Here is a 144,179-nt window from a genome sequence, read left to right as displayed (position 1 = left end):
TAGATTTTAAAAATCACTAAGATAGACCGGATCTTGTCTTGAGGTAGTAATTTTTATTTTTTTGTCCTAGTTTTAATTTTATTTAGTTGTATATTTACCATCGTTAGAATGATAATGATTTATATTTACCATCGTTAGAATGAACTGCATAAGTCCGTCAAATAAATAAACAAATTACAACGGAGATGTGGAATATTTAGAGAAAAAAGAATAGAAGTATAGGCATTTTATTTATTTATTTATTTTATTTCATTCAAATAAACACCCGGAGGGCTTTTACAAGTATGGTAGATAAATAACATATTTATTTTATTTTTATTTATTTATTTAGCATTTCACAGTTTTAAAATTTTAGTTTATTTGTTTCAGGTCCCGACTAGCTAGGAAATTCCTGTGTTTAGGAAGGACCTTATTTTATTCATGTGTTTTTTTTATTTTTAATTTCATTAAATGATGCTTAATAAATTCAAAGAATAATAATATTATTAAAAATCAATATAAATTTAAATTAGAAAACATGCAAGTAATAATAATAAAAATTGAATCATAAAAATAGATTAGAAAATATGCCATTAATAGTAAATAAATGAGACACAATTATTATAAATTATAAAACATACCGATAATAATAAAAATTGAACCACAAATACACATTATAATATATAAAATGAGTAATTAAGAAATTAAACAAAAATATAAATTGGAAAACATACCGATAATAATAAAAATTGAAGAACAAAAATAAATTACAGAATATACCATTTTTAAAAAAAAATAAGATACGGTTAAAATACTAGTTTTAAAAAGAAAAAAAAAACATATGTAAATGAATAAACATAAAAAGTAAAAATGAAATATACATAAAAACAATAAGAGATTTTTTTCAATTAAAAGCAACACAATTTTTAGTCATGAAAATAATTACAGGATATAAAAATATATATATAAGGTAAGGAATTAAATAAATCGTTTGGTACATTCAAATACATATTCGTACATATAACTAGCAAAAAAACATATATTAAAACTACATATATGTTTATAAAGACGACATGATGTTCATAAATATTGTAAAACATTTAAATAAATCAAGGTTTTTTTCAAGATTTGCTATAATTAAATAACGTAAAAATGCAAACCGCGTAGTAGAAATAAAAGACTAACTTAATAGATTGTAATAGAAAAAAAAATCATGTATCATTTTATATAAATACATTAACAAATTCTACAACTCCAACAACAACAACGCCGATTAATCCAACTTTTTACATGTCCATCAAGTATTTGTTGGATTTGGATCATGTCTTACTCGGACCTCTGTTTCTGCATCCGTCAACATTCGTATTGTAAATGTTTTTAGCCGTTCTTTCGCTGTCCATCCGTTCTTTATGTCCAAACCAGCGCAGAGCTCCTTTCTTGATTTTGTCGATAGTGCCAATCTCAGCCATACATAATGTACGGATCTCGACATTTGTGCATCTATCGTACATAGTTTTACCACGCATTCGCCTTAGAGATCGCATTTCGACAGCATTCAGCCTACTTTCATCCCTGTTTTTCCAAATCCATACTTCGCTTCCATACACGTGAATTCAAAGCTGTATGTCACGCCATTTTACGCTGATTCACGTTTACTGACTACAAGGAATGCTCCGGAACTCCAGTTGGATAGAACACAAGACTGGTGCTTAGTGTTGCATCGTATTTTGTTATTTTTTTTTTCATTTATTCTTGTATTTTTTTTTGTTTTTTTTTTACAATATACATAAGAGATAAAACAGAGTATTAAAAAAATGATTATTACAGAGCAATGAAATAAATATTGACGGAAAGAATAGTAAACAAAATAATCCCACAAGGCATGACCTGTTCGTGGGTATTCAAGAAATGTTTGTGAATTTTTTACTTTTATAATAAATAGACAGGTATAATATAAGAAAGAGAAAAGAAAATATTCTGTAAAAGATTAGGAATTAAAAAATTAAATAAAAATATAAAAATATTCCTTATTATTAAAGGGCAACAAAATATATTACAGAAAAAAAGATTTAATATCTTTAGTTTGAATCCAGGATAGTGCGTGTTGGAGGAAGGAAAATTTTGAAAGCTCGGGTACACAAAGGTTCGGGCTTGGGTATATAATATTTAAAATATATCCATGGTTTTATCCTTAGAGGAATAACCTAATAGAGTCGCCCATACCGAGAAAAACTACTGTATAATTATTGACCACAAAGTTAGCTACAGATTTGTTAACTAGAGAAGTGCGAGTACTTACCGAAACCGTCCATTCCTACTGTTGTTAAACTAAAAAGCAAATCAAAATTTGAAACGCTTTTGTTCTATTTAATAGAGCTTAAAGGCTTGTCTAGATAATTATTTCTCCTAGGTTTTATCATACTTTTTCCGTGCAACCCAAGTTCTACACGTTAACGAAATCGCAACAATTAAACTTATAACATCATCCATGTCGTTGGAGCATATGGTATCCACAAAGAGCCTCCTAGCATCTCTGTCAACTGCTGATTCAGGTTTTCGTCCCGAAGCTCTAAAATAAACTGCCGGCGAACTGTCAGCAGTGGACGCTCAGGACGTCGAAAACCCGACCCCTGAAAAAACGAAAAATCACGCCGTATCATAAGGGTAATTTAAAAAACCACGGTGTGCCTGGCTTTGATACATAGAGGCGCAAACATCTCGGAAAAAATGTGGTAGCGAAAGCGGACTGTACCGATAAAACGAATTTCATTGAGTTTTGTAAAAGGTTGGAAATATTTGAGTAAAGGAAAGGAGCACGAAAATGGACCTACCTTTGATGACTTGAGGATTTTCTTGTATTGGGGCACTGGATGATAAAATTCACTAAGAATTATGATATTCAATGATTTACTATAGTAACCTTCATAAAGACGCGTTGTGAAATGTTAAAATTTTGTTTATAAATTTTCAAATCCAAATGTTATATTTTGTAAATCTTCTTTCTTGATGTTAGGTAGGCACTGTAAGGATTGGTCAAGAGAAACATATGAAACAGTCGTAATCGGCCAGGAATAATGCTATTTTATACTAAACAAATGACGCTCCCAAAATCTGCCCCACAGAAATGGATAATTATTTTATGGATTGTAATGAACTCCAAGCCGTAAATGTATGAATTAAATACAATAAAATGTTTATCTTAAAATTCCTTTTCCCGCCTGTAATTTGAAACATTGACACATTTTCCTATCTCAGGTTTCTTAGAAGATTATCGATACGGGTTCGTTTATATGCCGAAGTTTAATATACGATTTTCCGTTTTTTATTTTTTATTTTATTTCTTATTTTAAAAGAATATATTATATTAACTGAGTCAGATCACATATTATAAAATACCTGACGCGTTATCCGTTCGGGATGTTTATTACGTAGACGAAATACTACAATGATAGCGAGAATTATGATGTTGGGTGACGTAAGCAGGCGCCACTCAGGGGCAATTTCGTGGCGTTTGAGTGATTCCAAAACGTTCCAAACGTGAGATGTATTTCCGAGTGATACCAAAGCATTTCGAATGCATAATGCGTCAGGTGTTTTCGAATATGCGGTCGGGTCATGTATCGATAAAAGTATTAATTTAAAATGTTTTTTTAGAGTTCAGTATTTCTTAGCCCCAAAACAGGGGAGTACTGAGGTTGGTTCCTGTACCAGAGGTATCATTATTCAACACGGGTTTACCCAAAAAAACATATTAAATGGAGACAAGTGATTATTTCAATACCAAGAAGATTTAAACCGGGTTGTAGAACCATCGCGTCGGCGTCGTTAGTGGAGCAGATTCACGGTTTAGGGGTCCGAAATTCAAACTCTACTTTACCACAACTTGATTTCGATTTTCTCATAGTTGGTTACATTGAACTCATTTAAAATGGCTCCCAACATTAAAATATCAGGGCAAAATCATAAGAACGGAAATATTTATTTTATACAAAGAAGTTTAAACTCGAAAAGTCGAATCGTTGCGTACCTATTATAAAATGAAACGATTCAGACCAAAATGGACACCTAGTCAATTAGAACAATACGCACCTTCTCTCGGTAACTGCACACATGTGCATCTACCATCTTCCAGGAATCAGCAAGCAGCCTGTTAGCCACATGCCCGGCATTAACTACCTACAATCTACAAAAGCTATCACGAATATCACTAAGCTATCCAAAGATATTTTTGTTTATTTTGTTACCCGTAATGTTTAAACAGTTTGTTTATTTAGTTTTATACTGTTTATTTTTTAGCAGGGACGCTTGTCATCTACTCTGCCTAGTGTCAATATTTTTGTAAATTTATTGATAAGATTTTAAGTTGCTAGAATTCCACTCGTGTATGCGCTGTGTGGCTGCAAGACGATTGGTGACCCAGCTACAATATCAACTACCTAAATTTTGTAAATGGGGTCTAGAATTTCAACCGCCAATGCGCTCAGTAAGACTTTTTATAAGCTAACTCCTATTTTTAAAATAGTTGGTCACACCGTGTAATGATCAGCGCGTTTGCCTATCAAGCAAGAGGTCTCGGGTTCGATTCCTGACATGATTGATTTGAAACATTTTTTTAAAAGGATGTTTTCACACCAGAATATTTCATAGTCCCTGGACTAAAACCTGATCTGATGAGTGATCATCTTATCTTCATGTAACAAAAAAAATATCAAGATTCGCTGCGATTGGTGCACAAATGCAGTATCCTACGCACCATTAGGTGGGGAAAGGGAATGCTGATGATGAGGAACAAAAACAAAAAAATCTTTATTTATTTTAATATCATTCAAACATTTAACTTCATTGTCAAATTAAAACATAACGTAAATGAGGGATAGTTTTCTTACCGTTCATGCGCTCTGTTGCTGTAAAATGTGCTGTAATCTAGCTCCTATTTGTTATAATTTAAATAGAAAAGAGGAACTATAATCCCAATCGTTATTAATTGTTAGTTAATCCCAGTCGTTATATGGCGGATTTATGAGTTATTTACACAGATTCAAAATATCTGAGATCAACACTTGCCTATGCGATGATGTTACTCTCCAAGATGTCTCCTATCTATTGATGCATTGCCCTTTTTTTAGTCTGCAGAGAATGCAACTGGAGGCGCGATGCAGAAGTCTAAATGAGGATTTACACGATGTGCATGTAGTGATTAGTCATAGGGACTTGTCAAGAGAGGTATCATTATACATGACAGATATAGTGAAGGCAATAAAAGGTATCAATGATAGCAGGACACCAAATGCCGAACACTGTTTAGGTGGATCGGAAGATCTGTTGACGAATAACCACGGTCCGCCTTATCGCTATCGCTAATAACTATCGCTTTGAAGTATATATTAACATTGTACATTACAAACAAGGTAAAAGAATAATGCAATCACATATAAAAAAAAATATTTAAAAAAATCCCAATCGTTAATGCGCTCGGCAGCTGCAAAACGTGGTGGGATAAATATATTTTTGTACAGCGCCCTTGAGGTGATTTTAACAAAAATTGAGTTATGCAAATTATCAAATTATAATAGTTATTTTTTTCTTATTATTTTATAAAAAAATATCATGAAGTCAAATGAAGTAAATGCTTATCCAAAAAATAAAATTGAAAACTCAAAGTGGCAAACGGAGACCAAATTAATTTAAGCTTTCACCTGTCTACGGAACATTGACCTCCTGGTATGAAGGTTCAGGCATCCATTGGAACCAGATATTTGCTTAATCATTCTCTCATCACACTAACCCAATAATACATGTGTCCATAATAGCAACTACAGTTTCATTAAATGCAATCATTAACCACTATCTTCATTTTGAGAGCGATCTAAAATTAAGGTAAAGTACACGGTTATTCGGAACGTAAAAACAAATTTGACCAACGAAGCAACGAAGAGATTCTAGAACGAGACATTAAGGATAGTCTGTTTTTTGTTGATTTTTCATTAAAAAAATGAGTAGGTATTTGGAAAACAAATATTATGATTTTTTAAAGTTTACCTTGGGGAATGTTCTTCTGAAGTTTTGGGGTCTGGTTCGGAGATCCCGGACATAAAAACCGTGTAATTTTGATGAAAAGCAATTATGAAGATAGGTGGAATGCTGTCGAACTGCGATCTCTCGGGTAAATTTATTTTCAAACTATGTATAATAGGTGCACAAATGTCATCCAGTAAGATTTTCCAATCCATGGCATGCATCGACCTCTCTGATTCCCTACGACCATGCCAAGAAAGAGCGAGGTCAATACTTTCCTCAACCCGACAACACTCCTACTTTTCCCTAATTCCGTTAAAAGATTATAAACATTTTTATCAACGTAATAGTGTTGCCTTGATGCCAAAACAGTGTTGACCCCTTCCCTTAGTATCATATCCCTATTGGCGTATCTTGTGTTATGGTTGTGGCTGACAGTTAGGAATTTGTTTCAATTTAAGTGTGCGGCCACTACCGTTCTTAATAATATACTGTTGAATAATATTAAATACCATGAATTCATTAAAAGGCAAGTCACTTGGATAACAAAATGTTTTTTTTAATATTTCTTTGATTTATGATTTATGTGCAATTGTTACTGGTTCAAAGGTGGTTTTTCTGCAAGCTCCCCATTCAATTAGACCATATGCCAATTTCAAATTTATTTCAAAGTTTGCAAAACTCCTTGAATGGTAAATTTTTTACCAATGTTGACTTATATCTCACTTGGTTCCATTTGGCTGATAACGACCAGAAGTTTTTTGAGCAAGGATGATGGCAAACACTGCAATTTGCAACTATCGCTGATGACACATTTATCTATGTAGCAGGTTAAGATTATGCTGAAATTATAAACAAATTAAATGACGGCTTAAAACAGCATATCAAAATTACTTTAAATTCACAAACTAAAACATAATGCTAGAAAAATTGTATACAAGAAAATAGGATAAAAAAAAACAAGTCTTATGATGAATGTATACCTATATACGTAGATGGCGAAACTATTAAGAAAGTGGATGAAATGAAGAATTTGGGCATAATATTACACTAGAAATTAACTTTAAATGCAAACTTTGAGCCTTTTAAAAAAAATATCCAAAAATAACATTTTTTTTCAGTAGATTGAAGAATAAATTAGATAGAAATACTACAGAACTCATCCATAAAATAATAATTATTCCACATACGGATTACTACTTGACAGTACTATTTTTAGCCAGTAATGAAAGAAAGGTATATATAACAAAACATTAAAAATGCGAGAAGAACTTAATCTGTTACCAATAAAAAAGAGCCTTAAATGTAGAATGAATATTTTTATATATTTTTTTTTAACAATCGAATGCCTAAATACTTCATAAAAAGATAAGTTTTAAATAAAAAAATCATAGGTATCTACTAGAAATAAGATTAGAATAAAACTGCATAAAAAAAAATCCTAAAATTGCATTATGTACAAAGGTTTGAAAATGTTTGAAGAGATGCCTGAATGTATGAAGAATGAAATAGTGGGAATGAATTTTAAATTACTGTAAAATTATATAAAAAGACATGTTACTCAAATAAATGTAAATATTAGTTTATATCATCATCATCATTCCCTTTCCGCATCTAATGGTGCAAAGGAAACCTTATCTTATCTTAATACCTTGTAATATTTTACAGAATATTTTCTTTTCTTTTTCTTATATTACACAAAAATATTATATATGTCTTTTTACTATAGGAGCAAAAATTCATTAACATTTTCTTGTATACCCACAAACAGGCCATGCCTTTGTGGGATTTTTTCGTTTCCTATTTTTACTATTTATATGTATTTCATTGCTGTGTGATTATACTTTATTTTTGAATACTCAGTTTTACCTCTTATGTATATTGTAAAAAAAAAAAAATAAAAAATAAAAATAAAAAAAATTGATAAAGAAGGGTACTGCATTGGCACACCAATCGCAGCGTATCTTGATCATTTTTGTTACACGAAGGTAAGATGTTAAGTCTTACGCTTTAGGTACCAGTCCAGGCACTATGAAATATTCTGGCGTGAAACACCCTTTTTAATAAATATTATATTTTAACCATGTCGGGAATCGAACCCGAGAGCTCTTGAATTGTAAGCAAACATGCCAACCATTACGTCACGAGACCGACTAATATATATACACTAATTATAATATAAGCTAACTTAAGAAATAAATTAAATAAAGTCATTGAACAAAATAAACTATTCGCAATTCAATAAAATTTGTTATCATATTACAACATACATGAAGAACATTTTACAGAAAGATATATATAAGTTTAGGCATTATGTATTAGTATCCACAGGGCTTATGACCTGTCATTGGCTGGTTTAAGTGGTCATTTCATACACTATATAACATTCACCAATATGCCTGTATTTGAATGTCTATTTTCTTTTTATTCTTTTATCTGTAGACGTTTCTGAGGTTAAAGAGCTAAATCCTCTATCGTTGCGAGAGAGATTCACCTGAATGAATTATTTCACCTACATACTAGGGAACGCCTGAAAACGTTTTTTAATTTTTATACTTTTATACATATGAATTTTATTGATTTATTTAACACTTTATATACATATACAATTAAAAATTAAAATAATAAGTCAATTTATTATCGTGTAATATTAATATTTATATTAAACCATGAAGTAAACTTTTTAACTTTCCTTTTAAAGCACTTTCTTTTTTTTCTCTTTCTCTTTTTTAAAAACTGCCATATTCTTTTATAAATTTAAATATTTATATTTGTTACAGATGTAATATTTCTTTTTTAAATATAAATACTGTTTACCATTGTAAACTTTTCTCGATGTTTTTGTTCTTTTTTTAATATTATGCTTTTTGTTGTATTTTTTGTTCACTGGTTTAATTGTAATTATGTAAAAGGTTCATGGAACCGTAAATAAATAAATAAATACAATATATATACATATAAGGTCGGGCATATTGCCTTACGGCAATTTCTTCTTTCCTACCCAAACCGTTCAGTTTGAGAAAATTACAAGTACATCGACATATTGAATCTTACAATTTTATACAAAAATTAAAAACAATGATTAACAAAACAAAAATACATAAAAAATTAACACTATACTACGAATATAAAAATATCAATATGGAGAGAGGAAAGGGAATGGGAAGGAAAAACGAAGGATAAAGGAACAATTTAAATATGTAGATAGTGACATTTCAATCTTGACTTAAATGTAGATAAAGAAGCGGCGTCTCAAACATTAGTGGGTAGATTATTCCACAATCGAGCGGCTACTGCTGTGAAAGAGGAGGCAAGAAAATTAGAGCGATGACAGGCTATTAAAAGAGTTCTCTCGAAACTAGAACGAAGAGATAGTCCGTGTTGTGGAAGAGGTTGGAAGAGCTCTCTTAGATCAGGTGGATTTATAAAAAATGATTTGAGTTTGTCTAAAAGACAAGAACCTTCTTTAAAATGTTCTTCATGTCTGTTGTAATATGTTAATATAAACAGCTCCCTAGGGGGTTGAATCCAGTCCTTGTCTACGAAAATTTGGACAAACTCAAAACATTGTTAAAATTTGTTTTTGTGCAAAAAAATATTAATTTCATACAAAACCGAAATGACTTTCTTTCCAATCAAATATTATAATCAACAATATTTTGAGTTTGTCCAAATTTTTGTAGACAAGGACTGGATTCAACTTCCTGGGGAGCTGTTAATATAACAATTAAATTTCTATACGTCTTCATGGACCAGGTGGATTCATCAACAATATTTTGAATTTATCCGAATTTTTGTAGACAAGGACTGGATTCAACTCCCTGGGAGCTGTTTATATTAACACCTGGTCCATGAAGAAGTATAGAAATTGAAAAAATAAGAATTTCATGCGATGTCTAGTATGTATGTAGGTGAAATAATTCAATTACACGAATCTCACCCGCATAAATAAAGGTTTCAGCTCTTTAACGTCACAAACATCAACAGATGAAGGAATCGAAGATATATAGATGTTCAAATATGGGCAGAATGGTGAATGTTACACAGTGTGTAAAGTGGCCACTTAGACCAGCCATTGACAGGTCAGAAGCCCTGTTGATGCCTAGACTTCTATATTACCTTCTCTTCAATGTTCTTCATCTCTGTTGTAATATGTTAAATATTATAATGTTATTATTAGAGCATGTAGGTATAAGAATATGTTCCTGAGTACACTATTTCAAGATTTGAAATAAATAAAAAAACAACAATATTAATGCATGAATAATGAATTAAATTCCCTCTCATCTTTTCTGCATACATAATACGTCTGCAAGAAGTCTGGCAACATTGTTACTCACAGAGAAATCGAAATTATGATGTAAATCTTTATTCATACAATGTTAGTACATACATTGGTAGTAAGAGTGAGACATACAATGTACACAGTACCTACCCACTGTGAATTAGTTTACAATAATAACTTTTCAATACTACTTTTATAAAATGCACATAAAAAACACAAAGTTGATTAAAGTGCACCGTTCAACCTATTCCAAGCGCTCATCCTCCATTCAAATTCGACCACATAACCGAATATCACACGCAACTACACTGGCTCAGTATCAGGCATAGAAGAAACATTCACATTAGATCACTTCTTCACAATATTTTAAATAATCCCACTTCGCCTGTTTATCTGAGAGAGCTCTTCCAACCTCTATCACAACACAGACTATCTCTTCGTTCTAGTAACGAGAGAACCCTTTAATACCCTGGCATCGCTCTAATGTTCTTGCCTCCTCTTTCACAGTAGTAGTCGCTCGATTGTGGAATAATCTACCCACTAATGTTAGAGACGCCCCTTCTTTATTTACAGTTAAGTCAAGATTGAAATGTCACTATCTTAATATTTAAATTGTTCCATTATCCTTCTTCTTTCCTTCCCATCCCCTCTCCTCTCTTTATAGTATAGTGTTAATTTTTATATATATTTTTATGTTGCTAATCTTTGTTTTTTAATTTTGAATAAACTTGTAAGATTCAATATGACTATGTACTTGTAATTTTCTTATACTGAACGGTTTGGGTACGTAGGGAGAAATTGCCTTAAGGCAATAAGCTTACCTTTATATGAAAATAAATTGTATAAAGTGTTAAATAAATCATAATAATAATGTATTCCTTTGGAGTCCCTCAGCGCGTAACAAAATGGAACTTTTTTATGTTGAAACCATTGAGATATAATATATAGAGATAATAATCCAGACAAATCCGAGCTAAAAAGTCGTCCCCAAAGGACATGGATTGACCAGACGCGATAGCAAGTATCGTCACGTTGACTTTGACAAGCAAAACAAGTTATACAGTAAAAAGCATGGACTGTTTACATCGATCTACTGTAAGTTCTATTCAGTATGTCGCTTCCTTCCGCATACGCGTCACATTTGTTTGTCGTTTTGCTTTACGCCCGACTAACTGAGCAGGACGGAGACAGGAGATAACTCACAAATTGTTACATATTATTAAAACGTTTTTTTGACATTAAAATTAGCTATTTTAAACAAGTGTTGATTAAGATAAGAACGTTACTTGCCGGTGAAAGGTTATACCATCGCTTTTCCATATCGATTTGTGTAGTTTCTTAGCGTGCAATAGGCATTTTAGTAATTTCGAGGAGAAAAGTAGCTGACAAACGCTCGTAATAGACTTAAGTCCGCTTAACCAATTGGCCGCAGGTTGAAGAAACATATTTCAAACGCTTATGTTTACTTTAGTTATAATATAGCTCAATGGTTGAAACACCCATTACGAGAAAAAGTCGAAACGCAGCAATATTGAGAATGCAACATTTTTATAATCAAGCCTTTGACAATTTTGATTTACTTATATAGATGTGTATTACGCACCTCCATTGAAAATTGTAATGCTTACCGAACATTGACGGAGACAGGACCGCTAGCGCTGTGCACATGCAAACCACGAGCCCACTGCGTGATATAGCATGATTGGCCCATTTCACACCACGGCAAATATCTACACGGTACGATAAAATACAGTACGGCGGATCGATATTTATTGTTTTACAATCATTTAATGCCAGGCAATCCAGTACACAATGAGACCGACTAATTTCCTGTCGATTTCCTTTTGCAGAATTTTTACCCGAGAGTATTCGCTAAATTTGAATAATGATTTTAATAAAATTATCATTATAATCTTACTATATTATTTTAATCGGGTTGTGGTCCCGTGGCTAATGTTGCGAATGTTGCGAACTCACAGATCAGAGGTTCGAGGTTCGAACCCCACTCTACCTGAACTTGACTTCTGTTTTTTAATAGTGAGTTAACGTTTCCTCAACTCTTCCGTCTGTTGACTTTTGTAAAGTAAAAGAGCTAAAACCTTTATCATGTAGGTAAGATTCATCCGGCTGAACCAATTGCTACTAGGCAACGCCTGAAAACAATTTTCCAATTTTTTGGATAAGGAAGTGTGGATGTTTAAACATAGGCAGAATGGTGAATGTTACACAGTGTGTAAAGTGGCCACTCAAACCAGCCAATGACAGGTCATAAGCCCTGTAAATGCCTAGACTTCCATATTCCCTTCTCAAAAGTGTTCTCCCTCTCTATTTGCAACAAATTTGAAAGTTAAAAGTCATTTCAAAATGCCCAAAATTAGGCGTGTTATTGAAAACCTAACGAGTAGGTACATTAAAATACGAGTAAGTGTTAAAAAATATACAATGAAATACAAGCCATAAATTTAACATGACAACTAACAACACTCACAGGCCACGCGGCTGAGTCACGAGCCATAAGATGCACCCGAGTACAGCCGAACGTAATCCGATACATCCCGAACTCGGGTTTCAACTTAGCCGAAGTTTCAGTCAATTTTAGGCCGAAACCGAAACCGCAGCCGAAACTCGTTTTATAGACCGAAACTTCGGTCGGTCACTAGTAAATAACTGAAAAAAAAAAGAAAATGGGAATCGCGTTGTGGTAGAATGGGGTTCGAACCTCGGCCCTCTGATCCGCTACGAGATCACAAACCGATTATTTAATACACAGTTGTAAAAAATATCTGAAAGTTAGATCCGAAAAATGGCTTATAAAATTGTTGTACCTACATATAATATGTAAATATTTTCTGTAATGGTGTTGTTTTCTCGAAATAAAATAAAATAAAATAAATTTGTTAATTTAATCTTTAATAAAATTTAGCGTCGTTTATCTGCTATCCGTTTTTTTAAACATATGCGAGAATTCGGTTCACAAGGATATCCTGTTATGAGAAAGTAGCCGGTAAATTCTTCGAATAGTTTACCTATCGATATATTATATGTAGATATACCAGTGCGATCAAAAATAACTAGCTATATTTATCGATTATTGATTAATTCAGAAATCCATCCCCAGAAAAATATTATTGCTACAAATTATAAAATAAAGAGCTGGAATTCAGGATATTTAAGAAATAAAATATTGGCTCCTAGGGCTAAAAGTCTTTATCGTTTGGAAGACTGTATACGTTCGCGCTTCGGCGAAAATTTAAACTCTTTTATTATTAGAATGTCATGCGATATATTATGTTGCGATTTTCTTTAATCATTTATGAATTATTTATATTTTTCTATCTTTAATACTTTAACCAAATAATTAAAATATTCCAGAAACCGCAAACGAGCATCAAACAGAAGGCGACTAAACTACTCATCGAGTAGTTTTACGTTTTGACCCATTAGTTTCTTTGTAGACGTCGCTCAGTACGAAACTCCTGATTTGAATTCAACTATTCCGTGTTGTGTCCTTTTAAAGTGTAGAAATACTGCTAGGATCTTAAAGAAACAGGATGCAATCACATTTCATGTGTAATTAGCAAATGAATGGGTAGTAGCAAATACAATACTTGACTTACAAATTGAATTATTTTTCCATCTGTCAGATTGTCGAAGAAAACAAAATTCCCATTTCGTTAGTGTTGCTAGGGTAGTAAATTTGTTTACCTTACTTTGCTCATCTAATGAGAGAACTAATGAAAATTGGACCTCGGATTTTGACCGACATTATCTTTAAAACATTAAATATTATTTAACATGATATAAAAAAAATTGTTTTATGGAAAGTAAAATTTATTTTATATATTAAGTTCAAAGTTCATTAATTCAATTACTCTTTAGTAATGACCCTTTACTTATCTACTCTGTTGTGTCAATCAATATTTCCGCGAGCACGATAAAATTTTAGAGAAAATAACTGATCGATTTTTTTACCTTAAATTTGTGTTATGATTATATATTTTCCCATCGTGCAACATTACGCGGTGACATCACGAATGCGCGCGGTGAAAGTGGAGCATAGTGGGGGCATTTTAAGATACTGATGTATTCTGATGTATCTGATGTATTCAAATATGATTCTACGCTCCTTCTGGACTATTCTTATTTCTTTTCAATAAACACAAGGTCTCAAACTAACATATTTTTAAAACATTTTAGTTTGTAAGTGAAAATTCTTGATGAAAGTTCATTATAACTTATTATAGAAAAAAAGACAAGTGATCCACAAATTTGGAATATCCTGAGACCGGTTTCATCGCTTTCACGACATCTTCAAGACTCGTATCTTTATTAAGAAATTTAATGTGTTTATACAAAACAGAGGTAAGGATAGAGAATTAAAAATTATACAAGAGTAAATTAAATTAAATTATTTTTGTCTTAAAGATCATTACCAAAGTGTTTTAGGTTAACTAATGAGTTGATATAATGACATTTCTAATGAGTTTAAGTATTGCAAATATATTATTTTTAATTGTCCCACCCTTCGTGAGTTCGATTTCTGTCAATAATGATTTCTTAAAACAAAAGATTATTTTTGAAAAACCATACTTAGAATTACTTAATGAACAGCTAACACACGTGTATTCCCCATTACTATACCCATTGTAATAATTTTACTATTGACTTTTTAACGTCAGTTCCGCCCATTGGTCCATTGACTGCAAACAAACCGGAAATCTTCCATAACTCTCATATTGGTTGATTCATATGAACCAGTGACGTCGTTCAAAGTAGTTCGTTTTTAATAAAATATTTTTGATAATTTTTCGTATATTTTCAGGTAATGTTGCTTACAATTTAATGCTCTAATTTTTACCGCGCGCAAGAAAACATTAATTGTCTCCAATTTCGCGTAGGGCTGAAGTTCCTCATTGTATTTAATAAATAATAATAAATCATGGTTTATAAACAAAAAAATATAGGTTCTTTATCTACTACATACATACTTAGGTAATAGATTTCTCTTGATTATGTCTAGTCTGCCTAACTAGGTACAACTGATTCAAGTATTTCAGAGCATATTTTTATTTGAAGGTTTGGTTTGGGCTGTCCCACTGTGGTTTTACTAAATATCATGTATTTTGTTTTGTCAATATTTAAAGTTAAGAGATTGTTATCAAGCCATATTTTTATTGTATTGACAACGTTTTGAGCCGCAGATAAAAATATTTATTACATTAAATATATATATATATATATATATATATATATATATATATATATATATATATTGTTGGATAATTTATAAAGCGCAATTTTTGTGAAAATCACCTCAAGGGCGCTGTACAATTAATAAATATCCCAGTACGTCTTGCAGCTACAGAGCGCATGGACGGTTGGGATTCTAGTTCCTCGTTTTCAATTAAGATCAATCAAAAATTAAAATAGATAGGAGCTAGATTACAGGACGTCTTGCAGCTACAGAGCGCATAGACAGTTAGAAATTTGGCCCCCATTTACACATTTTAAAAATTGACAAATAAATTTAGTGTATTAGAAAAAAATAATAATATGAATAGTAAAAAGGAGTAAGATTACAACACGCCTTGCTGCTACTAAGCGCATAGACGATTGGAATTCTAGACCCCGTTTACAAAATTAAGGTATTTTAAAGTTGATATATAAAAGCTAGATAACCAATCATCGAGTAATTGAGTCCCACAAATAAGGTATTTATTCTTCTTTTTGTTCTCTTCTAAAATTCGTAATTTGTTCATTAACCCGTTCTCGCAGAGTACCCTTCATTTCTTATAGCTCTGTTCTGAATCACTTTAAACCTCTACTTAATTCGAACTATCAATAACATCGAATAAAATTATCTAAATAAAGCATCTTTTTGAGATCTGTCAATGGCTGAATGATAAGTTGCTGGCGAAGAAACACGCAAAAGTGGGGAAATGCAAGTTCATTGACTGGCCGTCTGCAAGTTGGTGAGAGGAGAGCAGACTTCTCACTAATTATTGTGTTAGCTGCCCGCTGGCCAATGGCCAATGGTCGGCATCGACTGGGCTACTCGTATCATTCTATCACCACATTGCCAAGTTCAAGACTTGCGCACCACTGCTAACGCGTCAGATATAATACGATGCTGCGCGTGCATGTGTGTGTGCACCAGTACATTCCAAAATGTGAAATGCAGAGTTGAACCAGTTAAACAGATATGACAAATCTATGGTTAACGGTTTAATATTTATGTAATTTTTTTTTTCTCAACTAAACACAGATCTGTAGCCTCGTCAAATTAGTCAGTAGTAGTCCATTTGAAACATTTAAGTTTGTATGTGATAATTCTTGATGGAAGTTCATTGTAATTTATTATAGAAATAAAAGACGAGTGATACTTTAATCCACAAATTTTTAATATCCAGTGACGGTTTCATCGCTTTCGTGACATCTTCAAGACTGGTATCTTTATTAAGGAGTTCAATGTATTTATACAAAACAGATCACACTTGCGAAGGATGGGACACTTAAAATAATATATATATATTGGAATATCCTATGGAATATGCAGTGACCGATTTCATCGCTTTCGCGACATCTTCAAAACTGGTGTCTTTATTAAGGAGTTCAATGTATTTATACCAAACAGATCACACTCACGAAGAATGGGACACTAAAAATAATACACATATAATACTTCAACTCATTAAAATAGCATTATATATATCTATACTCATTAGTTAACTCGAAAAATTTCGATAATTTTATTTAATTTTTGTTCACATAATTTTGAATTCTTTATTCTTACCTCTGTTTTTGTACAAATACATTGAACTCCTTAATGAAGATACCAGTCTCGAAGATGTCGTGAAAGCGATGAAACCGGTCACTGGATATTTCAAATTTGTGGGTTAAAGTATCACTCGTCTTTTATTTCTATAATAAAAGTAGTCCATTGGTTTCTAAAAAGTCGTGTAGAGTATTAAAAAAATGTAAGCCAGTATGACTAGTAATTTTAATGAACGATACACGTCTTTCATACACTTTTCCCCTAAAACAGTATCGTAATACAATAGCAAGTTAGTCATTGTGAGATAGATCTGGGGTTGGATCCATCACAATTGAATAATAGTTTGTCGTCGTTATTAATTTGAGTTGAAATTTGTTTAATAAGGAACTTCAGCCCTACGGGAAATTGGATACAAATAAATATTTCTTGAGCGCGGTAAAAATTAGAGCATCGAATTGTACGGTAATTTTTTTTAGAAATGTAGGAAAACAATAATTATAAATATTTTAATAAAAAACGTATTACTTTGAATGACGTCACTGGTTCATATGAGCCATCCAATGATATAAGAGCTTTGAAGGATATCTGGTTTGGTCACCGTTAACAAACCAATCGGGAGAACTGTCATAGAACAACCTCTGACTTCACACGCGGAGTTATTTCAGAAATTCAAAATTTAAAAAAATCACAGCGCTGATAATACGATATATAAAAATTAAAAATAAACATTTTGGCGTCGTTCAATATTCTATTGACAAATAAAAAAATAAAAAAAAGACGCTGAACTTCCTCATTATTTGTTTATCTATAATCTCAATTATTTCCTCATATACTGTATTTGATAAGTACGGTATTATTGTAATAAAATAAATAAAACAACTTTGTTTTTAACCACTAATTTTTATTTTTCACCGACCGGTTTCAAAGCAAACAAGCTTTCAGTGATGATTATGATTACGCACTTGACGCACCATAGTATGTGCAATCTGTGTAGTTTAGAGATATGGAAGTTTGAATATTTCACATTGTCTGAAAATAAAGTTTTTTAAACGTTTTTATGCGTTAATATTTTTTTCTCCCTTTTACACGTTTCAAGCTTGTGAAAAGTGTAATTCTTTTGTATTTTAACCTCAAAAATGAGAAATTTGCACTAACTTTAGTTTTACACTCACTGTGTGATATGAGTAAAGTAATTACATGTTTAAACTGTAAAGGAAAATAAAATAAACAAAGATTTTTTTTAAATTGGTTAAACAATTTTATATTTTATTTATTTAGTCTTTATTTCAGAAAATATACCACATAAGAAAATGTAAAATATTATACAAAATTAGTCCCGATTATCTATCAGCTAGTTTGTCATCGGGCTCTCAGACACTAGTGTTAATTTTATGTTTTACTTAAAAATGGCCGAATCCAGTCCTGCATCAAACACTATACTTACTCTAATTAAGTACTGTGTGCCAGATGTAATACCTTCAATGAAAATGCAGAAATTGTTTACTCATCTTAAAATTTAAAACTGTTTACTTAATTAAACAATAAAATTAAACCAATTTCAAAAATATGTATCGTATTAACAGCGCCATGATATTTTAAAGTTTTGTATTTATTAAATTACTGCGCGTGTGACGTCTTAAGTTCTCTTCCGCTTTTTCTCGGTCGGTTTTTCCAATGGTCCGTTGAATTAAAGTAAACCGGAAATCTTCCACAACTATATTATCGTTGGTAGATTCGTATGAACTAGTGACGTCGTTCAAAGTACTTCGTTTTTATTAAGATATTTTTCATTATTTTTTCGTATATTTGAAATAAACTTTGCAATACAATTCAATGCTCTGTATTTTACCGCTCGTAAGAAAACATTTTTTTGTGTCTAATTTCCCGTAGGGCTGAAGTTCCTCACTAATATTTCATTTATCTTAATGCGATGTACGAATTTTTGACAAAGGTATTTAATATTACTTATAATTATTACTATAGTTTCCATATTAATTTTAATATTTGTAATATTTACATACACGTGTAAGTCTTCTTGTTAACTCTTTTCTTCTTGCCATATATTTTTTTATTTATAAACCTTGACGGATTACATATATCGAAAAAAATATTTTTTCTTTTTTAAATTCATATTTATTTAATTTTCGGACTTATGCAGTCCATTCTAACAATGGTAAATACAATTTCTTATAATAAATACAATAAAATAAAATACAATTAAATAAAATTAAAGCTAGGACAAAAAAAAATTACTACCTCAAGACAAGATCCGGTCTATCTTAGTGAATTTTTAAATCTATAAAGACTCGCACCAAAAAAGTCCAGATCTTGTCTCGAGTTTACAGTATGACACAATCGGGACATTGGTGCATGCAAGCCATAGTTTGTGCTGTGTTGATCGAGGAATAGCACATTATTATTTCGCAACCGGCGGATTAGAACATTGAATGCCACTTGTTCCATTAACGATGGTACATCAATTAAGCCATTCAGGAAATTAAACATAAATATGGAGTCAATGTTATTTCTACGTTTTTGTAGACTTGAGATTTTTAACATTGACTCCATTTCTCCGTAAGTGTAGTCTCTCCTCTCGAGGCCAATCATCCATGCTACTTTCCTTCTACTTACTAATATTCTACCGTTAATGATAACATTTTTATCCTATTTTTTTTTAATTTTCTGAGTCTTTTATTTAGTTTTGTCTGTTAGTTTTACAAAAGCTTTACAAAGGCTTCATACGGGACCGAAAGGAGTCGGTGGAACTAATGCCTATATAAAGAAGACAAAAATTATGTCAAATAACTATTTTTATGTATGTCTTAATGTTAGTAATATTACGTGTTGCCAAAAAAATCCCATAATGCAAAAGGTCTCAGGTTCGATTCCCGGCATGATTGACATAAAATATTTATCTATTTTTTTTATGCACTATAATATTTCATAGTCCCTGGACTGACACCTGAAGCGTATGACAGTTCATCTTACCTTCATGTTAGATTAAAAATATCAAGATAAGCTGCGATTGGTGTACCAATGAAGTGCCCTATCCACCTTCAGGAAAGAGGAATGATAATGATGTTTTGGTAACGAATAAATGAAATAATATTTTTTTGTAAATTACAAAAGAAATGGGAATTTAATTTACTCAAAAATCAATGTATTTACTATAAATCACTTGTAAGGGTGTATAAAGTAATAAAAAGTATATTTAAATACATGTACATAATCACATTCCGACTTCCCTAAGTCCCCCAGTTTCTAGACGTACCCATCTCTTCGTCAGGATCTAATTACTATTGCACAACAATATAAAACCAATATTCCAATATGACACATGCTATTAGAAGCTAACGTTTAAAATTTAAATATAATAAAACTACTATGGTGACAATGTATGGTAATATTTACGTGTTAGTATAATTAGTTTCCTGACGAAGAGATGGTTAGTTTTGAAACCGTTGTATATGGATCAAATGTTTACTGACGTTCTTGAAATTATATATATTTTTTTTAATAAATGTTTGCGTTCTAATAATGGATCCCAATTTTCAAATTTTGGGAGGCACTAACGAGTTGCAAATAACTAATAATTAGAAAATGGGAATCAAGTTGGAGTAGAGTGGGATTCAAACCTCAGACCGTTAATCCGTAAGTCCGCGACATTAGCCACGGGACTCGTTTAAACTCCTTTTAATGTATTCGTCATTACAATCATACCCCCTCTGTCCGCTCCCGATAGTCCATAGGGCGCTGCAATAGTACAACAAATGCCGAGTGTCTCGATCATCTGTTACATGAAGATAAGGTGATTAGCCTTACGCTTCGGATGCCAGTCTAGAAATATAAAATACTAGAGATAAATATGGATAGGTAAATATTTTACCGTAAATATTGTTATTTATAACTTGATATTATTTTTAGATAAACTTATTTTATTTTAACGCATATGAGTGCCTGTTTCCTTTATCCTTAATCAGTTATGGCTCATCGCAATTTTTTAATTTACATATCGAACTAAAAAATCAGTATTTTTATTTTGTCATTTTTCTCAATTAAGTTAGGTATTTTTCTTTGTCTCAGTAATAAATAAATTTTGTCCCTTATGTCTGTATAAACATAATTACTACATAATTACAGTTATTATATTTGTGTATGTACCTATGTAAAGCCCTACGCCCATAGATAAATTTGTAAAAATAAATAAATTGTTACCCGCCAAAATTAATGCGTGCTTTAGCTTTGACCATTTCTGTGAATAAACAATAAACTTATTTGAATCACTAACGTTTTCGCCAATTGGCATTAGTTTAAAACATTTTTTCACGATTGCGGTTAAATACAGATAAAAAATATCACGACAATAAACAAGTAGATATTTCGAAAAATATGCGTAGAAAATGAAAACATTTTTAAGAAATGTCTACGCTTGAATAACCATAAGCAGAATGGTGAATTTTACAGTGAGTAAAGTGTTACTTTAAAAATGCCAATAACAGGCTTTAAGCTTTGTTAACTTTTCAGTCTTCTATATTACTTTAGGTTCTCCAGAGGTTTTCTACCTTAGTTGAAATATTTCCCAATTCTATGAAAATGTTTAGTGTTTATCCTATCGTTGATGTCTCTCGTATTTCTGTAGGTTTGCATTATATTTTATTTATTCATTAAGGGAACCCAACAATAAAAAATACCTACGTTTTGAAAAAACATTATTATTATCAATTTTACAGTGATCATGTCCTGTCTTTTGCTGTAGCTCAATCACAAATAACTATCGACGTGCTTAAAAACATGCTAAGCATTTGAGCGATCACAATGAAAAAAACATTGTTGAATTACTACCTGGTAAAAGAAGAAGTATAAAAATTGGAAAATTGTTTACAGGCGTTGCCTAGTGGGTGATTTGGTTCAGCCGGATGAATCTCACCCACGTGATAAAGGTTTCAGCTCTTTTCCATCACAAAAGGCAACAGATGGAAAAGTTGAGGAAATGTGGATGTTCAAACATGGGCAGAATGGTGAATGTTACACAGTGTGTAAAGTGGCCACTTAAACCAGCCAATACAGGTCATAAGCCCTGTAAATGCCTAGACTTCTATATTCCCTTCTCAAAAATGTTTTCCGTCTCTGTTGAAATAAATTTAAATAATGAGCATGCTGAAGTTATCGCAGTCATAAGTCAACGCGAGTGTAATCTCTAAATCAACGCTCGTGTCGGCTTGTTTTTTGTTTTCCTCGTAAATAAATACAGTTCTCTGGAGAAAAATCGGCGTTTACTATAAAAAATAATATAATATATTGCATTTGCAAAATAGTAAGGAGTATCTAATACAAAAAAGTGAAAATTAAATTACAATTTCTATGGCGACTGCTTTTCTTGACATTTGGCTTACAGTAGTTATATTTATAATTTTTTTTCCGTACATTTTCAAGAAACATTCCCATAGGTATAACCTAAGGCTTTAATATTTACCGCGCGTAAGGAATAAAAAAATTCCCGTAGGGTTGAAATTCCTCATTCCTCTTACTCCTCTAACTCATATAGTGTCCATTTGGCTCAACTGTGGAATCATTTATTTTTTTATTGACTCGGTCTATTAAAAAAATAGTAAACACAAATCTTTATTACATACAGGCACAATTGAAATAAAATACAAAAAAATAAAATTAAAGCTAGGACAAAAAATTATATGCATAAAGCATATGATAAACATCTCTATTCTCTTCCTAAATCTATGCTCTTTTCCTCTCTACTCTTTATTTCTTTTTCCCATTGGGTATTAGTATTGATTTAAGATAATTTATTATACGAATACTGTTATTTCCGTTTGTGTATATCTTTATCTTTTTTTCTATTGAATATGTTTAGCTACATATATAACTTCAACTAAATAAATAAAACTATTCTTTTATTTGTTGGTAGGAAGAAATTGGCTGCCGTTTGGCAATAAACCCGATAAGGTATAATTTAAATTATTTACAAAAAGTGAAATAAATAAAAATACATCAATGACAGACTTACGAATGATAAAATCAGGCGAGAGTGCAAATCTGAGACAGGCATAATTATTGATAAGATTAAAAAGGGTCACTGAGATGGTTTGGTTGTGTAGAACGTATGGATGACGAAAGAATGGTAAAACAGATATAATATGGCGAAATTAACGGTAGCGTAGGACGGGGACGACCAAGGAAGACGTGGCATGATCAGGTTAACAAAAATCTTAAGTCTGGTCGTGTCAAAAGCAGCCACAACCGAAGGGCACGTATGACACGATGTATGAATGTGAAAGCTAGGAATGTATTGTACATCAAGATAGTCGTATGTGGCGGTCGATCCTCTCTTCCCACCCCTACGGGAAAATGGCGTGATGGTAGAAGTAGTAGTAGGATTTTTTTTTTCTTTATGTAAATATTTATAATAACCGTGCTCTTTCAATATGGCTTACTGGGTAGTTAAAAAGTTCAGTAATTTAAAAAAAAGCCAAATTTAAACAAATAAAAATTATAAATTCTTTTACCCGCGCTATGAATTTTGTAATCTTTAAAAATTACTCCACGCGTGACGACACTAGTTCTCTTCGGTGAGTTGTCCTGATTGGTGGGTTGGCTTCTAGGAAACCGGAAATCTATCACAACACTATCGTTTGTTGATTCGGAAGAACTTGTGACGTAGTTCAAAATAGTTGATATTTTATACTCTTTCGAGAAACTACAATTATGATGAAAAACGAGCCGTACAATTACATGGTCTAATTTTTACCGCGTGTAAGGAAACGTTTTTTTTGCATCCAATTTCCCGTTGCATTGAACTTCGTCATTGCGCTTTCCGCCCAATCGAGGTGGAGCAAATTAATATATAATATTATTATTCGGCATCGTGGTGCAGTGGTCAGCGCATTTGCCTGCCATGCAAGAGGTCTCGGGTTCGATTCCCAACATAGTTGACGTGCAATATTTATTTAAGTAGGTGCTTTTACACTAGAATATATCATAGTCCATGGACCGGCACCTGAAACGTAAGACTGATCATCTTACTTTCATGTAACAAAAATGATAAAGATACACTGTAACTGATGTACCAATGCACAGCTCCATGCACCATTGGGTGCGAAAAGGAAACGATGGGAAGAATTCAAGAAATATGGATGTTCAAACACAGGCAAAATAGTGAATATTACAAAATGTCTAAATTAACGACAAGTCATAATATTTAAAAAAATTAATTACATTGTTTACTTTGTTTTTTTTCTTTTTACTACTTATTTTGAAATTTAAAAAAAAAATGTTTTTTGCTATAAGTACAAATATATATTTTTTTACTTTTTCTTTTATGTTTCTTACTATGTATTTTGTTTTTACTACAATTTTTAACATGTTTCTTGCTATGTATTTTGTTTTTACTACGTATTTTAATGAGTTTTTAAGTATTTTTTACAATTATATTTTTTACTTTGTTTTTTTAACTATATATTTTACTATGTTTTCACTATGTTTTCATTATATCTACTACCTTTATTATTGTTTCTATGACTTGATTACTATTTTTCGTATATTTTTTGACTGGCCTAGAACAGAGTAAATAACCCTATTATAGTAAGATAGTCAAAGAAAATTTATATAATATGATAATAAATAATAATAAAAATAATGATTATAATAAGCCCTCTAAATCCCGAGGCTCCATATGTTCTCCTTTATAATGTTCTCCATCTCTGTTGTAATATGTAAATAAAAAATAATTAAAACTGATTGTTAATGGCCCTAAGAAGGTATTTCTAGAATTGTTTGAAGCATCAGAGAGAAGTTCCAGCCCTGAACTAACCAGAATGCCACACAAGGCCGAAAAGTGGGTCACGGTATATAAACTCAAGTTCAAGGCACCTCTCTTTTCATTACAAGTCCAACTTCGGTGAGTGACGAACGTGTTACAGACAAACCATACAAAGCTTTCACCAGACATTTAAACGAACCGAAAGACCAATCAGACAAAAGTTTAACGTGTGTGATACATTTAAGTGAAGTGAAAAAAGAAGCAAGGTGAGTCGATAATTATTTTTCAATTTAGTGCCATGTAGTGGCGTTTTTTTTTATTATGTCTTATGACAATTTCGACAAAATCATAATTATATACAGATTCCACTAACCATACAAGTTTTTATCATTGAATTTTAATAATTATAACTACAATCTTTTTATGAAATCTATACTTATTATTACAAACACACTGAAATAATAACTGCTGTAAATTTTAATTTTTAAACTGCATACTTTTATGTCGTATTTTATCTTTATTTATATGTATATATCCATAAAGCATAATGAAATTTAATACTTAGAAAAAACTGTTTATTAGATACATATTTACTAGATCAACATATTTTCTGTTATACCTTAAACATTTGGATTAAAATTTTATACCGGTCATGTAAACGCCCTCTGGGCACATAATAAATAAACCTAGTACAATTTTTTTTTTTAAGTTTTGCAGCATAGACTTACCACATTTTTTTTTATTATGCGTGATATTTCTCGGTGGAAATGCATTTTAATTGTAATAATAAAAATACGTATTTAGTTTTATTCCACTTTTATTTAGAATTTTTACCAGTGACCGGGTTTCGTCGTGACCGACATCATCTGCACGCCTGTCTGACAAGACACCCTTTTTTTTCTTTTTATTCTTAATGAAAAAAAAATCAAAAGAAATATGTACGTTTTTATGATTTACCCAAATATTTCATTTTGAGGGCCATTTTCAACGAGTTGTAAATAACTCACTACTAGAAAATGGGAATCAAGTCAGGGTAGAGTGATAAATCATTAATATAAATCGTAATATATTTATTAAGATATTATTTGAATTCACAGATTTATAAATAGTAAAGAAAAAGGTTAATATTCCAAATCATTACCTATTTACTATTTAATTAATTCACCGTTCTCTTTCCCCACCTAATGGTGCATAGGGCACTGAATTTGCTCACCAATCACAGCGTATCTTGATCATTTTGGTTGCATAAAAGTGAGATGATCAGTCTTACGCTTGGGTGCCAGTCCAGGGGCTATGAAATATTCTAGCGTTTTCTTTTTAAATAAATTATGCCAACCGTCGGGAATCGATCCCGAGACCTCTCGCATGGGTAGGCAAACGCGCGGACCACTTAACCATAAGGCCGGCAATTTGATTAAGTAGAGGCTCTTAAGGACTATTTTAATCCAGCTTGTTACAAATGCTAATTATATCATAAAATAGACAATTGAAAATCCTGGGGACAGCATTCAGAAATAATCATTGGCCACAGAGTTTGTCTAAGTTTAATATAATGGCACGACCAAATCCAACGAATACTTGAAGATGGATGAATGCATGAGAAGATGTATGAATGTAGAAGAAGCTGGATATGTATGCAAATACAGAGTAATATAGAGTTTTATCCTGTAAACCTACCCTTATGTGGAAGCAGCGTGATGGTTTGTGGCCGTTTTATCTGGTAATTTTATTTCTTTTACATTATTTTACCTACTGAAAAGTGCCTAAATGTTTATTTTAATATTTCTTCTTAAACTGTTTCTTTTAATCAACAACATTTTGGTGCGAATAAATGTTTATGGTTTGCAAACAAATACTTGATTCAATTGTCTTGTCTATTTAAAATATTTAAGGTTCATACAGTAGACACTCTTTTTAACATAAATTCTATTATACAAATATATAAAAAAGAAAAAATAAAAGAATTTGAAATGAATAAGTCACTCAGATACCAACATAATATCTAAATTCCTAAATTCCATACAAGTCATGGACAAAATAGCTTTGTCTTCAAAGGTGTAAAAAATTATAATAATCTTCCTAATGAACTAAAAACTATTAAAAATAATATATCAATAAATAAATTTAAAGTTAACCCAAAGAAAATTTTTTAACTCGTGTAAAAACAACATTAAATTTTAATTAGTATGAATGTATTATTGTTTTATATTTTTTCTTTATATATAATATCTTTTTCTTTTTCTTTTCATGTACTCGTATTTAAAATTATATAAACTCTTATAACTAAAACAGTGTAAGTCACTCACCAAGCACAAGAGTTAGTCTCTTTTTTGGAGAGTTACAGTGATAACATTTACTAGATGTGTAAAAGTAGTTATGTTTAGAATTTTACAAAAACTTGTACTTTGTATGAAATTTATGAATAAAAAAAAAAATAAAATTTAAAAAAAAATTTTTAAACATCGTATTTTTAGGCGTTTCCCATAATAAGATACAAATTCAGTAGAATCTCTTTCATATCAATAAAGACTTCAAAGAATCAACAGATGGAAGAATCCAACAAATATGCATGTTCAAACATAGACAATGGTGAATATTACACATATTGAGAATTGCTCAAGTATACTACTGTGGCGTGATTTATAATAATTATGTTAGTGTTTTTATAAGAAAGTGTAAATTTGAAGCCAACAACTGCTTGAATGGATGTTAAAATTATATTAATGTGTATAATTGTGTTTTACGATTGCGTTGGTTAATTTGCCCACTTTTAATTGAAAGTTTAATTATGCAGGTAGTGAATAACAGCGCTTCAGTATATTTTACTGTGTAACTAATAAACAAAAACAACAATCACTTGAAATTATATCTTTTGAGGACTATCTTTAGTCTTAATTTAATAATTACCTTTAAAAAAAAATTAGTTTAGTAATTACTTTTAATCTTTCGTTGTATATCGGGCACTACTTCTGGAAGTCTAAATATTTATCGGTCTTGTAACCTGTCATTGGCTGGATTAAGTGTTCACTTTTCCCACACTTCTTCAATTATTCCTTCTGTTGACTTTCGTGAAGTTAAAGAGTTGAAAACCTTATTTATGCGGGTGAGATTCAATGAGAGAACAATGTTTGAGTACGTTCAAATGCTTGCAGACTGGCTGGATTTCCTCCCTAGGGAGTTATTCATATTTAAATATATTTCAACAGAGAGAGAAAACATTTTTGAGAAGGGAATATGGAAGTCTAGGCATTTACAGGGCTTATGACCTGTCATTGGCTGGGCTATTAAGTGGCCACTTTGTAACTACACACTGTGTAACATTCACCATTCTGCCCATGTTTGAACATCCACATTATAAATGGTTGATAAAAGTTCAGCTCTCTAACTTCACAAAAGTCAACAGATGGAAGAGTTGAGGAAATGTGGATGTTCAAACATGGGCAGAATGGTGAATGTTATACAATGTGTAGAGTGGCCATTTAAACCAGCCAATGACAGGTCATAAGCCCTGTAAATGCCTAGACTTCCATATTCCCATCTCAAAAATGTTTTCCCTCTCTGTTGAAATAAATTTATCTAACTTAATTATTTCACCTATATACTAGGCAACGCCTGAAACTTTTTAGCTTTACTTGTTTTATTTGTTCATTTATAATACGCATTTTTCTGTGTTTTATAAATGAACAAAAGTATAAATACGTCTATAAATATTGTTACATGCTTGCCCTTAAGCCAGTTTTTTCCTAAAACTCCTTGGGAATATTGTATAATACAATACATGTATTCTAAAGGAAAAAATGCGAATATTTTCATTGAAAGTGGATTATCAGAATAACTTTCTTTACACATTAATACAACATTAGCAAATGTAACTAAGTTTTCCCTTTACTGTGAATGTTCCTAATATTGATGTTCCTACATAATACGACTTTTTCCTCAACATTAACCTACATAATGTTAATAATATGATTATGAATGCCTACTTTTCTAGCGTTGCGTTTTTGTGCTGTTTACTTTCTTTCATTCTACTTTATTCTTTAAACCTAATTAACATAAATAATGAAACACTTCGAAGAAACGAGAAACACAGGTCACCGGGACGAGTCAATTACCAAACGAGGTTTTTTTATGGGAGTTGCATTATTTTTTACCTCACTTACATACAAAGTTTTTCTTTTCTTCAAAAGGACAGTTATTTATTTGTTTGCTTGAAACAATAATGTATTGTGCTTTAAATTTACTTCTAAGAAAAACTTTACCAAGTGTTCTATTATTTTATTTTTATTTTAGTTTATTTAATTCAGAAAACATACAGTCATACGTAATAAGGATTAAAAACAACATTTTTTTAAAATAAAAAGACCAATTAAGTTATCATAAATTATGCAAAAGATATAAACATTAAATGTGACAAAAAAATAAATAAATAAGAATTTCAAGTGAGAAAAGAATAATTGTTAACACTAGCGTTTTCCTTAGAGGTAATAAATTAAAATAAATAAAAATACCGAATGTACACTCCGAGCCATCCACGCACACACATGAACGCATATATAAAACATACACAAACATATTCATTACATGCGGCACATATGCATAGCATAAACTACTCAAGATGCACATTCAGCAACTATCCCAAATAATCGACCCCATGAAGAAATTTTCTGTACAAATGCAACGTGCCGTTAAAAATGTCTACATCAATACTGAGTCAATTATAATTTCTACAGGTACGTCTATTGAATTAATTAGAGGTATAATTGTTTTTACAAGTTGGTACATAAAAAAGGGAATTTAATCTGGTATGGCGAAGAGGACAACGGAAACCAATACTTTGTAAAAGATACGGCGAATCAACTTTATTATTGAGAATTTGAGCGAGAACAAAGATCACCGATGTGGTCCATAGGGCTGCCAACCAGAAATGGAGCTGGGCTGGTCATATAGCCAGAATCACAGACTCTAGATGAACCAAAAAAGTCCCGGAATGGCGACCCAGAACGGGTAGAAGAAGTGTCGGCAGGCCTCAGACAAGGTGGTCTGATGACATAAGACGAGTTGCAGGAAGTGGTTGGATGCGGTTGGCTCAGGATAGGGAAATATGGAGACTAAAGGGGGAGGCCTATGTTCAACATTGGACAAGAGACGGCTGATGATGATGATGATGATTGAGAATTTTGAAAAGAAAAATTCAATCACATGTAAGGCGCCTTTTTATGTCTTATAATAGGATTGGGTGGGATGTTTTGTCTGTGACCTGTTTTAGAAGATTCTCCACGTTTACTCTAATGACGAGGAAACCACAAAAAACTCGCCCGGAAAGACGGAATGTTGTCGTTCGTCAACAAACCTTCCGATACATAAAAAAATCTGCATTTGGTGTCCTGCTATCATTGATACCTTTTATTGACTTAACTATATCTATCATCGATAAAGCCTTATGACTTATCACTATACGAATATTTTTAAAATTCTCATTACGACTTCTACATCGTGCTTCCAGTTGCATTATCTGTAAACTAAAAAATGGGCAATGCGTCAACAGATGTGGAAAATCTTAGGGAGTAACATCAGCACATGAGCGGGGGGGGCAGGCATAATTTGTGGCACATGTATCAACAGAGGATGACTTGTGATAAGCGTAAGATAAGACTTCTTGAAACAAATAATCTCAATATATTATAAGTGTATAAAAAGCCTAGGGAAAAATGACTTAATAATAAATTATGAAAACAAACCCACAGACAATAAATTCTTTTTCAATTCACTTAGTGAATTACCAAAAATATTTATTGTATCATTTACATCGTGTTTGCAGTATATTATTTTACGAAAAAAGAATCGGGGAGACTATTACACCTTCTTACTTCTGTTCACTGAACCTGATTCATGGTCCAAACGCTCCTACATATCTCCGTGAAAAATGTGAACGCCTATCAATTCTTGCTTTACCTCCTCGTTCTTATTCTCAAATTATCCTATTTACCCATACACAATTCTTCTTTCTTCTTTAACTCACAGTGTCCATGCGGTTCGACATTAGAATCATCTGCCATCTTCTATCAAAGATGTTTCTACAGTATCTCTAATTAAATCACGCCTGAAGAAACATCTCCTTTTTTTTCCGTAATCTCTCCTCCTGCCCTCTTTCTTTATTTCCTTTTTCCATCGAAAAAAAGTATTTATATGAATTAACTTATATACAAATATTGCTATTAGTGTATCTGTTTTATTTTATCTCAAATACGTTGTGAACAATAAGCCTGACAATTTACGAATATATTATATTATGTACAAGAAGGACTTATATATTTTAAAGACGTTATTATTTCAATTATCTTAGTTAACTAAGAGTAAATTTTTTTGATATAAAGACATAAAACCTTCTTCAATGTAGGTTACCCAAAAACATAAAAAAAGTTGAATCAAAATAAATGTAGATATTTACAGGTCTATAAAAATTTACCGTTTAAATTTCCAATTTATATTTCCAAATATTTTCGTGAATTTACAATCCATAATTTGATCATTCAAATGGATAATAAATTCTGACGCCTTTCTTTGAGAATCATGATTGTTCTTTATTATCTTATATTCTAATTTCTCGACGAGTTTTACTAATTTTAGTAAATTTAAAGTTTGGTAAATGTCCAGGCGGATAAAGAATATAGTTCTTTGTGTAAATTAGAACCAGAACTCTGGACGGGCGTTTTCGACTTAATGGTTGCTCTCAAGTAAAAATCCTAAAAGGGGGGATCGAGTTGAGATTTCTCGACTCTTTGTGTAAAGGTAGCGCTTTAGCGCTATGCTTGAAGTCCCAGGTTGGATTTCTAGCAAATCTGACTTATTCAATTCTGGTTCTATTGCATACGCACAATTCTTTATCTGCCGGGACACAGATATTCTACTTATGTTTAAACATCCGTATTTCTTACATATGTTGATCTTTGATCTTACATTAGTTTTTACTTTACTAGCTCTTTTAAACTGAAACCTTTTTTTAAATATGTTATTTCTTTTCAATAAATTTACGGACAGGGCTAATTTTAAACAAATATTAAAACAAAAAGGGCAAATTATATACAGTAATATAAAACTAAACATGAAACAATGAATGTATGGGTTGTGATCTCGCGGCTAGTGCCGTAGACTCAAGGATCAAAGATCCGAGGACAACCTCCTGGTCTATCACCATTTGATTCCCATTTTCTTAAAGTGAGTTATTTACGTCTCGTTCAGCAGCCAAACATTTTGATTTTGGAGCCCTAGAAAAGTTTACACAACGACAAATAAATGTAATGAAGAATCTTATTTTAAAGTTTATATTTGAAGCACTATTTACTACTACACAAGTGGTTAAAAACAAAGCTATTTTATATACGTTTTATAAAGTTTCTTACTGTGTGATCATAGAATTAAGAATAGTCCAGAAGGAGCGTAGAATCATAATTGAATACATCGGACTGTGTCCGAAAATTCCCCCACTTTTGCCGCGCGCATTCTTGATGTCGCCGCATAATGTTGCACGATGGGGAAAAATATAATCATAACACAAATGTAAGGTACAAAATAAATAAATCTGTTAATTTCTCTATAATATCGATTGACACAACAGCGTAAATAATTAAATAGTCATTTAATAAGAGTAATTGAATTAGTGAACTTTGAACTTAAAACATAAAACAAACTTTATTTTACATAAGACGGATATTTTTATATCATGTTAAATAATATTTGATGTTTTAAAGATAATGTCGGTCAAATGTCCACCATAGAGTTGTTTAATCCGAGGTCCAATTTTCATTAGTCCTCTCATTAGGTGAGCAAAGTAGGGTAAAAAAAATTACAACCCTGGCAAAACTAATGAAATGTCCGTTTTCTTTTCTTCGACAATCTGACAGATGGAAAAATAATTCAATTTTTAAGTAATGTATTTGTTACATACACATTCATTTACTAATTACACATGAAATGTGATTGCATTCTGTTTTTTTAAGATCCTAGCAGTATTTCTACACTTTAAAAGGACACAACACGGCATAGTTGAATTCAAATCAGGAGTTACGTACTGAGCGACGTCTACAAAGAAACTAATGGGTCAAAACGTAAAACTACTCATTTATGAGAAGTTTAGTCGCCTTCTGTTTGATGCTCGTATGCGGTTTCTGGACTATTCTTAATTATATGTGTGTGATACCTAATTCAATAGATGCATAACTGTTTGTAATTATTTTTATTATATTAATTCTTACGTCGGCGTCGCATGAAGTTTTTATAGAAATCAATTGATGGATATATTTTTTCGATATGTTATTGATTTTTGACGAATTGGTGTTCAGCGGCAACCCTGTTTAATTTCGTTCGCCTGTACAACGGAGACTACATTCCCAGTCCGGTTTGTGGGGAAAATAGCGGGAGTCCAGCCTCAGTAACAAGACCGGGCGTACTAACGGAACGGGTGTCTTGCGAGGCCCCCATTTACTGCTCACCTGTTACCTGTTACCTGTTACCTGTTACCTGTTATTGCCTTTTTCTACCTATCATGATTGAGTTATAAATCATAAAAATAAACCAGATATGCCGACGTAGATTTTGCTTTACCGAGAAGGTTATAGATGCGTAAATGATGTGAATCAGATCAAAATCATTTTGGAGATTGACGTTTTTGACAAAATATTTTTTACGTTTAAAAAATGTATCCAAGATCCGTTTTAATATTTTATTTTATTTATTTATTTACACCTTTTATCAAAAATACAATTTTACCCTCACTTTGCCCAGCTAACAAGGGTACATAACATACCCCGTTCCAAGCTAGGCAATTACATTCTAATATATGATAATCCTCGTCGGCCTCGTGGTGTAATGGTCAGCGCGTTAGCCTGCCATGCAAGCGGTCTCGGGTTCGATTCCCGACATGGTCGGTATAAAATATTTATTTAAAAAGGGTGTTTTCACACTAGAATATTTCATAGTCCCTGGGCTGGTAACTGACCCTGATCATCCTTTCTATTATAATGGGCAGAGGATTGAGAAAGTTAACAGCTTTAATGCTTGGGAGTTCACATAACTGAGAATAGAAGCATGCGTAAAGAGCTCGCAACCCGCCTAGAAATACGTTAGTTACAATTAGTAAATGACTCTGCTTTCATATTTATGTCCCGACTTGCTAGAAATAAATTCCGTGTTATATGGGGACTTACAAATAAGTTTAAAATAGGGATGCATTCTATACCAAACATTTTTAATATTATTGTTATTTAATGATAACATAGTTCATAAATATAATGAATACAATGAACACATAAAATAAATAAAACAACTTTGTTTTTAACCACTTTTTTTTTCCGGAAAAAAAAAAATAGTGGATAAAAACAAAGTCTTTTTATATATTTAAATATAGTTAATAACCACAAAGTTAATGCTTCAAATATAAAATTTACTATGAACACAACTTAAAGTGATTCAACCAGGAATGATTCATGTCTGTGACTTGCTTGTAAATTCAAGTTAAATTTTTAATTTAATACAATATGGTTAATAAACTGGTACAATTTTTACTTAAGTATTTAAATATATGTACTGATAGATATGCAATGTTTTGGTATTTCTGATTTACCGGAATCGGCCATATTTATTTACCGATTGAATACCTGTACCTAATGGAGATCATATGTGTATACTATTAAATACTATCAGGTATATTAATGACTTAAATATACACAACATTTTAAATCATCTCACTGGATTTATGATTTTAAATTATGAATAAGTACTAAAAATGTAAATACGATATCTGCTCTCCGATGGATAAAATATTTAGACAAGTCACTCGGATTCGTGATCAGTCATTAATTTTCGTGACTCGATGGGTGATTACAAATTATTCATTTGACTCTCACCTGTCAGCTGCAGATTACATAAACGCCTTGCTAATAGATAGAATATATTTAAAACATCTAAATGACGAACTTAAAACATTCTTAATGAATCCACCTGGTCCAAGAAGAATTATAAAATTAAACAATATTATCAAGCCTTGCCTAGTATGTAGGTGAAATAATTCGATAAGATGAATCTCACTCGCATCAGTTTACTTTAGGTTTCAGCTCTATAGGTTCACAATCATAAACAGATGGAAGGATCGAAGGATTGAAGGAATTTAATTCAGTCAAATACAGGCAGAATGGTGAATGTTACACAGTGTGTGATGTGGCTACTTAAACCAGCTAATGACAGGGCATAAGCCGTGTAGTTCCCTAAGCTTCTTTATACCTTCTCTAAAATGTTTTTCATCTTTGTTGTAATATGTTGATATCTAGATGGTTCTACAGTGCTTTACACGTCATGTAATTTGAATGTGTAATGTGATGTATTTATTTAGATAGTTGTTCAAAAGAAATTTGAACACCTAATTATACCTTAAAGATTAATAATAATAATAATAATTTGAGCTCACTGGGGTTACCCGTGCCGAGGACACTTAACAACTTTTTTTTAAAATATCAAGCAAAGAAGACTTAATATGCAGAGATAATTAACAAAATATTCACCGTTTTAAACACTACGTGTATAAGTTTATATTTTATTTACGTACATCTATTTAATTTTTATTATTAAACATACAATAAAATAACAAAAACATAACACATAAAATACATTTGTGGAGCAGTTTATTCAATATTGCTTTGGGCGAATGAGACAATCAATTTTACTTCTACCCAACTTCAATGTCCATTTTTATAGCCTTTTTGAACATTTTCTCATTTCTTATTATTTTAATAAACAGTGGAAGAAGGTTATAGATTTTAATTGCATAATACTCAAAATCCCTTTGTCCGAAAGTGGTATTAGTTTGTATTTGGTTAAGCTGTCTTTGTATTGGGGATCTATTTCATTTGAGTAAGAATACAATATTTGAGTTTGTCCAAATGTTCATAGACGAGTAAGAATAGTTTTTGAATCTGTAAGCAAGTATTGTTTTAGCGTATAATTGCTTTGGTGACATAAATTGTGATTTGTTAAATATTTCTATAGTAGATGTTTGTATCGGAATAAGTATTATTTTAATTGTGGATGTTTGTGCAACAAATACACTATTTAAAAATGTGTCACTCGCACCACCCCATCCGATTATACCATACTCCAAAATTGACTGGCGTAATGAAAAATAAATTTTTAAAAGTTTTTTTACATTAATAATATTATTTTATTATGCAAAATCAATTAATAATATTAATAAAAACAATGTGCCTTATGTATATAATAATACTTTGCGAATGATCAGATATACAAAATTAACCTAGAAAAATAACAAAGGTTCCTAGTCCCTAGTAAACTTTTTTTAAATACCCTTACGGTATCTACCTTCTTTCGGGGGCACCTTACAAGGTATATGCTATTTATTTTGAATACTTTAATGCAAGTGAAAGCGTAGAATGACGTTCACATGTGTCATAAGCTGCGTGATACACGACCACACGACAAATTTTCATTGTTGTCATGCTCAAACTAACGTTTACCGACAAACTTTTTTAATTGTCACATATTCCACCTAATGACGGTCAGGCGAATAAATTATACGACAAAGATAATCAGACTGCATTTTTTCACGACATCGACAATAGTCGTTTAAGAAAATGAATGATATCATTGACAGATAGACATCTCTATCTTCAAGTATTCGTTGAATTTGAATTCTGCAATGAAATTTGATGTATGGCAGCAGTAATAGGAAATGATGGAAAAGTTGTGACGAATGAAATATATAAGACAAAATAATAAAGAAATTGAAGTCATATTTTGTCGCTGCACCATCTTCTAAGTTAATGTAAATCCAGTGATTAATGGATCCATCTAGCAGCGCTTTGGAAAAGTGTATTATTAGAGATTTTTAGGAGTTTCCATTAGCTCAAAGCTCTCTGGCGAAGTAAAGCAATGAAAGGAGAAAAAAGAGATGAGTACAATGTTTACAAGCAAACCTTCGAATGATTATAGCGGAAACTAATTCTCTTCGTTTCGCCATGATACATGCCTCTGGTGAAAAATCTGTCACTTTCATATACTGCCAGGTAATCATAAATCGTGATTCGATTACCTTCATCAATTTTACCATCACGTAAATATGTATATGAACATAAACTTTAATAGCGACACTCGAAAAGTGAAATCGGACGAGCGATGCATCCAGAATTCGGACGAAAGGTCTGCTCGGTGCTTAGTTTAGCTCGCATTTTCTAAAATGCATCTAAATTATGCCAACTTTCTATCATTCAAGAAATGAACAATATTATTCCTAAACATTTTTCTGTTTCCGCTACAATGCCATAGACATTACTTTCATGTTTAACGGAACATATTGCGCGTGTAAACAAATTTATCAAATTGGCTATTTACTTAAACAGGCGGTTTGTTTACGTACATCACTGATTACATTTCAAATTCAATAAATCACCTGTATTTTGAAAAGGTGGTATGAGATATAACCAATTGAAAGGTTTATAAGAACAGAGTTTAATAACACTAATTGTAAAGTACCTACATGTCAAAAATGGGCTCATTGCGTTTTTTCTATTTTCGAGATATGTATAAATGCCACTTTTACCCTAAATAAGTTTGATAGACAATAATGTTAAAAACTTATAAAATGTGGCTCTTTGTCTTATAAATTGGAGAACAAAAATACTTTTTTTACTTCGTTTTTTTACTACGTATTTTATTAGGTTTTTACAATATTTTTACTGTCTACTGTCTTTATTTATTTTTTCTATGTATTGAATACTCTTTTTATATATTTTTTGACTGGCTTAGAATGGGGTAAATAACCCTTGTTAGGTTTTCAAAGCAACTCTGTTAAAATGTATTTTTTTTATGTTTATATGTTTATATAACATTGTAAACAATATTAAAATGTCATGTCGTGTTTCCTAACATAATAAAAAATATTGTTTGCTTAAAAAATATTTTAACGTACTAAAATACGGTAAAAATTCGTATTTATTTTGTCGAAATCGAATCAATGGCCAGAACACCCGAGTTGAGAGGTGAAAAGGCCATTAAAAAACGAAGAAGAAATCGAGTCATAGTAAAATCGCTGAAGCTTAGAAATTAATTTGTGCACAGAAACCCAAGTTCACGAAAGATGTGTCTACAAGTATACATAGATAAGATTAAGTAAGGCGGGTAGGTGCCTCCAGCGCGCCTTTGGTAACCGTGTCGGTGGGTATTCGTGTCAAATAACAGGACTTGACGGCGACCGAGGAATTCGGCGCCAAGTTCGAACGTGGAACGTGAATTAAGTTATTATGTAGGTTGAGTTGGTACCTCTGCCCGCTTCGGGTGCGAGGGGACTGACCTGACCTTTATATTGGATTGTGAAAAGTGAAAACGGAATTCACAAGGGGCCATTTTGTCTGTGGAATTCACCTGTCAGTAAGGAAATAGGGCGAAAAAAATCCGAATTTTTTCATAGAACTTTATGCACTTCGTACTAAAAGCGCAGAAATGTTTACATTTCTAGATTTATATAAATATTCCAACTTTGTTGCATTTACTCCCTTGCATTTATTCTTTAAAATTGACAAAATGTATCATTACTGCAAGATTATATTTGTTATATTTTGTTGTAATTTTTCTAGTTATAAGATTTATCTACCTAGGTATATGTATTTTACTATAAGTATCTCTTTTTTGTTAAATAGGCCCTACCAGTAGCTCGATCACAAATAACTATCGACGTGCTAATAAGCGACGTGATAACACTTCCTCACCATGGTTGTTTATCGTATTCGCGATCACAATAGAACATCCGTGAACACCTTATATTAAATGTCAAAATATTTACGTTTCGCGACGTATCATCATGCTGCGCAATCGCATATTTGAACTGCTATTTTCATTTATTTATTTATTATTTATCATGCTATTTATTGCATTTAGCCGGCGGTTGGCAAGCCAAATGTCAAAAAAAGCAGTCGCAATAGTAATTTTTAATTTTATTTTCACTTTTTTGTATTAGATACGCCTTACTATTTTGCAAACGCAATATATTGTATTATTTTTTATAGTAAACGCCGATTTTTCGCTAGTGAACTGTATTTATTTACGAAGAAAACAAAAATAAATCGACACGAGCGTTGACTTAGAGATTACACACGCGATGACTTATGACTGCAATAACTTAAGCATGTTCATTATTGTTCATTGTGATCGCTCAAATGCTTATCATGTTTTTAAACACGTTGACAGTTATTTGTGAATAAGCTGCAGGCTTTTGGTGGGTTTTTTATGATAGTGCTTATTTCAATTTATTTTAGAATATTGTTAATTTGGTTATATGTTTATTATTGAAATATTAATTTATGTTATTCTTGTACTCTATTTTTGTTGTCTATTGTTTGTGTCCATATTTTTATTCCTTTCCGTTTGTGTTGTTTACATGATTATTATAATTTGTAAATCCATGCTACTTGTTTTCGGCCGATGTTATCAAACAATAAAAAATAAGAAAGTTCAGTGGTTTGAAAAAATATTTTTGTTAATATGGGTAGGTTTCGAAATGTCAGTAGGGTCGCAGTGAGTCACATCTTGCCGGAGGGTGTGATTTTAATAAATGCTGCGAATGCCCAGTTGCATTCCACCGGCAACACTACTGACTAGTTCAATTCGTTAGAGTCCATGTCGCAGACCCCGGGCAATGGGATCACACTCATAACGGTGTGATCACAGCAGATAAGGAGAGAATGAAAGGCGAGTTTCTGGCGCCTCCAAACCAGAACCAACCAGCTAAGGGAAGGTAACCCCGACAGAAAAATCCACCAGAGAAGGCAATGGGAAACCACTCTGGTCATCTTTTCCCAGGAGTCACTATAGCGAGTAAATCCAACAAGCAGTTGTCCTGGCCTCGGAGTAGCGCAGGACCGAAATGCTTTCGCTGTAGTGATCACCAACGTCGGGGGAACCTGATAAGGCACCGCAAGAAGAAGAATATGGGTACCATCAAATAAAGCCATTTTTTTATCGTATTATCAGCACTGCGATTTTTCAAAGTTTTGTGATTTTAAAAACTCCGCTTGTGACGTCACAAGTTATCTTCGGTGAGTTCTGTTGATTGATGAATTGGCTTTCCGTAAACTTGAAATATATCACAACACTCTATCATTGGCTGATTTGGAAGAACTAGTGGCGTCGTTCAAAATTGTTCATTTTTATCAAATCGAAATCTTTTTGATTATTTTTTCCATACGTTTTCAAGAAACTTCGCGACACAATTTAATGCTCTAATTTTTACCGCGCAAATAAAACATTTTGATATTCAATTGTTCGTAGCACCGAACTTCCTCATTATCGTTACGTAACGTGTCTTCGGCGTGTTTAGTAAACAAACTAAACAAATCTCACTTTGGCCCATTTTAAACGTGCCGTCCAAATCTACACGTCACGGTAAGATTAGGGTGGATTGAAATTTATTACAAACAAACCATCACGCCGTTTCCCCGTAGGAATAGGCTGTAACATACGGATTATATTTTCTTCGGGGAAAGGAGACAAGAATGACCTAGAAACTATAATCCAATCTAATAATAGATTAATAATTGAGATTTTTAACAATATTTCGTCGTTGCGCCGCCAATATCTATTAAGAGATTTTTCTTTTTTAAAAGTATTTTTGTTTTTTCATGAAAATTTTATTTCAGCAAAATATACCTAATTTAATATATTTTCTTAATAAAATTAGGTTTTTTTTTGTTATCAATAAAAAAATACGTAAAAAAATAATCCATCATCAAAAGGTCCATTGTAAAATTATCTTCTTCGGTTATTGCTAGCACGAGGATGATATTGAAATTTAAAATCAATTATTAATTGTACATTTATGCAATAAGCAGATTCTAAAACTATTATTTAGTAATAATATAAATAAATCCAAACTAAACTAAAATTGTAAAATGCCTTCCTCGGCACGGGTTTTCCCAGTGAAGAATACATTGTTAATTGAATTAATGTATACTTGTTAAATAAATAATGTATTTTTTGAGGATTTGAATCTGAATTAATAGCAAAAATTTGATAATCATACAATTCTTTCATATTAAGGTGATGTTCATAAGTAATGACATAAATAATTATTTTAGCGAATTTACCGTTAGATTATATTCAATACAAGATTTTTATAATGAGAGAACCTAATACTGTCATTAACATTGTAAAAATCGTATTTACTATTTTTTTATTTTTTTTACTATTAAAATTTTGAATACAAACGTAACACAAAATGGAATCAAAATATTTTTGAAAAACCCATCTAGGCATAACATGTGCGTGGGTATACATAATTTATTAAAAAATCACAGAAAAAATATTTTAATTAAAGAAACAAAAAATAAACTTTATGAAACTTTTTCGTTACCTCCTTCCATATCTCCTCAATCCCACCTGCTGACAATCCTCAATCCGCGGCTTAGCGGATTATTCCTTTAAAAAAAATAAAAAAACAAATAACAACTCACTGTCCCAAAAAACAGTACCTCTAAGAAATTCTTGTAAATTGTTTATAAATACTTATCTATATTATAATTCTATGGACTTTACTATCTAGAGACTGTGAACGATATAATATACTAAGGGATAAATATATTTTTTTATTTTAGTAAAACTTATATCAACGTACATCGTACATCGCATTTGATAAGTAGAAAGTTGTTGTAGTAAATTATTCGTAATTTATGTTCGATGTTTGGCAGGTTATTATATAAAAAGTAGCGGCTTAAACCAGTCAATGACAGGTCATTAGCCCTGTTAATGCCTAGACTTCCATATATCATTGTCTTAAATGTTCTCAATCATGTGTTGTAATATGTTAAACATACGACCCTTTTTAAATCAATAAGTATTGACTTTGTGGTAAAATATTTTAACTAATGTAAGTAAATATTATTACCGACTTTTACCGATTTTTTATGTCTATCGGTTTCGAGAAGTATCCGTCTCTTCGTCAGGATCCTCACTACACCAGCATGCAAATACTAAAATACGCTTTCACCTTTACCATCACCGTAGTGTACGTAGTATTTAAAATACATAAATTACATGCTTAGTTAAAGGGAATGCAAACACCACCGTGTCTGAATATGCACTAAAAATAGTTTAATAATATTTAGCAATATGTTACAGAATGTGTGGGTGTGGGGATAAGGCAGGGGAGGGGCTAGGAGGTTGAAAGTTACACGATTTGTTAATTTTTAAATGAAAATGTGTGCTATATTAAAAAGATATTTGATTATATATATAAGGGGAATATTATTACGTATTGATACCGGTAAACATAAATAGTCTGTAAGTGGTTATATACTAATATTTACTAACATTAATTATACGTTTTCTTTCATTCTTCATGCATTTAGGCATCTCATCATACGGTTTTAACCCTTAATACATTATGCTACTTTGAAATGATATTTTTTGTATTTGTCTTATCCTATTTTTAAAAGTAATTTCGGTACCATAGAATAGGGAATAGTCCAGAAGGAGCGTAGAATCATATTTGAATACATCGGACTGTGTCCAAAAAACCCCCCCACTATGCCTTCGCCGCGCGCAATCATAACACAAATGTAATGTAAAAAAAAGCGATCTTTGATTTCTCTAAAATTGTATTGCGCACGCGGAAATATTGGTTGACACAACAGAGTAGATAAGTAAAGGGTCATTTAATAAGAGTAATTGAATTAATGAACTTTGAACTTAAAATATTAAACAAATTTTATTTTACATAAAACGGATATTTTTATATCATGTTAAATAATATTTGATGTTTTAAAGATAACGTCGGTCGAATGCCCACCACAGAGTTGTTTAATCCGAGGTCCAATTTCCATTAATTCTCATTAGTTGAGCAAAGTAGGGTAAAAAAATTACTACCCTGGCAACACTAACGAAATGCCCATTTTGATTTCTTTGACAATCTGACAGATGGAAAAATTATTAAAATTTTAAGTAATGTATTTGCTACTTACACATTCATTTGCTAATTACACATGAAATGTGATCTCATCCTGTTTCTTTAAGATCTTAGCAGTATTTCTACACTTTAAAAGGACAACACGGCATAGTTGAATTCAAATCAGGAGTTGCGTACTGAACGACGTCTAGAAAGAAAATAATGGGTCAAAACGTAAAACTACTCATTTATGAGTAGTTTAGTCGCCTTTTGTTTGATGCTCGTATGCGGTTTCTGGACTATTCTTAATTCTATGGTCGGTACATTATGTTTTAAGTAATGTATCAAACAATTATATTTTGAGTGCTCTTCAAATAAAGAACAGTATATTTAATTTACATTATAATGTTTGTGCTGTAAATTTAAATAATCATTAAGAATGTTTGCATTCCAATTTTGAAAATTTGAACCGTTCGATTCCACGGTTATTTGTGTGTTTCTCGCACACGTCCTAATCAGCTGTTAACGAGCGGCTCCACTTTGCTGACCTGATATTACGCCACTCGGATCAGTACATCGGTCGAGTAGTCTGCGTCGTGGCTCCGCTCTGTGGGTCACTAACGGTTACTTGTTACCTGTTACATTAGCATACTTATTGGTAAACTATACTTATGCTTCGTAACGAGATGAGCACTCTTCGGGTAACAGGAGTGTCGCTGGTAAACACGCTCGCATAATAACTGATAATCTTCAGCAACAAACGAGAAACAAGATCACTCGCAATTCCAAATAATTACATTGTAGATAATTAAAATAGTATTTTATTTATTTCTATCGAACAAAAAATAAATACAAATGCAAACGAAATTCAAATTTATTGCCACCGGCAAATATCACATTCTACGAAACCGATAAAAATATACGAAATTATTTTTTTTTAATTTTTTTATTTCAACAGAGAGGGAAAACATTTTTGAGAAGGGAATATGGAAGCCTAGGCTTCTACAGGGCTGATGACCTGTCGTTGGCTGGTTTAAGCAGCCACTTTACACACTGTGTGACATTCACCTTTCTGCCCATGTTTGAACATCCACATTTCCTCGACTCTTCCATCTGTGGACTTTTGTGAAGTAAAAGAGCAGAAACCTTTATGACGTGGGTGAGATTCATCCGGCTGAACCAAATCACCTACTAGGCAACGCCTGAAAACTAATTTGAACTCTGTTGAATTAAATTTAAATATAAATCACTCCCTAGGGAGAAAGTCTGCCAGCCAGTCTGCAAGAATTTGGACATACTCAAACATTGTTGAACCAAATCACCTACTAGGCAACGTCTGAAAACAATTTTCCAATTTTCATACTTGTTCTTTTACCAGGTAGTTAATTCAACAATGTTTGAGTATGTCCAAATACTTGCAGACTGGCTGGATTTTCTCCCTAGGGAGTTATTCATATTTAAATTTATTTCAACAGAGAGAGAAAACATTTTTGAGAAGGGAATATGGAAGTCTAGGCATTTACAGGGCTGATGACCTGTCGTTGGCTGGTTTAAGTAGCCACTTTACACACCGTGTAACATTCACCTTTCTGCCCATGTTTGAACATCCACATTTCCTCGACTCTTCCATCTGTTGACTTTTGTGAAGTAAAAGAGCAGAAACCTTTATGACGTGTGTGAGATTAATCCGGCTGAACCAAATCACCTACTAGGCAACGCCTGAAAACAATTTTCCAATTTTTATACTTGTTCTTTTACCAACCAGGTAGTTAATTCAACAATGTTTAAATATGTCCAAATACTTGCAGACTGGCTGGATTTTCTCCCTAGGGAGTTATTCATATTTAAATTTATTTCAACAGAGAGAGAAAATATTTTTGAAAAGGGAATATGGAAGTCTAGGCGTTTACAGGGCTTATGACCTGTCATTGGCTGGTTTAAGTGGCCACTTTACACACTGTGTAATATTCACTTTTCTGCCCATGTTTGAACATCCACATTTCCTCAACTCTTCCATCTGTTGATTGTTGTGAAGTAAAAGAGCTGAAACATTTATGACGTGGGTGAGATTCATCCGGCGGAACCAAATCACCTACCACGCAACGCTCGAAAACAAATTTGAACTCTGTTGAATTAAATTAAAATATAAATCACTCCCTAGGGAGAAAGTCTGCCAGCCAGTTTGCAAGAATTTGGACATACTCAAACATTGTTGAATTTAAAAATATTAATTGCATTTCCAAAATCAATATGGATATTGTGGAGAAATGTTTTCATTCATAACTTAATAGAAGAACTTATTAAAAAATATGTCCATACAAAAACGCGACATGTTTGGTCTTGATAATTGTGACGTCAAGTCTCGTGACGATGTTCTATTTCAATTTTGAGTATTATTTAATTAAAATCTTTAACCTACTTCCACTATCTATCAAAACAATTAGTAACGAAAAAATGTTCAAAAAGGCTATAAAAAATAGATAGTGGAGCTAGGTAGACATAAAATGGATTGTCTCATTCGCCCAAACCGATATTGAATCATCTACTCCAAAAATGTATTGCTATGTTATGTTTTTGTTCTTTCATTGTGCGTTTTGTAGAATAAATAATATAGATGTACATACATACATTAATTAAAAACATAAATACGTAGTGTTTAAAACTGTCTGAACATTTTGTTAATTATCTCTGTTTCCTAAGTTAGTCTTCTTTGTTTATTCTCAAATGTAAAAATATATTTTTTAAAAAGTATATTGTTAAGTGACCTCAGCACGGGTAACCCCGTGAGTAAAGTGAGGTCACATTATTTTTATTATTAATTATAGTTTATAATGGAAAACATATAAATATATTTTTATTTTTTTAATAAAACGGTCAAAGTTCAAAATTTATACGAATCTTGACGTATTAGGGGTGTGGCCAATGCAATGACTGTTTTCGCGGGAATTCAACATTAAAAATTCAAAAATATTTTTCATGCTAAAATATACTATTATTTTACTCGACAGTATTATTAATCTCAGACCCTTATCAATTTGAAATTGTAAAAAAAAGCAAAGTGATTTTTCCTTATTGTATTTATTTTCCATAAAAAACATTTTTGAAAAGAGAAAAATTAAGTCTAGGCGTTTACTGGGATTATAACCTCATTGGTGGGTTGAAGTGGCCGCTTTACAAACCATGTTACATTTACCATTCTGTCTATGTTTAAATATCCTCATTTTCTCAACTCTTTCATCTGTTAACTTTAGTTGATTTACTTTGATTTGCAACCAGTAGTCTTTGAGTAAGTCTCCTGCTTTTGGGTGCACAACCGGTGACCGGCTTTCGGTGTCACCCGGGGGCGTTCTGGTGCTCTTGAGATTTGATACTAACACTTCATATCACTGCCGAAATAAAGGGGTTTGAACTGGGTGATAGATTAATTTATTTATTTTATTTATACTCCCTCCTGTTTTGTTTTCGAACCTTTGTACCCATTGTAGCATATTGTCTACATACAATATGAAAATAAGGCTCTTTTTTTAAAAAATATTTTTCCAGTATTAATAACTTGGGTATTTATAACAAAGGAGAAATTGGACAATGAAAGGGTTAAGGCCTGTAAATGTTTATAATTTGTATTTTTTTCTCAAGTATCCTTCCCAACTGAGATAAGTAAATATTTTTTATATTATTAATTAAGTATTGTTTAGAAAATTAACTACACTTTCATTTCTCAATTATACGTTACTGCTTCATGTAATATCTTATTGTTACGCGGTGCCTCTCTGAAAAAGATACTAAGCTCTTGTGCTTGGAAATGTAGCTAGTACACATTTTATCTGTATAAATATGACAAATACTGGGTTTAAATTTTCGTTTTTCTTCAGTTACGTATTTGCGTATCGATTTAAATAATTAATTATTAAATAATATATCATTATTGGCACTGAAAAAGCATTGTGTAACAAATAGAAATGAAATATTAATACATAAAAAAGTTTACCGATGCGTCGTATGTCGTATATCAGAGTACCGAATATCCGGTTGTCTCAAACACTCTTTACGTCTCACTCTCGATGCTATAGGTATATTCGCGATCGAGAGAGACGAAATCAAGCGGCATGCAATCCAGTAGTAAAGTAACCTGTACCACTGCCACAGTACGCCAGTCGTGCGCAGTTGCTTTCGAGCCAGCGTTGCCAACTCTACCGAATTTATGAGTAATTTATCAATTTACGGAATTCAATGGAGATTTCATAGGTTATTAAACATTTTTTACAATTGGTAATTTTTATGACACAACAGCAGCCTACCCCCCACAGCTCACCACGGTTTTTCGGAACTTTTTCGTAAAAAATCGTTTCTGGAGTAGCGCGGTAAAACGCCACCCCCCCCCCACTCCTCCCCGAAATATAAAACTGTTTAAAATATCTTAAAAACCTAAAAAAAAAAATTTGATGAAGGTCAGCAATGTTGTTTTTAATTTTGTATAAAGTTGTAAGATTGTTTTGTCCATGTACTTTTCTCAAACTAAACGGTTTGGGTAGGTAGGAAGAAATTGCCTGAATATTTGCATTGAATTGAATTGCCTGGAAATATACCCGCCCTTATATGTATATAAATTGTAAATGTGTATAAAGTGTTGAATAAATAAATAAATATAAAATTTACTGCTTTTGACTTCAACTACATGTTTGCATGTAATATTTGCAAATTTTGCATGTATATTAACTACACATCACCGTAACGCGCGGATATTTTTGGCACAGTTAAGAGTTTAAGTATAAAACCGGTATTTTCCCATAATAATTTGAACGCCTTCATATTTTTGAATAAAATATATATTATGACAAAAAATGTAGGATGATTTCCATTGTCCACCTAGATAAAGAAATGATTCCAAGTTAGTAGACTATGACCGTCAAAAGTTACATAAATAAATATTAAACAATAAAAATGGGAGCATCTTGGAGTTGTCTCGGTCAGCAAAGAAAGCGATAAGTTAGTAGAAAGTAGCGAGGTTAAATGCATTAGTCACGAAATTAGTTGACCATAGTTAGCGTACTACGAACAATCCACATGAGACAGGTATTATGAGACATTCCCGTTCTCACCTAAAACTACTTTTAAAGTGGATTGTTTTATGAAAAAATGTGTTAAGCCACACCACCTCAAACTGAGATAATTGATTTTTAACATCAGGCGCATTTTTCAAAAATACGATTAATAATTTAGCTTTGCTGTTAAGTTTTGTACATAAAATGTACTTAATAGAACAAAAATAGATGATGAAATTTACAAGGCGCGCAAGAAAGGAGCGTAAAGTTAAGTCGACGTCAAAAAATAAACGCGGGAGAGCGATTAAATTTAATTGATCGTAATGCGAACTCTTTATAATGGACACATTATTATTTGACATACAATTTAATATCGACATTGTCAATCAGTAATGAAGTTTTTTATTAATTATATCTCCGGCAGTACGTCACTATTGTGGCGCCCGCAACAATAAAAGGCCGTTTACAAGAGGACAATACAATATTGTTTTGTCCCAGAACATTAGTTTAGTGAAAGGAAATTATCAGAAGGCTAATTTTTATTGTGCTGGCCAACGCATTATTTAAATAGAACTCAGCATTAAGAACATTTTTTATTACTATACCAAAGTTCAAAGTCAATTCTCTGCGATTATATTTAGGTTTGAATATTTAGCCTCAAAGTATTACTCGGCAGAGATGTAAAGCAATTTTGTTTTGTCAAAAGTGTTATATAAAGATGTGTTATCCTCTATAATTCTCCTGATCTAGCAAATTTATCTTCTAACTTGATAAAATAATATTGACTTCGAACTTTATCTAATAATGAAAAGGGTTTATTTTGTTATATTCTATTACAATTTTAATTTTAATTAAAATGGCCGGCACTTTCAAAATTTTCTGGAGGAGGCTGAGTGATCTCCTTTAGTTTTATGTCCTTGTTTTACCCCAGAAATCTCTTACTGTATGTAAATGTTTGCTATCGTGTTTTGTTTTAATTTCATTGCATTATATACTTAACTTGCTTTATTATTTCAGTTTTAAGTAAATATTATTACATACAACTATATTATTACCATACCTTCATGTAAATATTTTTCTCTCCCAAAATGAGTTTGTTGTAACTCCTGGGAGTACAAAAAAATGTTTAATTTTAAAATAATAAAAATATTTAAAAAATAAAATAAAAACATTGTTCCGAGATATTGTCACAGAGATAGACGGGCAGGCTATCTCCGCGGTCGCATTGTTCTCATGTGAACGCACACAGACAGTACTCGTATACTTAATGACGATAGTGATTTGCTCGACGCGTGTGCGTCGCTCCCGCGTATTTTTTTTACTGAAAATCGAGGCCGAAATTATAAATGTTTGCCATTCAGCTAATTTTTCAAAAATTCCAATACATCTTGGGATAAAATAAATAGTATTTTTCGTGAACTCGCTCGTAATAAACGCCGTCGTGTATTCATTTTCGCAGCGCTCACAAGTGGTCTGCGGCCGAATTTTCGTATTGTCACGTCTCTTCACGGAGCTAGGTCAAGACAATAATTGTATTATCTATTCATTGTCCATGTGTAAACAATACTTAAAGTACGTCATTTGTTTCCTGCACTTAGCTGTCAATGTTTACGAAACTTCAAGAGCATGCGAACGTCAAAAGTGCCTTCATTGTTTCACAAAAAATATGTACAAAATAATTGCAAAATAATTGCTATTGTACAAATTCTCACAAAATTTTATTAAATCGGTGAAAGACAATATAAAACATTCAAACCTTAAGAATAAATAACAAAACCATATTATCACGAAAAAATACATCGTTGGCGCCAAAGAACACGCTACAAAAACCAATGGCTGATTTCTTACAGTCCTCGGCTCCGAAGAATGTTTAAAGAATCGTAAACAATACGATATGCAAAGATAAGGAGTCGTTAGACAGTGAAAAAATAAAGATTATGGCATGGTGCATCCTTGGCTCGGGTCCTTACAAAGTTAATGGCTGTTTTGTCGTTAAATGGACCAAAAAAATTTACACCAACCATAAACAATAATAGAAAGATGCATGTAAAAAAGCACTTTGTAGGTAGGTCATCGAGTTAAAAATACTAGTCGCTGCACCTATTTATTTACTTATTTTATTTTGAATCTTGAAATAGGGCACACATAAACATATTATTATGTCTGCTGTAATAATAACAATGTATCTACATATATTTCATTTATAAGTTAGAGTTTTGATTTTTTTTCTTTCATAAATGTTTTTTCCCATTTCATAATATTTTTTTACAGTCTTATCATAGAATTAAGAATAGTCCAGAAGGAGCGTAGAATCATATTTGAATACATCTGACTGTGTCCAATAATTCTCCCACTATGCCTCACTTTCGCCGCGCGCATTCGTGATGCCGCAGCGTAATGTTGCACGATGGGAAATTTTTAATTATAACACAAATGTAAGGTTAAAAAAAGCATTCTTTTAATTTCTCTAAAATTTTATTGTGTACGCGGAAATATTGATTGACACAATAGAGTAGATAAGTGAAGGGTCATTTAATAAGAGTAATTGAATTAATGAACTTTGAACTTAAAACATAAAACAAATGGTATTTTACATAAAACGAATATTTTTATATCATGTTAAATAATATTTGATGTTTTAAAGACAATGTCGTTTAATCCGAGATCCAATTTTCCTCCCATTAGATGAGCAAAGTAGGGTAAAAAAAATTACTACCCTAGCAACACTAGCGAAATCTTCATTTTATTTCTTCGACAATCTGGCAGATAGAAAAATAATTCAATTTTTAAGTAATGTATTTGTTACATACACATTCATTTACTAATTACACATGAAATGTGATTGCATTCTGTTTCTTTAAGATCCTAGCAGTATTTCTACAATTTAAAAGGACACAACACGCCCTAGTTGAATTCAATTAAAAGGACACAACACGCCCTAGTTGAATTCAAATCAGGAGTTGCGTACCGAGCGACGTCTACAAAGAAATTAATGGGTCGAAACGTAAACCTGCTCATTTATGAGTAGTTTAGTCGCCTTCTGTTTGATGTGCGTATGCGGTTTCTGGACTATATTAATTCTATGAGTCTTATATAAAATAGAATTTTGCGACTTCGCCTTTTTCTTAATGGGAGTCTGATTTTAATCCTTTCTCTGGAATTGTGATCATTCTCATTCTGTCTTTGATCAATTTTTTTCCAAAATTCTTTGCTTTTTAAAAAATTAATAATATTATACACTAACATCATCACATTGAAAAATATTATTTGCTTATATGTTAATACTTTTCATTCTTTTACATCAAATTTACAATTGTGTATCGGTTTTTTTTTTCAAGACTATTCTAAAAGCTTTGTTTTTTTCATTTTTTTTGGATTGATCAAAATAATATGCTGCTACAGTAGTTGATGTTCAAAAAAATCTTAAAAATAATTTTGCATGAATCCTTATCAACAGATTTTCTAATTATTTCCAAAATCGATTATTTTTTTGCAATCTTTTTTGTTACAATCTTAGTATTTTGATGAAATGTAAGTTTGGAATCCACCATTACACCTAACTTCATTCAGTTTTGCATTATCTACTACAATTGATGGTGTAACTTCTATTTTTATTTTTCCCATATTAATATATTTTGTTTTGTATAAATTTAGTTGATTAATTTTTAGCCATAGAGATACATTTCATAGATCGTGATTCAATTTGTCCATTATGGTTTTATAATTTTCCCCCGATATATATATATATTAAGGCATCGTCTGCAAACAGTCTTATTTTATTTTTAGAATATAATAAATAGAACTGGTCCGAGAACAGATCCTTGTGGTACTCCCGATGCTATTTTAAGCGGCTCAGAAATTTCGTCACTTTTTTTATCTTTGGAATTTATTCTTTGGAATCTGTCACTCAAATACTCTTCAAACTATTGTATTGCTGTTCTTTTTATTCCTATTTTCTTCAATTTAAAAAACAATATTTCTTGGTCAATTGTTTCAAAGGCTCTTTTGAGGTCCAAGAAAACTATAATTACGAGCATGTTTTTGTCAGTTTGCTCTTTCTAGTCTTCTTAAACAAGCATAATAGCTATTTCGCAGATCAATACATTTTAGAAAATTATTTTTTTTAAAGCCTGTCATTGAAAAATACTTTTAAGGTTTTTAAAGCATGAAAAATTACTAATTTGTCTCTCTAGAAAAGATTGGATTTTGAAGATACTGTAGTTAACCTTTCGAATACTAATGAATGCAATTCCTTGTTACAGAATGCTTCACCACCAAACTACAGGATTGGCGTTCTTGGCTCTGCTGTGCAGCAGTAGTCTACTCACCACCCTCGCCTACCCCCAACAAGCACTCCAAGTATCACAGGTATACCTACGAAATTCTTCCTCGAATAGCAATATACAGAATGTTAATTAAATCCTTTCACATCCGAAACTACGATGATCAGTATGAGCAAGAAGACATATTGGCACATTAAAATATATTTTTAGAACGAATAAAATTTTAAAAAATTATAAATCAAAAAAAGCAAATGGTTGCTTACTTCTACAGGGGCGGAGCGAGGAGAGGGAGGGGGGAATCTGATGCTGCGCCGCGCTCCCCTCACTTCTTCCCTGCAGAAGTAAGCAACCATTTGCTTTTTTAAATCTTTTATTTTTTAAATTTTTCTTTGTTCTTAATATTTTTTTAATACGCTTATATGTCTTCTCTTACCCATACTGATCATCGTGGTTTCGGATGTGACAGGGTTTAAAGAACACCCTGTACATGTAAACGTTTTAAAAGTCCCATTCAATAGGTAAAGATGTTGCCGGTACCCTACACACAAGAAAGTATTGTCAAAAGTACTAACAGAGGCACGAACATTGACATATTAATACATGATGCGCCCTACAGAGTAAAATATTTTTAAAAGTAGTGACACGAAACGTACCCGTAGTTACTGAGTTTGTTTATTTATCCAGGGGTGCATTCAACGAGCATGCATATGCTACCAAAAATTGGAGGATACTCATTTTTAGGATATAAAAAGTTTGTGTTTTAATGTTTACAATCAACATTAGCTTTCGGTGAATCCCAACCAGATAATTTCCTTAATTTCTTTATAATTTCGACCCATTTATATATTTTCACTGGTTTTTAGGGAATTAAAAAATAATATTTACTATCATTTATATTTTAAAAACGTATTCCTATCATTGCAGCCCTAAAAATAAGATGAGCTTCACAATTGCGCCGCTAGGCGTAGTTTGTCGTTTACAAAAAATAATACATTCTTATATTTTAATAGTAGATTGAGTTTTTCTACTGACATTTATGGATGGAACTGCATTTTAATTATAATAATAAATAAAAGTGAAATAAAAATATACACAATTTCTTTTGTTGTTTTAATTATATTTTAATATTAATTGTTTTAAGCTTTGTTAATCATTCATCATCATTCCCTTTCCGCACCTAATGGTGCATACGGCACTGCATTGGTACACCAATCGCAGCGTATATTGATTATTTTACCTGAGACCTCTTGGATGGCTGGCAAACGCGCTGACCACTACACCACGAGGCCGACGATAATCATTAATAAACAAATATTTTCTAAGTTACACAATCCTTTTTACAATGTTTATCCGAAAGATTTTTACACACTTTCATTACACAAGCGGGCATTTTAATTTTAATTCTATACGTTACACCTGGGGCTCAATCATAAATGACTATCGACTTGCTAAAAAACGTGCTAAGTATTTGAGCGATTACAACGAACAATTATGAACACGCTGAAGTTATCGCGGTCGCGTTGCAAAACGCCAAACGCCGTCAACAATTGTTTAGTTTTATTAAGCTATTGCTTTCTCAATTTGATTAAAAACAAATAAATAGCATGCTAAATTGTGAACAAAAAAACAAAACTAAATTATTTTACTTACAGTTTAGGAATATTCTCCATATTTACACCAGTAAAATTCAAATACATATGTGATTGATTATGCGTTGCGAATCGTAAATATTTAAATTTTGACATTTAATATTAGGTGTTGCCAAGCATCAAGTTGAAGTATGACAATATTAAAAAAGTATAATAATCCCGATCGATAACTTTCACGAATGTTTCATTGTGACCGCGCATCCGATAAACAACCACGGTGAAAAATTGTTATCACGCCGCTAATTAGCACGTCGATGGTCATTTGTGATTGTGCTGCTGGCTGGCAGTCGAAAAACGACTAAAGACGTGTCGGGCTTGACCGAGCGTTGGGGCATGAGTTAGGTGTCATCCATTTAGAGGGCACGGGGCAAGTCTTTGTATATTAATGTGTCAATGGGCATGAATGATGAATTAACTATCTAGTAGCCACAAATTTCTGGTCATTGTCAAATTGATAGTCCCCATGACCAGGGCCGCATTAAGAGATCCGTAGCTCAATCACAAATAACTATCGACGTGCTTAAAAACATGCTAAGCATTTGAGCGATCACAATGAACAATAATGAACGTGCTTAAGTTATCGCAGTCATAAGTCAACGCGTGTGTCTGTTTGTTTTTTGTTTTCCTCGTAAATAAATACAATTCACTGGCGAATAATCGGCGTTTACTATGAAAAATAATACAATATGCAAAATAGTAAGGAGTATATAATACAAAAAAGTGAAAATTAAATTACATTTACAACGGCAACTGCTTTTTAATAATAAATGCAATAAACAATAAATAAATAAATAAAATTAGTAGTTTTGGAATATTTTTCATATTTACACCGGTTCAAATATGTGATTGCGCAGCAGAATTATACATCGCGAAACGTAATTATTTTTACATTTAATATTAGGTGTTCACGAATGTTCCATTGTGATCGCGAATACGATAAACAGCCATGGTAAGAAATTGTTAACACGTCGCTTATTAGCACGTCGATAGTTATTTGTGATTGAGCTACAGGGCTCGTAGGCCTTTTATGATTTACAAATTTACTATGCATCTTACAACAAAGGAATATGGCGCAAGCATTGACAATGAGGAAGTTCAGTGGTTTTTTTCAAATGTTTTATTCGTTAATAGACTGTTAAACTAAGTCAAAATTTTTTTTTTTAATTTTTACATATCGTATTATCGGCGCTACGATTTTTCAAAGTTTTGTATTTCTGAAATAACTCCGCGTTTGACGTCAGAGGTTCATTTCCGCTTATTCCCATTCAGTTCTTCCTATTGGTCCAGAAGCGACAAGCAGACCGGAAATCTTCCATAGCTCTCAGATCATATTGATTCACATGAACCAGTGACGCCATTTAAAGTAGTGCGTTTTTATTAAAATATTTTTTATTATTTTTTCTGTACATTTTCAAGAAACTTTGCCGTACAATTTAATGCTCTAATTTTTACCTCGCGTAAGAAAACATTTTTGTATCCAATTTCCCGTAGGGCTGAAGTTCCTCATTTATACCTGACTGTGGACATTTGTTTTCTAGGTGGCAGGACAGGTTAGGTCGCAACATCCACAGTACTATGCCGGAGCCGCGCCCACAGAAGACAACAGAAAGTTTGCTGAGAAGCCAAACGCGATGAAGAAGGTGGCTTTGGACGACATCGACGACATCCAGACCAACCAAATACAAGACTCCGGATTCTCGTGGTCCAACATGTTGGGTAAGCCAACTTTGTTCAAGCACTCATAATTGTCACGAAAATTTTGTAGAAATGCTATATTTTTTTTATTTGATTTATTTATTCATATTTTACTCTTACAAACTATAAACAACAATAAAAAAATGTGACCTCACTGGGGTTACCCGTGCCGAGGACACTTAACAATATACTTTTTTGAAATGTTTTTACATTTGAGAATAAACAAAGAAGACTAACTTAATAAACAGAGATAATTAACAAAATATTTAGACTGTTTTAAAAACTAGGTATATATGTACATTTATATTATTTATATTACAAAACGCACAATGAAAATAACAAAAACCTAACATAAGCTATACACTTGTGGAGCAGTTGATTCAATATTGGTTTGGGCGAACAAGACAATCCATTTTCTTCTACCTAGCTCCACTATCCATTTTTTTTTCTTTTTTTAAACATTTTCTCGTTACTAATTGTTTTAATAGATAGTGGAAGTAGGATATAGATTTTAATTGAATAATACTCAAAATCCCTTTGTCCGAAAGTGGTATTAGTTTGTATTTGTTTAAGTTGTCTTTGTGTTGAGGATCTAGTGATTATATTATTTGTATGTGATGTATTGGAGAGGTTATGTCTTTATTATATATGTATATTAATTTACTGTAATCAGTAGCAGCTACATCGATTGCTATAAAGTGTATTTTAAATATCCGCCTAGTGGTCTAGTGGTTATAATTCTCATGTACGTGTAATTTTTTTATTTTTTTTTATTTTATTTTTTTTTTTTTATTTTATTTATTTGGATAACCAACAGCTATAATTATATCATATAATGTCACTGAACACCTCCTAAACGGCTTAACCGATTTACGTGCGGCTTTCAGCGAAATTAAGATCTTTGCGCTGCGCGTGTTAGTAGATATTAAATTTTTCAATTGAATCTGTAAAAAAAAAGTTAGAAGCATAAAAATTTTTTTCATCGATCTACCAGGGTTGCATTCAACGAGAATGCATATACAAAAAATAGAAGGATGTTGTTTATTTTGTGTTTGAAAAGGTTTGTTTTTGAATGTTTACAAACAACATTCGCTTTTTATGGATCTCAATCGGATTCTTTCCTTACATTCCTTATAATTTCTTCTCATTTATTTATTTTTACTGGATTTTTGGTGATACTAAAATAATATTAACTGGAATTCATGAACAAAGTGCACCCCTGTTGGTGAGAAGAGCCGAGTTTGACATTTGAAAAAATAATTCTATATTCGAAAATTAATTATTTTATGTTTTGGAATTCAACCATGAACAAGTACCTAGGTACCTACTTAAATTCAATATTTGAAGATCAATAATTTTGTGTTTTTTGAAATTCAATCATAAACAAGTACTAAGGTATCTACTTATCAATGAAAAGTATTTTTCCAAGGTAATAGCAGGCAAGCCAACGTTTGGGCAGGACATCGTCGGTCGGGTCCGCGAGCACTCTTATAATTATTAACTATTATGATCGTGTAAAACACTTTCAAATTTCGAGTTTGTATTCAGAAGGGTTTTGGCTGGTTTAATATTCCTGCACAAAATAATATCTAACTATATGGACAGCCCATGATGGTGGATACCAGCGAAGATCGCTCAGATCAATCAATCAATCTCAACTCATTCTTTGATGCGCCTGAACTTTTGAGCTCAATAAAAGTAAATATCCCAACTAGAAACCTCAGACAAGACTTACTCTTTCATACCGATAACCACAGAATGAACTATGGTTGTCATTCCCCTATGCCCAGAATTCTTAGGTCTGCCAACAAACCTAATTAGTCATGATTTCTTTGATAACAAGTTATCTTCTTTCAAATGATCACTGAATCAAATTCAATTATAAACACCTCTCTCCCGCTTCCACTCCCACAAAGTCTAGACGATCCGTACCTTATGTAAGGCTGAGACAAGCATTATCAACAAAATCAAGAAAGGAGCTCTGCGCTGGTTTGGACATGTAGAACGAATGGACAGCGAAAGAACGGCTAAGAATATTTACAATTCGAATGTTGATGGATGCAGAAATAGAGGTAGAACGAGAAAGACATGGCATGACCAAATCCAAGAAATACTTGAAGATGGACATGTCAAAAGTCGGAATAATCGGCGCGTGTGCATGAGAAGATGTATGAATGTAGAAGAGGCGAGATTTGTATGCAAAGATAGAGCGTGATGTGGCGTTCTATCCTCTCTGCTTACCCTTACGGGGAAACGGCATGATGGTTTGTTGTTGTTGTTGTTGTTGTTGTTGAGTCTTTCAACTTTTTAATAATAATTTTCAATGTATAAATATGTTCTTTAAAAATGCTCATTGTATTGTATATAAATAAATAAGAAAAGTACCTCACGTAATTTGCGTGCCAATTTTGTCTTCACTGTTTTCTGGAAATTTTAGAACTAACATCGGATTCTTTTTACCTCTGCCAAGGATCCTCAGAACAGTTAATAAAATCTCGCCAAACAGTACTGACGATGTGTTCCTACAGCAAGGTCAAGCGTTCAAGAAGCAAGCGGTGTTATTACTCATGGCTTAAAGATTGCACACTTGCCATGTCTGCCTAGAGCATGCCATGATCATAATTACACAAACTTAAAATCGTTTAAATTAAGTTCAAGCAATGTATAATAGTATATCATGAATGCCAATCCATAAGGGCTTTCGTAAACCTGGCGATTATGATTATGATGATGATTGTGTTATTCTGATGTTAATATTTGTAGTACCAAGAATGCTAACAGAATCATTTAAAATATGAAACCCAAGTCCGCATTTTTCCAGGAATGCTGATGCAGATGTTCTTCAACGGTGGCCCAACTGGACCGAACAAGAGCGACAATCTGGATGCTGATACAGGAGTGGCACCTTCTCCGTGGGCCAATCTCCTTTCCATGGGGCTGAAGATCCTCACTGCCATCCTCGGAGGAGGTGCCTCCAACGACGGAATCGACAAAGTTGACAACGGTGGATCTCCCATGCAGGTTAGAGGAAACGAATAAAGAATATTTCATCGTTTAGAACATGTCACTAATTTGATAATCGCAAGCCGTGCGTTCACGAATGAAGATATTCAACCATTTTTTATCTCGCAGTAAACTTTCGTTTGAAAGAGTATTTTTTTCTTCTTATCATTGGCAAACGCGCGGCTTTATTTTTGATAGTCAAAAGTTTTCACAAAATTTTCAGCACCAAGGGTCATTTTTAACAACACCATCACAGTTTGTTCTAGAATTTTACATCATAACAGCTGGTGATGGAAAAACGCTTTCATTTTGGTTAACTCGAAATTGAAAAAGATGTTAAAATTCATTTTAAATTCCCCTCCATCTTAAGCCCTGATATAAACAATTCAGTGCATGTAAAACCACTAAATCATTCTTATTGGTAAATTCATCCTTTTTAAAAGACAAACATGATAATGTTTAGTGTAATTATTCCCGTTACTATCCCGCTCTTAACAATGGCAATTTATGAACCAAAATATGTACAATGCGTGATTCGCAGTTCTTGAATTATCAGGAACGGATGCCTGCAATAATGAATGTTCGCCAAATGTAATATTGTTTCCACGAATTAGCTAACACGGTAGTAATCGAGAACCGCTTTGTTTATCCATAAATATTGACTCGCAACTAATATTTCCCACATTGTGAAGATGGCGTTGAATCAGAAGTAAGCGCTCACGCGGCGGCCGGCGACACACGTACAGAAAAAAAGAAAACCGCGAAAGACTCACTTTCTCTGATTGGATAGTTGAAGTGAAAGGAATAGAAGTGAACCAATCGCACGCTAGCAACAAAGTCCAACTTCGCGGACAAAAAAGTGCTTTCACGATGCGCGCGTGTCCGATCCGGTCTTGGAAGAAAAATTCGAAAAGGCGTCAAAACTTACTTGGGATTCAGCGCCATTCCAACAGTTCTGTCGATATGCAAAATACTAACATCGTAGCTGTAAAACGGAAATCAGAAAACCATAGATTTTCCCCGCGCAAAGATCTGACACTATCAAAATATTTCAATGCCCCAGCGTTAGATTTTGATCTAATGCGGTGTATACACATAATGTAGGTCGATCTCTGTCACCCTTTAGACTGTATTGTACATATTGAGACGTGGTTACGGCACCAGAACACTTTTTTGGCTTTCTGCAGGGAATCTTGGCGGCCGTCCTTTCTGCAGTGCTCGGAACTAAGGATCCCGATCAGGTCTCGACCATGGCGAAACAGGCGGGCGAGGTAAGAATCTAAATTACCAGTTGTTTTTCTCGGCAAAAAGCCTACTGCGATCAAACTAAATCTAAAAGGCAAATAAACCTGCATAATATAGCAACAACAAAAATTAACGATAAAGGTACCAACATCCATTTTATAGAAAAAGAAATATTTGCGTTCTTATGATTTACCATTTCAATTCCAATTTTTCGGGCCTTTTTCAACGAGTTGCAAATAACTTGGTATTCAAGTTGGGGTAGAATGGGGTTCGAACCTCAGACCTCCAATCCGCGAGTCCGCAACACTATACGCGGGACGACAATCCGATTATGTCAGTCGCTCTTCATTTTAAACATAAGATGAAGAAGATTATTAAGTAATTAATTATTTTATTAGCTTTGTTCATTTCTAAAATATTTTTTATAAATTCGTTTACATTTTTCAAAAGAAAATACAAAACATTATCCCTAGAATTAAGACTAGTCCAGAAGGAGCGTACAATCATATTTGAATACATCGGACTGTGTCCAAAAAATCCCCACTTTGCCCCACTTTCACCGCGCGCATGCGTGAAGTTACCGCGTAATGTTGCCAGATCGCGAAAAATATAATCATTACACAAAAAAGGTAAGACATTTTTTTTTTAATTCTCTAAAATTTTATTGTACACGCGGAAACATTGATTGACACAATAGAGAAGATAAGTGAAGGGTCATTTAATAAGAGTAATTGAATTAATTAATAAACTTTGAACTTAAAAAATTAAACAAATTTTATTTTACCTAACGCGAATATTTTTATGTCATGTTGAATAATATATGATAAGTAAATTAGCGTTAAAAAAATGTAGATTTTGTTTTTCTGACAATCTGACAGATGGAAAAATAATGAAATGTTTAAGTAATGCATTTGCTACTTACACGTGCATTTTCTAATTACACATGAAATGTGATCCCATCCTGTTTCTTTAAGATCTCAGCAGAATTTCCATACTTTAAAACGACACATTACGGCATAGTCAAATTCAAATCGGGAGTTGCGTACTGAGCGACGTCTACAAAGAAACTAATTGGTCAAAACGTAAAACTACTACTTTAATAGTATTTTAGTCGCCTTCTGTTTGATGCGCGTATGCTGTTTCTGGACTTTTCTATGCAATTATCTTAAGCCGATTATTACTAGTACCTATAATTTCCACTAGGCAGCTCAAATTAACGTTTTTTTATTATTAGCATTGTGTCGTTAAAACATAATTCACCAGCCTTATTGATTAAAACTTTCATCAAATAGAAATAGGTACGTAAAATAATAAAAAGAAGTAGATTTTATTGATAAAATAATAATGTTTTTCAGAGTTAGCTGTTTATAAAAGTATTTCGAAATGTTTGTACAATATAATTTGATGTTAGCTACAATGCAAGGTGTAACATTATTTATATTTCCTGTTTGTAAATAATGTGCAAATAAACAAATAACAGAGGAGATGGTTTTTATTAACACACATTTAAGTTTAGTCGTAGATAATCACAGCTTCGTAGTTTTCATTGTTTAATGTTACCATCGTAATAATTATAAGATTAGTTCTGAAAGCAATTCAACAAATAGTAGATTTTTTTCAATGTTGGCTTTGTTGAGTGTCTTTATTCAGATCAACTCTAGTGAAGAAGTTCGGTCATTTAAAAAAAAAATTGTTAAAAGACGATCAAACTAAGCCAATGAGGAAGTTCAGCCCAACGGGAAATTGGGTGCAAAAAATGTTTTCTTACGCGCGGTAAAAATTAGAGCATTCAATTATACGACAAAGTTTATTAAAAATGTACTTACGAAAAATATTATAATAAAAACGAACAACTCTGAACGACGTTACTAGTTCGTATGAATCAACCAATGATAAGAGAGTTGTGGAAGATTTCCGGCTTACTTATTGTAAAGGGACCAATCGACAGAACGAACCGAGAAGAGAACTTGAGACGTCACACGCGGATTAATTTCAGAAATACAAAACTGTAAAAAATCACAGCACTGATAATCATCATCATCAGTGGCACAACAGCCCGTTGTGGGCCCTGGCCTCCTCCAGAATTTGTCTCCATTCGTTCCTGCACCCCGTGGCTCTTCTCCAGTTCGTCAGGCCAATCGCTCCAGCCATCTTAATTTTGGTCTGCCTCTGCTTCGTCTGCCTTCCGGAGTGGTGTAAAGAATCTTTTTTGGGGTACGGTTATCATTCATTTTGTGCACATGGGCCAACCATTGTAATCTTCTTATTTTTATGAATTGTGCAATGTTGGGTTCGCCATACAGTGCCTCTAATTCATGATTAAACCGTCTCCTCCACACTCCGTTTTGGTTGACAGCACCAAATATCTTCCTTAGTATTTTTCTTTCAAATACTAATACCATATTTTCATCTCTTTTGGTCATAACCCAGCATTCGGCACCAGATGCAATAACCGATCTGAGGAGAGTTTTGTAAATAATGGTCTTCGTTTTTCTAGTGAGCAATTTGAGCGCTGATAATACTATAGATGATTTATTTTTTTAAGTTTTGGCCCGGTTTAATAGTCTATTAACAAATAATCAAAAAAATAAACCACTGAACTTTCTCATTCAAAAAAAGAAATGTATCGTTTTATCAGCGCTATGATTTTTTAAAGTTTTGTAATTTTGAAATTACTACTAGTGACGTCACAAGTTCTAGTCGGTGAGTTGTGCTGATTGATGAGTTGGCTTTCCGGAAACCAGTAATCTGTCACAACACTACCATTAAATCACTGATACCGTTTAAAGTAGGTTTGAGGTCTTAAATTAGCATGGAAGGAATAGATAGACACCTTTTTTAAAAAAAAAAACATTAAAATTTATAATGAAATACTGCAAATAAATCCTGTTTTTTGTTCTATCAGCATATGTTAATCTCATTTGTTTTTTTTCATGGTTATGTCACACCATATTTATATGCAAACTTTAAAATCATTTAAAAAGGAATGGCCTACGCTCAGACGCTGAAGTCTTTGTGGGCATTTTTTCCAAATTATGTTATAGCTTAATTTTAAGATGTATTTTTTAAAAGTGAATTTTTGTAATTAAAATTCTATGTATGTATGGAAAAATAAACAAAAAAAAGTTTATTCGGAAGAACTTGTGACGTAGTTCAAAGTAGTTCATTTTTATTACATTTTTCATTCAATTTCAAGAAACTTCGCCAAAAAATTAAATGCTCTAATTTTTACCGCATATAAGAAATTATTTTTTATATCCAATTTCCCTTAGCGCTGAACTTCCTCACGGCTGACAGGTTTGAATTTCGGATAAGGGAATGATTATGATGAAAGCACGTGGGATTATGATGATGATTTTTGACTGATATTTAACTTTAACTGAATGATAAATTTTATACCAACATGCGAGAGTTCTTCACCCTAGGATGACCTGTTCTAAAGTATGATTATATGGATAATAGTATGATGCTGAAGATAATGGCATGAATGTTAATGATAATGATGATGTGGATGATTATGTGGATAATTTCGATGATGGTTGATCGCGCCACTTGCTTGTTAGCAGATTAACGCTCCAAACGCTGGTTCGCGGAATGCGTTATCCTTTATTTGCTTTGCCACGGAACCCTAAATACAATTAATGCAATTACCTACATTATTCTGGGTTCTGGCACCTTTATTATTTAAACTTCTGTCGAGAATATAAATAGCACATGCACTCACGATCAGCTCAGTTGCTAATCTGGGGCAGGGACAATAATTGTTACCCACGGTAGGCAATTGCAACATCTTAACCAGAGCCCCGTAGGTAGCAAATAAATTTGAACGCCCATCCTAGTAAATGTGCTATGTATATGGTTGTGTACACATAGAGCCAACGTGGCGTAACCAATGATGATTTTAGTTGTGTGGATAATTTAGATGATGATGTAGATGATATCGATTACGATGATATTAATGATGTGGATAATTTCAATGATGATGTGGATAATGTTGATGATGAAGTGGATGATTTGATGATTATATCGATGATTTTGATAGTATGGATGATTTCAATGATAATGACAATATAAATGTTGATAATTATGATAATGTGGGTGACATGATGATAACATGGATAGTGGCGATAGAGATGTTGATGATAATGTGGATGATGCTAATGAAATGTATTGACGATGGCGTTGTTTCTTTCCCCAGTTCATCAACATCGTGGTAAACCTCCTGGACGCCCTGAAGACATCGTTCTCCCACCGGTCCATGGCAGCCCGTTCTCTCGGGAGGAAGGACTCCATGAGTGACGCAGCCATCGCTGGTATTGCCATGATGAAGAGCTACGTTAGATCCTTCTCCACCACGGACGACAAGTGCTTGCAGAAGTACGTCTGCGAAGCCAGCAACGAGTGCTCGAAGGATATTGGTTCCAAGAGCGTGTTCTGTCAGCTTGGAACGTAAGTTTGTATTCAATCCTTTGTCATTTTCCGCGTGGCCACGGATTTACCCAAGCTGCTTTGAACTGTTATTTTTAGAACAGTTTCCCGATTCACAAATCAGTTAAATTTTTTAATTTATAATATCGTCGGTGAAACTGCAATACCGCGTAACCTGTTTTTTTTACGAAAATGTTTTGCCTCAATAAATTCGTCGTAGGAACTAAGAGTCGTTAAATTAAAATTATTTTTACTCTAAATAATTATAGCTTTTCTAATACTCCAGTGGGATTTTTACTTGATTAACATCGTAAGTAATATAATATTAACATGACGTATTTTATTTATTTATTTAAACACTTTATATACATATACAGTTTACATACATATGCATAAGGCCGGGCATATTGCCGTTAGGCAATTTCTTCCTACCTACCCAAAATCAGTGGTATATGAACATGTTGTTGCTTAATTGCTTAATTAATAATTTCTTGATAGAACAAAATATTGTCATTTTTTTTTATGAAGTAAAAATTGACTAAATATCTACACTATGCTATGAAGAGAGGAGGGGGTAAAGAGGGAAGGAAAGAGGAAGGAAAGGGAAAAACTTAAATATTCAGGAAGTGACATTTAATACGTGATTTGAATGTATATAAAGAAGAGGTGGGCGTCTCTGACATTACTGGTAGATTATTCCATAATCGAGCGGCTACTAATGTGAAAGAGAAGGCAAAAATTTAGACCGGTAAATGGGTATTGAAAGGGTTCTCTCGTTACTAGAAACGAAGAGTTAGCCCATGCTGTGATAGAGGTTGGAAGAGCTCTCTCAGATAAACAGGCAAAGTGGGATTATTTAAAATATTGTGAAGAAGTAAGATGAAGCTTTTTAGGTTCCCCTGCCAAAAAAATATATCGATAGTTAAGCGGTGTTGATAGCAGTATCACCGACGATATCCTAACGAAGTTTTTCTTTGCAGTAACAATTTTTTTTTTTTATGGAACTGTTTCAGTTGTTTCGGAAGAAGAACTGTTTTAAAAAAACTGTTTAATTTATTTTACCAGACCTACACATTTAACATAGTGATCCTTGCATAATCTTATCAAATTCTCGTCTATTTTTTTGTTTGTTTAAAGTAGTTTGTTTCAATTTCAAAAATAAGAAGTGTAAGGACTATATCTTTTTTTCACGTAAAATTTATCATAGAATCTCCGGCAAATATCATTAAAACATACTTATACATTTATCACGTGGGTAAGATTCATCCGGCTGAACCAATTCACCTACTAGGCAACGCCTGAAAACAATTTTCCAATTTTTATACTTCTTTTTTTACCAGATAGTTAATAAAACAATGTTTTGAGTATGACCAAATGCTTACAGACTAGCTGGATTTCCTCCATGGGAAGTTATTCATATTTAAGTTTGTTGCAACAGAGAGGCAAGCATTTGGACATACTCAAAACATTGTTGGATTAACTACCTGGTGAAAGAAGAAGTATAAAAATTAAAAAAGGATACTTATACGATTCAAATTAACAATTCATTCATTTCAATTCATTCATTGCTTCTTTGTGTTCCAAATGTTCAATCGTTTTATAATAGCCTTTTCTAAACAGCTGTGTTTAGCAAAAGTTTTAAATTTGGTTGTTTACAAAGCTTGAGTATTTTCGGTATTTTGTTGTTAAAGCGTTTATAGTTTCCTTGAAAAGAATTATTAATTTTTTGGAGCCAAGTCTTCAGTAGTCTTTCATTATTTCTAAGCAGACACAACTACTATTTATTTTTATTATTATGTGATTTGGTATTAATTTTGTGAAATAACATGATTAAATATATAATTAACTAGCGGACCCATCAGACGTTGCCCTGCCCGAATGTTGGCTTGCCTGCTATTAGCTTGGAAAAAGACTTGTCATGGATAAATAGGTACCTAGGTACTTGTTTGTGATTAAATTCCAAAACTAAAAATTGTTTATATTCAAATATTTAATTTAAGTAGGTACTTAGGTACTTGTTTGTGGTTGAATTCCAAAACAAAGTAAATATTTTTTTCAAATATGGCATTCTTTTTGCAAACGTCAAACTCCGGTGTTCTCACCAACAGAGGGATGTACAATTTTTTAAAGTGTTTTGAATTTAATATTATTTCAGTATTATCAAAAATCCGGTAAAAAAAAATAAATGGGTAAAAATTATAAGGAATTTAATGAATGAATCTGATTGAGATCCACAAAAAACAAATGCTGTTTGTAAACATTCAAAAACAAACTTTTTTATACACAAAAAACTAAATCTTACCATTTTTTTTGTAAATGCATTCTCATCAAACGCAACCCTGATAGATCGATGAATAAAACATTTATGCTCCTTGCTTATTTTTTACATATAAGATTGAAGATTGCAGTCAAAAACTTAGGTATTATCATTCATAAGCATTTAGAGTGGCACGATCAGGTTAACTAAGTTAGTCGTAAACTTTACAGCAGTTTGCACTCACTTAAAAGATTACAGAATTTCTTGCCAATTAAGAAATCTATATTTCTTTTTAAGTCATTCATACATGTATGTTTGTCTGCGTACAAAATTCAATAAATATATGTGACCGTCAATATGTCGGTCTTTTTAAACGTCCCTCTAAGTGACTCGCTAGTATTTATCGTATATATTGCTCGAACAGTCCTCATTTGCAACAAAAAACATAACCTTCAATAATTTTATTTGCTTTATTTTAGATACGCCACCAGTTTCGTCTTAGAGAGGCAGTCAGGATCAACCTTCGACCAGTATTACGAGGCAGGACGGCAGGGAAGATCAGGAGTGGACTGTCGTCAGATCTATCTCCAATGCAACGAGGTGTAAAGTGGACGTCATCAGACTAGAACTTACCTCACAACAGTAGACAGAAATATAATTGGACAATGACGAAACAATATAAAAAGCGATATTAAACTCGCGATTAAATATTAAAGAGACCTCACTGTACTAATTTATTTGACAGAACCGACTATTTCGACATGTGACTCCTGTTTTAGATCAAATTTTTGTTATAAGTTTGACTAAATTTACCCGCCATTTCAATAGTAAAGGTTTATTTTTATGTTTAATTTATTATTTAACCAAAGCTTGAGTGATCGGACGATACAACAATTAATAATTTTATAATCTGAATAAAGTATCGGCGAATAATGGCGAATGACGTCACGATACCGATGCGACCAGAGGGAAGATAATTTTTCCAAAACTATTTATTTGACGTAGAGTATTTCGTGACTTTTCACAAACGTCACGATTATTTATTTAATAATTTATTGCGGGAATTCTTCAATGCCCATTTTGTGCTAGATATAGATTTATTGACTAAAGTTCTATTAGTATGTTGTGCTTTCTGACAGTTATGATTCCGATGCAAGATATTACAGTACCCATTTGGACATTGTGGTCTTGCATTTCTACCGGGTTCAAGAATCGCCAGGCCACTCGAATATTAAATAAATAATTTACTTTAAAACACTGTAGTCTGAACTCTGAATGACTGATGTATTTTTAGGTGATGAGCGTGTGAAAGAAAGGCGAAGAATGAACGGAATGGGATGATAATTGTTTAATAAAAATATAAAATAAATTATTTGTGTTTTATTAACTCCTTTAAATTGTAGCTTCACCTACCTAATTTAAAAACGACTTCCTATAAACATTGACGAAAATGAGATATAAATTAATGTAATCGTTTATTTACTGAAAAATAATACGTTTTTATGGATATAAATAAACTTATATAAATATATTACAACAGAGATGAAGAACATTTGAGAGGAGGTAATATAGAAGTCCAGGCATCTACAGGGCCCACGACCTTTAGATGTAGTTGTTTTGCAAACGAAATCAACTTGTATGAAACGTTGGTTTTATTATTTAATATAAAGTCATAAAATCGATTGATGTTATGCGTTCAGGCAATTTACTTAATTTTATATTGTCAAATATTTTGTTATCATTTATTGGATCTCTAGAGATAGCCATCTTAAAATTAATGTATCTAAGAAATTGTGTAGATAAACAAAATAACGAGATTTAAAAAAATGCTACAACAATAATAAAAATCCTGCATTGTTATTTTAATAACTGAAAAAATATAAAATAATAACATAAACGTATTGAACTAAAATGTTGAAATATACACATATCTAGTGTTTTATGATTCCGGCAAACAAAAATGTAATAGGTTGTTCAAAAAGTAGTTTCGTATTTTGTCGCAAGATGGGGTTAAACTTAATTTGCTCTGGCAAACTGTACTGATTTTGACAAATAGGCTCGCGTTGGAAAGGTGATATTTCAAAAAATATTTTTTACAAAAATAAAGCTTCGTTTTTATCGTGTAAAAGTTATTCCATTTTGAAAATGAATGTGTCGAGCGAGGAAATTCGTGGTATTTTGAAGTTTTACTTCCTGAAAGGCAATGCGTCGTAAGCCCGTAAAAAAAATTGTGCAGTTTATGGTGACAATTTTCTAACACGTCTAGCAGCGGTTTCGTTCGTGAAATTTCAAAGTCAAACAACTCACTCTGGGCGGCCCATCACGGAAAAAGTCGACGAAATAATGGAAAAAGTCTATGAAAATCTACATGTGACCACTCGTAAGATTGCTCATGAGTTGAGCATTGGTCATGTAACTGTTTCAAACCTTTTGCATTCCGCTGGATTGGTCATGATGCACGATAAGTGGGTGCCGTATGACAGTTCTTACTTATGATTCTTATTATTCAGTTTATTAGCACCCACTTATTATTCAGTTTACTCAGTAGTGCAAAACAAATAATGGATTGAATTTCCGCATGCAAGGAGCTGCTGAAAAAGTTCAAACACAAGCAACTGTTGAAACGAGTAGTCACTGGATATGAGAAATGGAAAAAATGAACTAACTATTAATGGATTTTATTACGATTTAAAAATATAATTAAACACGTTCAAGTTTCGGAAAATTTCTGCTCTGGGTTAATTGTTTACATTATGAATTGAGTTTAAAATGAAATCAAAACCACATATCAGGAAATAACACTGACATAACTAACAAAAATCAGTTACATACACACCTGCACTATCAGTGAAATTGCATTCATTCGCAAAAATAAAAGCACAGCTAGAATTTGATTAACTTTTCCTATCTAATGTCAAAAGATTTTGCTAAAAAAAGCAACAAGAAAGTTCAGTGTTATGGGAATTTGGATGCAAAAAATGATTTCTTACACAAGGTAAAATTTGAGCATTTAACTGTGTGAAGTTTATCGAAAATATATTTAAAAAATAACTACTTCAGAGTAGATCACAAGTTCTTCCGAACCAACTAATGATAGTGTTGTGATAGATTTCTGGTTTCCGGGAAGCCAATTCACCAATCAGCAGAACTTTTTTTTTTTAGATTTTTTTTTTAGAACTTGTGACGTCACGGCCGCGGCCGGAGTAAATTCAAAATTACAAAACATTGAAAAATCATGGCGCAGAAAAACACGATTTAAAAATTTTGGCTTCGTTTTACAGTTCGTCAACAAAAAATAAAAAAAACACAGAATTTTCTCATTGTAACCCATTGTGGTGCAATTATTGCTTGAATTTGAGTTAAAATTTACCGTACCTATCTATGTATAACATTGATTTTTTACTTTACAGCCCGATAATGTTTTTTTTTAATTCTGACGTGAATTATGCGGATAGAGGATTGATCCAGGAACCTGCATAATTCATTTTACTAAATAACTTTAGATTTGTACTACAGGTACGCCCATATACGATTTGTACGCCTGAAGCATGGCAATCTACATAGTAGTGATGTTCTGTTGAAATGCGGTATCCAAGGTGCGATTTTGTCCACCACTATGTGTAATATAGTGATTTATTATTTATTTTATAAATATCAAGTTTATATTTGAAGCACTAACTTTGTGGTCATTCGTTATAATAAAATAAATAAAACAACTTTGTTTTTAACCACTATTTTTTTTTCCACCTACCGGTTTCAAAGCAAACAAGCTTCTTCGTCAAGGTTTACGTAACTAATGAATGATTCCTTTTTTAATTTTATCATGTTCACTAAATACTACACCCAATAAATCAAGTCTCCCACAATAAATATTTAATTTTAATAAATATACTAGAACTACAGAATTATAAAGAATAACAAAAATGCTCAATCTAGGGGAATTGATCTACACAGAAAAAATAAAAATGATATTTAAGACGAAAAAGAATTTAATTTCAGCAATCAATTTTTACAATTCACTTTCTAATGATCTAAAAAATATACAAAACATGTACTTCCTCAAAAAACACCTAAATAAAACAGTTCTTACAGCTCGTATGACGAGTGATATGTGATGTTATTTTATTGAATTTTTATTTTAACTATTGTGTTATTATATATAATATCCCCTCATACCAGCACTTTTGCTGATTGGGAATATTTCGTACTAATAAAATATGTCATAAAATGTAATATGTAAAGTTTATAAACCTTGTATTTTGTCATAAATAAATAAATAAATCAAGACTCTGACAGTAAATAAAGCAATGTTGAATCTACTCTGTCCAACGATTTACAAATACATTTCATATTTGGAATTTGGTTATTATAATTACGGCTGTTAATAGTTAAGGAAAAATTTGTATTATATATATAGTTGTATTATTAATTTTAAATGTTATGTATTTTGTGTTTGAGTGATTTAGTGTTAGATAATTTTAGTCTTATCATTTTTAGTTTAAGTCATTTTCAGACTTTCCAAATACACTATCCCATTAGCTTTCTTGAGATAGTAGCATAGTATCATCGGCGAAGCTAATTATAGATCCTTTTATAGATAAATTGCAAATTGGTCCAAGTATGCTTCCTTGAGGGACGCCAAATGAAATCTCGGTTTCGTCGCTAGATTTATTATTAATCTTTACTATTTGCTTTTTGTTTTTCATGTAACTTTGGAACAGTTCCAATTCCTTATTTAAACTAATATTTTATGTCTACCTTACCAGAAATCCCACTCTCACCGGGTCTCAAGCCTGGTAGGCTGTTAAACCAAACATTACATTACAGGAAGGCCCTTATCTCCACCTTGATAAAAATATTAACCACAACGACAAACATCGTTACATCTTGTACCTTCTCTTTGTAATCGGGATCCAGTTCCCGATAGCTAATGAAACATTTATTTTAAAGGTGTTTTTACTTTAATTTTTCTTAGTTTTCAGGAACACCTGAAGCCATGTAATAATATTTGTTCCTTTACATAACAAATTATTGATTAATTGTAATGGGGAAATATCACATACTACGAATACCGATAAAAATGTATGAAATGAATGTAGAATAATTTATCGTATTTTCAAAATCATTACGGATATTGTAAAGAAATGTTTTTCATACATAACTTTGAAAAAGAAATCATAAACAATTATGTCACTAGAAAAACGCGACATGATTGGCATTGATAATTGTGACGTCAAGATTCGTGCCGATGTTATTTAAAAAAATAAACGGTTAAGAACAAAGTTCCAAATTTACATGAATCTTAACGTAGGGGCGCGGCCAATGCAATGACCGTTTTTGCGGGAATTCAAAATTATAAATTGAAAAATATTTTTTATGCTACTAATAGGGAGCAAAAAAAAATTTTACTCATCAGTATTTCATTAGTTTAAATCTCTTATTAGTTTAAAAATGTTTTTAAAAACGTGAGATTTCCCGTACCAACGCAGAGCTGTATCATCCTTAAATGCGGATAAGAGAATATGGATTTTATTAACAGTGCCTCGATTATGATGGGAAGATAAAGACGTCATACATCACCTTGACGGTATAGTTGAAGATAAATTCCCTCTACCGATTACAAAGATATACCACCGATCCCCCACCTTCAAGTTTTGGGTGGGTACATCGATATGACACAAGGGGGAGCGTAAGTCGCGGTACACATATCTACGCTCTAAAATGACATAGCTTCAATATGACATCATAGTTGAAGATAAAAGTCTCCCGACCGACTATAAAGGTACACTACCGATACCATCAATCTTGCCAAACCATCAAGTTTTGATGTAAGTACATCGATTTATACCGACGGGTCTAGAAAAAGTGTCAAAAAAATTTTTCCGCCTAGCAATTTTTCCTTTAATTATTTGATTTGTTAAATTTTCAATCGTTTTGAGGTTGGCACTTTTTTTCTTAAAAGTCTATTAAAATATGAGAGAGAAATAAGTCCGTTTTGAAGTCGAATTAAATTCCGAAATAACTGTCACTTTAATAAAACGAACGCCTAGATGTGAAAATAATGTCGCTAGATTCTATCCCATTAACAAATAAGAGTATCTAGGCGTTAGAAAGTTACCACTCTAAAAAAATATTTAGTTATTATATTATTTCTATCTGTTTTACTATCTTTCCGAGTGTATGTATCGAGACGTCAAAGGAGCCGGCTTTGTAGTCGATCGGTAGATACAGACGGTCTAGGTGATTTCCAAAAGTCATACAAAATTCATGTTCAAGCGAACATTTTTCTTGAATTGGGATTAATTGGAGTTTATAATCGCTTTGAAGTGAGCACTTTTTAACAGAAGCCTATTGAAACTATAAATGAGAACTATTTTTAATGTTAATGACGTAAGGAACGCGGACTAATTGTTTGCGGTCATTCCATTGGCTTGTTTCGATCATATGATGTCGATATGACAAGTAGGTAGAACATACCGAGGTACAGATAGTACAGAAGTTAAGTATACCGTCTCGATATATACAGATGAAGATAGCGTTCATAATCGAGGAACTGGAAATTGCATTCCACATATTTATTTACATTCAAACTTGGTTTGATTTAAATAAGGCACCATACTTAAAACGAAATTCAGGGCTATACGATCCAAAGTGAATGGGGAAGTTAAGTGTTTTTTTTTTAATTAATCTTTAGTAGATTATCAAAATAATCTTTTTTTTAAATGTACCTATCGTATTATCAGCGCTATGATTTTTTTTTTTTTTTTGTTTTAAATTACTTCGCGTGTGACGTCTCAAGTTCTCTTCCCCTTCTGAGTGAGTTCTGCAGATGAGTTGGTTCTGCCAGTGAGTTCTGCTGATGAATTGGTTCTGCCAGTGAGTTATGCTAATTGGTCAGTTGACTTACCGTAAACCGGAAATCTATCACAACTCTCTTATCATTGATTGATTCGGAAGAACTAGTGACGTCGTTCAAAGTAGTCCGGTTTTATTAAAATCATTTTTACTATTGTTTTCACCCATTTTCAAGAAACTTCACAGTACAATTCAATATTATAATTTTTACTGCGGGTTTTTACATTTTTTATATCCAATTTTCCGTATAGCTGAACTTCCTCATTACATAATGGAAAGTGGAAGCACGTACATAATTAAATAATGGCAAAAATAAAAATTAATATTTTTACATAAACATTTGGCAACAAGCATCTGGAAAACACGCTTAATAGTAACATTAAAAACAACTAATAAACATATTTTTATTATACCTAGCACTCATCGTTTAGTAAAAATCAAACACAGATTTCTTTTTTTTTATGTTCATGCCGTTTAAACGCAAATGAGTCTCTTTTCCGTATTAATGATACACGGAACCCAGAAAAATTCATTGCGAGCAGATTTATCTTCGTATTTTACTTTTAAATCTTGACAGTTGCTTTGCATCCTGTAAGCATTTTTACACATTAAAAAAATATCATATTACACCTCAGTAGAATGCATAGATAGATAGTTTTGTAGAATTCGTCAACCGAGACATTCACGCTACTTGAGTGGTGAAAGATCACAAATTATCTTGCCCGAGAGAGATGTAACTGGCTTTAAGCATAAAGTAATGTGTTGAGAAGCATCTGTGTGTAAAGAAGATCAGTTTTTATTTTTCAGTTCATAGCAATCAGTTCCAGCAAAATGCTCCGATGACAATGAACTCTAACGACTTAAACGGGCAAGTACTAACTCGGTTTCATTTTATAATGTCATTTCGTTTCGATATCTAGGACTGGCAACACCGCTGTAGAAATAAATTCCAAATTCAAAGCTTTATTGTTTTAAAATAATAGAAGTTCTTAAAAATGACAATTAAACAACTTTTGAGCGGTAATAATGGCGGGTTACTCGGAGCAAAGCCGGCTTTTGACAGGTAATTTTAAAACACATTTTTTTTTTGTTTGAAACAAATGGATCTTAATATATGTTCCAAAGATATCACGTCAATATGATGAAATTATTAATTACTATCAGATAAGTAAAAAATGTTAATGTTGTCGCATCAGTCATGTCAAAAGGCGACATAATCGAAGGATATGTATGACAGCTGACAACAGACGTGGATGGTTGTGGTCCCGTGGCTAGTGTTGCTGACTCACGGATCAGAGGTCCGAGGTTCGAACCCCACTCTACCCCAACTCGATTACCATTTTCTAATAGTCAGTTATTTACAACTCGTTAAAAATTGACAATAAAATTGAAATATTTGGGTAAATTATAAGAACGCTAATATATATTTTTTTTAATTAAAAAAAAATATATATTAACCGAGGCGTTTTTATTAACTAGAGGGAGTTTTATATATATGAAAAACGAAAAATATTAATAATACGAGTACCAAATTTTAATAGATACAAAAGAATGTAATAAATGTCAATCCACTATGATTTTCCCTTGCCGAAATAAGCTATTCTCCGTCGGATATCACGCGGCTGCTGCTGGTTTGTTTATTTGGACATTTTTGTAATAGGAATAGGATGAACAGACTTTAGAGGAGTAGGTACAGTGTTCCGTCATTTCGGGGAGGGGAGTATATTGCTGATTTTTGTGAAACTCGACAGTTGAAACCTATTTTCACTCAAAACACCGACAGATGGCAGGCAGGTCTTGTAGATAGCGCAGATTCCAGATTTTTTTCTTCGTGAATGTTTTTTCCCATTTCATAATATTTTTTACCGCCTTAGTAAAATTTAATTCTGTGACTTCCAGTAGCGCTTATACAGAATGTTCTTTAAACCCTGTCACATCCGAAACCACGATGATCAGTATAGGCAAGAAGACATATTAGCATATTTAAAAAAATATTTAGAACAAAGAAAATTTTTAAAAATAAAATATTAAAAAAAAACAAATGGTTGCTTACTTCTGCAGGGGAGAAGCAAGGGGGCGTGGTCGTGTGGTTGGCGGTGTATTAGACTCCCCCTCCTCGTTTCACCCCTGCAGAAGTAAGCAACCATTTGTTTTTTTCTATATTTTTTTTTTAAAGATTTTAGTTGTTCTAAAAATTAATTTTAATATACCAATATGTCTTCTTGCTCATACTGATCATCGTGGTTTTGGATGTGACAGGGTTTAAAGAACACCTGTATATTAAAAATTTTAAAGGTAAAAAATAATATTTGCGTTCATATGATTTACACAAACATTTCGATTTCGGGGTCATTTTCAACGAGTTATAACTCACTATTAGAAAACGGGAATCAAGTTGGGGTAGAGTGAGGTTCGAACCTCGGACCTCTAATTCGTGAATCCGCAACACTAGCCACGGGACCACAACCCGACTAATTTTATCTATGCCTTTGTATTGCAAATAAATTAGTGTACCATTTTTGCCAATAAACGTCCTATTTTAGCACTGAAAATGGCGCCAAAGTGAAATATTATTAAAGTAAATCGTAAGATAGAAAATAAATATGTCTATAAACCCACCCTCACGCCCATATACACTCACACCCATATACACTCACACCCATATTCACATACCTACCAAAACCACACTCCACTCACTTACCCACCCATCCTTACCCTCAAAAATTCTCACACATGCATATTAATATGTATCTAACTTAGGGTTGCCATATTTTGCTAGGGTCTCGTCGGGACGTTCTGGAATGGGGATATGTGGCAACAAAAAAAGCAATTTTTTAATGGTTTTACAGAAATATAATATGTATATATGTTTTTCTTACTTTTTATGTGGTGCTTCAATTTAGGTTTATATTGATATATTTTTTCTAACTTGATATTGACGTAATACTGCAATATTGATTCTACAGTTCTGGCAGCAGACGACATTTTTTATCGTTGCTTTTTACTGGGCCAACATCAATTACATAACTTTTTTCAATTTGGTTTTATGAGTAGGAATGGAAATTAAATACTCGCTAAATTTCAAAAATTGAAAAAAAAAATCTTTTACAGAGCCCATCAACTTCCACTCTATCGAGGCAAGATGAGTTTCAATTTATTTCTTAAGATACATCATGAAGCTGGAAGCATTTAAAACCATATTTACTCCTTCATAGTCAGTACGGCCGTAGAAAATTTATGTTTGTGTAAGTCTAAATCGGGACATTAAAAGTTTCAGGGACGTCGGGTCGGGACAGGGCTCAATAACGGTGACAGTCCCGATATATCGGGACGTATGGCAACCCTAATCTAACTGAACTGGATTTTTATAATTATATTTATGTGGAAAACTTATTTGGATTTATTTTATGTTTTTTTTATAATGTTGTTTATATTTTTTTGTATTGCTGTTGTTTTTCTGAATATTTTTTTTTTTTTTCAATTAAAAAAAATAAATATTTTAGGTTTCACCATAGCAGTCCATCAGGCCATGGGTATTATGGTGGTCACGGGGGTTACAGTGTTCCTGGACCGAGCTACCCTCCTCCTCAACCAGCCGGACACATATTTAAACAGTAAGTTAAAAAATCAATCGTATGGGACCAAGTAACTTTTTAACATTTATTTCAAACAAGGAGTAATTATTTTATTAAAACATAGATTGACATCTTAACAGAGGCGCATTTTTTTAGAAGTAATAGGAAGTTTGGGAATACCCCGGGAATATATCCTAATCAGGGCTTATGAGCTGTCTATTGGCAGGTGTAATTATTTATTTTATTCATAATATCTTCTTCACAACAAGAATATGTAGATCATAGAATTAAGAATAGTCCAGAAGGAGCGTAGAATCATATTCAAATACATCGGACTGTGTCCAAAAATGCCCCCACTATGCCTCACTTTCGCCGCGCGCATTCATGAGTTCGCCGCGTAATGTTGCACGATGGGAAAAATATAATCATAACACAAATGTGAGGTAAAAAACGCAATCTGTTAATTTCTCTAAAATTTTATTGTGCACGCGGAAATATTGATTGACATAGGTAGATAAGTAAAGGGTCATTTAAGAAGAGTAATTGAATTAATGAACTTTGAACATAAAATATAAAACAAATTTTATTTTACGTAAAACGGATATTTTTTCATGTTAAATAATATTTTATGTTTTAAAGATAATGTCGGTCAAATGTCCACCACAGAGTTGTTTAATCCGAGGTCCAATTTTCATTAGATGAGCAAAGTGGGGTAAACAAATTCACTACCCTGGCAACACTAATCAAATGTCAATTTTGATTTCTTCGACAATCTGACGGATGGAAAAATAATTTAATTTTTTAGTAATGTATTTGCTACATACACATTCATTTGCTAATTACACATGAAATGTGGTCCCATCCTGTTTCTTTAAGATCCTAACAGTATTTCTACACTTTAAAAGGACACAACACGGCATACTTGAATTCAAATCAGGAGTTGCATACTGAGCCACGTCTACAAAGAAACTAATGGGTCCAAACGTAAAACTAAAAGCCTTCTGTTTAATGCTCGTATGCGGTTTCTGGACTATTCTTAATTCTACGATGTAGATATTATATACTTATTTACTGTTCTTTCCTTTTTTAGCTGTGTCAAAAGACAATATGTTTTTGGTATTTAAATATATATCATTTATTTTTTCTTAAATATACATATAGTACGGTAAAATTTATCTGTTTACAGATATACTCAAACATCCCGACTTATACCTAAAACATAGTCAAACAATGTCACTGAGTTGCTATCAGATACACTCAAATTTTGATGATTGTCAAATTTTATACCGGCAAAAATGTCACAAGTTGCTGTTCATTATAGAAAAAGATTAAAAAATGTATTCAATAATAAATTAAAAGATCATCCTACACCTGCGTTAGGGTCATTCTAATATTATACCAGTGGTGGTATTCTGGATCGTCTCTACCCTCTAGAGATGTGTTTCCCACGGTGGGGCATAACGCCTCAGAGGTGGGGCACCGCGCTTCAGAGATGAGACACGTCGGCATTCCTCATATAAAGGGGAATACTCATCGGGCATACAAAAAATGCCTGAGATGTACAAAATTGAAATATACGCCAAATTGTACTTAAAATAGAATGAAACCCAGTTTAAAATGAAAGTTTCCCTCATCTTATTTGGTGGAATGTGGTTTAAGCGCCATAAGCGTTTTACTCGTTAAAAAATGAAATCGGTTGGATATAACTAATAGTAAAAGTAACCTAAGACTGAAATTAACTAAGTTAGATCCGGACATAAAGTTTATTTGAAGCAAGCGTAACTAAATTTAATAATGAATTAGGCGACAAGATATGTGTGTGTTTGTACTAAATTTCAATTGCCACTTGTGTTTTATTATTGTTTTAATTTTTTATTTTATTCTACGTAATTACATTTTCAATTTGTGTTTTGTAATAATTTCAGTTATAACATATGTATTTTTTATTTAAATCTTAAAGTACGGCACACATATCATACATATTGTTATGTGTGTTCTAATAATAACATTGCAAATACATTTAATTTATAAATTGTTTATCACATATGTCTTGACCATTATTTTAAATTTTGATGTTTTTTTCTTCATAAATATTTTTTTCCATTTCGTAATACTTTTTAATTGCTTTAAATAAAATTGAATTTTGTGACTTTACCTTTTTCCTAAATGGAAGTCTAATTTTGTTCTTTTCTCTAGTATTGTGATCGTGTTCATGCTGGTTCCGATCAATTTTTTTCCAAAATTCTGTTTTTTTATTAGAGTTTATAATTTTATGAACAAATATCATTGTATTGTAAAATATTCTTTGTTTATATGCGTAAAATATTCTCGTATGTCTGTTTTTTTTTCAAAATGATTCTAAAGGCTTTTTTTGTAATACAGTTAGTTTATCTATGTTTTCTTTGTTTGATAAAAATAAAATGCTACTACAGTAGTTAACGTGTGGTTCAATAATTGCTTTGTAAATAGTTTTGCAAGAGTCCTTATCAATAAATCTTCTGATCCTTCCCAAAATTGATATTTTTTTTGCAATCTTATTTATTACCATATTACCGTATTAGAATAGGTTTTATTTCATTTCATTAGGGGTTCATATGTTTACAAACATATTACAATATGATTTGAAAATTTACCTGCTGTTTAATTAAAAAATATGTCGGTGGGGCATTTGACATTTGAAAAGACTACGGTGGGGCATGGCATAAAGAAGGCTGGGAAACACTGCCGTAGAGTGATTAATTTGAAGAATTTTTTTCTTTGCTTTATATAATGACCACAACAATGATTAAACGTCAAATGGTGTATAAAACAGAAATATAACTTATACGATTTGGTCAACGTAACCTAATTAATTGATTTGGGTAATGCTTAAGGTCGCAAAATAATGTTAATAATGAAAATCATCATGTTTGATTTCACGTGTTCATATTTTTTGACGTTTAATCATCAGTGTGGCCATATATGAAGCAAAAATTAATCGCATGCGAAAAGTAAATATCCCCAAATTAACCACTCTCTAGGGCAGGGGTGCTCATACTTGAACTGCTGGCGATCTACCTCAATATTGTTAGACTACGATCGATCGACGCTGAGAGGCTGCAAGTATGTGTGGTGCAGGATTGTCATCTAGGTAGGATGTATTGTGGCATAGATATTAGTTTTCCGCACAATATGCACGCATATTTTTTCTCTTGATCAACTCATCGACTTGTCGATCGCGATCGACCGTTTGAGCACCCCTGCTCTAGGGGATAGAGAAGATTCATAATTGCACCCCTGGATGTTTTGTTTGTCAAATTAATGTTTACCTCGCTATGACAAATACCCTTCAGAAGCCTATACAGATAAACTAATACACACATTTTTCCATGTGCCTGTTCGCCTCAACTTACTTGCGTTACCTATAACAGGTATACGTGAAAAAAATTGAAATAGCTTCTTTTACTATTTGTGGTAACTCATTATAATGTATATTGAGCATATATGTTGGCAAAGGCAAATGTCGATTATGTATACTGGCACTTTTGTGTTTTTTAGTTACAGCTTCAGCCATTCTCAAGGGGGAGGAAATAGCAAGGGAGGGAGCGCCGCCTTATCTGCCCTGACTCTGCTCTCTTTCCTCTTCTTCCTGAACATCCTGCAGCAGTGTCTCAAAGACCAGATGATGTCCATGACTCCCCAAGTCATGGTGATGGCGTCCAGCAAAGAAGACCAGGTCACTCGAGGAAAGCAAGCCAAGATCACTCCCGTTACTGAAGACACAACTTACACTCTTATAGACGGTGTTGGTCGAGCGTACCCGGAACAACTGATTCTTACTGAACATACGGATCCAGAAACAGTCCAGCCTGTCTTTGTCGATGCTATGGGAGAAGGAATAGGAGAAATAATTAATGAACAAAGATAAGTGTATCCATTTTTCCTTCATGTAATTACTTCGCAAAATTATTCAGTTTTTATTCATCTTCATCAAAGCCTTATCCGCACCCAATGGTGCATAGGGCGCTGCATTGTTAAATTATATACAGCGGATCTCAATAATTTGTTAAAGGAAGGTAAGGTGATCAGTCTTACACTTTTTGTAAGTTTTAAATAGCAGTACACAAACATGCGTATATGCACTGGAACCTGTTTCGAGGTGGACTTACAAAAAAGGTGTACTAAAAAAAAACAGTTAATAGGTATCCTTGTATAAAAACTAACTCAGGACAAAAAAAATAATTGTTTACTATTAAACAAGAGACCATAGTAAAAGTAATGATAAAAATGTGGTTAGTTAATAATGCATAACAGTTTACTTAATAAGCAATAAAAGAATATAAATAAATAAAAAGTATTTAGCTGTTGACATTAAATTTATTACACAGTATACATACACAAATAAAATAGTCTGATGAAGAAAAATATTCTTTAGAAATGTCAGAGTTCAGAAGTACAAATATAATGTACTAATTATAATTAACAATGGGAAATTTTAGAGTTTGACACATTTTAGAAGAAGCTAGACTGCAGCGCAAGTATTAAAATAAGTGAGTAATTATTTTGGTTAACATTATTAAGTTTACTCAGTTAAAATTTTGAAAATACAGGCAGTTAATTGTGGAATATATTGAATTATTAAAAAATAACTAAAACTAATTTAATAGAATATCCCTTTAATAAAAAAATGTATTAAATCATTTTCATACCAGAACCTTTTCTCTTTAAGTTGGGAATATTTTTTAATATGGCTTCACTAAAAAACATTTTTAAAAAATGGCATGTCATCGCGGCAACTCTTTGAAGCTTATCTAAAGGCTTATTTGAAAGCTGTTTTAACGATCTACATCCATTTTACTGACTTATATAAACTTCAAAACGCAAACAGCGGAATTTCAGTTCTCGTAAAATACTATCATGATTTTTCCTAAATGTGTCAAGTCTCTAGTATGCATTGTATTTATCATACTATGATTGATGATAAATAATTTTACCATATCTTAGAATCCTTAAAAACAAGTGTGAAACAAAACTGCTACAAAAACTAAGCCGAGTTGATGTTACTCAATGTTTGAATTAGAAATCACCTCCATGAATGTATAATTTCTATAGTACTATTTACATTAACATAATAATACATTGTGTCGGTGAAATATTTCTTGCAGCGAACTAATAAAATAATTGAAAAATCAAATGCACTGATATTATTTTGAATCCAGAGATACAAAGCTATGTAATTATATTTTAAAATATTTTACATATAACGGTTTAATTTCTGTAAATCTTATCCAGAAAATGTAATGGTTTTTTGGTAAACCAATTAAAACAGCGAAGCTTCAAACAAGAAAAGAGCAGTAGGATTTATTTATAGAAGTATTCTTAGTACAACAGTAATCATATTGTGCATCAATAACATTGTTAATTAGGTATTACATTCATTTCAAGTAAAGATTTCACCATGAGGATCTCAATCCCAAATTGATTTCTCCAAAACTGAATCCCTACACCAAACAAAAGGGGTACAGTCATTCCTGGTAATTATTGATTTTAATATAACATTACTCCAACTACGTATTTAGGTTTTATTTTTTTCCTGCTCGGAGGGGAGTTTTAGCATAATTAATAGACCAACGTGTATACATATTTCTCTTTTTGATGTCTAACGTAATAAACCATGTAGATCTGTCCATTTTTTTGGCAGCATTCAAATGTCACTTTGAATTCGTTGTTTGGTGTTATTCTAATGTTCCAAGCCACTTATGTGGCGTGGTGGGGATTAAGTCTTAAAACATTATTTACCATTCATGTTCTGATTATTTTGAGAATTTGTATTTTCCAATGTTATATAAATTTAATAGACCCTATCGCTTAAATTTACACTTAATTTAAGCAAAATCATCAAATATACGGTTCTAAGTTATCCATTATTAAAAAATAAATAAATTTCTTTACTGAAATGCTAAAGTTCAAAGTTGTACTAATATAATATTCAATAATCCAAAAAACCACCGCTTAGTCACATTTTCCTATATTTTTATTAATTCTGCGATCATTACAATAATTAAATGAAGTATAAAACCAAAAAGATCCAGTTAATATCCCCAAAAAAAAGTACTATAAAAAACGTGCAAGTGTTACACAAAATGACTAATATTTTCTATTACTAACGGTAAGGTAAATTAACAAAGGAAATATCAATCAGATAATTACTCTTATTTTAGAATGCTGAATCTAATTTTGTCTCGCAACTTGTCATAAGAATACTTACATAATAACCATCAAAGCAAAATAAAACAAATGTGCGACTATCAGCCGACTGGAAGAATCAGAATGTCTCTAAATCCTTAATCTTATCAATTGATAATTAAATGAGGATTAACTATTGCCCACTTGAGTATAATTAGCAGATCAATTTAGGCACTTTATTGCTTTGTACTAAATTTTACGACTTACATAATTACAAAACGAAAATAAATTACATTTTAAAGTCTACCTTGTCAATATTAATTTATTCAAGCCATAACCCAAAACAGTATGCAAAAATCCAAAGACTAAATGTATTTGTTAATTATGTTCAAGGGGACAAGAATGCACGCTAATAATAGTGAAAGTGATGTTTTAATATTTCTTGACTCTCTCGATGTACTTTGTCTGCGTGAGGGCACTGGAGCCTTGGGTAGGATCCGTCATGCGCTGCCAGTCAGTCTGCCCGACCACAAATCCTATTGCTCTCATCTTTTCTTGTTGCATCTTTTCTTCGATATCTGCCCAACGTACCTGGATAAGAGGTTATTTATTATACATAAATTATCGCCAAATTTTAAACAACACCTCTTTAGCGAGTATTTAAAATTGAACATAATTATGCAGAAAGCAGCTAGCCATAGAAAAGTGAAACTGAGATAATAGCACCTTTGTGAAAAGAGTGAATAAACAAATCTCCACAACAGTTGGAATGTTTTTGACTTTAACAAATGATGAACAAGGAATATTTTAGTTTTTTTTTTACATTACAAACAAGAATTTAATTATGTATTTGACCAGTTTTAATGATTTTTTAAATTCATTAAGATTTTCTAGTGCTGTGGGTGTTTTCTGCAAATTGAGAAATACCCATTTTTGTGATTGATACCATTTTCAGAAGGTGATTAAAACAATTTTTTGTATGAAAGCGGTCTGGCTGTTTTTAGCAGAACTGCACTTACTGCACCCGATAACATCATTATCTTATTTTTTCAAAATTGTGGACTGGCTGCTTTCTGCATAACTACGTTCAATTATGTCTCAAAACTGCATGATAAGACATTTGTAAAGCTGGCATCTTCATATTCCGTTTTTAAACCAGTATGGTGCCAGTTTGAAATCAATCAATACCATGTAGGTTTTAATTTGTGAGCCCCTTGGCCCAGACTGCCAAACACATGTTTATGTGTGTTCTACATAATGCTATAATTCCATAGGTCACAGTTGACTTTGACACAAAAACTTTTTACCATAAATTTGAACTCCTACCTGAAATCTAAGTATTCCATAAAATAAATAAACACAACTTTGTTTTTAATCGCTTCTTTTTTATTTTTCTACCAAGCGGTTTCAAAGCTATACAAGCTTCTTCATCAAGGTGTACTTGACTATAAATTAAAATATAAAATTGATCTAAGTATTGCATTTATTTTTAGGTTACAATATATTTTTTTATATCTCCTGCTTAGTTGTTTGTTGTCTACTTTTAATCATTAACGTTTTTGTATATTTTTTATTGAAATCAAAGTTGCTAGAATTCCATTCATCTGTGTGCTTTGTACTATGTATTTACCCAGCAACATATAATATTATTATATGTATTTACCCAGCAACACTTTATAAAAATGTCCTTCATACAAAAATAATCGGATTGAATTACTATTACATATTTTTTTATTCTTTATCCTTACTGATTTTGTATAAATATATTAAATTAAATAATAAAGATATCAGTCTCGAAGTTGTTACGAAAGCGATAAAACACGTAACTGGATATTACAAATCTGCGGATGTAAGTATCTATCGTCTTAAATGACAGAATACGCTATTGCATTTTTGCTTAGCATTTATAGGTTATGTTGATGAATAAACTTTAGTGTAAAGTTTATATTTGAAGCACTAACTTTGTGGTTATTCATTATAATAAAATAAATAAAACAATGTTACATAAACCTTAACAAAGAAGCTTGTTTGCTTTGAAACCGGTCGGTGAAAAATAAAAATTAGTGGTTAAAAACAAAGTTGTTTTATTTATTTTATTAAACTTTAGTGTTTACAATGTGTGCTATAAATATTAAGAGGATGTGCGGTCTGAATTTTCTTCCTACAAACGTATTCCGTATTTTTTCCCTGTATTTTGGCACAATTTATATTTTTTACACAGAAAATTTCTTTCGAATACTTTCTTTAAAACAAAAATTTTATCGATTCAGTTTTGGGGTAGGAAAAATGGAAATATATGAGACCTTGATTTTGTCTATTTACAAAATCAGTCTGGCGTGCAATTGTCTTTTTCACACAGTATTCGGACGTCTGCAAGAGTGGCAGAAAAACTATATTTAAATACGTATTCATAAAACCGGCTCCCCGCCACATATCCTCTTTAGAACTTACGGTTTTTTTCCCTGGTTGAGTATTCTTCTTGGCTGTCCACTCGTCTAGCTGTAGGAAATCTTCCATTGTTCCGGCTGCGTGGCGGAGGGGTTTGCTTGTTCCGTCAAGTCTCGCTGAAACAACAAATATCACAGATCAGATTCAACCCTCGCCGATGTCATTAAAAAATACTGTTTAATATCTTTATGATTTTATTTTCACATTACAATAGGCCAAAAGGCAGTGAATTACAGCACAGAACATCCAGACTTGAAAAGAATCGCATTAGTTTCATATTATCTTGTTGGAAGATCCGTAAAATCAGTTTGGTCAGTTTGTGATTTTTTTTACAAAAATAAGTAGATTTTATTTATTTCACTGTTTTTATGATGTGGAGAAGTTCATCGTTTCAGGGCCAGATTAGGTAGAAATTTCCTGTTTTTAGATCCGACCTTTTTTATTACGTGTGTTTTTTTATTCAATGAAGCTTAAATAATTTTTACTTAATAATAATTTAAAAAATTGAAACATAAATATAAATACTTATAATAATGAAAATTGAGGCTACCACACAGAAAAAAAACGTATTTATTTTTATTTTAAATAACTTTAGATGCTAACTTAAAAATAGTTATCTACATTATACATCGTTGGACTAATAAAATAAAAAGTGAAAATTAAAAATTAATAAATTTGGCATTATAGTTCGCCTGAAAAACTATTATTAAGAAAAATGTTGTGAAGGTATGTAATTTGAAGATAAGTTATTAATTGTTTATTTTATTTTCATTAGTTAATATTACATATAAACTTATATTCATAATTATTCTCTCACTTATAAGTTTACATTATTAGAATAAAATTTTTTTTTTTAAAACAATCAATTAGTTTTCTTCCATTTCCCATACTTTCAGGCATCTCATCGTGTAATTAATTTGAACCCTTTGTACATTACTAGCTTTCACCCACGAGTTTTCTCCGGTGGTATTATGGAGAAATTATTTAGGTAATTAATTAGTTGCGTCGTTTATCAATAAGAGTTTTTGTATATCAATAAGAATTTTACCCATGGAATGATATGTTTTATCAGGGTCGAAAGTAGCTTGGTCTTCGATGATTTGTTAGTCTGTGGCAGTGGTCGGCAAACCGCGGCTCGCGAGCCACATGTGACTCTTAAGCGTCTCGAGTTCGGCACACACAGCCCAAGTTTCACTTTTCGCTTATTTTGTCAACGGGTGAATGAAGAACTTTTGGGATAATTGCCACTGAAAGGTCAAACACGTGGCGAGGATATTGCAAACGCTGTCATTAAATGCAAAAAAAAACATCATCTTACACTCGATAAAATTGTTTCAATTTCAACAGATGGGACAAAAGGTGTGACCGGAGAGAGAATAATTTATGTTTCTATTTTAAAGGCATCAATTGACCACGAATTACTTGTTTATCGTTGCATCATTCAATAAGAAGCGCTTGGTGCGAAGGCATTTCCAGAAAAAATTCAATATTTTGGAATTGGTAATCAAGATTGTCAAAACAATTGGTCAATTATAAATTTGGCTTCGAAAAAAATCTTAATTCTTGTACCGCTGATATTTGGCTGTTTTAACTAATGAGTTTGAACCAAACTAACCATAGGTCATAGCAAATCAATTATAGAAATTGAAATAATTAATTTCAAAATGATTATTTTTGTCATCCTGCCTTACCGTCTACTTATTTTCAAATAATGTTGCTCATCATTACTATATTCCATTAATTTAAGTTTTGGAATAAAAAGTAAGTAGCCTGTTTTACTTCCCATCTCTCCGGCTATCCCTGTGCAAAAATCAAGTCGATCGGTTTGCTCCGTTGAGACGTCAAGGACACACAAACAAACACACGTTTGCATTTATAATATTAGTATTGATGTACATATTTTTTTTTTGATATCAAAAATCTTTACGCATTAAGCTATTTTGTTTTTTCTTAAGTGGTAGCCTTATCCTATTTCTATTATTATTTTCTAAAAATCTTAAAGTGGATAAATTACAGTTAGCCAATTTTATCTCTACGTGGTCTACATAAAAACATATCATTAAAAAGTGCCTTATTCAAACATAAAAATCATTGAATAAACATGTTTTCTTTTTACAGTTAACAGACTTAAGAGGCGTTAAAGTAAAATGGACTATTTATTGTACCCGAATAATATTGATATTATTACCAGTTAGCAATGCGTATCTGCGCAACATCTGTAATAAACATTATTAAGTGGTACGTAATAATGGAAACCGTTGAAGATGTGAAACGTACCTAGTTTGTCAGTGTCATCCATACTGTCCCACTTGGAGGTAAATACTGTCGGCACCTGTGAGATCATCTGTCATCTTTAGCTTTATTACGGACAGGCTAAATATTTCAAAGGGATTATCACAGAAAATACATAATTATTATAAAGTAAATTGCACACGTCTGCAAAATGAACCCACTACTTGATAGTAGATCATTCTGAAAATCAGATAATTCTGAAAATTTTATCTTATAGGTACAAGTATAATTATATTTGTTTCCAATTTATAAGCTAGCAACTCTCGCTACTGGACCGTAGATCTATTTTCCAATTTTTGCCGCGCGCAAGAAAACATTTATTGTATCCAATTTGCGGTAGGACTGAAGTTCCTCATTACAGTGTGTTTGTATAATATATAAATATTTACATAAATTATTAAGTGTTTTAGTATACGTATTATCATGCAATAGGGGAATATACAATAGTTAGTAAACAATATTATAAGAAAATTAACATTTTTCTCATGATAACCAGATGGATCAATATACATTCCTCTTCGGATTAGGTAAAAAATACATATCAGATTTTGCATGTTGGTTTAATTAATGTTCTGATGAAGAGACGGGTAGTCTGGAAACCGGAAGACATAAATAAGTCGGTAAATGGTTATATTTAGTACATATTAATCGAGGGCCAAATACAATTAGACTTTTTTGTACAAAAATGTTAAATAGCTATAATAGTGTATGACGTGAACTAAGCGTATTTAAAGGTGAAAATAACTTATTTTAACTCGATCAAGCTCTTAAAAGTGTAATAACAAAAAAATAATCAAAAATAATTTTATCAGTTTTCTAAAATATCTTGTATTTTGAAATATAGACACATAATATTATATCCCTATTAAATGTTTTACTCCTATACTTTTCCAAGTCCCTTATAAATAATTACATTTTAATGCATTCAAGGGGTTTTAAATTAAACCGAACATTTTAATTTTATGAAAATAAATTATTTAAGTGAAGACTTTCAGTATAAAGAACATGAAAAATTGTATGTTAAATAATATTTGTATAAAATTACATAAGTGAACAACAATGGAAACCGTGGTTGTAATATATTATTCAAAATATGTTCACAATATCAATAAATTTAATTGATAAATGATAGTAGGCTGTTAAAAAATATCGTAACAAACGCAAGATAATTAATTAATAAAGGAATAAACCTGTTGGTCATTCTTGCTGGCGTAATAGTCCCAAGTCGCAGCTTCGAAATAAGCTTACCATGGTCAAAACCTTCGGCGTAAATCATCGGATATCGGAAATATCAGAGTCCACGCTGGATTTGATCTCCTGTCAGATACTCATGATTCCGTATTATTAAGACTTACCTCTTCTTCTTCATTCTGTTGAACTAGTTCCATTTCCGTATTATCTTCATCACAGGAAACATCTTCCATTTGGACATGGTCGATAGCTGCAGTCTGTAGCAAGGTGGTAGCGTCCAGGCAAGTTAGGGAGACAGGCGTCGTGAACCAGTTGGATGCCATAGCCTCTATATCTTCTAACTTTCTTCCGTGGATGTTGTTTTTGTAACATGTCTGAACATCTTTATCCATGTCGCAGATGTATGTCTGAGAAACAAGATTTTTTTATTCATTTCCTTCCAACAGTTCAAACGGTGAAAAGACTCGAGCGAATAATTTAATATCTCTTACTTATTTATACTTTCAAAACATTTGTTTTTTTAAAAATATTTTTATTGAAAATAATGGGGTGTCCCGTACCGAGGGAAAATTTTTACTTTATTTTTTAAACATGCTTTAAATTAGATACTAAATCAAATTTTATTTTTAACATTCGAAGAGTACACGGCAAGAATGGACGCAAGAACGGGTAAAAAGAAGCATAAAAACCTTATTTGTGTGACTCTGGGTTCATGTATTTAATATAGTGAGTTTTCAATTGATGTAATATATTTATTTTTACATGCAATCACAGAAAAGAACAAACAAAAACTTCTACTTTACATTTTTTTTAAACTTGAAAAATGAGCTTGACTGTTTTATTGCCAGCTGTGAATATGACAGGGAACCACATTTTGTTCATTTTTAATATTTCATTTTATTGAACACATTCAGGAAAAAAATGGCATTAATATCTTGAAAATTAAAAAAATGCAATGAGTTTGTTTTAGCCGTGTACCATTCACTTATGCTGTAAAAACACCTTTTATCTAATTGGCTTGATCCAGTCATCAATCTGTGCGAAACCCACCTTCGATATCCACTTCTTGATAGCAATTTTATAGTAACAGTACTTCAATTAAGTTTTTTAAAGCTGGCGCGTTCACAATACCTACACAAACGCATTGCGTAGTATCTGTGAATAAGCTCATGGTATGACATAGCACGGCATACGCATTATGAAAATAATCTCTGTCTCTCTCGCGCTCAGACGCGCTCTTATGAGCGTGACAAAGACAACTATTGCTTTGTTAGTTGCTACTGATATTATAATAATAAATACACAGGATGCTTCTGTGTTCGTCTGAATTTCGCTGCGATTCTTAATAGTAAAAATATAATAATATTTATTCGACGTATATGTATTAAGCTATGGATTAAAAACACCGGTTTATAAATATATATGTATTTTAATTTATTCAAAATTCAAAAACATTTTTACTGTACAGAATATTGATTTTAAAAATCTTGATATAATATTGAATGTTTTTAAAAATCTCTTTTGGATTAGAGCGAAAAAAACAATCACTTAAGAAAATGTCATATATTTATTTATTTTTAAACAAGCATGTTTTTTATTTAATATTTTGTGTTTATTATAATAATAATTGATACAGTGTTATTAAAATGCGCAATACAAATTATATTGGAGTAAATATGTATACACAATTATTAATAAACAATAAAGATAACACATTTGGTTAAAATTTAATATAACCTTTTGTTAAATCAACATTCTGTAGATTTTAAATGCGTTTGTGAGAGTTTCGCGAACGCGCCAGCTTTAGTTAAACAATCAGTAGGTTGTACACTTTAATTGAGAAGTAGACCGATCCTCTTTGACCGAAAGTTATGTTAATTTTAAATTGTTTTTGCAGCATTAGTGTCGAGTGACTTTATAAAAAAAATATTCATAAAATTCTCTTTTGAAATTTGACATGAAAATTAGTCAAAAAAATTAAAACTAACACATTTAAAAAAGAAAAATGTATCCATATGTGCATTATTATTTCAATTTTAGGACCATTTTTTTAAATTCGTAAATTCGTGCTAGAAAATTGGGATCGAGTTTCAGTAGAGAAAGACCGAGTTCGCATATACATGCACATTTTTCCATGTTTCGACATGTAAAATTACGTATTGAAACAATAAATCAGTATACCCACGCACAGGCTATGCCTATTTCGGATATTTTTTCTTATCATTTGGTTCTATTATTATTCCCATGTACTGTAAACCTATGTAAATAAGAAGAAAAAAAACAGGAAACAAAAAGATCATAAAAAAAGATTAGACAGAATGGTGAATGTTACACAGTGCGTAAAGTGATCACTTATGCCTATTTCAACATCCTCTAATAATTCCTTCAACACAATTTAGATATCTATGAATCATAGATCATTTATTCATCTCTGTTAATCAGCCTATAAAAATAATATGGCAGCCCCTGTAAAGTAATGGCTAAGACAGGGTTTGCTCATAAATATTTTGATTATTCTCAAGCTTAGGTGTCATGCAAAAAAATTCATTAATAATCATCATCTTCAATAATTACCCAACCTCTAAAGATTAGAGGCGGTGAAAAAATTAAACAGTTATTCTTCCAAAACAGCTAAAACAGGTTCCCAAAAAAATGAACAGTTATTTTTGTAAATAATTGAAACCGTTTTTAAACTGTTAATGTAAAGAAAAACTAGTCGGGATATTAAACTGTTTAAAAAAACTGACTTACTCCCCCTCATAAACTAGCCAGGGTATGTGAAACTGCATCTTAAAAAACAGATTAGAGCAGCGTGGCTTGTAACACATAACAGTTTAATAACCTTTAGTGAACTACTACTCCTACGCTGTTTGAAACTGTTTCACAAAACGATTATTTTGTTGAAACAGTAACTGCTACTCCTTTTAAATAACCGAAACGCCCATCTCTACTAGAGATCATACAAAACTAGTTTCAGTGACAGATTTTGAAGTTAAATAATGATTTAAAACATAAGATAAATATTTTACGAGTATTTTATTAAAACACTTAAATAAGTTGGCAAATATGTAGTGAATATTCTTACCGTAAAGCCATGTTGTTTAGCCTGAACCAGCATGTCTATAAAATGATGCTCTTGATTATTAATACCATCAACAATAATAAAAGAGAAGAATCCATCAGCTAGAGTTTTCTTGAAAGATTTGATCAGAGATGTTATATAAACTTCTTCCATAGAACTGTCATACTCGTATTTCATCTCCCTCGATATTTTCTATAAAGAAACGTTAGTTATCAATGCGAGAGTACCCGTCAATCCTGTTAATGCATAATATAATCAGGTCTCCGGCACAAGGGCAAGTATTCGGAAGAAGCAAGCGGTGTTGTCACTCTTGACTTGAGATGACCACTTGCCGCATCTGCCTAGATCATGCCACGACTACCTAGAGTACATTTAAATAGTTCCTAAGATTAGGTGGAGCATGCAAGCTCATTGTATTTTTTTGTTTTTTATTTATTTAATTTTACAATACGCCCAAGAGGCGTTTTCAAAAGTTAAACAGGTAAGTACAAACATAGTAAGTAATAATTTTTAAAATAAACAACACTTTTTTTGTATCTGTGTAGAAACAAAAAAGCATGCTGCAATGCAAAATAAAAAGTGAAACTTTGCATAGTAAAAAAGAAAAAAAATATATTGATATAAGAAAAATATTAGAATTAAAAAGCAAATTATAAATGACTAGTAAAGAATTTAAACAAAAAAAAATGGTATTAACAAATTAATGTTAAAAACAAATAATGAAAATTAGTTTACAGTAAGTATATATAAGATAATAACATAATATATCGGCGTTGCACATCAAATATGGGCCATGTGACTCGGAGCACATTCTGAGAAAATCGTAAAAATGCGACTTTTCGGCATTAAGTCATTAATATTTTAAATAAATATATTACTTTATTGAAAAACACTGTATTTTTCCTACTCCGTCCATACACAGAAGTGTTATTTTCGGTTTAGTTTATTTTTTAAATAATTTTTATCGATTTTCTCAGAATGTGCTTCAAGTCACGTGGCCTGGCCTATATTTGATGTGCAATGACGATATGGTACACAAAAATATTAGAAAAATTAATTTCAGAAAGAAATAAGATAATAATAATACATAAAATGTGCATGAAAAACAAAGTTTTATTACGACTTTAATAATTAGTTTTAAACAATGCATTTAAGAACGTTTTAAAATGAATAATTGTTGTATTAAAAATGTCTATATCACAAGTAAATTTGTTTGCTAAGGAATGTTAACGCGGAATCGAAGAGTTTCGTGCAGTTGCAAACAACTCTGTACTTCTAGTGACTCGATTGGGTATTTTGAAGTTAATAAGATTCAGGAGTTCACAACAATCGAGCTCCGAATTTAAAATAAAAAAAGAAGGTCATTTATTTTTCTACGATCTTCTAATAAAATTAAATTTAAAGTGTCTAATAGATACGTGTAATTTATGCTATCTAAGGAAATATTCAATTTAAAATTTACGAATATATCATTGATGCCAATTTATTAGGGCTTTCATAAGCCTGTTGATTATCTTTTTAAAAAAAGTTGGTAGCTACATTTTACTAGTTATGACATATTGAACTTTCAAAGTTAAAAGCTCACACCAAATAAACAATTCAAATAATAAAACCATATTATAAAATATTCATTTTTGTATTCGTAAAACACAAAATATTTTTATTTACTTTTTAAAAAAATACTATTTGATGCCATTTATGAAACATAATTTTTTTAATAATTACCAGCTTGTGCCAGAAACCCAACTGATAATAAAGATAGAGACAATATAAACATCACATTATTAGCAATATGCAGCATGCTAATTATTAGTCATTATTATCCCCCTTTCTGCATCCAGTGGTGCATAGGGCACCACATTAGTAAATCAAATGCAGCGCACCTTATCATCGGTCACAAAAAGATTATCAGTTCAGAAGCGATGAAATATCGCAGTTCAATATACCATTAAAATCAATATTTAACATCCACCTTGCGGGAAATCGAACCCAGGACCTAAAGAAGGTAGGCGAATGCGCCAACTACTACACAACGGAGCAAAGCAGTAGTTGACACCATTACGAGTTAACTGACGTGGCGCTTGTTCGAAATGCCGAATAAAATCAGAAAACCCCGCTACTTGTGAGATAAGGTCTGGTTTGGTGTTCTTTACATTGAGGAAACAAATTACAGATCGTATCTCACAAGCGGCGTGATTTTCCATTTTATTCAGCATTTCAAACAAGCACCAAAAAACATACCTAACTGTCAGCTAATCCATAATGGCATCAACTTCCTCAATAGAACGAACAGGCACAGTAGCACAGAGCGCAAAACTGTGATGGCAAGCAATTAAAACGGAGCTTACTTTCCGGATATACCTCGTAGGCACATGCAACGGTTGAAATGTGGAACTGTAGGTTTCCTAAATTAAATAAAGATAAGTACCTTCCGATCCGGATCAGTTTCGTTGACTTCTGTTTCAGTCATGAAATAATCATCGATGGATAAAATTCTAGGTTGTGATCCTTCATTTTCTAATTCGCGCTCTTTGATTAATTTAGCTAAATATGATTTTCCACTGCCGGGTAATCCTTAAAAGACAGATACACAAGTGTTATCATAATGAAAATTATTGAAATGTTTATGAAAAGAATCAAATAGAATTGGATATGTACCTCGTAAAATAATAGCTATTTTTTCAGGTCTGACATCTCGCCCCGGGGTTTCCAGTAAATCATCTATCATGACTATATTTTTTGTTGGTTCATCGTCCAAGTCTAAAATTACTATTGGTTCATCATTTAGCACTCTTGGGGCATTTTCTCTTCTTGGGAATTTTCTTTCTCTGGAATGACTTCTATCATATCTTCCTCTTTTCTCCCGACTTCTCTCCCGACTCCTCTCCCGGCTTCTATCTCGACTTCTATTGCGACTTCTATCGCGGCTTCTATCGCGGCTTCTATCGCGACTTCTATCGCGACTTCTATCGCGACTTCTGTCTCTCCAGCTCCGGTCATCATTCCAATTTCTACTCCTTTCCTCTCTCCTACTCGTGTCTCTATCCCTCTCATTGTCGTTTCTCCTATATCTGTCTTCTCTGTATCGATAGTCGTACCTGGAAGCTGACGGGGGTGAATTTCTATCACCCCAATCGTCTCTCCTTGTCTCTGGTATTGTCTTATTTTGATACTCGTGTTTATTTCCGGACATTCTTATAAAATTGGCAAATTCCTTTTGTGTGAGATTGGCATCAGATTTTCCACTTTTTTTGCTCGAAACGTGATTATAATCGAAAGTTTGAACAGGTTCTAAAAAATCTAAGTCTGCAAAATGTTTAAAGGTTATGTAATTTTCGTTTACTAGAGTGGAAAAAATAAGAAAACATATTTAGATAAAGATAAAATATAGCTCTAAAGTTCATCGAGTAAATAAATGCTAAAACCAAAAAAAATCTTGCCAATATTGTATAAAATAAATAACAATTAATAATAAATTACTTAAAGAACTTAAAAACAAATAATCAAAAAAAAAAAAAACTACAGATTAGACCTTATAAACAATTCAAGAAGGCACCATAACTCCAGAAAATCATTGTAAAACTATTAGTCGGTCTATCGATAGTAAAATATTTTTTGTTGAGTAATATAGAATAGATCGAAGGTTGAAATCAACACACACAGCAATCGGGAAAAAAATATGGAAGTATGAACATCGGATTCAGCGATACAAAGTACACAGTGGACTTAAATCCAAAGATTTCAAAGACCCACTCATGGTGGCATGCGAATTAGACGCTTAATGTACCCATACTTCATAAAAAAAATTCAACGATTTTGCTGCGAGATAATTGCATAATTTTTTTCTCCTTCGAGACCTATTCAGATGTGTTTGGTTTGAAAATTTTGCAATTGTATAACTTGTAATAATATGAAGTAAGCCGCCAAATCTCTTTGAGATGTACATTTTTAATGAACTCCTACAAAATAAAGAAACACTGGAGGAATAAAATATATTTTTTTACTTTTCTAGATCTTGAAAAGAGAGCTAAAAAATAGTGCATCTCTCCGTCACAAAAATACACCGCATTTACAAATAATGTTCAGTGCATACGATGAGTTAATTCTATTTAAAGGGTCTTATAAATTTAGAATGAAATTTACAAAGAATTTTTTTATATAAAAATGAAAAGAAAACGTGAAATTGTTGACTTGTTAAAAAAATGTTGAAACAGAAAATTTTAGGACGACATCATACAATTGAACTTGGTAATGCTCATGGAAATAGCAGGATCTCAGATGTAATGGGGAAGCATTCGTTGACATTTTAATTCATGATTTTCTAAATACAATTATTCAGTTTAATAATGAGCTACTTTTCGGACATACTGAATAAAAATATCGTCCACAATAGGGCAAAAGGGGTTCTCTCGTTACTAGAACGAAGGGTCTATGAAATACTGAAGAGAAAAAAAAAATCTTTTGATTCCCGCGAAATTGCCCACCTCCCATTTTTTTATTAGAGATCCATCAAAAAGCGAAAATTTAAAAACTGTTAGTTACGTCAATTTTTTTCAGTGACGCTTTTCTGCCGTCAGTACGGCTGTGAAACGTATATGTTCACGGGAAAAAAATGCACAAATTATCAGTGACACAAAGATCTATGGAAAGGAGAATGCTGGGTATTTCATCGAGAAACAGAAGAACCAACACATGGATGAGAATGTGATCAAAGGTCGCCGATGTAGTCCACATGGTTGCCAGCCAGAAATGAAGCTGGACTGGTCATATAGGCAAAAGAACCACAGACTCTAGATAGTACTGGAATGGTGACTGAGAACAGGCAGAAGTGTCGGCAGGCCTCAGGCAAAGTGGTCTGATCACATAAGACGGGTTGCAGTAAGTCGTTAGATGCGGTTGGCTCAGGAAAGGGAGATTTAACCTTACTGTCCTAAAAACACCCGCGCGTTACGGTGCTGTGTAGTCACTACACATTAAAAAAATAAAAGATTTAAAAAGGGAAAAATTAAATATTTATAGGGAATGGCTTTAATTAATTATAATTTAATTCAAAATATTTCAAATCTAACTGCTGAAAACATGAAGAAACCATTGGGTATCGCTAACGACTCGGGCGAAACGTGCAACCACGCCAACTTCCCGAGAGCTACTAAGTAGCTAGTACTGGACTACGTGACTGGACATGTAGTGGACGTGTAACGCCAGGTGTTATTGGTATACTGTGAGTATACTTTATTTATTTATCCCCGATTTCCGATAAAATGCTTTTTTTGTGCCTAATAAGTACTTATTATTTAATAACAAATTATTTCAGTCGATACGTAAATGTGTAATGGAGGAATACTGAAAATCTAAACCCAATATTTATTATATTTATAAAGATATTATAGTTATTAGATGCGATGTGCACTAGCTACACATCACCGCGCACCGGGGAGGGAGGGTTAAGGGGGCTACCTGATGATGATGAGTTACATTCATGTATGTATATTTATCTGTTTACTTAATGACACAATATGCGATGGTGATTGAATTTAAAAAACCTTTCTCCCGTATAACGGGTAATGCTATCTTCCTCGTAATAACTACGTTCCATTGTATAATAAATTTAATTACCAAAGCAGTATCCAAATGTCAACAGAGGTAATGTTAGCGATGAATTTTGAGCGAGAAATCATAAAATTCCATACAGTCAATTATAGTATTATATGTAAGAAGTTATCGCTTCTTGTATAAATATATTTTTTAATAACTGGGGCTGGGTATTTAAAGAAAACCTAATCATAATAATTCCACGTCCACTCCCTAATTGGAGTATATGGTGTCGACCAACAGCCTCCGGGACTCTGTCGGCTGCCAACTCCCTCGCATCCTCCCAAGTCAGGTTCCCGTCGCGCAGTTCCGACGTGAACGGTCAACACAACGGAAAACACAAGCGCGCGCAATCGGGCAGAGTCAGGAAAGGCCTAGTCTGAATTACGGGTGAATTCTTGAAATGGTATCTCTATAAGGTGCAATGCTGCAGATAATCATGTTTTACACATTCAAATAGAATAATTTCTTCAAAACAATGTAATATGTTTAGTACTCACCACGTTCGAGTGACTTGTGCTGATAATCCAAAACAGTTACAGGTTGGAACAGAGGAACATCCAACCACTTGGGTTTTTCTTTCTCAACGTTTTCTATTGGCTTATTCGGCGGGTCCTTTGGTAACCTGCGCTCGGCATTGTAATCAGCCTGCCTGTTGTTTGAGTACAGCATATCTGCGTTCGTGTCATTATTTTGGAAATTATTTCTCTCAGATTGGGCGATATTAGCATCCATTTGGTACTGAGGTGTGTTACTCGTGCCTTGCATTCTCGGGTTGATGTTTCTCATCCCCTGAGGCGCATTTCTCATTGGAATATTATCATTGAGTGAAGGTATTCCATTGTTCCTCTGTTTTATATCCATGGGTCTCATTCCTTGATTCATATTACCCTGGTACGTAATTTCTCTTCCCTGATACAAATCCCCTCTTTCTTGATTCATATCCTCCAGTTCGTGGTTTATATTCCCTCTTCCTTGATTCATATTCCCCATTCCTTGGTTTATGTTTCTCGCAGTCTGATTAAAGTTTCCTCTTCCATGACCGATATCTCGCATTCCCTGATTCATGTTCCCCATTCCCTGATTCATGCTCCCCATTTCCTGGTTCATGATACCCATTCCCTGATTCATATTCCCCATTCCCTGATTTAAGTTCCCCATTCCCTGATTTAAGTTCCCCATTCCCTGATTTAAGTTCCCCATTCCCTGATTTAAGTTCCCCATTCCCTGATTTAAGTTCCCCTTTCCCTGGTTCGTGTTCCCCATTCCCAGGTTCATGTTTTCCATTTCCTGGTTCGTATTCCCCATTCCCTGGTTCATGTTCCCCATTCCCTGGTTCATGTTCCCCATTCCTCGATTCATGTTTCCAGTTCCTTGGATGTTTCCAACTCCCTGGTTCATATGCCTGATTCCTTGGTTTATGTTCCCCATTTCTCTCATTCTATTACCAATATTTCCCATACTCTGATTCATATTTTCCATTCTTGAACCTGTGTTCCCCATTCCGTGACCCATGTTCCCTGTCCCTTGATGAACGTTTCCTGGTCTTTGATTAAAGTTTCCTACTCTCTGGAAATGATCCATATTTTCCTGTGAAAATCCTTGTGGAGAGTTTACTCCCCCTTGACGAGAGTTTGGATTGGCCTGTTGCATCCCCCGCACAGGCATATAAGAGCCCTGTGGGGGTGGTATTCCCATTTCTTGTTGCATGTTAGATTTACCCATCTCACGATTGCTCGATGGCTGTTGAGTTGAAGGGAGGGTTGGTTGTCCTTGATTGGTGTTTGGACTGTCAACGCCAGACTCTGCTACAGTAGAATTTGCATTATTATCCCCAGTATTAGCTTGTTGATTAGGTGAATTCTTGTTCACATTCTGACTAACCATGGACAACATTTGAAGCAATTTTGTATCACCTAGAATATTACTCAATCCTTTGGATATTGCACTAAGGTCTGGCTTATTCTCTGGAACAGCATTACTAGAAGACATTTTTGAATCTTCAGCATCGTCATCTAAAACAACAACTTCTTTACATTTTTCTTCATCTACTAAATCTAATCCGGGTATGCCTTCACCATGTGGAGCATTGGGAAGAAAATCAGTTCCATCATCGGGATAGTCCAAGTTATCACAATAGTTATTATCATTGTTCTGGTTTGTATCATAATCGTTATTAGATTGGTATTCTTCCTGAGAGGCATAATCATTACTTTGTGAATTAGAATCGTAAGAAATAACTTCCTTTAGCGGTTTGACGACAGGTGGTTTTGCTTTCTCTATGGCAGTCATTCTTCGCGCTCTCATCTGTTCCTTTCTTTGAATCAACTGCTCTCGGCACTTCCGGAAAGTATTTTCATATTCTTCATAAGCGGCTTTATCGGGGTGATTGACATTTTGTTCCTTCCATTTTAAAAAGTCTTCTTCCCATTTAGTGAACTGTTCATCAAACAACCTTTCTTCTTCTGTTACTAGACCGGCATCCAGATTACCAGATGCTTGGTCCTGCGTTTGGTCTGCATTATAAGTTTCATTTTGCACCGTATTCCGAGAATTATCAGTATTTTGATCATTAAACCGGTTTTCATTCCGAGAATTAGAAGAATGGTTGTACGTTTCACGTCTGTTCCATTGATCATTTTGAGAGGAATTTCGGCTTTCGTGAAATGCCTTGCCCGCATTGTTATCTGATGCTCCATAGCGGTTGGAGGTATCAGTGTAATCGCTCTTCTCATAATCGGAGGATTGATTTTGGTAGGGGTAATTTTGCGACGAATGACTATAACTTGGCGGGGGCACGCTAGAGTTGAAACTGGGCCGGTTGGAGCCGGAAGTGCTATAGTTATGATTGTTAGGTTGAAACGACTTGTCGGGGAAATTACGAGAGCCAGGTGAGATTTCATTGGTATTCTTACTCTCATGTCCGGAGTGCGGTGGCGGGCCGTCCGGGGGTGGCGGGGGGGGCACAGTGGGCGCTGACACGGGGAGGGGAGGAGCGGGCCCCGGAGGGGGGGGCGCCACCCCCACTGGGGTATACATGGCACCGTTCACCTGCAAAATACAAAGTAATATTAAATGATCAAGAAAAATATGGCAGATTTATTTGATTTGTAAAAAAGTAACATTCGTTTTACAAATAAAATATTTTATTTTCCTTTGATGCCAGGAAATAGTTTTGTATGCGCAATATGTCCAGATATTTCTATATAATAAGATAAATGAAGACATGAGTGGATGAAGGCGTTATGTTGCAAATTTTAAAAAATGTACTTTTCATTAAAGTCATTACGATTTTATGTACATAATTCACATAAAGCCAACTACACCACCAAAAAGCAGTAGATAACGATTTTGAGAGCGAATGAAGGTGTTATTTTATCAACAATTGTACAGGTGTTCAAAACATTAACCCCAGATCTCTGCTTTTTGTTTTTGTCACACACTCGTGTCTTCAAATCATAATTTATGTGCAAAAAATTTCGACCTATTTTTTTAAAAATACTTTTGTTTATACAACATCAAGTACCTAGATTCATTATATTTTTATACATTTATTGTCCCGCTATACTGCCCTCCTAAGCTTAAGTCATAACTGAAAGATTTTGTCTTGCATTTTTCTGCTTTTGTAATAGATATTCGATAACCTCACATGTTTACTAAGCCAACAGGGCATTTCAGCTTCTCAAATATGAAATATTATCTTATAATTTATTTTTTTCTAATTTAAAAAAGATATCAGATGGTCGAAGCATAAAAAATTATATCTAATCTATATTTTATAGGTAATCTCTGGTATAAATTGCAATTTAGGGTCAGGTAGGGTATAAATATATATACTTTATTGTTTCATTGCTCCAGTACTTCTTCCAACCAACAAAACAATTCATTGATACCGAGATTGCATAGGTTAGGTAACACTTATGGAACGGCTGCAGACATTCTGTCCAATTCTTTACTATCTCATAAGTACACAATATCAAGTTTATTTGTAGCTGCTAGTCAAACTATTATTGACAATTCAATTCCATAAATTAAAAAAATACTTCCTTGTTTATTTTTATTACCTTATACTTGTTTTTTATTTTTTACTATTATATCAAATTGCATTGTAGTATTGGCAAATACGCATTTCATATACATATTTTTATTTCTTCTTTTTTCGCGATAATATATGCTTGCTTGTTTATTAATTTAACTTAAATTTGTCTTTCTTGCTTACCGAAACACTTTATTTACTGTGTTTGCTTTACAGAATTTATTTCATAGGTTTATATCTTTGCATTTTTTGTTTATATGCTTACTGTTTTTTCTTGCATACCTTTGTTATTATTGTTTTTTTACTTTGTAAAACTTTTTATCATATCCTTTCTAACTAATTTCACATATTTTTTCTGTATATTCTGTATTTATTATTTAGTATGTTAGCATGTATTTTATTTTTATTTTTTGTAAATGCCTTTTAGGGGTTAATAAACAAAATAAATAAATAAATGAGACAGTGAAAAAAGTCGGGTAAATAAAAGACAGCATTATTGCTAACACATAATTACTTCAAAACAATAACAAAAAAACACTAGTTATATTTACATATTATATAGTAAGTACTACCATTATAAAAATGTTCATTTTATTACCATAAGTGGCTTTAAAAAAAATATGTAAAAGCATACCCAATTATTTTCACAAAATATTTCAATCTTGGCAAACAAGCATTTCTTATATTGCGAACGCCTGACGCTGCATGTTGCTGCTTGCAGTGTCAATCGACGCTGGCAGACTTTCTGTCTACCCACACAAACATAAATCAGTGTTGCTTTAAGCTTTGACTGGAAAGAGCGAGTTTTTTTGTGTGGGGTAAAATTGAGACGCCGTACAGGGTAATTACAAGACAGTGTACGTGTAAAAATGAGACTAAAAGGACTGATCTTAACTCCTAAATGCAACAAAAGTACAGTAAGAAACTTAAACAATGAAAATGACCTTTGTACAGCCATGCGGCTCATCAAAACTGGAAAAATGTCTCTTCGTAGAGCAGCTAACAATTTAAAGTTGATAAATCACTCTTAAGTGGGCGATTTTCTGGTAAACCTGTCTAAACAAGGGAGAAAAACTACATTGAACGGCAAACAAGAAGCAGACCTTTAAAAAAAATAATTATGGCTAAATGGGGATTCGCATTGACAGCAGAAGAAATGAAATGTACCGTTCAAACATATATACACGAAAATAATTACATTGTGTTACCTGTGATTCTTTCGGCTGTCTTATATTTTGTATTTAAAATAACCAATAAGTTGGTACGGTGATTTAATGTTAATTTTATAATTTTTATTTGTGTTTTGCATTTTAAAAAGAAATAAAATACTTGATTTTTATAAAAACTGTAAGGTTTTTTCAACTTCAAGTAAGTAGAAGTAAGTATTATTAAACCTACTTGCAAATTCAACCCAAACTCTCTCATATTGAAGTCTTATTATCCTATTTCCCGTACGTATAGCATAGCACTGCTGCCACAGTTGTTTTGTTTTTGCACTCCAGTGCCTTTTTTGCCCCATATTGAGGGTAAAAATAAGACAGAATTTTTATTTTTTCCCCCTTAAATAGTTACAATTGTTAAATATAATGAAAGACTATTCAAACATGTCTAAAAATATATACATTAACCCATTGCAACACAAAGCCGGCGAATCGCCGGCCAAGGTCAATTTGTCACTGACTCACAATGCCGGCGATTCGCCGGTTTGTCTTTGAAGTTATTTTTTTTTTAATATTAAAACTAAATGACAATAACTTTATTAATAAAAATGACATAAATAAGTATATTTCGGTTACTGATTTCATAATAAAATGTAATAATCACAATTTATTTCACATTATATATTATTTAGTCTTAATGTTATTGTAATAAAAAAATGTGTCAAAATTAAATAATGTGTTGTATGAACAAATTATGCCATCTTTATTAGTGGTGCAATGGATTAAACTAGATTCTTTAATAAGAAAATATGAAAGATATAAATTTCGCCTTGCCATTTGCCACAATTAGGTCCCCAGGAGTGCAGCCTTCTCCCATTAGTAGGCATGTCTGAAGGTGGCTGTCGTCCTGGGTCACACAATATATCATCACCAGAAAGGTACCCCCCCACCTTTGGAGATTTGTTTACATCATGTAACACCCACCCTTAGTCTGTTGAGGGCGATCCATAGGGAGTATGGTAGGTGTTCACCTCCTTGGATACCCTCATGTGGATCCATCCACGGTCTCGCTCCGAGATCCTGTTGCCATAGTTCTTCTCTCCGTTGTTGTGAGGATTCAATGCTTTGATAAAACTGTTTCTAGATCTCAGGTGTGAGGCAGTTGGTTGGCGATGGTGTAGGGGATGTCTAGGATCGTGAGTTTATTGTACCTCACTCCTTCTGCGGCTGTCCTTCTTCGAATGTGTGGTGGAGCGATTCCGATGATTTGGTATGTTTTATCAGTCGGTGTTGGCTTGAGGCATCTTGCTACTATTTGTGCCATTTCATTGACTGCTATATCCACCTGTTTGGAGCGGATTTTTGCCACACCGGACACGCATACACCACACCATGCATAAGATAAAATTCATCAATATGATGAATGAGAATGGTGCAAAGACGCAGCCTTGCCTCACACCAGTGGAGACCCCGAACTAATCGGTCAAAAAACTGCTGATTCTCACACAGGATTCAACACATGAGTCATATAAGATTTGATATTTATCATTTTGTATGTTATAAGAAAGTATTTAACGTAGGATTTCTCAAGAATACTTATATACAATGTACCAGATAATATGACCCTTTTTTTAAATCCTTCGCAAATCAGAGGTTCTTAATTTATTATAGAAATAAAAGACGAGCGATACTTGAATCCACAAATTTGGAATATCTAGTGACCAGTTTCATCGCTTTCATTTACTTTCACATAATTTTGAATTCTCTATCCTTACCTCTGTTTTGTATAAATATACTGAACTCCTCAATAAAGATACCAGTCTCGAAGATGTCACGAAAGCGATGAAACCAGTCACCGGATATTCCAAATTTGTGGATTAAAGTATCACTTTTTTTTCCATAATAAATTACAATGAACTTCCATTAAGAATTTTCACTTATAAACTTGGAGGTTCTTAACATAAGATGCCGCCGGATAATTTTTTGTAATACTATTCTATTAAAAAAAATTATTGAATGTAACGCAAATGAGGTAGCCAGCGATTGATGGTGTTTAAAATGAACACCAACACCTTTCCTCAGGCCATTTTTCCATAACACTTTCAAGGTGAACTGCTAAATATGAAGAGGCTTGTAAATTATGACTTTTTACCAATTCCTTCCTCATACAAACAAATCACAAACACATCTGTTAACTTCAACTGACCTCGAAATGAGTCGAAACACTAACCTTGCCGTATAATGTATTCGTATGCGTAGGGCGAGTAGGACTTTGGCATATCACAAAGGTTTTATGGTTGCGGGTATGCTTTTTAGTACCTGGACGTACAGGATAGGGCTTGTTGCGTTCGGGCAATAATATGGCGGACATATCACGTACGTTCGTAAGGGTAGGACGGTTAATGCGTATTTATACATAAATATAAGTACACTTTTAGTAGGTAGCACTGTTGTAATTTACTATGGTAGGTAGTGTTATGTTACAACAATGAGCTTGGAGGCAATTCGGGGAGCGAAAACAAAATGATATCTTTCTTCTAGTGTCTCTTAGTATAATGATCGAATAATGATGCCCTCACCTGCCACTGAGAATATTGCTGTTGCCACTGCGACCATTGCTGCCAATTTTGCTGCTGCATTAAGGTCCACTGCTCCGGAGTGTAGCCACTGAGGCCAATCATCTCCGGCTGAGCCGCGGGCTGAGCCACAGGCTGATTCCACATTGGCCATGACATATTGCTTCAATACCCACCTGAAAACCGATCGAACATCACGAGGCTATCAAAACCGACCGAGTATTCTTTAAGTTCAAAGATAGCACTTATTATTTAGTATCAAAATCACAACAGAACATGACTTATGTTGCCAAAATATACACACAGCGAGCTACAATCAACTAACCGTTAAAACGTATTAAATCAAACGATAAATACGACCTAGAATATATTACAGTAGATTAAATCACACAATAATCATCAATTCTCGATTAAATAAAAATAACAGCGCCGAAACCCCATGGCTGACAAACAAGACGAGAAATCGACAGAAAACAGAAACAGAACTAGGAGGCGAAGTTCCATCTTCTTTCTTGTTCCAAGTTTTATGGCTTAAATCTCAAAACCAAAGAGTAGATACAAAAAAGGGGAGCGGTGTAATTTAGCGGTGATATTGGTACCATTTTATTTTATTCTTCTACATGTATTAAAACAGTTATACTCATTTACTTGGGAATTAATATTATTATAATTATATTGTTTCTTGCACGTGTCCAATTACCTAGTGTTTTTTAGGGTTCTGTTTCGTATGCACTAAACTCATATTGACTCGTAAAATTGAAATCCTGTAAGTTTTTAGTAATTTGCTTGTGTTTTAAAAGTTAAATGTACTAGTTATTTTTATTTGTGGAATTGCGATGACGACAGTTGAGAGTGAAATATGTTTTTCGACACTAAAGCAAATTAATACTTTTTTAAGAAACTCTATGAGCCAAGATAAAGTGCATTCGCTATGTTAGGTATTTTGTAAATTTGTGTATCATATTGGAAAAATCTACAAAGATATAAATATATTCATGTATTTTTTTTTTTAATGTGTGAGAACTATTATGAAATACGAGTACACATGTACATATTTAGTAAAAAAAATACTCCCCCATTTTTAACCCCTTCAGTCGCCACTGATAACATATATGGATATGTAAAAATACAGGTTGATCATTTTACAACATTAATATTCTTCTTCTTCAGCCTCGTTCTCTCCACTGCTGGATAAAGGCCTTTTCCAAGTGTATCCATTCCTTTCCATCACCTGTTTTTATCATCTATGTTTTACCGGCTATCGAGTCAATGTCATTGACCCATCTTTTTGTGGCCTTTCAACACTTTTTTGTTTGCCCATGGTCTCCATTTTATTATTCTGGGTGTCTCTCTGCCATCATTTTGCTTCGCCAAGTGTCCTGCCTACTGCCATTTTAATTTTGCTGCCCAATCCACGACATCTACGACTCCGGTTCGGCGCCTTATTTCTTCATTTCTTATTATGTCTTTTAGACATACACCAAGCATTTGTCTTTACATGAATCATTGCCTGCATTTTAGTTTCTGAATACTTTTCTGAGTGACATGGTTTCAATTCCATATGTCGTAACCAGCAATATACACAATTCATAGACTTTCATCTTTTTGAGAATACTGGGACTTGTTTATTTTCAAAAATATACTTAAGCTTGCCGAAAGCTTACTTAGCCCTTTTCTTTTTGGTTTCTCCACTGTTTTTGTTCACCAAGTTTGACTTTGTGTTCTGGATATATGTAGTCATCAACCACTGCGATTTTATTTTTGTTAATGAAAATGTCTTTATTAATAATGTCTTTAAAAGTTATTCGCTCATATAAAAAAAATATTTTAGTATTAATAATTATGTCTACCGTCAAAACATGATAATCACCATTTTTTCTTATCGCAGAGTATATTTTATTATTTTCAATTGTATTTAGTCTTAATCCCAAGATATTGAGCATAGTATGAAAATGCACAAAACATCCAAATTGTTTTTTTAGTTTTATTCATGTTAACAAATCAGTAACATACATACTTGTATTTTTGTTCCCGCAAAGCCGAAGCTTGTCTTCGGGCTACATTACATTTAAAAAATATAAGTAAGTACATAGTTTAATAATAAATGAAGAATAAAATATATTTATATGCACACTGAACTTTCACTTGCTGTTTTTAATATTTTTTTAGCGAAGTTAGGTATTTTTCCTCATGATTTTCAGCTGGTATTAAATTGTACAGTTTTGGTACTACACTACCCATTGTTCTATCTCCATAGTAGTTCTTCTGTCGTGGTACCGTCAGCTGCTGTGCCGATACTTGTCGGTACGTTCTGGTTGTATTTTGCACACATAACTGTATTTTTCATTCCAACCGAACACCGGACTGCAAAATCAAACTAACAAATATTGATCATCCCAACTCAACACGGGACTGTATTCCTGTGGAGTGGGAACTTATGTGTCAGAAACTGTATAGCAAGCTGTAAATGAATAAATAAATACATTTATGAATTTTACTAGAAGCAATACTTTAATTGTATATATTTCAATCACAACTCTAAAGATCAGCATTATTGGCAAAAAGTGAGAACGACACTGACTCGGGGTAGTTCGATATGGGCATTTGAAGATTTTATTTACTTTATATGAAAAACTGTGTTTTTAAGATGTTTTTAATTTTTTATGTTTTAATATTTTTATTGAATTGCTTGTCGTTTACATATTTAAGATTGTGACAAATGGAGGTTTTGTATTAAAACCTCAAAAATGTAAAATTTGCCGTGTACAAAAAATAAAGATTTTTTTATGGGCAATCCATACTAAATAGGAATTATTCATTGTTCGAATTACTACTATTTCCAAAATCACTCGCAAACGAGTGGAGGCGTATAAAAAAAATAAAAAATTACTACTATTGAAAAAGACGATCTTTATAGTCTATGGTATTAAAAGTAGAAAATTGCGACATCGGAGTAAATCATAATCTGTGAACCAATGCTTTGTTTTTGTCTATGACATCATGAATGCTTCGCTTCTCGGATGTTGACAGTAGTTGAAGTTATTTATCATTCTATATTTTATTATTACGGTAATTTGCGCACTATTCTTTCCATTTTACTTGAGTATTTCTTTTCTTTTTATTTTACACTGTATTAAATTTCGTTAGTCAAAATATACACACTTATTTCGTGCGCGGGAAAGGTGGCGTCAAAATTTATACCAAACAACCAATTGACGTAATGTGAATGTTTAAAGAATGCGTTTTGTGTTCTAAAGTAGTTTACTAACTTATCACCTTTATTCCTCAATGTTAAAATAACATTATTTTTGTTATATTTCAGGTGCGTAATTTACTGGCACATAACGTCGAAGTGGACTGTCAGTCTTTTGGTTATGCTGTTTATTTTTCTCGGCCTAGTTAATTCTGAATAACAATGGAAACGAGAAAAAAAATGCGGAAAGCCTTTCCGTACAACAGAAAAATTCTGGAAAAATTTCAAAAAGCACAATGCAAAGAATTATCAATCGAGATAACTCCATTGGACAACTCCATTATGGCTATGGCGAAAGCCCTTTCAGACTCAGAAGTCGCGAGGATATTGGAAGGCAATGAGAGTGATACGGACACATCTAAATCTCATAATGCGTTGAGCCCACGCACGGAAAATCGTTTAAGGAGGAAAGAAAATGGGATGGTTTTGCTGCCGAGATCATTTTATAATGAACATCCTGCAAAGAAGGTAATTCAAGGTCTTAGGCCGACAAGGTCAAGTGGATCGAGAGGTAGAAATGACAATTCCTCTAGGAAACGAGAAGCGACCCCAGCCAAAGGGTCAAGAAATGAAACCCCTTCAAAGCGAGTTAAAGATGGCTCCTCATCGCACGTACATTCGGTCATAACCCAGAAAGAGAATCAGCCCTTGGGTCGCGGACTAAGAAACAAAACTCCCAAAGAAAATAAATTAAAAAGTGGGAAACCGTCGTTTAAGAAAATACCTAATCCTAAACAGAAAACTAAGCCTAACGGTTTAAACAGTGGTAACAATAACAATTATGAAAAGGAATATCATCTAGTTTTTATCGACCCAATCAATGTGAATTGTAAAGATACAAATAATGAAGTAAATTTGCTATCATTATCGGATCTTTTGAATACTGACCAATTGCCATCTAAAATTTGGGAAGTAGAAAGGGTTCCTCCTTTACTGGTCAACACCAAGTCAGATGTTACCTACAACACCATCGCAGCGGAGTTAGACGCCCTGATGGCAGATGATGAACAAGATGAACATGGAAACGAGGATACTGCCTCCTTGGAAACAAATATGTTAAAACCAGAAGATGACTGTGAAGATATCAAAACATTACCTGAAGACAAAATGAATAAGGACACGCCTGAAATTCCTGACCAAATTCATATTTCTGATAAAGATAAAGATATCAAGTCTTCGGAGGACACAAACAATATCGAAGAAAGTGCATTAGATACTAAACAAAACAATGACAAAAAAGATGAAAACTCTCCGGAAACCAACATGGAAGACATTGCTATTATTGAACCCGATACTAAAGATGAATATTTAAACAAAATTGAAAGTCCGACAAAAAATGAAGAGGCTGTATTAGAGAAAGAACAAAGTGATATTTTAGAAAATAAAGATACACTTGTAAGCGAGGAGGTAAGTAAAGAAAAGAAGAAAACAGAAATAGGAGATGAAGAAGAGTGGAAAGAACGAGACGATAATGAAGTAAATAAAAAAATAACGGAAGGAAAAGATGAAGCGGAGAATACGCAGACAACCAAAGAAAAAGAGCCCCATCAAAATATAACAGAAAAATCAGACTGTGCACCAGAAAAAGATGAAACTGTCCCACAGAAAACTGAAAGTGAGATCTCCCCCGAAAATGAAACTGTCAAAGCGGAAGAATTTCCATCGATCATGGACCTCCTTAATGAAAACGCCGCTAGCGAATCGGAAGGTAAAGAACCAAATGATTCTAGTAAAATAGTTGCAGATTCACAAGAAAAACCTGAGGATGAATCACTTACTAAAGTCGTCTCTGAAGTTAATGCTGCTTCAAATTCTACTAATAATATTTCAGATAAAGTTCTAGACAAAGAAACCCCGAAGGAAAGTACTCAGAAGAAAGGGGATTCAAATGAGAAGATCACCACCGCTCCGGATAAATCCAACACCTCATCCAGGATACCCGAAAACGTGGATGAAACAATTACGAGTGTAGTGTTCAGAAGGTTCTCATCAGATAATCAAACGTACGACAGGCTTGTGATATTCCAATCAGATTTAAAGTATACTGTAAAAATAAATAATAAGGAGGTGGAGTTACTCGGAGCACCAAAACATATGACAAGCACGGAAGATTTACAAATCTTGCTCCAAATAGTAGACGAAGTCAGTCTAGATAGCTTCAATGTTATTTGCAAGAATTAAATAGGAATAATCCCATTTACTTAATTCCCTCCCCTACCCCTGAGTTATAATCATAAATTTTCATTCACAGTTTTTAATTATTTTATTGGTGTGTATATGAAATCAGTACATAATATATGAATACATATTAGAAATGTAAATTTCTGTGCAACATAAATGGTTTATTTTTACAAGAGGTTTTTTATTTCATAATCCTGCTGCATAAGAAGATCAACATTGATCGATACGTAACTTTCTTGTGTTCCTTCCTTTGTGACAGACATGGAAGCCATTTTACAGGCAGCTCCTATCATCTTGGATAGCGGTTCTCTTTGTGTTGCCACTAATGTTGCCAAAGCTCCGATAAATGCGTCGCCAGCGCCCTTAAATAACAATGAAATTTTTAAACTTCTATCTGCATAATCATTATCTTCTATACAAAAACAATTTTTTGAAAATATAAACCATGTTGTAAATTATAATGCAAATATTTATTTTCTATAAAAAAATATTTTATCTACAGGAGTAAGGAAAGCTATATAAAAAATATTACCAGTAACAAATTAATATTGAATGGTCAAGTCGGGGATGAAACTGGTAGGAAATGGGCTATAAATAAGGGGAAATATTTTGAGCTCTTTACATTTAGGTTTTATTGTTTGTTTCCATGTTGATTAATGAATTAGCGTGTTTTGCTTACTGTTGTGTCAACCGGAGTAACTTTTTCAGAGAGAACATGAATGGGTGTTTGATCAGATTGTGTAGCAAAGGCTGCTCCATTAGCCCCGAGTGTTATTATGACAGTTTCGCATCCATATTGCAGCAAAAGTTCAATTGCCTGGGCGATGTCGCTGGAGTAAAAAAATGGTTTAGATTAATGCATATTTTAAAAATGAATAAGTTTTTAACTAGTCTTTTCTTTACCTGTATGATTTAATTGATTTTCCTGTAATTTCTGTAGCTTCCGGTTCATTCACACACAAAATAGTGGTTAGAGATAGCAATTTTTTACTTAAATTTGACATAGCAGGAGCAGCATTTAAAATTTTTATCTATAAAAAAACAATAATTTTCACGGTAAAATATTTCATCATTGATGTAGCTCATTATCTCGGAATTTTTTTAGTTCCTCTGATTATTCAAGCAGAAGTTTTAATAAAAATATCAAGGTTCGGATTTTTTTGTCTAGGTACTTAAATACAATAAAATTGTTAAGTCATTTTGAAAGTCAACAATGTTTTGAGTATGTCCAAAAACTTGCAGACTGGCTGGATTTCCTCCCTAGGGAGATATTAATATTTAAATTTGTTGCAACAGAGAGGGAAAACATTTTTGAGAAGGGAATATGGAAGTCTGCATTTACAGGGCTTATGAAAAAGGCTTAGGCTTATGAAAAGTCAACAGATGGAAGAGTTGAGGAAATGTGGATGTTAAAGCACAGGCAGAATGGGGAATGTTACACAGTGTTTAAAGTGGCCACTTAAACCAGCCAATGACAGGTCATAAGCCCTGTAAATGCCCAGACTTCCATATTTCCTTCTCTAATATGTTTTCCCTCTCTGTTGCAACAAATTTAAATTTTAAAAGTCCATTAAATTAAAATACACTCAAACCTCTTTTGGAGCAACTTTTTTGTGCAATTTTGAAGTTATGCGTTTTTAGAGCCAATAAAAAAAAACATAATTAACCCATATACTTTCTAAGTTCATATACGTTCAAAATCCAGCGTTTCACTTGTTTATTGCAAGATGCCATTGGCACATGTAGCAGTGTTTTGATGTTTTAAAGAAACAAGAAAATTCAAACAAACTTTGATCTTTAATTATTTTGTCAGAAAAAGAAAAACAACACTAACTGATGAAGAGATTGGTGCTGATCTAATCGTAAAGAAACATTGTCCACAAATGTCTATACTATTTCTTCCAAAGAAGAAAGCTGATGATGCTGTGCTTCTTGCTAACAACAAAAAGGAACTGCAATTCTTGGTGACAAAGGTCTATGATGTATGCAAGGGAAGCGATTGGCTGATGAATGTCGATAAATAGAATCTGATGGTTTTTGAAAGAAATGAAAGCATGACTAAATATGAAATCGCTGTGAATGGGGTTATACTAAAAAAAGTAGAGGAATTTTTGTATCTGGAAAGTATGTTTACTAGGGATGGGTAACTGAGGAAGATATTGAAAGGAGGGCGAGTGCCGGAACAGAATAAACGTTGCACTTAAATCAACCTTGGCAAATAAATGTTTGTCGCAAGAGGCAAAATTAGCAGTTTACAATGGAGTCCTGGTCCCGACCCTGGTGAATGGGAGCGAAGTATGGACTTGGAAAAACAGGGATGAAAATAGGCTGAATGCTGTCGAAATGCGATCTCTCAGGCAAATGTGTGGTAAAACTATGTACGATAGATGCACAAATGCTGAAATCCGTACATTATGTAAGGCTGAGATAAACATTATCGACAAAATCAAGAAAGGAGCTCTGCGTTGGTTTGGACATATAGAGCGAAAGAACAGCTAAAAATATTTACGATGCTTATGTTGATAGATGCAGAAATAGAGGAAGACTGAGAAAGACATGACACGAACAAATTCAACAAATACTTGAAGATGGACATTTTAAAAGTCAGAATAATCGGAGCGCGTGCATGAGAACATGTATGAATGTAGAGGAAGCGAGATTTGTATGCAAAGATAGAGTGATGTGGCGTTCTATCCTTTCTGCCTACCCTTACGTGGAAACAGTGCGATGATTTGTTTGTTTGTTTGAAGAAAGAGATTTTGAGCCATTTCACAAATCGCAGCGAGGATTATTGTACATAATTAAAATAATAATAATTTCTCTAGTTGATGCCTAGCATTACGGGTTGTCCCAATGTAACAGTTAATAATCCTTAAAATGTTACCAAAACAATATGTAACCAAAAATGTTATTTTTCAGTAATATAAATAAAGATTCACAAGGCATTTTCAATTCCGTATTATTTTATTCATTTTTTATTGGATTTCTCAACTTACCTTTTCAAAGTTATGCGGTTTTTAGAATTCAAAGGTGTCTTTACTTTTTCTATATACATAAGTTATTGTTTTTTTTGTGTGATTTTACTTTTGTGAGGTTTGAATGCATACAATAAAGCATAAAAATAATTCAAAACAAACAGATCAATACCCCATTTTCCCATGAGGGTTGGCAGAAAGGATAGAATACAACACCACTCTGTCTTTACATAGAGACCTTGCTTCCTCTACATTCAAACATCTTATGTACGCACGCCGTTTATTATGACTTTTCAGACATCAAGTTTGGGTTGGATTTGGTCATGCCATGTCTATCTTAGTCTTACTCATTTGCGTTGTCTTTTTAGCCATTATTTTGCTGTCAATTTGCTTTGGTCTTAGTTAAATAAACAAAAAATACAAATCAACTCACCCCTTTACATAACTCGAAAGCCTTTTTTGTCGATTCAACGGGAGTTTCCAATTGGCACACAAGAACACTCGCTTTAGTAATAATTTCTTTGGCATTGTCAACTTCTTGTACAGTGACTGAGTTATTTGCTCCTGCCACAATAACAATTTGATTTTCTCCAGATTTGCTAACATTTATCTGGGCTATTCCAGTCGACGTATTTGGTGCCACAGTCATGAATTTCGTATCAATACCAAAATCGTCAAAATACTTTATGTATTTTTCACCCCAAATATCATCGCCAACCTTAAATAATATATTTATGAATAAACAAGATGCCATTATCGTTGCATGAACATAATTTCAGTCAGATTTGAAATACCAAAAAAAAAATAACCAGTAAAAACCAAAAAATAATAAAAAGAAAAGGAAGGCTCTCGTTAGTAAAATTTAGAATTATTGGGATAGGTCATAAATTATATAAATCCCAGTCAACAGAAATACAGTACCTGAATTAATGAGTGCCAGATTTTACTGCTTTTGAAATAATGAGGTGAATTGAAATCATATTAAAAACTTACTTAAACATGTCCAGCAAAGTTAATTGCACAATTAAATTTTAATCAAAAACTTATCCTTTATTTTTTATTTCCTGATAACGATTTGAATATTTGGCAATCCGGATGGCTGGAGTTCGGATAAACAGAGTTATACTGTATGTTATTAGTTACGAATTTTTAAAAATATTTATAGTTTCACTATTTGTCCTAAATTAAGACCATCAAACGAGTTTATCAATTTAAAATAAGTATATTTATATTTTGACTGGTGATATGAAAATCTTTTGATCCGATTAAGCCGCATATGCTTAAAAAACATTAGATTTATTAAAAAGATCTTCATAAAGGTTATATAGAGCGCATTTTGCTAACAGACAACACATTTTTTCTAATTTGATAAAATCATTTTTAAAAACCCCAAGGTTCCCTAAAACATTCATCTTTAATGTCTATATGAGAGCCTACATTAAATTACAAAATTGTAATAAACATAAATTTATGAATTAAAGAGGAGAGTGTTATAAACAATAATTATCATTTGATCTAAATTATTTATTGGCAATTCTTGATGGAATTCCATTGTAATGATGTATTAACTTATATTTACAGTGGAAGTGTACCAAGTATTTTTAAATAGTAACTTATATCTAAATATAAGTTATTAAATCATTATCATATTTCAAACCTTAGCCACCATTGCAGTGTTAGCACCCAGCTTGGCTGCTGAAACACACTGATTTGCACCTTTACCTCCATGACTTGTTTTAAATTTATATCCATGCAATGTCTCACCAGGGCCTGGCAAACGTTCAGCGTATCTGTAGGGTTTTTATAAACATACTTTAACCGTTCCCCTTTAAAAATAAGAATTACCCGTGTATTTTTTTAAATATTTAAAACATAAATAATTTGTTTTATGGATTTGAAGATAGATATATCATCATCATCATTCCCTTTCTGCATCTTATTGTGCATAGAGTACTGCATTGGTAAACCGATTGCAGCGCACCTTGATCATTTGTTAGATACACAAAGACAAGATGATTATTGGTTGGTTGGAAGAAATTGCCATTTGGCAATAAGCCCGCCAATGTACAAATAACATTATGTACAAAAGTTAAATAAATAAAGATGATCAGTCTTACATTTCAGGTGCAAGTCCAGGAACGGTGAAATATTTAAGAGCATAAACACCTTGATAAATAAGTATTTCACATGAACCATATTGGGAATCGAACCCGAGACCTCTTGCGTGGTAGGCAAATCCCTAACCACTTTACAATGAGGCGGATAAAATAGATATATCGAAACCTGTTATTGTCTGGTCAGTTATCACTTTATACACTGTTCAATAATCACCAGATCCTCTGTTCATAAATTAACATCCTTTTTGTCATAAAATTTACATTCTATGTAAATAAAAAACTTTTAAATTAAAGTTTTAAGTGTAATCTATGGTCTATTTGATATGTTTTCACAATATTGACTGACTATTTTTTATTATTGACTTAAAATACCGAATATTTAAAAAAACAAATGGAACAAATCGTTTAATTTTATTTAAAATATAAATAATGTCAGTTGTATACTTATATCACGTGAAGAATCTTATGATATAAACTATTCATTCCTAAGTTATATCTGCATTAAAAATAATGTTTATATAATCAAATAAATGACAAAATTAACATTTCTTACTAACAATGAAAATAATGGTTAAACTTTTTGACATACATAGGTACCTGTCAAAAAGTTTAACCGAGTTTGACTTTGACACTTCAGCAGTAATAAAAAAGTTACTATTTTGAGGGCTACAAAAAAACTAATTATTTGTCATTATTTACTATTCATTATTATCATCGATGGAATTACAAATTGCGTGTGTTTTTACTTACGTAGTAAAGTCAACGCTGCATGAACCTAAAACAACCACAAGATTTTTATCCATGTTTCCTCTATATTTATATTTCAATTGAAGTGTTTATGTTATGCCCACGGGTTATGTCCATAAATCTGTAAATTAATAGTCATTATTTGCCAATACATATGATATCTTTCTTGGATTCAGATAAGAGTTTTATGTAACATTAACATTACAAGAAATTATTGATAAATGATAAGGCGCGAAAAAACTTATCGTACTTGGAAAGCGGGACAAATTATCAAATACCTACCGAAATTTGTATTTTTTTGTAAGATCTATCACTGGTCTACCATTTTCCGTTGTATTATTTTTATTGATGGCATTCATTTCGTAAAACTAAATAATATATTTAGGTTTCAGTTCTACTGGATAGAGTTGTAGGTTACATTGAAATGTAATAAAATTGATTTTGATTCAACACTGAAAAAAAATATAATGGCACTAAAAATTAACTTTCTTTATTCGAAATAAAAAATTGACAAGTTAGGTACTATACGCCAAAAATAAATTAATAAAAGAATGATAAATCTAATCATCCCTATAGTGGTCAGCGCGTTTGCCTACCATGCAGAGGTCTCGGGTTCGAGTCCCGACATGATTGGCATTAAATATTTATTTTTAAAGGTGTTTTTACGGTATAATATTTCACAGTTCCTGGACTGGCACCTGAAGCGTAAGACTGATCATCTTACCTTCATATAACAAAAAACGATCAAAAGTTACACTGCGGTTGGTATACGAATGTAGTGCTCTATACATCATTAGGTGCAAAAATGGAATGATGATGAAGGTAATTGATTTTTATACATTTGGGCTATCCTTACAATTAAAATTATTACCGATGACCAAACCGCACTAGACAGATTTTTGGTGAATGAAATACTTACCAGGAGTGCTGTTCTGAACCACTCTCGCGGCATGAGAAACCAGTTTTTTCGTGCATTTTGTATGAAAATACGCGAGATAATACGGCCGCGAGAGCGTTTGGAATATTACCCCAGGTATTTTTTCCCAAGTAATATAAAATATACGAAATTAAACCTAGCTAATAGATTTTTTTTAAGTAGACCAAAAATATTATTTACAAATATGTTGCCTATGTACCTAAATAATACCTAAAAATACACATAATGCCTAATAGGTAGGTACCCGTAATGCTCAAGATCTCGTTTCTAAATCCGTGGATTGTGGATCCCTGGGGGTCTTTTATTTTATTTGTTGGAAGACATTGCTATGGAGACAAATTTTAGCGGGAAATACAAATTATTGCGAAAAATCTCGTGCTTATTTTTTTCAATATTTCACTAGAATACATTATATGGAATGTATTCCTCTTAGTTTAGTTAAATTTTGTTTATTTATTTTTTTACACAAATAATAGTTTTAGAATAAACTTTTTATATAGGTACACAATAAATATTTGATTTTGTGTTGATTATAAATATTTCGACACAAGAATATTCTATTGATTTTAATAGAATATACTATTATATATAATTAGAATATACTTCTGAATCAGATGCCGTCTAGTATGGTCGCTTTTTTTTTTTTTTTTAAACGAAAAGAAATATTTGCGTTCTTATGATTTACCCAAATATTCAATTTTTGAGGGCCATTTTCAACGAGTTGTAAATAACTCACTATTAGAAAATGGAATCAATGTGGGGTAGAGTGGGATTCGAACCACAGACCTTTGGTCCGTGAGTCCGAGACACTAGCCACAGGACCACAACCCGATCACAAATAATGCGAAGGTAATTTTTTAAAATTATTTCTTCCAGTATTAGCTTTCATTTGCTTATTTGGGGTGTATTGCTATCTTTATAATTTAACACCGCTAAGCTAAAATGGTAATGCAAAACAACGAGTCAAAAATGTTGAAAGTCATTAAAATTTTCATGCGACCCTTTTTACTATCTCCCCACACAAGTGCTTTTGAACGTCTGAATAATATACTCTTTAGCAAGATATATACCTAATACATTGATAATTTTCTACCATTTTTGTTATATTTATTATTCATTGACAAAATTAAAATTGTTTGTACAAAATATATTTATAAACTCCCTTAAATTTATTTTTTACATTGCGAAAATTATTTAGTCGAATCCTAAATAACATATCGTCATTGCGTCTGCAATATCCGTTCAGTGGCTTTAAAAAAAAAAATTAAACAATGTAGAAACTACCTTTTGATGATTGGTTTGTTTTACATATTTTTTTATTGACAACAAATGGAAAAATACATAATTTTATCATGAACAAAATTTTAATTTATTTTGTTGAAACAAAGTTGTGTAACAAGAAATTAAAAATGCATTTAAAAAAGAAAAATTACTTAAACAATATGTATTTAATTAGTATTATGAATAAAGCACTATATTGAGAGACAGATTCATCTGTTTTGCATTTAGACTACTTCGCACAGCAAAAAATAAAATTTGTGGCCCGAAGAGGCGATACTTCTAGGTGCCCTAGATTCTAATCAACAGAGGCCCGCAGGGTCGATGAATTGACTAACATGAGGCCCGAATTTTCTACCATGTCACAGCCGGTGATAGCCAACTGTTTCCAGCTAGATTAAATATATTTTCACAAATCTCAAACTAAATGCGGGTAGCTTGGATTATAGGGTGAATATGGTTTCATCCATACATTAATATATTTTTTACTTCCCGCTTGTATTTGGAGTATTTCGATATGTCCCAAACATATTTTGGCAGAAAATTAAATAATTTACGAGTAGGTCCAAGATGTAAGTGGGAACGTTAACCATATGATGTTACCATTCTTGGTACCGGCTACAGTTCTTCAATGGCTCCCTGAGTTCCTATGTTTCTAGATGTGGTTTTGTGTTTGTACCAATAACATAGTAAAACCGGAATAAAGATTTGGAGAACATCCATGACAGCCGTTAAATGGAACTCATATACCAAAATTGTTACTATTAGCATCTTAAACTTCGTCCTAATAATTCATTTTTGATCTAATTGCGTGCAGTTTTAGACGTTGATTTCCAACTTATGATCCCATACTGTATTATAGTGCAAAGCAGACTGTCCTTAAGCTTTGTATATTAAGAACATAGTACATTTATTAAGTTGTGCAATAATAAAAAAATGATGTTCAGTAATATCAATATATTCTTCCCATCTAAGGAATGGACCAATAGTAATTACCAGATATTTGTCCTTTCTATTACAAGGCAAGCACAGAACACATTTAGTTTTAAAGATATAATGTGTTCTGTGTTATATGCCAATGTTTTTATTACATTCTGTGTGCATAAGCATTCATATGATAGATCTAAAGATTGTTCCATATAAACCATTTTACTAATAAAAAAATTGGGAGTAACGGTGGGACAAAAATATTTTAACATTCTTGAAAAGTTTTCTCTTTTTGATAATAGTTTTTAAGGAATAATACTACAATAGTTATTAAAGAAATAAAACAAGGGCATGTATTAAATAATTTATTTGACAGTATAGAGATAAATATCATGAAATGAAAGCATCTTTTCCTCATCAAAATTGTTATTCTTATCTTGGAATGCCTGCACTGTTTTAACCCAGTTTAAAAATTCTTCATAAACATTTAAATTATCCAGAGCTTCTTCTATTGATGGAACTGTCACTAAAAGGCATCCCGGTTTTAATTTTTTCTTTAAAAACCTCCATACCTCTATCTGGGCTTCCGAATTCAAGAAAAATTCAAATACATTATTAAGAATAACAATATCACAAGATGCTACTACATCTTCTTGTTTTAATATATCACCGTTTATTATCTTAACTCTTTCCTCCATTTTGTGTGAAGTGATAATTTTGTTTTGCACTGCACACAAGTCTTCGTTTAACTCAACGCCAAATATTTTTGGGGAATTAGTATAGAAATATGCCTGTAAAAAAAAACATTAACATTATAAACATAAAGTTTTTAAAGGATTCAAATTCTTTATATCATAACTTGTTATAAAGCTAAATTACTAATATAATTCAGTACACTATTATCAAAATATAAAGTAAGATAGTTTTTTCTTACTCCGTAAAGAACAGCACCAATCCTGGATCCAACGTCTAATATTTTATAATTAGAACAATCTTCAGGCAATAAAACCCTAAATATGTATTGCAGCTTTGATCTTGATAAGGAGTGTGATATTAAAATGGTGTCCTGAAAATGTGATAACAAAATTAAAGAAAAGACATTTTATGTAGATGTAATAGGAATTGGGTACTATTCAAATCAGAGATTGGTAAATTAGGGTAAAAGGTTTCCTAGGGTAGGAAATACATGAATAATTATTGTGAAATTAGTGTTACATAAGCAATTATTCCTACAGTATTATATGTGTTAAATAAATGTAAAATATCATCTATTCACAAGATTTGGATATCAAATTTCACTAACCCTACCAGTGTTGAGATAGATAGCTGAGAAAGATATTGGTGATGTTTTATTGACCCTTTAAGTATCAAGTATCACTCGTTTTATATTTCTATAATAGACATCAGGAAGAGCTTGAAAATCTAACATGTTTGAGGACAACTTTGACTCTCTGATTTGATAAAACTCTAGACCTCTAGTGTCGTACAACTACCTGCTGTGTGGGTTATTGCAACAAGTTCACTCACTACAAAGAGTTCTGAATGTGGAACGCAGAACTCTTTACCACTTTTTGTTGATCCTGGGCTGCGCCTAAAAATGTAAAAATATTCCTACATTTTGGGATTGGACAGCCGAGACAATGAAATGAGAATATTCCTCACTAGTTGATGCGTAGCCACCTTTTCAGCGTCGAAAGACATAACACTGAGGTGCAATGTAGAAGTGTTGGTGAGGATTTAAAGTGTATCTATTCCGTTTTAAGTCACAACGGCTTATTATAAGATATATTACAGGAGTTATTATCGTACATGCTTAGAATAGTACAGATACTAAGGACAATAAATGATAACAGGACACAAAATTCCGCGATTTCTTCAAGCGGAACGGAAGATCTACTGATGTCTATTAATAGTCTGGATTCTCCTAAATGAGTTTTCTGTGGTTTTCTCTTTATTAAGCAAATGCAGAGAAATTCTTACAACAGCCTATAGTCGAAATTTCCTCCCTTACCCAAGACTACTCAGATGAAGATAGTATGCACGACACCTCGCCGTGCATATAGTTGAACTGTAGATAGGGGTGGCTCAGATCATTTTTCTGTGCTCAGTCGAGCGTTTTTCCGGGTGCAGCTAACATCTATGGAGCTCTCAAGTCTATGGGGCCAGACAAGGCGTCGCGTTAAGTAAACAAGGTTCTAACTAACAAAATATGTTTTTTTGCGTCGAACTTATATTATATTTATAATTAAATATCGGTTCTATCTGCATCAAAATTTTAAAGAAAAACAAAATCAATACTAAATTGTTAATGAGTTTATTAAGACAATATTAATAAAAAATATTAGATAAAATAATGTCTTCACTTTAAACTTTCATGTCTCAAAAAAAGTATGAAACTACATAGAACCTTGTTTCCCCAAAGCGACGACGGGCCGTCAGGTTTAATGGTAATAGTAATGTGTGGCGCGCGTTGTTGCGCTGTAGGGCGCATTTCATCCTTTTCCGCTATATGGGCGGCGATGTTCGATACAGATAGACAGGAAACAAAATCCACTTGTGAAATATAAACCTCGTACACTTACAAGCAAGGTCAATAAATAAAAGAAATAAGAATATAAAACCTTAATATTGAACGATCCACAGTCCTCACATTGCTGTTGTTTAATGCCCTTTTCCTCGAGTATCTGATCAACATCAGAATCCTCATACAGAAACCCATCAATATGTTGAGTACTTTCTTTATTACAGTCGGAATTAGGGCCTGTATCTGGACTCGTTATATTCTCTGATGGTAATATTGCATCCCAAGGCACTAATCCACGTATTTCTTCCACTATAGCATCTATAATCGTCTCCTTTGCTCGACTTCGTTCATACATTTGGACATCTGCAATCAGGTAATAGAAAGTAGAACACTTAGATGCGCCCAAATTAATATTTTAAAAGTCACCTAAGCCCTCTGTTTTGGAAAATAAGACGTTAAACTTTTGTAAAGAATTTCCCAAAGTATTACGATCAATAAAATGTTACAATTTGTGTAAACATAGGTACCATTCAAATATTCTCCAGAACACAACCATTGTTTAAGTAATTTTCCATTTTCGTTAATATTGCCGAAACTTCCAATAACCTCTAATACTTTAGATTTTGTATTTTCAAAATTATTCTCTCCTTCAGTCATTTCAAAAACTTTAAATAACGAACTTTAGTTGAAACTGCATAACCTATATTACTCAAAAAACGAATAAACTCCAAATCTAAACCAGAGATTACACATGTCTCTTAACCCATTAACAGCATAGGGTGACAGATTTCCCTGATTTTGACACATCGCCATCGACGGCGTTCTGTTTAGCAGACCGTGCCGTCGGATATTCGCCCAGTTCACCTCTCATAAAAATGTTAGTTCGAAAATGAAAATGATAATCTCTAATGTTTGCCTGTTTTATTAAAATAATTTTGCAAGTCCGTTTATTTTTTTAAACATTTTATGTCAAATAAAATCATTTTTAAATACCGCCCGGACATACGCTTGCTAGAAAAAAGATAATAAAGACGCCAGACGCCAGACAAAAGCAATAGACGATCGGTGGGTCGACGTTTCGACTGCTTAAATTAATTCATTGAACGCCACCAATAGAATTGGTTTGACGTTTGTTTGACGTTTTTACTACCTACCATTGATTAATTATTAATGAAATTTTCCACCGAAAACTTGAAAATTCATTTGGAGCAAAGTACATATACTGCTGACTGCATGTGCGATCGTGCAATCTCACTTCCAAGTCAGTAATTAACGTACAGAGTGAATTATTTAAAATAAATACATTTTTGTATAAATAGAACTATTAAACTCCTACCAAAATGTCTCGTAAAATAACTATCGAACAAGTTAACAAACATAATACTAAAAGGAACTTGTGGATGGTTATACACGGTAACGTGTATAACGTATCCAGCTTTCTCAAAGAGGTATTTATTGATTACTGTTCATCAATTTAAATATTCAGAAATAATTGTTTATATTGTGTATGATCCTTGACCTTATTGTATCAATCTTTCAAAATAGTCTGTATTTTAAAAGCCGTTTACACTTGGACAATACACGCATCAACAGCAATTTGTAAGACAAAAAATTGTCCCGAGACATCGCCACCGAGATAGATAGGCAGGCTATTTTATTTATTATACAAATAATATAATACAAAGTATAATACATTTGAATAACATTCCCAGGAGTTACTACAACTCAATTCGGTACTTAAATAATATTAACATTTTAAAAATAAAAGCACGTTCAAGGAAACTAAGCAAGTTTAACATCTTTATAACTAAATATATCACAAAATATATAAGCCAAAAAACTTTTCTTTTACAAACAAAATAGATATTTATTTATTAACGGACATTGTCCATGTATACAATTTATAAGGTTTAAATATTACAATAAAAGAATAGTTTAAAACATTTTTAAAAAGAAAAGAAGTATTGACAAACATAAGGGACATCGAGACAAGATCTGGACTATTTATTTAGTGCTCGTTTAAATCGTTGTAAACTTAAACCAAAAAAGTCCAGATCTTGTCTTGAGTTAACAATACGACAAAGATGGGTCGGGTCATTGGAGAATTAAGGCCATAGTTTGTTCTATGCGGATCGATAAACAGTACTTCATTGTTTCTTAATCTACGAGTCGGAATATTGAATTTTACTTGTCCCAGTAATGATGGAACATCGATTATACCATTTAGTATGCCGAATATATATATGGAGTCAATATTAGTTCTACGTTTTTTAGATATATAAAAACGCTTTCAAGAATGGAGGAAATGGTAGATCTAGAACTAAGGGAGATAAACTCGTTAACATTACATTCTACACAGACGATGCAGCCATTGTGGCAGTGGCAATTCCTGATGATTAGAACATATCTATCTCAACTAGTAAAACATAAAGTTTAAATACAGTTGAACTTGGTTTTAACGATCACGGAAATAGCGAGATCTCGGATGTAATGAATCAACACTCATTAACATTTTAGTTTATGGTTTTCTCCATACGCTTATTCACTTTTATAACGAGCTTACTTCTCGGACATACCTAAAAAAAAAATTGTCAACAGATGCGCAAAAAATCTTCAATTGCTTAAAAACATAATTTTAAAAATAAGAACCGGAGTAATAAAATCCAAACGGTCAAATAACCGAAAGGACCAATACTACCGGGCGTCGGGATCTGATAATGTTTATGACAATGTAAGTGTCTATTTACCTAATTGGTTTTTTTGCCAACATTGGAAAAGTATCACACTTAATATGGTTGAAACTGCTTGAAATAATCCAAGCTTTGTGAACTCAGTAAGTACCGGCTCGACACATCACTACAATTTACAACTTCTTTTGTATTTTATGAATGACATTTTTGTTTCGGGGTTTTTTACAATGTTTTTCTTTTTTTTTGTTCTATGGCTAATAATAATAAACCTTACAAGGCCCCACTGTATTCAGAAAGAATGTTTCAGATGAGAATTTAGAATATTTCAGTAAGTCATAAGATTATTTTTTTTAACAAAGAAATTCTACTCTAATTAAGTACTTAAGAGGATGTGCGTTGGTGGATAAATACGAGGAATTGGTATTTGATCATAGCTTTTCTGTCAACCTCTCGCAGATGCCTCCCTGATACTTTGCAAAAAAATCAACTGCACGTCGAACTGATTATGGCCTAACTAAAATGGTCAAAATTGAGGTCTCATATTCCCGGAAAATTAAACAGAAATATTTTTTTTAGTATCAGAATGAAATTTTGTGTGTATTTTTGCGTTTTCCAATATTTATCATATTTGTTTGCCGTACATCCGAAGACGGCAGATAAAACTAAATGCTTTTATAGGTTTTTGAATAGTCCTAACTCCGATGTGTAAAATGTGTAAAAAAATCATTGCTTTAGTGCTATACTCCATGGAGAAAATACGTCTGTATGAAGAGAAGTCAGACCGCATTTCCTCTTAAAATAATAATTATATTATTTTCAGCATCCTGGAGGCCCCGAAGCATTACTGGAGTTTGCTGGTAAAGATGCTTCCAAAGGCTTTGATGATGTTGGGCATAGTAACGATGCTAAGTATGTATTATATTTTATTACAATATTTGAGTTTGTCAAAATTTTTGTAGACAAAAGACTGGATTTCACCCCCTCGGGAGTCATTAAGATTAACAAATTACAACAAGGATGGAGAAACCCTCAATAAGGGAATGTGGAAGTCTAGGCATTTACAGGGCTTATGACCTGGCATTGGATGGTTTGAGTGGCCACTCTACACACTGTGTAACATTCACCATTTTGCCTATGTTATGGCAAAATAGCACATAAAACAGAAGGCGACTCAACTACTCATAAATGAGTAGGTTTACGTTTTGCCCCATTAGTTTATTTGTAGACGTCGCTCAATACGCAACTCCTGATTTAAATTCAACTATGCCGTGTTGTGTCCTTTTAAAGTGTAGAAATAGTGCTAGGATCTTAAAGAAACAGGATGGCATCACATTTCATGTTTTATTAACAAACTAATGTTTAAGTAGCAAATGAATTACTTAAAAATTGAATTATTTTTCCAGCTGTCAGATTGTCGAAGAAACAAAATAGAAATTTCGTTAGTGTTGCTAGGGTAGAATTTTTTTTTACCTGACTTTGCTCATTTAATAAAAGAACTAATGAAAATTAGACCTCGGATTAAACAACGCCGTGGGGGACATTTGAACGACATTATTTTTAAAACATCAAATATTATTTAGCATGATATAAAAATATCAGTTTTGTGTCAAATAAAATTTGTTTTATATTTTAAGTTCAAAGTTCATAAATTCAATTTACTCTTATTAAGTGACCCTTTATTTATCTAATATGTTGTGGCAATCAATGTTTCTGCGTGCACAATAAAATTTTAGAGAAATTAACAGATTGCTTTTTTTTTACCTTACATTTGTATTATGATTTTTTTTCCCATCAAGCAACTTTTTTTTCCCATCAGGCGACTTAACGCATGCGCGCGGCGAAAGTGTGTCTAAGTGGGGGAATTATTGGACACAGTCCGAAGTATTCAAATATGATTCTACGCTCCTTCTGGACTATTCTTAATTCTATGCAATCAACGTATGTATTATGTATGACTGAAGGATAAGTAGTATTCGTAATAATTAACAGATGTATGAAAAAGTAGCTTTCTGAAAAGACAGAAAAAAATTAGTATTGGGTTTATTCATTTATAAGTGGATATTAGATATTAGAGACAAATAAATAGTAAAAAAAAAATCTATGGAAAAAATTCAAATGTTCGAAAATCAGTAGAATTTTGATCAAATTCGGTAGGGTTGGCAACGCTGGAACGAAGGCAAGGAAGGGACCTACCCACAAATTGAAATGCCATCTATCACAAACTTGTAACATATATATTTAATTATATGTCATTAGTTTTGTTAGTGAATGGTTGCTTTATACTGAGATGTGTATTAATTTCACTTCTTTTTGTTATTTTTAGAAATCTTTTAGAAACTTTCAAAATAGGAGAAATCTCAGATGTTGCAGATTCGATGTATGATGAGTAAGTTTTTAATTTTTTTAGTACAATAATTTTTAATTAGAGTTATCTTTGAAATAGCGTATTCTTGTCATCATCAAAATGTACAAAAAGACAAATGAAAAAATAAATGCTAACAGTTAATTGTATGGAAAAACTTGTTACAAAAAAAATGTTGCCATTATTGAAAAACTACTTTTTTTCTCTTTTTCTTTTATTGGGGCCGTCTAACAAAACATGAGAACATCGGCCAAAAACAAGTTACATGAATTTACAAATTATAATAAACATTAAAACAACACAAACAAACAGGAATAACAATATAGACACAAACAATAGACAGCAAAAATATATGTACCAGAATAACATTTTTTTTTTTTTTACAATATACATAAGAGGTAAAACAGAGTATTCAAAAATAAAGGATTATTACATAGCAATGAAATACATAATAATAGTAAACAAAAAATCCCACAAAGGCATGGCCTGTCCATGGGTATACAAGAAAATGTTAATGAATTTTTGCTCCTATAATAAATAGACAGTTAAAATATTTTTGTGTAACATAAGAAAGAGAAAATAAAATATTTTGTAAAAGATTATATGGTATTTTTTTTTTATAGTAATTAAAAAAGGAAATAAAAAATATAAAAAAAAACATAAAATGATAATTGTAATAATAAACATGAAAGTAAACTAACAAAATTCCAACATAAATTGAAATTGGCACTAACAGAAAAGAAATACTTACAGTAAAATAGGAAGATAAAACTTAATAACTAAAAAAATTACATAATAAAAACAAATATAATCTTATAATAATGATAAATTTTAACAATTTAAAAAAATAAACTGTAAAAGCCAATATACATAAACAAATGTGGAGAAGTTCCTTAACAAGACCACACGCACGGAAGGTTCCGGGTTCGACTCCCGAGTGAGTTTTTCTACTGACATTTCTTGGTGGAACTGCATTTTATTTATAATAAAAATACGTATATAGTTTTAAATAAAAATAAAAGTGGAATAAAACTACATACGTATTTTTATTATTATAAATATAAGCTTTGTACATAATTAGCGAGGCAATAAATAAGCAACTCCTATTTTTTTTTTAAAAAGTCTTATTTTTAGTTTGGCATGTCCAAATTCTGAAAAACCTGGCTTGCCCCAGGTGCCGTGTCACATCCTAGAATATTAACGTTTTGCAGCCCTAGTAAATAAAAAAGTTTTGTATTTGAACTATTTTTTTATTATTTTAAAAAAGTAAAAACAAATCATTATTCACATTAGTGGCCTTTTTCACATCACTTTTTCTTGGGTGAAAATCTTCTGTAAACGATGCGTCTCACCCAATATTTTTTGGTGTGTCACCTCTGACACGAGTGCCATAGGTTACCCATCACTGCTCTAAAAAAATAAGTACATGGAATGTCTTCAATTTTTTATTTATTTTTCAGGTATATACCACACGCTGTTCTGGGTATAGCATTATGCATTATTGTTGGATATTCAATCAAACGCTTCTGTTTTTAAATGGAATAAAACAATTTTTTTTCATATGCAGACTTTGAATTTATTCTACATAAATTAACCTACCCACTTAAGTTATCTGTAGCCTAAGAGTAAAATTTACAAATACCCGCTGAATAATTATGACTGTAATGTAGAACAATGTAACACAAACAAAAAAATTTATAAAGTATTATGTATTTCTTAATAATATTATGTAAAATTTATTTTTCTATTTGTTTATTTAAAAAAATGAAACAATAAAATAAATATGTTTTAAGAACTATTAGTTTTATTTTGCACGCATGTTTATTTTAAGATTTTAAACTGTAAGTACTTTAAGGCTCAGTTATAAGGTGTATTTTAAAAAAATACGCCCATGGCATTTGATGCGAATCACAAAAAACTCACTTAGAAAATACAATTAATATACAGCAAATAGTGCATTTTGAAAAAAAAATGCTCAATTGGTGTATCAAATCAAACTATTTTTTTGTGTTCTTTTCTAACAGTGTAAAAGACTCCTAATGAAATTCGCTTAGTCTCCCTATTTTCTTTAAAGAATATCGTCAGCTTATGTTGTGAATTGTAATATATCTTGTCGTAATGAACTTCATGTTGTTTCTCTATCCATGTACAGATTAGATCCAAATATATCGCCAAATTGTCAATATAGGTAATTGGATTCAAATATAAGAATCACTTTCTTTTGTTTGTTATTTACAAAAAAAGGATAATTTTATATTGAAAAATCGTGTTGGGTGTTTGCCAAAATAAGTTAGTAAACTTGTATTGTCCTATTTTCGGGATTTCTCTCCGTATCACAAATCATAATAATCAACAATAGAACTTTAAATTATAATTGAAGTATTATAATAATTATAGTAGAGCCAATTTAATAGGTCACATTTGACACTTCATCAAAATTCAACAACATAACCTTGTAAGAGCGGTAGTAAAATATTATTTATTTTTTCGAATTTAGAACTGCACAATTGCTTAACTTTTTTCAGTTACGATTATATATTTATTGTAATAATGACAAAAGAAGGTAATTTTATGATTCACTTTCACTAATAAAACCGTTCTAAACATAATAAACTTTTTCTGTTCTAAACGTCGTTACAATATTGCATCAGTGAACCCTTTTTCTTTTTAAACACTAGGGATGTTACCCAGAAAAATCGAATGTTAATAGTTTTGTTAAATTATCTACATATCTTATTTTATTCCTTAAATTTAAGATAGAAAATAATAATGGGACAGGGATTCGACTTATGATTTTGAAAATAAAATTACAGTACCTATTAGTACTTTTTCATAGCAACTGAATTCAATTGACATATATTATGTTTGAAGTCCGAATCGATTCATTCACTTTAATCGATGTTTTTAAGCAGGTTACTCACTATGAAGCTAAAACCGACAAATGTCAAATGTGACCTATTAAATTGGCCCTACTATAGTTTAAGTCGTGGACTCAGGACATGGGATATATAATGATCTAACTAACACATGTCTAAATATATAAAAAAAAAACTGCTTGCTAGTACACCCCTATGGTGATTATAATTAGGTGAATAAAGTCATCAAAGAAAGAAAGAAGAGTCCGGATCCCTTGATAAATAAATATCGGGGAATCCCAGTGTGTTTTTCGTTGACATTTTATCTATGGTTTTGGCAATGACAAATGTCAAAACGTAAAATTTCTGCGTAGGACGAGTGAGAAGTGGAAATCCGAATCAGGGAAAAAGAAAATGTCTTCGATTGCATTATTGCAATAATCTGTGAGTGAACCATTTAATCAAAATTGAAAATTCACTATTTGTAAAGGTCACGTTTCACAATTTATGCTATCCTCGTTTGTGCCACAATTCGGCCATTATTACTAGTGCAATTACTACCGTCAACTGCCTGTATTCTCCGCCGTATTCTGGCTTCACCAATATATGTAATCCCGCGTGTACCTGTACTAAGTGTTTAGCATACTGTGATTTGTGCAGTATTTCGCGATAGTTCATAATTCTAGAAGCTATTTTGTAGGTATCAAAACTTGTTCAGAGATGGCTTCGAGCGTTGATAGATTGAGTCTTTGTAAGAAAGTACTGTTCAATGCAATTCAACGGAACGATATTGTTTTGTGTCCCGCAGATAAACGGAAAATTAGCAATGACAATTTTCTGATAAATCTTTTGAGATTTAATGAAGGAGATATTAAGATGACTGTATTCTGTATCCTTATGAGGATCAAATTTAGGGAAGAACTTAAAATAAATAAATTTCTGTGCAATTCAAAGCGAGATAAGTTCTATTCCAAAGTGTTAAAAATCGTAGGAAATGACACAAAAGGAGCACGTATATTGTGGATAGATTTTACTGAATTAAAGAAATTGGATAGTTCTGATGAAATACGTGACCATATAATTTATTGGATTGAAAGTGTTGAACGTCAAGAAGATAGGAAAATATCATTAGTGCTACATCACGGTGAAGAAAAAAATATGGAAAATTTACAACAGCTACTTGTATCAATAATGCAAAAAGTGTTTTTTATGTATGCTGGTTTTCTCGATACAATCTATGTATTTGAAGAGTTTATGAGTCATAACTGTCTAAACTTCGTAAGATTTTTTGACCAAGCAATTACTTTTAATTTGATCAAAGAATCGACCTGCCATTTGTATTTAAAGCTGAATGAACAATATGTAATTACCAATGGAGTACTTAAATATGTACCAAAGGGTAATATGCAAAAGGTCTCAAAGCTCAATGCAAATGGTGCTCCTATAAAGAACAAATCGAAAAATGATGGTCATGGAAATAAAGCTTTTATGTCAAAACAAGTTGGGGAAAAACCTATAGGAGATATTGGAAATACCAAGCAAGAATCATCAACTGTAAGCCTGGGTCATACCGAGGAAAATAAGAAACAGGATATCAAAAATATTCTGGGTAAACTTCATAATTTAGAAAACCTAATCTTCGAGTTGAAAAAGGAGATTCACAATCTGATTTAAAATATTTTTATTGTTAAGGTGAGTTTAGGTGTCGCATTCAAAAAATATTTTAAACCATAAAAGTTACATTTAATTTGGTATTAAAGTTTTGTTGGTCTTTCTCGAATTTCCTAAATAAAAAAATCTTTCTCGATCCCTATGTGGTCTGTTCTCTAGAGGGTTGTTCCCCGTGAGGTGGGTTTCCAACTGCCCTTCCATTTTTTGGAAGGTCTTCCACAAGGACGTGTCCTTTGAAGCCGATTATGCAGTGCAACATAAGGGAGTCTGATGGTGTCCCTTCTTTGGACATGACCGTGCCAGTCCATCCTTCGTGGTCTATGATATATCTTACGATGTCCTCAGCCTCACATATATCTCTTATTCTGGTTTTCCTCACTCAATCAAGATTTGCCTGCTATTGTCCTCTCTCATTCATCTCGAAACTAAACAAGTATCGAGGACTTCTGAGATGAAGGCACTGAAAAAACATGTGTACTTAATTTATTTAAGCTTATAAAAAAATTTAACTTATTGATCCTACTTTCCTCTTTATTTCCCTCAGATCTATCATTGGATGAGAAAAAACTTACTTGAATGGCAAATGGTTACCCAATGATATGCTCATACCATATGTGCCAACCACTCAATAGGGTCTGATGATGCCTTAAAGGATATTTCGCACAGCGAAAATATTTAAAAATATTTTTTAATATTACTTATTTTCGTGTAAACTGTCCAACTCTTGGTACATAAATTCTGTATTTTATATCGTTTTTTTTTTAAATCTTGATTGGCATGTTATATTATTTGTTATTTTATAATTTTAAGAAGTAATAATTAAGTTGAAAAGATTTTATTTTTTTTAAATTTCAACAATAATTGTTGATTTTATTCTATTAAACAATCATTTTTCATATTGGTTTTAATTTTTTAAGAGCTTATATTTTTTTTAATCCATGTGTATTTTTTGTAAATATAAACAATATTAAAAATAATTGTTAATTGTTTTTCACTGATTTTTATCCTAATTATTATTTCAGTACCTATATTTATTCATGTATTTTATATAAATTGCCTATATTGCGGCATAATATATGAACGTAAAAATTTTAAAATATTATACAAATTTTTAAATAGTGAACATTTAACAATAGTAATCACATGTAAGCTATTAGAAATATTTTTTAAAAAGAAAAAAAAAACATGTATATACTGGGAGGAAAAAAATAATGTAGGATTTCATTTATAACTATTGTAGTTAGTCTAGAATATGGATGTAAAATTACATAATTTTACCAAAAGTCGCGGTAAAATACCGTAACTTATGGTATTTTACGGTAATTTTCGGTAAGAAATGAATTTGACATACTAATTTTTATTTTTCAAAGATATTACAAATACGAGTAGCTTTCATTTAGGACACATTACATGACTGCGAAAACCAGGTTTAGATCCATCGGGTGGTTGTCAAGATTTATTATAAGTATGGGACGTTCAAGGTCATTCGGTATGTACTTTTTTCTTTTTTTTTTTATAAAAAAGATTATTATGTTTTGAAACTTAACAGGCTCGGTGGACATAGGGTTCTTAGTAAAACCTTAATTTTGTGACATTGAACGACCACCGCTCATGCCGCGATTTTGAAAAAATGGTGCTTAAAATCAGTTTTTTGTGTATAACTAAATCCCTGAAGGTTTTATAGAAAAAAAAATACAAAAGTCTTAGAAAATAAAATTTACTTGAAAATATTAATCTTTTTTTTTACTTTGGACCAATATTTTCAAAGATACACATTTGAACATCAAATACATTTTATCAAAATTGCGGAAAAGCGGTATTTACACTAACTTTTTACTAATTTTTTGATAATTGACCTACGAAAAGTCATCATCATTCCATGTCCGCTATCTAGTTGGGGCATATGGTGTTCACAAAGATCCTCCTCCTCTATCACTTTTATTCGATAAGGATGGCATGTGAAAGGGAACAAATCGACACTATTCAAGACAAATTTATATAACCAGCACCTATTTGTACATGTTAATAAAGGTAACAAATATTGTATAAATATATTTCTTTGAAACTAGTCGGTTGAGACAATAAAAGGGATGGATTGCATGACACAAAATGTCATCATCTTGAAATAAGTGACCCAAAAGTAACGGGAATCGCGCTGTGGTGGGTATACCCATTTTTCAATCCAGTGTCCGTTAGGGACACGTCTTCTGAGTTAGTGTGCAAAGTTCTGTTTCTGTGAATGTATCGGTTTGTCTGGGAATTTTTTTAGTAAAACAATTTTTTCCATTCGCCGAAAACGTGATGGCCGATTGTCGAGAGCAACGTGCGGCTGTGAAATTTTGTTTCGAAATCGAAATCGGCCGCGGAAACTATTGTAATGCTTAAGACTGCTCGTGGGGACGCTGTCCTAAGTAAAACCAGAGTCTACGAGTGGTTTTCATATTTTAAAAATGAAGAAATGTCAATTGAAGACGAACCCTGTTCAGGACGCCCCTCAACGCCAAGAACTGACGAAAACATTGACAAAACCAATGCTCTCGTTCGCGAAGACCGTCGCCGAACCATTGATCAACTTTGTGAAATGTCTGGAATATCATGGAGTTCAATTCAGAGGTTTTGAAAAGATTGAGGGAGAGTATCCGGGCAGATCTTTGGCGCACTAGGGACTGGTTCTTCCATCATGACAGCGCGCCGGCCCACACCGCTCTCTCCGTAAAGTTGTTAGAATATGAGTAGGGAATGGGATGTTGATATCGGAGAGGTCGGATAGGAACTCGGGATAACAATCATTTATAGGGCATCCAAAAAAACATGGTTTAAATCTTCCTCCTCAAGCTGACGTTCGCATACGGCAGAGTCCCGGACGTGGATTCTGAATAGGTGAGAACCATAACCAAATATATCTGCTTTGTCCTCATAATAATTAGGTACCATATTTGTTGTCTGGGGATAGACAAGTACATGTGATAGTTGTTTCTAGAACTCACAAAATAAAAAGGAGATCTATGGTGGGTGTCTTGACATGAATACATACCAACTCCAACTTAATGTTCCATAGTTCGGTGTCGTGTATATATATTTTTTTTTTAATGCGTAAATACAACGATAGAATTAGATAACTTATACATAACTTATGATACCCACCTCAAAAACTGGCATATTTTTGTAAATAATTCTTGGTGACTAGACTCAAAATTTCATATGAATATTTTTATTTATTAGAAAAACTCAAGTAAATAAAATTGATAAATCTATTACCGTCTCATTAAATAAATACAAATTTAAAGATATTTATTAAGTGACAAATCATATACTTAAATAAATAAAATTGAATTAAATAATACTAGAAAACAACAAAGTTAAAAATATAATTATTACTGAAGCACGGTCTTGTTCAGAATGGTTGTTTGAAATTTTCCGGAGCGTTTTGAAGTCTCCGATCCCAGCTGAGTAGCTTATAACGTGAGTTACATAATGCTGCTCATGAATATTGTGGAATAGGTGAGAAAATGGACCTGAAAATGAAATTAATATTAACTTTATTTAAATGCCCATATGGCTATTTAAATGTTTACATTTTTTATGCGAGAAAGATAGTTCAACCTGCGCGCATGTCTGGTGCCCATGAGCAGGAAGGGTAGAAACACCCTAATTTAATCCTACGTCATTGCCCCTGCAATATCTTATAAGTAATTTTTATTTCTTAAAAGTATTTTTGGTTTCTCATTAAGATTACACAATTTTGTTTTAAGAAAATATACTTAAATATTTTTTCAAAATAAAAAAATGCATTTTTGTTATCCGTAAAAAAATATTTCAAAAATAATCCATCGTCAAAAGGTGCATTGTTTTATTAATCTCCTTAGCAATGTTACTTAAGAGATGTTGCCGGTGCAATGACAAATAGCTGACTGAATTCAATAATTTTAATTATTATTTTTGTCCCTGTTCTAAGAACAGTCGAACTCAGTTAAAACGATCACGATGTAACGAGGAAACATTAGTTGACATTTTAGTTCATGGTTTTCTCCATACAATTATTCACTGTTATAACAAGCTACTTCTCGGATATACCAAACAAAAATACTGTCAAAAATTATACAAAAAATCTTCAATTGTCAAAAACATCATTCTCGAAATAAGAATCTAAATAACAAAATCTAAACGGTCGGCTAACGTAAAAGATAAATACCGCCTGAGAGTTGGGATTGGATTATGTTTACGATAGCTATGCAAGTGTCTGAGTACCTAATTGGATTTTTCGCCGACAATATTGAAAAATGATCACACATGGTTTGTAAAAAATCCAAGCATTGTGGACTTAGTAAGTGCCGGTTCGGCACATTACAAGTGGGTGATATTAAATGAGTTCTAGACCAGATCAGTTAAAACCTAACCCCTGTAAAAAAAATCTGTATGAATTATGTGTACACATATGTATTTACTTGTTTACTTAGTGACAATGTGCAATAGCGATTGTATAAAAAAAAACTTTTCTCTGGTATAACGAGTAACGCTTATAACGAGCAAATTCAAATGGTCCCATCTTCCTCGTAATAACCAAGTTCGACTATATATTTACCAGGTTCAAAAGTTCAGGGCAATACCACTTTGATGGTTAAAAAAATTATTCTCAATGCAAATACATACTTCAAAAATCTGTACTACCATAAGTTAGTAAACCTCGTTCTGAAATTCGTTCCCATTCTTTATGTTTCCACTAATTAATTTATATTTAAAAATATCACTTTTTTTTGGCGCCACCTTTTAGTTGTACAGCCATTGCTACTCATTTTGTGTTAAAGGTAACGCAACAAGAGTTAAGGTAAACACAGTACTTTCACATATATATGTAAAGCGTTCAGTGTTCCTTTTCTGTCCATATTATATTTTAGTTCATTGATACAATTTAACAACAACAAACCATCACGCCGTTTCCCGTAGAGGCAGGCAGAGAGGATAGAACGCCATATCTATATGTCTTTGCATACAGACCTCGCTTCCTCTACATTAATACATCTTCTCATACACGCACGCCGAATATTTAGACTTTTGACATGTCCGTCTTCAAGTATTTGTTGAATTTGGCCATGCTATCACATTAATAGACTATCAAACTAAGCCAAAATAATTTTTTAAATATTTTTATGTATCATATTCTCATCGCTATGATTTTTTAAGTTTTGTAATTTTAAAATTACTCTGCCTGTGACGTCACTAGTTCTCATCGGTGAGTTGTCCTGATATTTAAAAGTAGAACCCCGTAGCCGTCAAAATATACCAAACGTTGAAAAAAAATGGCTCCATGGAACTCGGAAATCTATCACAACATATGTCAGCGCCATAAAATTAAGAATAGTCCAGAAACCGCATACGCACATCAAACAGAAGGCGACTAAACTACTCATAAATGAATAGGTTTACGTTTTGACCCATTAGTTTCTTTGTAGACGTCGCTCAGTACGCAACTCCTGATTTGAATTCAACTATGCTGTGTTGTGTCCTTTTAAAGTGTAGAAATACTGCTAGGATCTTAAAGAAACAGGATGCAATCACATTTTATATGTAATTAGCAAATGAATGTGTGTAGCAAATGCATTACTTAAAAATTGAATTATTTTTCCATCTGTCAGATTGTCGAAGAAAGAAAATGAACATTTCGTTAGTGTTGCCAGGGTAGTAATTTTTTTTACCATACTTTGCTCATATGATGAGAACTAATGAAAATTGGATCTCGGATTAAACAACTCTATCGTGGACATTTGACTGACATTATCTTTAAAACATCAAATATTATTAAATATGATATAAAAATATCCATTTTATGTAAAATAAAATTTGTTTTATATTTTAAGTTTAAAGTTCATTAATTCAATTACTCTTATTAAATAACCCTTTACTTATCTCATCTGTTGTGTCAATCAATATTTCCGCGTGCACAATAAAATTTTAGAGAAATTAACAGATTTCTTTTTTTGCCTTACATTTGTGTTATAATTATATTTTTTCCCATCGTGCAACATTACGCGGCGACATCGCAAATGCGCGCGATGATAGTGAGGCATAGTGGGGGAATTATGATTCTACGCTTCTTCTGGACTATTCTTAATTCTATGGTCACCGCCATTGTAACAAAGTTGTTCATTTTTATTAATTTTTTAACACATTTTCGAGAAACTTCACTGTGCAATTAAATGCTCTAATTATTACCGTGTGATCTTTCACATTTTTTATACCCAATTTCCCTTAGCATTAAGCTTCCTCATTGTATTATTCAGTACACCCACCTTTTGCATATACTATTACATCATTCCCCCCATGTGTATTTTCATCTGTCAAGATGGCGGATTGTGAAACATAATCGTAATCTGTTACATCGTCAAGACTGGGATCTCTCCTCTCTACTGTATAGTTTCCATCTTTTCCAACTACTGCAGTGTATTGAAATGCATCAGGACCTCCGGTAGAATATGTTAGAGTAGTGTAATTTCTTGAATCCAGTTTTGATGCCGTTGCTATGCCTATAAACCAATTGGAAATTTCATTATATTCTTTATTTAATTTTAAAAAAATTAAAAAAAAATATTTGCGTTCTTATGATTTACACAAATATTTAATTTTGAGGGCCATTTTCAACGAGTTGTAAATAACTCACTATTAGAAAATGGAATCGAGTTGGGGTACAGTGGGATTCGAACCACGGACCTTTGGTCCGTGAGTCCGAGACACTAGCCACAGGACCACAATTCAACATATTCCGTCACAGGTTGACAGGTTGTGGTTCGGTGGTATTATGCGGACTTTGAATCAAGAGATCTGAGGTTTGAATCCTACTTTATCCCAACTCGTTACCCATTTTACACGGTTAATTAAGACCAATAGAACATGGATCCAAAAATATCATATTTGCTTAAATTGTTTTAACACTTAATTTCTATGGAATGGTTACAATAAAAATTTGCAGATTTTCAGACTTAAATTATAATAACAACGTTTTTGTATTTTGTTATCTAGGCTAAAGAGTATCAGAAAGAAATGCTATTGCCACACAGCATTTTTTTTACCTATTTTATTCAGAAAACATACAGTCATACATAATAAGTATTAAAAACAACAATTTTTTAACATAAAAACACCAATATGGTTTTCATAAATTATGCAAAAGATGTAAACATTAAATGTGACAAAAATAATAAATAAGAAACTCAAGTTAGAAAAGAATAATTTTTAACATTTGCGTTTTCCATGGAAGTTATCGTTGCTAATAAATTAAACTAAATAAAAATACCGAATGCAAACTCCGAGCCATCCACGCACACACGCATATAAAACATACACAGACAGTCTGGGACGAAACAAAATACTTCTTTTGATGTTGGTTTGCATAGTTCAAACTATACTTAATACTCACCTATTCCACGGTTCCACATGTTAGCAAACAAACATGGAAACTTAGATTTATTTCATTTATCTTTATACCAATTAAAATCATTACTTTTTAATCACTTCTTCTCTAAATTATAAAAATGTACTAAGTGTTGTACTTGTTTTACTGTTTTTGCTATGATACATCGCCTCTGTTACTTTAATACCTTTTATATTAAAACCCTTTATTTATTGTTAATTTGCTGCATATCTGTGTTATAATTTCTTATTTAATTTTTCTTTAGTATTTCCTTATTTTCTGCTGATTTTAATTCATGTATCTATATTTTCTATACTATGTTCAGGTATTTTGTTTCATTATAATTGTTTTTCAATATTATTTTGTACTTTGTCAAAGGCGTAAGCCGTCAAAATAAATCAATAAATATACATTACATGCGGCACATATACATTAAGCTGGGCCACAGTTGTATGTAGAAAAAAAAATTGACAGAATTCTATCCGGCACAGCAGGAAAAAGATGCCAAATATTTTTTTTAGCTCCCATACAAAATTTAGTTAGAATCAAATGTGCTACCAGTTTGTTTTGTCTTCTAAAGAAATTCAACCATACTATAGTAGAACTCCGTTTATCTGAACTCCAGTCATCCGGACTGCCAAATATCCCGATCATTATCAGGAAATAAAAAATAAAGGAGAAGTTTTTAATTTTTAATTCAATTGTGCAATTAACTTTGCTGGACACGTTTAAGTAAGTTTTAATGTGATTCTAAGTTGCTGTATTATTTTAAAAGCAATAAAACGTGGCAGTCATTGATCCGGATACTTGGAGTTTTACTGTATCTCAAAATCAATATGTGTTGAAGAAACCAGCAATACACTCACCAAAAATATTAGCCCCTCTTTTAGCATAGCCATTTATAGAAAGTGTGTGACTATGATCACTTGTCACTATTATAAGAGTATCAGAAGGATTTGTTAGCTCCATGGCTTTTTTTACAGCTTCATCCATCGTCGCTGCTTCATTAATGGCCTTTTTAGCTTTGCCTCTGTGGTGGGCCATGTCTATATTTCCTCCTTCAACCTAAAGTAAAATGGTCATAGGTTTTTTAGTAATTGAAAATAATATGCATTTGCAGTTTCAAACTCCTTGGGTTGGTTTTGTATTCATATCCCCACTTGCTAGAAATAACAAATTCAGTCGGGACTTTAAGTCATACACATTATAACCTCAATGCAATTTAGGTTGCATCAGCAATATAAAAGGGATGTTGGTTATTATTCTAGTCTTGGGCCTTATTAACTGATGGGGAGCTGATTAAAATTCAATAATGAATCAGACAAGTCAACAAAGAGCTCTCCTGAATCACACTATCAAAACTTGCTGTATAAAGGTTTACAATTGTCAATGAGTTACCTACCCGATCGAATAAAAGAAATAGAAAGCCAGAAAGTACTCAAAACCAATTTAACAAGTTATGTTCTTGACAAAAGATGTTGATAATATGTAAATTAAATGTTTATATTATTTAAGATCTTATCTAATTTAATCTAAATAATATATTGAGGCTTTACTGTCAGAATGCATTAAGTCATTAAAACAAGTTCCAAGATAATCGCATTTAAAGCTTTTTTATTCCTTCAACGCATTATTTCTCCCACAACTTTTTTAGAGCTTTCAAAGAGTAATCTTTATTCTAGGCATATCATAAAATTTGAAATCAACATCTTGCACCTATATATATAAATATTTGAAATATATAAAGACTGTTGGCTTAATGCATTCTGTCAGTATAGCCTCGATATAAACTCAGAATACTGACAAACCCAAGAGGGTTAGTTTACATATCGGTTGACCTACCATTAGGAAGAATCCATTATCATTTTTCTTTAAAATTTTTATGGCCATTTCAGTCATATTTGTTATGGAAGGCATCCCTTCATTGCTTGAATCTCTTTCATGTTCCATTTGCATGTGGCCATTTGCAAATATTCCTAAAATATTTTTAAATCCATATTTAAGTATACAAAATAATAGGTACAATAAAATGTAATTAATATAAATCATTTCACAAAATTCTCAAAATAATTCAAACTTTACAAGACTGCTTTCTTCTTCAATCAGACATTAACTCTTTTAACCGATGGTGTAAAGTCAATAAATTAGAACTAAATATTAAAAAATGCAAAATAATGTCATTTCATAGAACAAAACAACCAATTTCCTTCGAGTACCTATTAGAAAACTCCAAAATTGATGTAGTCAAGTCCATCAGAGATTTAGGAGTTGTTTTGGACTATAAACTGACATACAACGAGCATATAGATAATACAGTAAATAAATCACTGAAATTACTTGGCTTCATTAACAGAATATCCTCTGATTTTACTAATGTCCGTACAATCAAAACTCTTTATTGCTCAACTGTTCGCCCTATTCTTGAATATGCCTCAGTGGTCTGGTCTCCATTCTATGTCAATCGCATAAATCACATTGAATCAGTCCAACATCGCTTGCTTCGAAAAATAGCATGGATGCTTGGACTAGAGAGAGATAATTATTCTTATGCTGAAATAGAGTCAATGTTAAATATTTCTAGTCTACAAAAACGTAGAACTAATATTGACTCCATATATATGTTCGGCATACTAAATGGTATAATCGATGTTCCATCATTACTGGGACAAGTAAAATTCAATATTCCGACTCGTAGATTGAGAAACAATGAAGTACTGTTCATCGATCAGCATAGAACAAACTATGGCCTAAATTCTCCAATGACCCGCCTTTGTCGTATTGTTAACTCAAGACAGGATCTGGACTTTTTTGGTTTAAGTTTACAACGATTTAAACGAGCACTAAATAAATAGTCCAGATCTTGTCTCGATGTCCCTTATATTTGTCAATGCTTCTTTCTTTTTTTTTTTTTAAATGTTTTAAACTATTCTTTTATTGTAATATTTAAACCTTATAAATTGTATACATGGACAATGTCCGTTAATAAATAAATAAATAAATTTCATACCCAGGAGGTAGTCAGTTGTGTCAATTTTAATATCCATTAAGTCTTTATTATTTTGGGCAACAGCATACTTGAGACCTCTCTCAGTTTTGTCATGGACCCAAGATTGTATAAGATTCCTTCCATCTTTTCTTGTGCACGCCCAAGTGTCTATGGGGTCCCCAGGGTGAGATGTAGCATTAAACACCATACACTGCCTACCGCCACCCATTATTACCTAAAAATAAAGTAAATTGTATATAGTGACGGTCCCTACTTATCTATCTAAACAGCAAGCTTTGTTTTTGCTCTCCTTGAGAACTTTCTAAAGTTTTTTTTATTTGTTATGACTTATTCTCATTAAAACAATGGCTGGCAATTGTTTATGTCAACATCATTCCATCGTTCAAACAGGGATGTTTGAAGTGTATAGCATCCACAAACAGCCTCCAGACCATTGACATATAATAAATAAACATATTATTCCCTTATAACTTATGAACCACATCTCAAATTTTGCAAGTATTTGTGTTGCCCTCGACAATTTGAAAAAAAGAGATAACAAATCACGAATCACAATATTCATGCAAGAATTAGTATGAGAAAGGGAGAGGGTCAGATGGGGAACAGTGTAACATGGGGTGCACTATACAGTAATAATATTTCCTTTATTTTTCTTCATTTCAACTCTGTTTTTTCTACAGCCAATGATAATTCAATACCTGCCGATTCGATGAAGGTCTATTAATGGATGAAGGGAAGGACGGCGATTACTCTCGAACGTCATTCTCTTTGCACTTGTAATGAATCTATTTAATTAAACGTCATATTCCACTCCCACTTCTTGACTACCAACTCTTACATGCCCCCTGCCAAGTCAAATGATAAATTGTCAGCAGTAGACCTCCAGGAGAACCTGGGCTAATACTGTGTAAGGTAGGCAAGTGTGGTTCTTATATGTAGCTCAGTCAACCAAATTACCCACTCTCAATGACAGTTATTACATGAGGTGGTTGCACCCATTAAATATTATTTATCTACTATTTGGGTATTTAAACAAAAGCTTAAGTTATTGATGTGCCATTTAGAAAGAAAAAAATAATTAGAGGTTTAACACATTCGGGGACATTTTTTTTCAGTAGGATCCAATCATATGGACACATCATAACTTTGTAATTTTAAAAAAAAAATTCACTTCTGATTTGACTGTAGTTGATGGTTTGAATTAAATCCTTATTGACTTTCGTACCGAGACATTTTTGCTGGTGGCTATTTTTTTATAGGGACACAATGTCTCCTCCTACCACATAATTACCAGCTTTACATAGGCTATAGTCGTCTTTCACTACCAATATCTTTTATACTGACGGCTATAGTCGTCACTTCCTAAAAGAGAGACTGAAGTTAAAAAAGATGCAGCACAGCTTCTACAAGTTGCAAATTGGAAAATGGCTGCTGAGAGTGCTGAGGACAGGCGAAGTTGGAGGCAAAAGTTAAAGGAGGCCAAGGCTCGATTTGGGCCGTAGCGCCATCGAAGAAAAGAAACAATTTTGATGACTATGGCATAAACACAAACGTGTTTAACAATAATGTTAAATGTGATTCTATCTATTCTGTGTATTTCTGTAATTGAAGATGAGTTGAGTTGTATCGATGAATACCTACAATTTGTATGTTATAAAGTATATTTTGCTTTGTTGAATTACCAAATAAAATAAAATGAACTATGAAAAGCCTAAACAGTTAGGTAATTCAAATAAAGTAGGTTAACATTTAGTTTTTTAAAAATAGGTACATTTATATCTCTTCCAGGTGAATCTTCAACTAATTGTCTGGCAATGTCTTTACATTTTTCAGCTCCTTTAGGCAATTTACTCTCACACTCCCATCTCCTGTTAGCTGTGTATGCGTACAGGGCACTTGGTGTGGCGTGT

At 32.4% G+C, this 144,179-nt stretch overlaps 8 protein-coding genes across 17 annotated transcripts in view; 4 read left to right on the top strand and 4 right to left on the bottom strand.

Moving 5' to 3' along the window:
* The first annotated feature begins 24,949 nt into the window (after positions 1–24,949).
* LOC148285410 (uncharacterized) lies at positions 24,950–67,737 on the top strand. 4 transcript variants are annotated; one of them, XM_088225920.1, is made up of 7 exons: positions 24,950–25,094; positions 52,071–52,176; positions 55,279–55,456; positions 58,242–58,456; positions 59,626–59,709; positions 63,882–64,132; positions 66,848–67,737. In XM_088225920.1, exons 2-7 carry the CDS (start codon positions 52,072–52,074, stop codon positions 66,972–66,974), a joined length of 960 nt encoding a protein of 319 aa, XP_088082046.1. In that variant the 5' UTR covers positions 24,950–25,094; position 52,071; the 3' UTR covers positions 66,975–67,737. The 4 variants fall into 4 exon arrangements, with proteins under 4 accessions (XP_088082046.1, XP_088082034.1, XP_088082028.1 ...); XM_088225902.1 differs by having other exon boundaries at positions 24,951–25,094; positions 58,257–58,456; XM_088225908.1 differs by lacking the exon at positions 59,626–59,709.
* A 6,386-nt stretch (positions 67,738–74,123) lies between these two features.
* On the top strand, positions 74,124–81,979 carry LOC148285409 (uncharacterized). Its single transcript, XM_088225891.1, has 3 exons — positions 74,124–74,286; positions 76,727–76,837; positions 80,336–81,979. The coding sequence occupies exons 1-3, from the start codon at positions 74,219–74,221 to the stop codon at positions 80,703–80,705; spliced, it is 549 nt and encodes a 182-aa protein (XP_088082017.1). The 5' UTR covers positions 74,124–74,218; the 3' UTR covers positions 80,706–81,979.
* Positions 81,980–82,426: 447 nt separating this feature from the next.
* Positions 82,427–105,856, bottom strand: LOC148285408 (YLP motif-containing protein 1-like). Of its 3 annotated transcripts, none has more exons than XM_088225879.1 (10): positions 105,666–105,856; positions 105,344–105,516; positions 100,484–100,619; positions 94,635–95,282; positions 94,405–94,550; positions 91,980–92,168; positions 89,059–89,301; positions 87,689–87,743; positions 85,415–85,527; positions 82,427–83,554 (listed from the first exon to the last, which is right to left on the bottom strand). In XM_088225879.1, the coding sequence occupies exons 2-10, from the start codon at positions 105,497–105,499 to the stop codon at positions 83,396–83,398; spliced, it is 1,845 nt and encodes a 614-aa protein (XP_088082005.1). In that variant the 5' UTR covers positions 105,500–105,516; positions 105,666–105,856; the 3' UTR covers positions 82,427–83,395. The 3 variants fall into 3 exon arrangements, with proteins under 3 accessions (XP_088082005.1, XP_088081992.1, XP_088081998.1); XM_088225866.1 differs by having other exon boundaries at positions 98,069–100,619; positions 105,666–105,854; XM_088225872.1 differs by lacking the exon at positions 87,689–87,743 and having other exon boundaries at positions 98,069–100,619; positions 105,666–105,854.
* Positions 105,857–108,332: 2,476 nt separating this feature from the next.
* LOC148285407 (uncharacterized) lies at positions 108,333–110,944 on the top strand. The gene is made up of 2 exons (XM_088225836.1): positions 108,333–108,409; positions 108,663–110,944. Exon 2 carries the CDS (start codon positions 108,756–108,758, stop codon positions 110,772–110,774), a length of 2,019 nt encoding a protein of 672 aa, XP_088081962.1. The 5' UTR covers positions 108,333–108,409; positions 108,663–108,755; the 3' UTR covers positions 110,775–110,944.
* Positions 110,838–117,088, bottom strand: LOC148285406 (ribokinase-like). Of its 2 annotated transcripts, XM_088225846.1 has the most exons (7): positions 116,896–117,088; positions 116,617–116,734; positions 115,407–115,539; positions 114,183–114,467; positions 111,678–111,805; positions 111,454–111,604; positions 110,838–111,136 (listed from the first exon to the last, which is right to left on the bottom strand). In XM_088225846.1, exons 2-7 carry the CDS (start codon positions 116,667–116,669, stop codon positions 110,942–110,944), a joined length of 945 nt encoding a protein of 314 aa, XP_088081972.1. In that variant the 5' UTR covers positions 116,670–116,734; positions 116,896–117,088; the 3' UTR covers positions 110,838–110,941. The 2 variants fall into 2 exon arrangements, with proteins under 2 accessions (XP_088081972.1, XP_088081981.1); XM_088225855.1 differs by lacking the exons at positions 116,617–116,734; positions 116,896–117,088 and adding an exon at positions 116,311–116,487.
* Positions 117,089–120,107: 3,019 nt separating this feature from the next.
* LOC148285405 (uncharacterized) lies at positions 120,108–123,137 on the bottom strand. The gene is made up of 4 exons (XM_088225806.1): positions 122,807–123,137; positions 122,377–122,642; positions 120,690–120,821; positions 120,108–120,546 (listed from the first exon to the last, which is right to left on the bottom strand). Exons 1-4 carry the CDS (start codon positions 122,934–122,936, stop codon positions 120,121–120,123), a joined length of 954 nt encoding a protein of 317 aa, XP_088081932.1. The 5' UTR covers positions 122,937–123,137; the 3' UTR covers positions 120,108–120,120.
* A 185-nt stretch (positions 123,138–123,322) lies between these two features.
* LOC148285404 (cytochrome b5-like) lies at positions 123,323–128,891 on the top strand. Of its 2 annotated transcripts, XM_088225818.1 has the most exons (4): positions 123,323–123,727; positions 125,790–125,878; positions 127,293–127,355; positions 128,792–128,891. In XM_088225818.1, the coding sequence occupies exons 1-4, from the start codon at positions 123,620–123,622 to the stop codon at positions 128,865–128,867; spliced, it is 336 nt and encodes a 111-aa protein (XP_088081944.1). In that variant the 5' UTR covers positions 123,323–123,619; the 3' UTR covers positions 128,868–128,891. The 2 variants fall into 2 exon arrangements, with proteins under 2 accessions (XP_088081944.1, XP_088081953.1); XM_088225827.1 differs by lacking the exons at positions 127,293–127,355; positions 128,792–128,891 and adding an exon at positions 126,373–126,711 and having other exon boundaries at positions 123,373–123,727.
* Positions 128,892–135,096: 6,205 nt separating this feature from the next.
* The window catches only part of LOC148285403 (alkaline phosphatase-like), a 22,991-nt gene continuing 13,908 nt past the window's right edge, over positions 135,097–144,179 (bottom strand). For all 3 annotated transcript variants that reach the window (XM_088225777.1, XM_088225786.1, XM_088225794.1), the window contains 6 exons: positions 144,041–144,179; positions 142,270–142,483; positions 141,105–141,238; positions 140,129–140,327; positions 138,145–138,378; positions 135,097–135,372 (listed from right to left, as the gene is read on the bottom strand). The exon at positions 144,041–144,179 is cut by the window's right edge and continues 25 nt beyond it. In XM_088225777.1, coding sequence (XP_088081903.1) covers positions 135,191–135,372; positions 138,145–138,378; positions 140,129–140,327; positions 141,105–141,238; positions 142,270–142,483; positions 144,041–144,179 — 1,102 coding nt within the window. In that variant the 3' untranslated portion in view covers positions 135,097–135,190. The remainder of the gene's footprint in view (positions 135,373–138,144; positions 138,379–140,128; positions 140,328–141,104; positions 141,239–142,269; positions 142,484–144,040) is intronic.

This window comes from Micrasema longulum, unplaced genomic scaffold (assembly GCF_059751315.1).
Source record: "Micrasema longulum isolate JH-2025_06_02 unplaced genomic scaffold, ASM5975131v1 h1tg000037l, whole genome shotgun sequence".
Lineage (NCBI taxonomy): Eukaryota > Metazoa > Arthropoda > Insecta > Trichoptera > Brachycentridae > Micrasema > Micrasema longulum.
Note: the sequence above shows the minus strand (reverse complement) of the source record. Positions and strands in the feature narration are given on the sequence as shown.

Bases quoted from the DNA above. Each gene is read 5' to 3' on its own strand.
- LOC148285409 (XM_088225891.1), top strand. From the start codon at position 74,219: ATGACAATTAAACAACTTTTGAGCGGTAATAATGGCGGGTTACTCGGA. The intron at 74,287-76,726 runs GTAATTTTAAAA...TAAATATTTTAG, and splicing joins GCAAAGCCGGCTTTTGACAG to GTTTCACCATAGCAGTCCAT. The intron at 76,838-80,335 runs GTAAGTTAAAAA...TGTGTTTTTTAG, and splicing joins GCCGGACACATATTTAAACA to TTACAGCTTCAGCCATTCTC.
- LOC148285404 (XM_088225818.1), top strand. From the start codon at position 123,620: ATGTCTCGTAAAATAACTATCGAACAAGTTAACAAACATAATACTAAA. The intron at 125,879-127,292 runs GTATGTATTATA...TGTTATTTTTAG, and splicing joins GGGCATAGTAACGATGCTAA to AAATCTTTTAGAAACTTTCA. The intron at 127,356-128,791 runs GTAAGTTTTTAA...TTTATTTTTCAG, and splicing joins GCAGATTCGATGTATGATGA to GTATATACCACACGCTGTTC.
- LOC148285406 (XM_088225846.1), bottom strand. From the start codon at position 116,669: ATGGATAAAAATCTTGTGGTTGTTTTAGGTTCATGCAGCGTTGACTTT. The intron at 115,540-116,616 runs GTAAGTAAAAAC...AAAACCCTACAG, and splicing joins TGCAGCGTTGACTTTACTAC to ATACGCTGAACGTTTGCCAG. The intron at 111,806-114,182 runs GTGAGTTGATTT...GTTTTTTTATAG, and splicing joins CTTTCGAGTTATGTAAAGGG to ATAAAAATTTTAAATGCTGC.
- LOC148285407 (XM_088225836.1), top strand. From the start codon at position 108,756: ATGGAAACGAGAAAAAAAATGCGGAAAGCCTTTCCGTACAACAGAAAA.
- LOC148285408 (XM_088225866.1), bottom strand. From the start codon at position 105,499: ATGTCATGGCCAATGTGGAATCAGCCTGTGGCTCAGCCCGCGGCTCAG. The intron at 100,620-105,343 runs GTGAGGGCATCA...TGTATTTTGCAG, and splicing joins AGCAATATTCTCAGTGGCAG to GTGAACGGTGCCATGTATAC. The intron at 95,283-98,068 runs GTGAGTACTAAA...AACATTTTGCAG, and splicing joins GCACAAGTCACTCGAACGTG to ACTTAGATTTTTTAGAACCT.
- LOC148285410 (XM_088225920.1), top strand. From the start codon at position 52,072: ATGCTTCACCACCAAACTACAGGATTGGCGTTCTTGGCTCTGCTGTGC. The intron at 52,177-55,278 runs GTATACCTACGA...TTTGTTTTCTAG, and splicing joins AAGCACTCCAAGTATCACAG to GTGGCAGGACAGGTTAGGTC. The intron at 58,457-59,625 runs GTTAGAGGAAAC...GGCTTTCTGCAG, and splicing joins ACGGTGGATCTCCCATGCAG to GGAATCTTGGCGGCCGTCCT.
- LOC148285405 (XM_088225806.1), bottom strand. From the start codon at position 122,936: ATGACTGAAGGAGAGAATAATTTTGAAAATACAAAATCTAAAGTATTA. The intron at 122,643-122,806 runs GTACCTATGTTT...ACCTGATTGCAG, and splicing joins TTCTGGAGAATATTTGAATG to ATGTCCAAATGTATGAACGA. The intron at 120,547-120,689 runs GTAAGAAAAAAC...TTTTTTTTACAG, and splicing joins TTGGTGCTGTTCTTTACGGA to GCATATTTCTATACTAATTC.